This window comes from Hippopotamus amphibius, chromosome 3 (assembly GCF_030028045.1).
Source record: "Hippopotamus amphibius kiboko isolate mHipAmp2 chromosome 3, mHipAmp2.hap2, whole genome shotgun sequence".
NCBI lineage: Eukaryota > Metazoa > Chordata > Mammalia > Artiodactyla > Hippopotamidae > Hippopotamus > Hippopotamus amphibius.
Genome location: NC_080188.1, coordinates 138,662,185 through 138,806,363, shown reverse-complemented (window position 1 = coordinate 138,806,363; position 144,179 = coordinate 138,662,185). Strand labels below are relative to the sequence as shown.

At 45.7% G+C, this 144,179-nt stretch overlaps 2 protein-coding genes and 2 non-coding genes across 5 annotated transcripts in view; 1 reads left to right on the top strand and 3 right to left on the bottom strand.

Annotated features, from left to right (window-relative positions):
• MPZL1 (myelin protein zero like 1) overlaps nt 1–39,227 on the bottom strand; it is a 62,173-nt gene extending 22,946 nt beyond the window's left edge. The window contains exon 1 of the mRNA XM_057726813.1: nt 38,946–39,227. Coding sequence (XP_057582796.1) covers nt 38,946–39,036 — 91 coding nt within the window. The 5' untranslated portion in view covers nt 39,037–39,227. The remainder of the gene's footprint in view (nt 1–38,945) is intronic.
• Nucleotides 39,228–44,142: 4,915 nt separating this feature from the next.
• On the top strand, nt 44,143–44,214 carry TRNAP-AGG (transfer RNA proline (anticodon AGG)). Its single transcript has one exon. It is a non-coding gene; the product is annotated as a tRNA-Pro (tRNA).
• A 668-nt stretch (nt 44,215–44,882) lies between these two features.
• TRNAP-CGG (transfer RNA proline (anticodon CGG)) lies at nt 44,883–44,954 on the bottom strand. The gene has a single exon. It is a non-coding gene; the product is annotated as a tRNA-Pro (tRNA).
• Nucleotides 44,955–50,835: 5,881 nt separating this feature from the next.
• Nucleotides 50,836–118,685, bottom strand: RCSD1 (RCSD domain containing 1). Of its 2 annotated transcripts, XM_057728021.1 has the most exons (8): nt 118,339–118,685; nt 117,693–117,876; nt 71,958–72,059; nt 70,847–70,936; nt 66,543–66,614; nt 62,831–63,034; nt 59,800–60,468; nt 50,836–54,242 (listed from the first exon to the last, which is right to left on the bottom strand). In XM_057728021.1, the coding sequence occupies exons 1-8, from the start codon at nt 118,416–118,418 to the stop codon at nt 54,210–54,212; spliced, it is 1,434 nt and encodes a 477-aa protein (XP_057584004.1). In that variant the 5' UTR covers nt 118,419–118,685; the 3' UTR covers nt 50,836–54,209. The 2 variants fall into 2 exon arrangements, with proteins under 2 accessions (XP_057584004.1, XP_057584005.1); XM_057728022.1 differs by lacking the exons at nt 70,847–70,936; nt 71,958–72,059.
• Between the last annotated feature and the right edge of the window lie 25,494 nt (nt 118,686–144,179).

The window sequence follows — 144,179 nt, the reverse complement described above, 5'->3', positions numbered from 1 at the left end:
CTTTTCCGATTGGCTTCTCTCACTTAGCAATATTCATTTAAGCTTCCTCGTCATTTCATGGCATTGACAGTCCGTTTCACTTTATTACTGAATAATATCCTTTGTACAGATGTACCACAGTTTATCCATCCATCTACTGAAGGACATCATCATCCTTCTCTGATGGTCTATTTTTCATGTTGTGGAGGCCATATTTTTACTTCTTTAAATAGTTCTCATATTTACCTGCTACATTTCAATTTATATCAAGTTGATCTTTTCCCATCTTCCATATTTAAAGCAATTAAAACTGCTCTAGGTAAGATATCTATTTTAAAGCCATGTTTATTATTTAACTAAATAACCTTTTTCCTATAAGGTATTTAAGGTTTAAAAAAAAAAAGCATAACATTAGTGAAATCTTACCTACCACTGGATTTCAGTGTGAGATACATGTGTACTCAAGAACAGCTGATCATACTGGGTCACATTTTCATTTACCCATCGAGTTTTTTCAGTTAGCCTAAGCCCAGGAAGTAGTAATTAAAACGTCTATCACTTGGCATATAAAAATAGCTCTTTTTTCGAGCTCTGTAATCAGAGGCAACTGTAGGAATTATTAAGGACTGCTGCTAAAATAAAATACTCTTCACTCAAAAAGAGACCCTTTCATGGACTAAATGAAGGTTAGAAAGAAACTTATTTGTCCTAAACATGGAAACAATTAGAACTAATACAGAAAAGATTAAAAACACCCATTTTCAAAATAAGATTTTTTTTTTAAAGAAATAGTTGGGAGAGAATCCCTATCTACAGTGTTCCAATTACTCTTAATGTAACAGACCAGCAGAATAAGGAAGGGTATTGTCACCCGGGGCTGACGGTCATAGTCAGAATTTTTTCTTCCTGAGGTCTCAACTATGACTCCAGGCCACGGAGAACAAGAGTACTCCCCCATTCCTCCCAACCATCTTCCAAATGTTTATTCTCAGGACACAATGGGCACTTTTGGCCATTCTTCTAAATAAACTGATAGCCACACTGCATCAAGCAGATTTTTTTCTGCTAAAGAGGGTGGATTATTATTATAGGGAACAATGAATTATTATTCGTGGTCCAAACCTCAAAACAAGCCCTCCTTTTAAACAAGAAGCAAACAAAAGAGGTTCCTTGCTATTGTGGGTAGGCAGAAAAGCAGCCCCAGGGCACTTGAGTTCAAAATGAAGGACAAAGCACAAGACTGGACAATTTGACCAGTTTATTCCAGGAAGCAGCACTGGTTTGTAACCTTTATTTACTGTGTGTGATTCTGAATAGTTTTCTCCACTGAGATGAGCACTGCAAAGAAAGCCACAGTCTTTAAAGTCAATAAATAAAGTTTCTCAAGGATTTTCTCAAACCAGATACCACACAAGACCTGGCTGCAAGAACTGTTACCCTGAGATGTTATTTAAAGATGGAGCTAGGCCAAGTGCCCAAGTTTACAGTCATGGAATTTTGACCAAAAAGACCAATCAAATCTCTACATGGGCTTTTAGACAACATATTTAAGACAGACAATTTAATTCTGCTAAAGCTGGTCAATAAACAAGTGGTTTTTAAAAACAACAACAACATACCATCACTCTTTGGCTAATTTGGACATGCAGCTCTTAGAGCCAGGAAAATGAATTCCAACTCCAACCAATCATCTAGTTGCAGAAAAATAAAATAACTCCACACATAGCTAACTTCCTCTTATCCCTGGCTCTCTTTCTCCTGTTCTTGTCATAATTCTTGGAGATTCCGTCAGTCATAGGAAGAACCTTCCAAAACCCTGGTCTCTTTGTTTATCTTCTCTTCTCCAATAACCTTATCCTCAGGCCTGTCCCAGCTACTAATTTCCATAATCATACCCTAGCCCCCGGCTTCTCAACGGTGGCACTATTGACAATCCAACGGTGGCACTACTGACAATCAGGCCAGATTATTCTTTGCTGTGGGGGCTCTCCTGCGCATTATAGGATGTTTAGCAGCATCCCTGACCTCTACTAAATGTCTGTAGCATCTTCTCCTGTTCCAGTTCTGACAATCAAAGATGTCTTTAGACAACTGCAAATGTCCCCTCCTCAGGGGCAAATTGCTCTGGTTGAGAATCATTGCCCTAGATCCTATCATTAAAACCTGCGCCTCCTCCACAATCTTAATTTCTGGCTCTCTACTCTCTGATTGGCCACCTCTGATCCTTCCAGATCTTTTCCTCCAATACCCTGATTTTATCAATCCTTCAGCCACCATGGAACCCAGAATCCATCAGTCCTCCCCAATCCTTTTACTGTCCCATCCCCAGCATGTCTCCATCTGTCCCACTCAGGGGAGATCCACGATGCAGCACGGGACTCATTCCCTGGCTGCACCGTCAGTTCCCTTGCCTCGCTCTCCCATCAGCGCATTCACCGGACCAGACCTCAACTCTGGTTAAGTCCACTTCTCTATCCATTCTGCATCTCTACCAGGGCAGCTAACCATAGCTGGAGAAAAGCACACAATCCCACTGACTAGTTTCACCTTAAATTCACGACCACTAACTTCAAAGAGGACTCTTCACAGTGCCCAGCAATCCTCCCACATTTCCCTACTCCATCTAGGCTCCACTCTCCTAAATGACTATTTTATAGCTTCCTCTCCCACCTCAACTGCAGACCTCCCCCTGCTTCTCTCCCTCAGCTGATGACTGCGCTTCCTGTTTCCCTAAGAAAACAGAAGCAATCAGAAGAGAACTTCTCTGCATCCCCAACCACATCCTACCCGTCTGCATCTGTGGCCTGTCTTCCTATGTGGGAACCGTCTGCAATCCTCTCCACTGTGCACTGGGTCTCATCTTCTCTCACCCACCGAGGGACACGGACCCAGCAACTCTCTCTTTCTCTCCTGAATTTTTCATTCTCTTCTGAGTTACTGCCATCAGCCATGGAATTATTTACATTTATATCCCAACTTTAGGGGGAAAAAATCTTGACCCTGCCTCACCCCTCGGCTAAGATCCCTTTGCCCTCCTCTAATTTATATATCTTGTAAGGACTGTCTATAGTAACTGTGCGGTCTCCCTCCTCCCACTGTCTCCTGAATAAACCCGATTCAGACTTTCTTCCCGAGTACTTCACTAAAACTGTTTTTGTGAAGGAATCCAATGACCTCCATGCAGCTAAATTGACAGTTAATTCTCAAATCTCATCTTACTGATCAACCTACATTAGATACAACTGATCACTCCCTCTTTGGAACAATTTTTTTTTTTTCCAATTTGGCTTCTGAAACATCACTCCCTTTTCATTCTCTCATCTCAGAAGTCCCCCTGACCTCCATATGTGGGAAAGTCCCAGATCATCCCTCTGACCTCTTATCCAGTCATTCTCTTGGTGACCTCATCTAGTTTCAGTGCTTTAAATACCTCCTAAATGCCGATGACCCCTGTACACACACACACACACACACACACACACGTGCAAATGTATACAAATGTTTACCCAACGACATCACTTGGATCTAACTGGCATACTAAATTTAGCCATGTCAAGACTGAACCTCTGAGTCCCACCTCCAAACCTGCCCTTCCATGGGCTTGTCCATTCCAATAAATGACGACTCCAGCCTTCCAGTGGCTGAGGCCAAAATTCTGGACCCCTCTCATTCTCACAATTTACCTCGAAGCCCTCACAAAACGTGTCTCTGCTAAAAACATGTCTAGAAATTGATCTCTCCATGCTCTTTCAAAGCCACCATCTTGGTCCACGCCACCATCATCTTTCACTCAGGTTATTTCCGTGACTTCCCAATCAGCTGGTTCTCTCTTCCACCCTCACTCACTTACAGCCAATCCACGGAGAGGCCAGAGAGATCTTGGTGAAATGCACGTTGTATGTTTCCACTCCTCTGCTCAAAACCCTCCAAGGGTTCCCCACATTAGCCAGGATCAGGTCTAAGTCTTCACAGTGGCCCACAGAGCCCAATGTAAGCTAGCCCCCAGCCACTTCTCAGACTTCATCTCCTACGCGTCCCCTCATACATGCTGAGCAGTCACCCTGTCACCTTGCTGCTCCTCTGCCTGTGATGAGAGCTCCCAGAACAGAGAATGCTACAGACAAGGAGACAGGAAGGCATGAGGCCATGAAGAGCATTCAACTGAGAGACCTGCTGGGCGTCAGGTACTCTGTACAGCTGATCTCAGGGAGAAGTTTCAGCAAAGACCAGGTACTTAAAACGGCATGTGGGGACGTCTCCGGTGGTGGTCCCATGGTAAAGAATCCACCTTCCAATGCAGGGGACACAGCTTCCATCCCTGGTTGGGGAACTAGGTTCCCACATGCCATGGGGCAGCTAAGCCCGTGCACCTCAGAGAAAGAGCCCGTGTACCACAAACTACAGCGCCCTGGAGCCTGTGTGCCACAACTAGAGAAGAGAAAACCTGCACGCCACAACTAGAGAGAAGCTCACACATCACCGTGAAAGACCCCGCGTGCCACAACTAAGATCCGACACAGTCAAAAAAATAATAATAAATAAATAAAATTAAAAAAAAAAACTGCATGTGGTTACCACACACATCGTGGAAGCCCGAAGTGCTTACAGCAGTTTCTGATCAACTGAGATGAGCGCGGATGACAGCTAGTCAGAAAGCTGCTCCTGTGTGGGGAGAAGGGAAAGGAAAGCACAGATCTCCCTCTCAGACTACATTCCACGCAGCCCAAGCCAGGGGTAAATTCACTGGTTTCTTAAACAACTGGAAGTGGTTTGCTTTGTCAGCCTTTTCTTTTGTCTTCTTTTCTTTTTAGTGATTCGGAGTATTAAGGAAGTATACAGTAAAATTATTGTGGCATTCAGATGGCTTGCCTTCAGAGTCATAAAACAGAGTTTTAATGGGCTAGTTAAAATGGCTAAAGAATGCAAATATAAAGAACACTGAGACATGGAGAAACTATTGTTCTAATCCACGTCATCCCATGTCACTGGAGACTGGCCTGAATCAGATACAGTCTGAATAAGACATTACATAGATTTCTTTTAGGCTTCAGATTTGTAATTATGGTATAGTGGCAAAAATCACTGTAACAAGTATTAAAACTTTAGTTTAAAAATTCATTGATAGAGGGTAGAAGTCTCCTGTTGAACCCTGAAAAAACCAATTGTCTCCGTTATAAAAACATAGAAATGAAATGAAATAAGTAAAAAGATTAAGTGATATACACGTTTTCACAACTGGCCAACTCTGGATTCTGAGTTACATTTTAACTTACAGATAAACTTCAGAATGGTTCACGGGAGCTGAGGTTACTTTCTTCCTGGGGAAGAAATCTTGCTAAGTTATGCTAGAGTTCAAACAGCAAGAAAACATATAAACAAAAACAACTCTTTTTCTGAGGTGCTCTGGGAAATAAATTTCTAAAATGCACCATGTTGCCCAAAAGTATCACTTAGAGAAGTGATAATGACCCTCAAAGCAGGAGATCAACTGAAATGAAAAAAGCCGGCAGAATCATTTGACAAGTAATCAAAGTCTGTGAAATCAACTCATTAAGGGCCATTTCTTCCGTAGTGAAATATGATACCCAAAACTTGATATTCATCCATTTTAGAATGGAAACCTGAACAGTTTAGGAGAAAAAGCGCAGGAGGGTGGGGATGGAGGGAAGCATGCAAATACAGAATACAAGCAACATCCATCAAAACCACGAAGAAAAAAAGCAAATTCAAGAATGGTTTGGGACTTCCCTGGTGGCACAGTGGTTAAGAATCTGCCTGCCAATGCAGGGGACATGGGTTTGAGCCCTGGGCAGGGAAGATTCCCACATGCCGCAGAGCAACTAAGCCCATGAACCACAACTACTGAGCCTGCACTCCAGAGTCTGAGAGCCACAACTACTGAGCCCATGTGATACAACTTCTGAAGTCTGTGCGCCTAAAGCCCGTGCTCCACAACAAGAGAAGCCACTACAATAAGAAGCCCACGCACCGCAACAAAGAGTAGCCCCTGCTCGCCACAACTAAAGCCCACACACAACAAAGACCCAACAAAGCCTAAAAAAAAAAAAAAAGTTTGCCCAGAGGGCTATTTCCTGACATCATCTATTTCAATATTTTAAATTATTGAAGTAATACAATGTCAATCATGTCTCCCAACTAACATGTCAGGATGACCTTCATGCCAGTAAATTCAAACTCTGATACCACAAAATCATTTAAAATACACTGGAGTAGCATTATTATGAACGAACAAACACTTTCATGGCCTGGTTTAAAATAACAGAGGTCTCGTTATTGTTGAAGCAATTTCCTATCATGTTTACTGCTGGGTCCATGTGCAGTACCCTAGTTTGTAAAAACCTTACCCTTTTAACAAACGCTGTTAAGGTTTTCCTTGAATTAAAAGGCTTTTGTTTTGACTTTTTTAAAAAAAACCACTTCGATGTTACCAGTATATTCCCCTCTTTAAAAGAGTACAATCAATTTATTCATACAGCTTTCCAACCAATTTCTTATTTGCTGTTGGTACACAGCGATAGGCTGATGTTGTAATATCTCCTAGCACAAGGGTAAATATGACCTTTTAAAACATAGTAGGGACTTCCCTGGTGGTGCAGTGGTTAAGAATCTGCCTGCCAATGTAGGGGACACAGGTTTGATCCCTGGTCTGAGAAGACCCCACATGCCGAGGAGCAACTAAGCCCATGTACCAAAAGTACTGAGCCCGAATGCTACAATTACTGAAGCCCGCATGCTTAAGAGCCCGTGCTCCGCAACAAGAGAAGCTACCTCAACGAGAAGCCCACACACTGCAATGAGGAGTAGCTTCCCCTTGCCACAACTAGAGAAAGCCCAAGCGCTGCAACAAAGATCCAATGTAGCCAAACATAAATAAGTAAATAAAATAAAATCTACAAATTGATGTTTACAAAAAACATCGTAAAAGAGAGGTACAACAGAGAACACCAAACATAGCATTCAGACCCGTGGTTCTGATTGCAACAACGTGGACAGGGCAGGATGTGTGCAGCACACACTGCTGGCCATGTTGAACTTCCTAGGCCAGGTAGTTGAGGGCATGGGAACTTGTATTTTAATGTGTACTCTGCGAAGTGTATCCACGTGTCTGCGCACACACACATACACTCTTTCTTTTGTGTATATTTTGTCATAATAAAAACTGTTTTTTTTTTAAAGAGAGAAAGGAAGACATCAGTAGGTGTTAAGAGATTTACTTCTTTAATTCCCCAATGCGCCAGTGACAGCACCCAGCACGTGATTCCCTCCCAGCGCAGCTGTGACTCCTATAATCGGGCTGGATAAATGGAAGCCAACAGATGACGCATGTCGCATGTCGCTGGAATCGACACCGGTGTCGAGTCAGAGGCCTCACGCCTCGCTCCGCACCGGGCCACTGTGCAGCTGACAGGGGCTGCTTTCTGCCATGCATCAGGGCTACTCTGGACCTGCCTCAGCTGGATGGCACAAAGATAGGGGAGGCTACAAAAATATACTCTATTCAACAAGCCATAAACATTAATAAATCTAGCTTTTCATTTGCCAGGAACGCGCTCTTCCGTACTCTTTGTCTGAAGTTATGCTTCAGGCCACAATCTAAAAGTGACTTCCTCCCCGTGTCTGCCCCACATCCCTCACCCTGTGCCCCTTTACATCCTGCCTTTCCCGTCAAGGCACCCTTCATGCTCTACGGGAGGGACCCAGCTGCCTGCAAGCAGAGGAGGGCCGGGGGCTGTGTCCACCTTTTTCACCAAGCCACCCTCTTTTTACCTTGCAAAACCCTGCCCCTGTCAGTGTGCTCGACAAACACTTGTCTGGATGTTGGAAAATAATGAATGAAAGAAGGACAGATGAATAAAGGAGACCAACCTCAACTCTTTTAAAATCAGCCATAAAAAATTACCCTTGCTTCACAATCAATGGCTCCAGCATAATGCCCAACGCAAAAGGAATTTCAAAGATTACTCAGGGTCAAGTCTGAATGCTGATATCACCTTCGAGGAAGTTGAGACAGGTTTCCTCCAACAGTCACCTTCCTATTCTGATGAGAAAATCCTAAAGGTGACTCATCTTTTGAAATGTTCCATTAAAAACAAAAAAAGTTATGTACTTTTACTAACACACAGGATTACCAAATTCCTCTCAGAGTTGATTCCTTCCACTCATGACCGATGGCCAGCTGGCCCCATCTCTATCCTTAACCTTTTTTGCACCAACAAAGATCTTTCTGTTTCTCAAATGAGAGATATTCAAAAGGTCCTGAATCAGGCCAGTCATTGAACTGATCACTTGACTCCTTAAAGCCCTGGCATTTTTTGTTTGCCCTCCTCTATGTAAGTACTGTTCATCTTTCTTTCCTGCTACGGCTTTCCTTCTTTCAATCAACCATTATTCTTTTAAACCATGTTGGGACTCGGCTCCTGCCCTTAATGGACTGACAGTCTCGTGGAGACAAATGAACAAACATCTGCAGTGGCAGAGGCACCGTGCCTGGCCCCTGGGATGCACCCAGGGCTGTGCAGAGACAGGGCACAGATTCCACTAAAGACCAGTCTCCAAACAGTCAAGCAGGCAACACAAACACCACAGGTGCAGTCAACCTGAACTGTATCATTTGTGGCCAAATATTTGTCCAAACATTTCTCAGTTCTTAGCAAGCAGATGAAAAATAAGACACTTTTGCTAAGAAATCAGGTCATTTTACTTCCGACAGATTACAGCGGACTGAAATGCTCAGCATAAAGAACATGTTGAAAGCTCTGGGGGCGTATCCGTGGATGAAAGAATAGCACTCTCACGCGCTTTATACTTCGCAGGTGCTGAAAAGGCATATCAAAAGTTCCGCTCAAGCCAAAGACCACTGTACTGTAAATCTGTATTTGAGTTCTCAAATTTATTTTACCAGAAGGCCTACAGTATGTTGGAAGATATTTGAACCAAAATGTAATCCAAACCAGAAAAGGCTAACACAAAATATTACAGGAACAGTAAACCAAAAGATGGTAAAGTACACGCCTATGGCCGATGGCAAGAAGGGTATTCCTTGTCTCCAAAACAAGACAAAAAGAAAAGGAGCAATGGACAAACCACAGCTTATTAAGTGCTCACTATGGGTTAAACATTATTAAACTATTGTACATTTATTATTTTTCAACATCACTGTTGGGTATTACCTATTGGATGGAAGCTCAGAGAGGCTAAGGAACTTGCCCAAGTGCAAATGTGGAGCCAGACGTTGAATCTAGGACCCTCTGCCTCCAAAGCCTAGCTCTTTTCACTATGCTGATTATCAATCTTTAACACATTCCTTTATCCAAACAAAATCTTATGGGAAACCCAATATATAATGGAGACAGAGGTAGTTTTCATATACAAGTCAGACAAGAAGTACTGAAATACTTCTACTCAAAACTTAAATGTCTCAGAAGTAGAATAGAGCACAATGGTTCTCAACCTTGGTTATATTTTGGAATCACCTAGAGAGCTTTGAAAAATAGTGATGGCTACTGAAACTACTCTGTATGATATCGTACCAACGGATATATGTCATCATACATTTGTCCAAACCCACAGAACGTACAATACCAAGAGTGTACAACACCAAGAATGTAAATGATGGACTCTGGGGGATTGTGATGTCAATGTGGATCCACCCATTGTAATAAATGTACCACTCTAATGGGAGATGTTGATAAGGAGGGAGGCTACACATGTGTGGGGGGCAGAAGGAATATGGGTATATGGCTATATGACCTCTCAATTTTTCTATGAAAAAATAAAGTCTATTTAAAAAAAATACTGGGACTTCCCTGGCGGCACAGTGGCTAAGAATCCACCTGCCATTGCAGGGGACACAGGTTCGATCCCCGGTCCAGGAAGATCCCACATGTCATGGAGCAACTAAGGCCGTGCACCACAACTACTGAGCCTGCACTCTATAGCCACAACTACTGAGCCCACATGCCTTAACTACTGAACCCCGAGTGCCTAGAGCCTGTGCTCTGCCACAAGAGAAGCCACCGCAAGGAGAAGCCCCTGCTTGCCACAACTAGAGAAAGCCGGCACACAGCAACAAAGACCCAATGCAGCCTAATTAATTAATTAATTAAAAAACACTGATGCCTAGGTCCTGCCCCTGCTCCCAGGGATTCTGATTTAATTAGTATGGGGTGTGGCCTAGGCCTCAAGATTTCTAAAAGGCCCTCAGGTGATTCAACACTTGTAACCATTATCCAGCACACCAATGAGATGCTGCACACTAGTTATGATACTCTGATAAAAAGACCATGCCTGAAGCAGACGAGCCAAGCCTTGCCTGGCATTTGACTGAATGTAGCTATAGGCACGTTGACTTTTGAAATATAAAGTAGTGCACATGCATGGACCTGAATTTTTCAAAAGACTGGGGCAATGGTCTACTACCCTCTTAATCAAACGCACAGTTACAAGTTTAAACGTATACACAGAAATCACAAAAACGTGCTTTATTCTGGAGAATGCATTGGCTGCCAGAGTTAACATCACGGTGATCTGCAAAGTCTCCAAATTATGTATATAACTTCATGCTTGGCATGTTGTTCCTTATTATTATTTTAATGGTTAAAAATATACTTTAGAAACAAACAAAATGTACACCAAACATTTGGAAATTCTGAAGCACTGTTCCTGAAATCCCCTAGAAGCCTACTGAAGAGAGCTTGAAGAGCACTTCTCTGCTCGGTTTATGAGAAGTTCAGATTTACTGTAAGTGTGTAAACCAGGATCTGCTGCCATAGCAACCTGAAGCTGGGCAAACAGACCAACCACATTTTAACCACACAGGGGAAGTGAATTAAACGAGGGAGGAAATACTTCCACCTTTTTAGGGCCATAGGTACAGCCAGAGCTGATCTTCTACCTGGCAATTCTTTGGGCATGTTCTTAATTAAATGCAAATCTGTCCATGCTAATTTCTTATTTAAAACCCAGTTTAAGAGCTCCCTTATTGGGACTTCCCTCGTGGTCTAACAGTTAAGAATACAACTTACAATGCAGGGGATACGGGTTAGATCCCTACACTAGAGAGCCTCTGTGCCACAAATAGAGAGCCCGCATGCTGCAACTACTGACCTGCACGCTCTAGAGCCCGCACACCACAATGCAAGATTCTGCATGCTTGCAACTAAGATCTGATGCGGCCAAATAAATATATACTTAAAAAGTTCCCTTACTGCTTCCAAGCTTTCCAAGTAACATTCCCCTCCCCACCCCCACCCCCACTTCCTGCTTTACATTTGGCGAGGGCTATTGCTGGTGAGCTGGTATCAGCTTGCTCTTGCTTCCTTCAACATGCCACGCAGTTGGCATACCTTTGGGCACTGTTTGGAATGAGGCCACCTCTGAAACCCTACAGAATCTTGAACCCACCTAAACAGGACTTCAGGAAAACCCTCCCTGATCTGACCACCTCTTGTGCCCTACTACTCAATATTTCTCGCGTGCCTCTCTACGGCTGCAGGCTACTGAAGCTACACCTTCCAGTGAGAGGCCAAAACGTTTTGATATTTAGTCCTGCAATTGTCTTGACCTCTGTTATGACTCGAGACTCCAAGGGATGGAACCTCACCTTACTTGGCTTGTGTGTGCCCAACACATGAGACAATTCCTGGTGATCGGAAAGTTCTCAAGGAACATTTAAAGAGTAAGCAAGACGGATATCAGCAGTATTTTTAGGATTCCTATAATGTGAAGCTTTGGTTAATGAAAAGTATAAGCACCTTCAAAAAAAATAATAAACTGAGGAAACCAAGTTGCCCTTAAATGGAAACCTAATCCCACTCAGTCAAACTCGCTCTGGCTCTTAGAAAACTGACAAAAGAGTCCAGATTAATCAGCACCAACTTACCAACACCTGAAATAGTTCAAAGTGTAAATGCTCACCCTTGGACAGAAGAAAAATACGAGACAAGAATGGAAATGGGTCCCCCCCTTTCCTGTTGAGATGAAGCCTTCCTTAAAATAAAACAAACAAAAAAAGACAATAATATCAATTAAATAACTTTTTTTTTTCTTTTGGCCACACCACGCAGCATGTGGGATCTTAGTTCCCCAACCAGGGATCGAACCCACGCCCCCTGCATTGGAAGCATGGAGTCTTAACCACTGGACCACCACGGAAGTTCAAATAACTCATTTATTGAATAGCAAATAAGTGCTACGTTCCATGGGGGATGCAGGCTCCTTAGATATTATGCATGAACATATACACACACAAGAAGGTATACAGCAAACACTGAGCACCTACTGTGTACAGGGTCTGGACACAAGGGAGGACACGGGAGAACAGCCCCCAAAAGAGGTTTTACAGGCTACCCTGCCTGTATTTTATTTTTTCTTTATACCACTTTATCGTCCCTAAAAAAGTTTCTACTAAAAAGTTCCTACTAAAGTATTGAAAAATGAAGAGGTCAGGGAGTGTTTTAGGAGAAATACACTTGAATTTTATCTGGACTGTTGAGAAGAATCAAGATAGGAAGAACATTTTGCAGAGACAGAAAAACAGGAGATGCTGTTTCCAAATGGACTGTGTAGATTAATTTGGCTGCAGCAGAAGAAAACTTTTAAAGTTGAAAAGGTAGGCTGAGAAGTTGGAACTTGATCCTGTGGGGAAATGGGCACCACTGGATATTTTTAAGCTGGGTGATAAGGTAAAAGTGGGCTTCTTGGCAGAGATGTGAAGAAACAGAAAAAGGAGGGAAAGGAGAGGCATTTAGAACTTTTTTTTCTCAATTTTTGCTTGGTTCACTTTGCTCGTAACACTGGACAAAGCAGAAAAATTTCTGAGAACGACTCACCCCTAAATCTTTCAAAAGCAATAATACTACTAAGAAACCAAATTATTTTCACATTTATAAACCTACAAACTGACTTTAGATTTGTGAGGGATATTTTTAAAAACTAAGTACTACATATATCTAACTTTGAAATAATAAGGAATTCTACTTGACCATATTTGTCACACGGTTGCCAAAAATTCCTTGAAGTTATTTTAACACCACAACCATTTTGATGAAACTCTTGCTAAAATGTATTATTTTTCTTCTGTCCTCATAAAAACATAATACAGTGAGTGAAGATTTGCAGAGAAACAATATTTATGTAGTTTTGAAGCATTCTGCCACAAGATAATTAATCACAAAGGGAAAAAACAGTTCCTTTACAGTAGAGAAATACGGCAGACACTGTCTGAACTTGGGATCAAAGTTAATGTCACTAATAATGTAACCCATTTGTAACCAACATCTCCTTATGTGATGCACTGAGAAGAACAGAACATTACTTCTGTGGTAGCCCTGCCAAATGTGCATAACTGAGTCATCAGACAAATCTGACGGAGGGACATTCTACTATATAACTGGTTTGTACTCTTCAAGAGTTAAAGTAAGGGATAAAAAGACTCAGGATGTGCTGCAGACTAAAGGTGACTAAAAAGGCACAACTGGACGAAACACACCATTCTGGATTTTCTTCTGCTAAAGCAGACTTTACTGGTGCAACTGGCAACACCCAAATAAAGTCTGATAATTACACTGTGGTTATATAAGGTGATGGCCTTTGTCTTTATTTATTTTGGCCACGCGGCACAGCTTACAGGATGTTAAGTTCCCCAACCAGGAACTGAACCCTGGCCCATGGCAGTGAAAGTTGCCGAGTCCTAACCACTGGACCACGAGGGAGTTCCCTTGTCCTTAGTATTTAAGAAATACACATGAAAGTATTTGAGAATAAAGGCATGCGTGCACACGCGCACGTGCACGCACACACACACACACACACACACACACACACACACAGTATTTAAGGATAAAGGATCAGCATTTCTGCTGCTCTCACATAGTTGAGAGACACACACATTAGGATTAAGAAAATGTAATAAAATGTTAACATTTGAAAAATCTGGTTGGAAGGTAGATGGTATTCTTTGCTTTCTTTTGCCACTTTTCTGTAAGTCTAAAATTGTATCGAAATAAAAATGGAACATAATACACTATTCTGTTGAATTTTTGGCTAATTCTTTGGTAACTCAGGACTTGTGTGGACATCAAGAATATAACATAATTTAGCGATATGCTCTGAGGCCACTCAGATATGTAGGGCTATTTGACTCCACCTAGCTGTCTCCAGCCATGACTATTTTTGAACTTTTGCAAATGCTTCTAATTTTCTTACAATTACCATTCCAATCAGGTAATTAGCTGTCAGCACTGCTCACTGCAGTTTGCCTTCAGCATTCCCTATTCCATCTCCTAATTAATTGCTCTAATCTCTTATGGGCTTGGAAACTCATCTAGTTCATGTTTATTTTACAGATGAAAAGACTCTAGTTCAGAAAGGGTAAGTAACTTACTGAAGGTATCCACTACCATCAAGAACAGAAAAAGGATTTGAACGATTCCAAAGCTCTTTTTGTGACATCATGCTAATTTGGTCAGTGTATAAAATAAGAGGAAATAGTCTCTTAATAAAGAACTGTGTTATACTGAGATCAGACTTGTGGTTGCCAAAGGGGAGGGGGGAGGGAGAGGGATGGACTGGGAATTTGGGGTTGGTAGATGCAAACCATTACATTTAGAATGGATAAACAATACAGTCCTACTATATAGCACAGGCAACTATATCCAATCTCCTGGAATAACCATAATGGAAAAGAGTATTAAAAAAGAATGCATGTATGTGCAAAACTGAGTCACTTTGCTGTACAGCAGAGATTGGCACAACACTGTAAATCAACTATACTTTAGTAAAAAAAAATTTTTTTAATTAAAAAAAAGAACCGTGTTACAAAGTAAGACTCAATAACTAGAAGGAATAGACTTGGTCATATTAATCTTAGCTGTCCTTTGGCCTTTTCTTTGCTTACCTTCAAGTGGCCAGAAAAGCCTGTGCAGCTTATCAGTGCTGGTATATTTCAAGATTTTCCCCTAAGCTTCTTCTTTATTTAAAAAAGCAACCCACATGTTTCAAAATTTTTGGATACTCTATCGCTTACTGAGTGGCTGGCTGAATCACCGAAAGTTTAGATTTTTACCCACTTATATTTATACAGGAGAGACAACAATATCACAAAACAGTAAGAGAAGGACACATGCTACCAAGTCACCTGTAACCAAATATAGTCTGAAACGTACAACAAAATTTTAGAGTACCTTGTTCCTCCAAAAGTATTTTTACAGATATTTTCAGATAACTGAAAGAATCTTCTGCCTCCTGACTTAACTGTAAACATCGAATGGAGTGAAAGCTCTGGAACTAATTCCTTGGGGTCATTCTCACCAGAGGACTGGCATCTATTCAAAGGCTTCTGGGTGGCAAGAACTGCTTAGAACAAGTCTGTCAAATGGTTGAAACTGCCATTTTGAGGAGGCTGGTATGAAATAACGTTCAAGCCATGTGACATTTTGAAATAATTTCCAAACCCAACTATGTATGTAAGTTACCAACAATGGGGGGAGTATTTAAGTAAATTTCATATATCTCTACAATGGAAGACCCTGGAATAAGAAAAGAATGAGGAAGTTCTTTAGTGCTGATATGAAATGATCTCCAAGACATATTATTAAATGAAAAAAGCAAAAGGTAGACACACCTTATACATATACAAAAATTAACTCAAAATGTATCATTGACTTAAATGTAAGAGGTAAAACTATAACACTCTTAGAAGACAACATAGTTTTCAGGTGTGACATCAAAAGCATGAGCAAAAGAAACAGTAGGTAAACTGGACTTAAAATTAAAAACCTTTGTGCCTCAAAGGCACAAAGAAAGGCATCAAGAAAGTCAACCCAAAGAATGGGAGAAAATACTTGCAAATCACCTATCTATTAAGGGACTTGTGTCCAAAATATTATTAATTCAATAATAAAAATTCAACATTTCTTAATTAGTTTATCCCACATGCTGCAGAGCGAGTAAGCCCGCGTGCCAAAACTACTGAAGCCCGTGCGCCTAGAGCCCGTGCCATGCAAGAGAAGCCACCGCACTGAGAAGCCCAATCACTGCAACGAAGAGGAGTCCCCACTCACCACATCTAGAGAAAGCCCACGCGCAGCAACAAAGACCCAACGCAGCCATAAATAAACAAACAGACAAACAAACAAACACAGTATAACAAGCATCAGGGAGGATGTGGAAAAATTACAACTCTCTACACTGCTGGTGGGAATGTAAAGCAGTGCAGCCCTTTGGAAAACAAACTGGCAGTTCCTCAGATGGGTAAACACAGGATTACCATATGACTTCACAGTTCTACTCCTAAGCAAGTATCCAAGAAAACTGAAAACATGCCCATCAACTGAAGAATGGATAAACACAGTGTGGCACCTCCATACAATGGAATCTTTTTTAGACATTAAAAAGAAATAAAATATTGGTACATGCTGTATCATGGAGGAACCTTGAAAACATAAGTGAAAGTTGGATGTGAAAGGCCCCACACTACGTGATTCCATCTACACAAAACTTCCAGAATGGGCCAACAGGGAACAGACTGTGGAGGCTGGGGGCAGAGGGGAACGGGGAGTGACCCCACTAGAGTACAGGGTTTCGTTATAGGGTAATGAGTATTCTAAAAGTGGGTAGCAGTGGTAGCTGTACTATTCTGTGAATTACTAAAGAAACATTGAATTCTATGCTCTAAAAGAATGAATTTCATAGTATGCAAATTGTATCTCAGTAAAGCCACTGTTTAAAAAAAACAAAGCAAGCTGTTAACAACAGTGTATGGGATGCTATGGTTTATAGATTTGCTCACATTTCCATAATGTATCTCTGGAAAGATACAATGTTAGAAAACTAACCTTGGCCGGCCTCAGCAAGGGGACTGGAGACGGAGGAAGATTTCTCATGATGTACTCTTTTTTTTTAACTTTTGAACTATGTCAATATAGTACTCTTCAAAATTTTTAATTAGAAATCAAGTGGAATTAGAAAATGTTTTTAATAGACTAGTTCCTTCCACTGGTTTGACAATGCAAAGCTCTGTGCAAAACAATACTCAGGGGCTGCAGATGGTAATGAGTTACTAAAAGTGGCATGAAATAGAAAAATTAGTAGTTTCCTTTTCTATACTATTTAATTCTAGCTTCATTAACTTTTCCCTTTTGGTCTTCTAACTCTTTATATCTCAGTGGCTCCCTGATGAAGTAATTTTCTGTACCTCTTTTATCTGGAAACTCAAACTGAACAAATTTCTTCTATATTGGATCAAATTCCCAAACTTGTTTAAAAAAAAAAACAAAAACCTATTTTAAAAAAAACTATGATAAAACCTCCCTCTACCAGACATTACACTTTAGAGGAAATTAAGACTAATAAGTCACCCTTAATTTAGGAATAAATTTAAGAATAAATGACCCTTAGGAAAAAGTCAAAAACAGTTTAGAAACACTACTTCCTAGATGCTCCACTCCTAAATTTCCATCCAAGTGGATTAAAACTGCCCTCTGAAAGCCATTGTCTATTTTTCACCAACCCTGTCACACTGCTAGTCCAGAAACAGGCTTCCAAAACCCCAGCTCTGCTCACAACTGGGGCAGAAGGAAATAGCCCTGTGTGATGAAGAAGTTCTCCCTTCCACTTACTTCCACACTGTCCAGCTGGAATCAGAGCATAGTTCTATACTTTGGAGAGTTCTATACTGTCGGTCTTATCTGATGTACTGGTTTATCCACACCCTTCTGTTGTTATGTCAATGTCACATACCCCCTTGATGACGTGGAGAGGTGAGAACTGCTTTACCAGGCTGCATGGCTGTGTCCATACAGCTCGACTCCCTAGCAGGGCACACAAAGCCCTTCAAAGCGTGGCTCCGGGTTGCCATTCTGGCCAGTTTATCACTCTCCCCTTCTCATCCCAGATCCTACATTTCTGCCACACCAAACTTCTAGCCCTTTTCCCAGCACAGTACACTGTTTAACAACAATATGCTTTATACATGCTATTCTTTTTGTCCATCTCCACCAACTCACTCACTCAAACTGGGTCAATGCCTGTGCTTCCTTTAAGGCAACACCGAGATAATCACCTCTGTAAAGTCTCCCCTAACTTGGGGTCTAATCGTAGGTATTTTTTCTGAAGTTTCAATGAATTTATATTAAAAAGACTTATAAAGTAATAAAAAAAATTAGGATAGTTCATAAACTTGAAGACACCACTGATGAAAAAAGACGTTATTTTATGTGTCACCAGGAATTAAAAATGCTGGCTCTGACTCAGCGGTGATTGTAAGGTACATCCCAATGTCAGAGATATTAAAATGTGCCAAACTGTCTTAAGATTGTAAAAATGTAGTAAACCACAAAGCTGAAAGGCACAGATGTTGTCTTCCATCTATCTGTTTACCTATAACACGTCTTGATTGTTATAGGTAAATTGTTTCCCAGTTTCTCCCAGATCTTCGGCATCTAAGATTTTGGATTTTACTCACATTTGTTTCTTCCCAATAATTAGCTCAAAACCTAAAACCTGAGATATGCAGTGTAAAATAAGAGTCCAACGTATCTGAATTTAAAAATAAGAGTTCCTGACATTTTTCCAAACAAGAAATGCAGGTGGCCACCAAGCACATGAAAAGACGCTTAACATCGCTAACTATTAGAGAAATGCAAATCAAAACCACAATGACATATCACCTCACACCTGTCAGAATGGCTATTATCAAAAAGTCTACAAATAACAAGTGTTGGCAAGGATGTGGAGAAAAAGGAACCCTCCTACACTGCTGGTGGGAATGTAAGTTTTTGCAGCCACTGTGGAGAACAGTATGCAGGTTTCTCAAAAACCTAAAAAGAGAACTACCATATGACCCAGCAATTCCACTCCTGGGTATATATCTGAAAAAAAACAAAAACATGAATTCAAAAAGGTGCATGCATTATTTACAACTGCCAAGACATGGAAACAACCGAAGTGTCCATCAACAGGTGAATGGATAAAAAAGATGTGAGACACACACACACACACACACACACACAGGAATACTACTTAGCCAAAAAAAGAACAAAATTTTGCCATTTGCACCAACATGGATGGACCCGGAGAGCACTATGCTATGTGAAATGTCAGACACAGAAAGGTCAATACTGTATGACAACACTTATATGTGGAACCTAAAAAACACAGCAAACTAGTGAAGATAACAAAAAAGAAGCAGACTCAGATATAGTGGTTACCAGTGGGGAGGCGAGGGGGTGGGGGCACATAAGGGTGGAGGAGTGGGAATTACAAACTACTGCGTATAAGATAAACTAAAGGATGTACTGTACGGCCTGGGGAATATCGCCAAAATTTTAAAATAACTGTAAATGGAAAGTAACCTTTAAAAATTGTATAAAGATAAAACTTTTTTAAAAAATCTGTTTAAAAGAAGAGAGTTCCTATTTATTAAGCATCTAATAAAGTGCAAAAAAGAATGTGATAAAACTTAGAAATCATTAATGCCATAAAAATAAAGCTTAAAAAAAAGCTTCTTTGCCCACAGTGACCCAGGCAATACCCAATATTTCAGCATCAGTGTTAACTCATATACACCGGAGATGTTAAATTTTTCAGCGTTTTTAAAAGATACACAGGATATGCCCTTGTATCCAGGGTTCTAAAAACATTCTTGACAGAATTTGCTGAATCTTCCATTTGCAACATTAGATTAATGTGACGTGGTGTTTCCTTAGTACAGAGACAACATTTTTGCCCCATGATATAAACAACGATAAGCACTTAAAAATATATTTGTAACAGAGACTCTGATGTCTGCTGACAACTTTCAAGCTGTTCCAATCCCCTTTCCTGAAGGCAAGCTGATGAGAAAACCCAGGTGATCCCTCCCTTGGAGCAGATGGCAAGCTAAAACCAAGCCCTGGCCCACAGCACAGACAGGAGCTCTGACGCCGGCCCTACAACCTAACCACAACAAAAGCAAAGCCAGTCTTATTTCCCTGTTCTTTCAAGCCACTTTTGGACCAGCTTGAGAAGCCTGCCCCACTCTTCCCAGAAAGCCTCATTATGCGACAAATCTTTTTCATACCTTCTTGGCACATATGTGTGGGGTGTCCATCTCCCCTCTGTGGTGTGATCACAGCAATATTTATTCTTCAACTGATGGCAGTAGATATTACTCTTACGATTTCACTCCCAATTTAAACACATTTCATGATGTAACTGCATAAAAATGTTTACTCACTATTGTAAACGGTCCATGACAAGGACTTTTATTAAGGCCTATATGTAAACTTATTTCAGACGGAGGAAGCAGGAAAACCATCTGTAGATGCTGAAGTTCCTACAGAACTCTTGGGGGGAATTTCCTGGCAGTCTAGCGGTTAGGACGTGGCGCTTTCAGTGCTGTGGGACTGGGCTCCATCCCCGGCTGCGGAACTAAGATCCCGCAAGCCATGTGCCCCTCCTCCCCCGCCAAAAAAAAAGAACTCTTGGCTTCATTTAGACATATTTTCTAATGGCTCTTATTTGTTTTACACTTCAAAAATTCTCCCCCTAGTAAGGTAAGCTTTTTACACGATATCTACAATTTATCTTGGGAAACCACCAGTGTGGCTATGCGGTCTGCAACTATAGCAGCCAGAGGGCTACCTGAAATAATAAGGAATAACGCACAACCTTGGGCAAAAACCTCTGGTGACTCAGCTTCTTCTCCTGTAAATACACTCTAATAATAGTATCTACCTCATAGGGTTATTACAAAAATGAAATGAGTTAATATTTATACAGGGCTTAGAAAAGTACATGGCCTATGATAAGCTCCATACATCCATCTGATACATAAGCAGCTGCAAGAACATTAAGGTATATTTGTGCAATGTGATGCTTCTGGACTATAAAAAGTATCTATCAAAATAAACAACAGCCTCTCTTTTCTCTGAAACACTACTGCATTAGTAAGGAGTCTAAAAATGTCAGTCCCATTTACTTCACGTGTATTAGTTATCTCTCCAAATGGACTCTAAGCACCCTGAGGGCCGAGGTCATTCCCACAGTCCTCTACTGTACCTGTCAAGCATTTTCACACTGTCAGGATCCCCAGGTGTACACGGAAATGCTAGTGGACTGGCCAGCTTTGAGAATGGTATAAAACAGTGCTGAAAGTAGAGGACGGAAAGGCTGCCCAGCCCGCCTCCATGAGATCTACTTTTTTTTGAAATGGAAGGTGTTCTAAAGTAATTTCTAAGTAAAGAATGTTTTAGCAGTTGTTGATGCAGAGTCCAGAGACAGAGGCCAAGTGAACCGGGATCAAGCAATGGGAAGTAAAACACTATGACTTGACCATTGGCAAGAAGAGGCATCATTACTTTCATCTATTTATACTCTGCCTAGTTATATGAAGGAGCCGACGTGGCTTCCTACACATACACACAAACATAAACATTAAATAAAACACGGAACCAGGAAAATATCCATTAAAAGACCAATATTGGGGGTAGTGTAACAGAACACATATATGCAGGAAATGCAGTCTACATACTGGCTAAAAGAAAGCTTTTCCTGGCCACCGTCTCCAGGAGAGACTTCTCATACACCTTCCATAGGGCACCCTGAGTCACGCATGGGGCATGCCTTCAGGAACGACTTGGGGCAGTGCAACAGTGAGTCAGACTCTCCCGACACCTTAAAAAAATGCTGATGACATTATCCCACAAGAGGAGTCAAAGCAAGCCATTGTGTAAGCAGCCAAAGCATGACTGTCCAAGTACAAAGCTAACCCAAGGACAGGACGTGGAACAGCTACAGAAATAAAGGGACTGCATATCGCTTGAATAACCCTTTACAAATATCACTTCCCTTAACTGGGCTCCTGATAAAGGTTGTCTGGTGAAACATTTCCGGTTATGTTCTTTGCCAATGTGGTCTGTGTTGATCATCAAAGGTAGATTCACATTCTTGACAGATCAAAGAACAAAGCAGGTTGACTGTAAAAGCTGAGGTGCCAAATCAAAGCTCTCACCTAGATGTGTGGCCATCTCGCCCACGGGTGGGAGGTGAGCCACAGGAATGCCCCTTGCAAGCAAGCAAGCAACAGCAGCACTTCTCTTAGTGAATGGCTTTGGGATTGCTCCAGTACAAAGTACAAATGACTGGTCACACTGCCAACTCCAGACCACAATGCACGGGCAATGTGATTTTAGTCCAGAAACTTCCCACAGTACTTGCTAACAGTCACCCAGCACAGTCAGCAGCTACACAGTTCGCAGGGCCCAAGGCAGGGGTGGGAGAGGGCTTGGTACGTGGATCAGGAGGGTAAGAGGACCCTGCTGAATTGCCCACCAAACCCCTTAGGGTGCTGCCAGCGTAGAGGGCAAGGTTTAATGGTTACCATGCTGCTCTACCCAAAGGCTCCCCAGCGCACCTGGGGCTGGAGAGCAGTGGGCCAAACACCCATCCCCAGGAGGCAAGGAGGCGAGCTTCCCAATGAGCTGAGGCTCTGAGCCCCCACACACCCCACTGTCTCATCAGACTTCACGTGTAAAACACATTCAAAGACTAAAATCATTAAGACTTTCAAGACGGTGACCTCAGAGCGTTAACCCCCAAGTTGGTTCTAAGGTCCTTCTGCACGTGAGGCCCGGTGTGACCACGCTGACTGCCGGCCTAGGAAGCTGGCTCCAACAGCCATAAAAAGGTCTGCAAAATGTTGTCGCAAAGCGTGTGACTTTGAATGATAAACCCTATCAACAAACCTATCGACTGAATGAGTTAAAAATGACATTCCATTCACATTTACAACTCTATCATATCAAACACAGTGCATGCTGGTTTAAAGTCACCACAACCACCACCTTAAAAATGACATTATCTAGAGTTTCTGCACTAATTACAAAATGAAACCATTATTCCTATCCTGACTATGGTAGGCGGATAACAGACTAGGGACTCCTTACTAGAATTCCTTCAGAAAATCCATGTGTATTTATTTTAAAAGTTGGAAAGTATCTTTTTCATTTGAAAGTTACTGTTACTATATCTGCCCATAAAACCACAATTAAGCAATATAGTCTTATGCTTCTATTCCAGGCTTTTGACATAATGGAAAACAAGAATAAAATGATCAGACTAATAGGTTTTGAAACCTTTCAGGAAAATGACATGCAACTTAAAATAGTTCCTGGGAATCCCTGGCAGTCCAGTAGCTAGGACTCGAGCTTCCACTGCCAAGGGCCCGGGTTCAATCCCTAGTCAGGGAAGTAAGATCCTGCAGTGAGGCGCACAGTTACGGCCAAAAAATAATAATAAGAAAATAAAATAGTTCTTGCCTCTGCAGAAAATAGAATGGAGTGGGCAGAAACAGGGAAATTGGTTAAGAAGTTACTGCAATAGTTCTGGCATAGAGCAGGGGTGACTTGGACCGGAGGAGAGAAGATAGAAAGAGAAATGGACAATCAACAGGGCTCCTTGCTGATAACTGACTATGGGAATGAAGAAAAAGAATACACCAAGAATAAAGGCTGAGTTTCTGGCTTGAGCAACTAGATAAACAAAGGTGCTTACAGAGCTAGAGATTTAACTGGGGCAAAGGAACAGAAATCAACCTACATTTTTGGAAATGTTGTGTCTGAGACGTCTATGAGACCTCCAAATGGAATCAAGTAGGGAATTGGATATGCAGGTCTGAAGCTCAGAGGCCTGGGCTGTGTATAAATTTCTGAAGTTACTAGCATACAGGTGATACAGTATTTAAAACCACAAAAGAAAATGCCATCACCTCAGAAAATACCGTAGTGAACGATGAGGGTCGGGCCTAAGCCTGGAGGAACACCACCCCACAAGACCAGGTGCGGAGAGAGGGAAGACCCTGCTGCAACAAGGTGGATGAAAGGCAGCAGACTGTGAGAGGGGAAGAAAACTAGAGAATGGGGTGGCAGGAAAGCGAAGCGAAGAGGAATGGCAGGGGTCTTGAACAATGACTACAGAAAAGGATCCAGAGAGCTTGGCAACTTGGGGTGCACAGGCAATCCTGACGTGAGACGTTTCAGTGGCGTGGAGGAGGCAGCCATGGAAGGGTGGGCAGGGCAGAGGTGTGTACAAAGACCGCAGGACAGACGATTTTTCAGAAATTTTGCTGAGAGTTGGTGCCTGGAAATGTAGCTAAGGAGATGTGGGACCAAGAAAGGATTTTTTAACAAAATTTTATTTACTTATTTGTTTGTTTATTTGGCTGAGTTGGGTCTTCACTGCTGCATGTGGGCTTTCTCTAGCTGCGGCGAGCGGGGGATACTCTTCGTTGTGGTGCGCGGGCTTCTCATTGCAGTGGCTTCTCTTGTTGTGGAGCACGGGCTCTAGGCGCACGGGCTTCAGTAGTTGTGGCATGTGGTCTCAACAGTCGTGGTTCGCAGGCTCTAGAGCGCAGGCTGAGTAGTTGTGGTGCACAGGCCTGGCTGCTCCACAGCATGTGGGATCCTCAATGAGCAGGGATCGAACCTGTGTCACCTGCACTGGCAGGCAGAGTCTTAACCACTACACCACCAGGGAAGTCCCAAGAAAGGATTTTTAAAGATTAGAAATTCTAGGGCTTCTTTATATTGTACTAAGAATGTCCTATGTTGTATTAAGAATGATGCAAAGAGAGGCAATGACTGAAGCAACACATGCTTGAGAAGATGAAGAGGTTGGCCAGCTGATTACAATGAAGGGACAGAAGGGCAAGGGAGGTAGGAGTACTTGCAAGGGAGTGATTAAAACAATGGACCATGGACTCCAAGCTGGAGACGAGAGAGGAGCAGCCAGGAAGTGACTAATGTAAATAAGAGAGTGGGAAAGCATCAGAAGTCTTAATGAGTTCCAGAAAGTGTTGCAGTGAGACTGTAAGGAGGTTGTGCTTGAAGAGTGGGATGAGATTTTGGAGTTGGTGCATTTTCTGGTGATGATGAGGCTCAGAGAAGACAAAAGGCAAGAGAGACGGCCAAGGCAGGAGATGTTCAGAGTGGTAAGAAACAACTGTTCAAGAGATGGCACGCACCCAGGCACCTCCTGCAGGGGACCGTGGGGATATGAAGAATGAAAGGGTAACGCCAGATTAACGGACAAACAAGTTGTCTGGCTGCACTCTCCAGGGATACAGAGGCTTAATGGGCTCCCTGAGGCTTCTTAGGGTGTCATGGCGATGCTTCTGGGAAGGCAGCACCTACTGAAAATTCCAGAGCTCAACCTGGACATTCGTATAAGGTAAATTATACCTTAGAGTTTTAGAAAGTTTTAATTTTTATTTTAAAAATTCAAAAAGCTCCTTTACTTCAAAACTTTCGGCTAACAAACTTTTTTTTGGCATTTATTTATTTATTTTATTATTTTTTTAGTAACCACATTTTTTTTCAGATCTTTATTGGAGTATAATTGCTTTACACTGTTGTGCCAGTTTCTGCTGTACAACAAAGTGAATCAGCTGTATTTATACATATATCCTCACATCCCCTCCCTCTTGAGCTTCCCTCCCACCCTCCCTATCCCACCCCTCTGGGTCATCACCCATCATCAAGTTGATCTCCTTGTGTTATGCAGCAGCTAACAAACTTTGGCAAAGGACAGCAACACTCTGCCCACCCCCAACAAATCATTCAACAAACACTTACTGGGTTCCCAATATGTCCCAGGCACTTTCTGGGTTTAGTAGAGATTTATGCTCTAGTGGGAGAACTGAGAAAGAATAAACATATAGGGAAGAAATAATATATTTTCAGCTATAAACAGCAGGGAGAATACAAACAAGAGCAATGGGAGACCCCCAAATAATGGGGTTAGGGTTGTATGCTCATTTTATTTTAAGTTGACAAGAGTGTTCACTGTGTTTGTGTTCATTTTTGTGTACTCTGGCTCTCAAGTCCAACATTCTTTCCATTCAACGTTAGTATATTAAATACCTTGAAATCTGGTATATAACTGATCATTTAAAGACAAAAAAAGGAAGGTCTAAGAATTCTGAAAGAAGAAGTATCGACACTCAGTGGATGCTGTTGGTCATGTGCAGAGAGAATCCACTCTATATGATAGGCCCTCTTTCTAGGAAAACTCTCAAGATGCAGGGAACTATTAAGGTTTCCAATCAAGGTTTCAAGGCTGTCTCCTCATGTCTCAAGTGTCACTGTCAGTATGTGACAGCACTCTTCAGTGAAGAGGGTGACTTATCCAACCCAATATGTCTGTCAGCTATATGCCTACCACGGAGAGAGGGGTGTTTCAGACTATCATGGCTTGACGACCATAGCCATTATGGTCATTCAATAAACATCCACTGAGTTGATCCCATAATCCCTGGACAATCTTGTGAGGATACTCTGTCTTTGGACAGGGGAGAAAAATACATTAACAGCTGAATCCAATTAAACGTTCTAGCACCGCAGCATTTATAATGCTCACTGAAACTCAATAAGCTGACATGATGTTTTTACTAGATACAATGCCCTTGAGAGCTTGGTTAGACAGTTTCCCCCCTGAGCCACATCACTGTCAAATTCAATGTCTGAACAACAAAGCCTACGTCCGCCTGCTCCCTGGTTCTCGAGATCCCAAGTTCTGGGAGATCCTATTCCCTATTTTCACTCACTCTCTGCTCTAACGTTTATAGTTCCTACACAGGGTTCAGTTCAACAGTTCACCTAATAACTACTAAACACTATGTTCCAGATATTGTTCTAAGTATTGGAGACCTAAAGATGAATAAGGCACAGTTCTGCATTTAGAGAAACAATCACATAAAAAGATAATTTCAGATAAAGTGATACAACATAAAACTTAGAGGCAGGGCACCTTAGGCCTTGCCTCAGAGTATCTGCCAGATGAGCTTGCACTTGAGATAGGAAGGCCATAGGGGTAGCCAGGTAAACAGATAGGGAGAAGGCTCATCAGGAGAGAGAGGGAACATACCATACAGAAAGTCAAGGAGACAACCTATCTTGTAGAAATATTGCAAACAATCAACAAAGTGCAAGGAAGGGAATGGCAGCTGATAACGGCATAACACATGAATCAAGCTGAGGACCTGAGCTTATCCTAGAGACAGTGGGGGAGGGATGGAGGGTCTTGGCGGAAATGTGGCACGAGTAAGGCTGCTGTGAGAGATCCCTCTGGCAACAGTTGGGAGGGTGGACCTGAGGGGAACACGACTAGCATTAGGGAGACCAGTTAGGATGTTCTCGAAGTCATCTGGACTTGAAAAGATTGGCACCTGTCCAAGTGCAATGGAGAAAAAGAGGTAGATTCAGAAACAGAAAGTAAATATGGGCAGGGCTCTGATTAAACCCATGGAGATGGGGTGATGGAAAGGAAGGATTCCAAGATGATGTTCAAGTTTTTGTCTGAGAGAAAGGCAAATGGGACAGTGGGAAACAACGAGAACGGTGGCCAGTGGCGTGAAGCAGAGGCAGAGTTTGGAAAGGAGAGATACATGACTTGAGTTTCGAAAACACAAAGTTTGAGGTGCCTCTGGACGTTCAAATGAATACGGACAGTGGGTAAGAGTCTACAGGCCACAGCACTGGAGATATACTTGGGAGTCACCATTTATTTAACAAATCTTTATCGAATGCCTTATCTGCCAGATATGAATTGTAGTAAAAAAAGAACAAAATTGGATGAGATCACCAAAGACGAGCACATGAGGAGACTAGCAAGTGGCTGACAGCAGAGCTTAAGAAAAATCAACGTTGGGGCACAGGCAGAGGGAGGATGCCTGGAGCAGACAGGGAAGAGAGATGAGAATCCCAAGTAATGTCACAAAGACAAAGGAAGTAAGAACGGAGTGGTCAACAATGTCAAGGAAGCAAGAAGGTCCAGAAAGAAAAGTGCTGAAATACTGATAGGTCAGTTGATTTGGCAACCTTAGGTGGCCTTTATCAAAGTGTCACATGGGTGAGGAAGCAGAAGTCAGATCACACTGACTTGAGATGTGAACAGGAATCAGGGGAAATCAACAACTTGAGATGTCCACTTATGGCTTATCTTTTACACTTCATTACCGGTTTCGTGGTGAATTTTATGTGTCAACTTGGCTGGACCACCAGCTGGACCAATCACCTCTGTTGAAAGACTACTGTGGACGTTTCTATGAAGGTGTGCTTTTGGATGAGATTACCAATGAAACCGGCAGACTCTGAGTAAAGCAGATTATCCTCCCTGATGTTAGGGGAGCCTCATCCAATCAGCTGAAGGTCTTAAAAAAAAAGACTGATCTCTTCGAGAAAGAATTCTACCAGCAGACTGCCTTTGGACTCCAACTACACTACCTTGAATTTCCAGCCCGCGAGTCTACCCTGCTGATTTCTGACTTACCAAACCTCTACTATCGTGTGAGTCATTTCCTTAAAATATCCATCCATCCATCCATCCAACCATCCGTTTATCCTGCTGGTTTTGTTTCTCTGGAGACTTCTGACTAATACAGATTTTGGTACCAACAGTGGTTCTAGAAGAACAGAATCTTCAGGATGAGTTTTCTGAATTGGTTCTGGGGTTTCTGGAATTGGCTCTCCACAATGATTGGATTTAAAGACACTAATGACTATTTCCTGTAGTAGAGAGAGCACTGATAGTCCATGGCACAATGTGGCCACAGAGAGATGCAAAAATCACCACCGAATACTCCTAATCAAACACTCACAAAAGGCAAGGTTCTGGATGACCATGTATATGACACCTTTGGACATTTTTATCAAATGAGTGAGGATAATGATGTTGGTCAATTGCTCCTAAAGTCACTAGACAAAGTGGGAAAAGAAAAGGATGAGCTCAGGGATTCAAATTCCCAGCTCAAGTGCTGGTAAATGACCAGAAAACTTCTACATGTACCCTGACAGAGACTTTCATCTCCTACAGCCATAGAGCTGAGACTGCTAAAAATCAAACCCAGAATCTCATCCTGAGGTTGGCTGAATTACAAAGCAATTTGAATCTCCAACTTCACAGGGTGTCTACTATTAAAGGGAGGACACTGACTGAGAAGGAATGGGGACCCTATGGGAAGACCCTGATAAAGCTGGGGATATTGAACCCCTAAATATGGATGAGTCTCCTCTGCAGTAGAAGCAGAGCCCAGCCTGAGACTCACCATTTGCCGGAGGAAACCTTAACGGCCTCCCCTGAGGCAACTGCCTCAAAAGACACTGCTCATTGTCCTCAGAACATACCCCAACCACTCCTCTTTGTTTCCAGACTTATCACTAGACTCAAGTCACAGAAGGTCGCTACAGGTACAAACTGCGACCCATGAGGAGATGCACTAGACTCCAAAAGAACTTGATTTTTCTAATTTGCACAGGTAGAAATCCAGGGAATATGTGTGGAATGGATACTAAGCATGTGAGATAATGGTGGAAGGAACATAAAGTTGAATCAGGCCAAATCGATCAAGAACCCATTAAAGAAAATATTCTGCATTTAATGTTGCAACTCAGGGCGTTAGAGCTCTAACAGTTTGTTTTGGTTGCTTGGCTAAACCATGGACCCAAAGTGGCCCAAATGAATTAGAGATGCCAGACCTGCCTCAGCTTAATGTAGAAGAAGGGATTTAATGAAGGCACAGGGAGACTGGAAAGTTGCAGTGGGTTTGTCATTTAAGACACATCATCTACCCTGGGAAGGTTCAGAAGACATGCCTTTCAGCATAACTATGAGAAATAAATTTGTGAGAGGGGCCCCAGCATCCTTCTAGAGTCCTGGGACCACTCTTCTCTGTAGGCCAGAACTCACAAAGGGAATTGCCAACACTGATGTGACGCTTCCTAATGCAATGGAAAGAACTGGATCCTGCAGTGGCAGGGGAAGTGGCAGCACTCAGCTGCCAAAGGCATGGTTACCTTAACAGACAGCAGAGGGAACGCAGGAACCAGAGCAGTCTGACTCACAGAGACCTGCAGCGCTGGCTAGTTGATCACAATCTTCCTGGAAATGATACAGATGCGCAGCCCACTAAACTCTTACTTGATCTGCATGAGCCGAAAAGGTCTAGGTCACGTGAACAGTCTAACTTGAATCACAAAAACAGAAAGTCACGTCTCCTCCATCAACTCCAGACTTGAGCCAGTTTACAGACCCAGAACCCCTTGAATAAAGCGGAGGCTGGCTCCAAATGAGCATAAATTAAGAAAGCAGTTTGAACGAAAGCATTTAAGTGGCAAGCCATTAGCTTTATGTATTAGATGTGTTTCAGAGGTAGAATCTTCCAGATTTCAGAAAATTAATACAATTCACATACTATATAACAGCCCCAGCCAGGTCTAGGGTGGCATCCCATGATCAAACTCATAAGTACTTCCGGGGTGAAACATATGATTAGTCTCACCAAGTGGATCATGACTGAAAATAGTCTCTCAGTAGCTCAGGACAAATTCTGCACCCAAAGAATTTGTATCAAACTTAGGAAAAAAACTTGCAGTTTTCAGAGCTTTAGGGATTTCAGAATCGCTGATAAGAGACTGTGCACCTGTAATTTGAAATGAGAATGAGAAATTGCCCCTCAGCATTTTCTGTTCTGAAATCCATATACAAATCAGCTTCATCTCTGCTTATTATTAAAATAGTCTCTAATTTCTCTGGTGTATAAAGTTCATCAAGCCTTTCTGGGGTTTTTCTACACTTGCAGTCACCGGGAAAAAAAAAATTAAATTCCAAACAGCTGAAAGCAATCAAGACTGAAAATCCCTACTAGTTAAGAGACCAGGGCTGGAACTCCTGCTCAAGGCAGGCAGCAAGGCAGAACTACGGAACCTCTGCCAATGGGGTGGAGGAGCCAAGGAAAGGCGCCGGTGAGGAGCCCCTGGTCTGAACACCCTGAGCCTGCTTGGACATCCTGTAGGGCACGCCTGCCAGGAGTCTAACTGCAGAAGGATCCGCACAGCCTCCAGGGAGGAACTCAGCCCAAGCGAAGAGGGAAGGCCCAGGGGCCTGGTCCACATGCAGTGCCTCCTGACGAGGGGGAAGGAAGCTTTCTGAGCCTTGTGTGGTGTCAGACACTGGATAAATGGATTCACGCTGCGTTCCAGCCAGAGGGAGCAGTGTCAGCGTGAGAAACGACAAGAGCCACACCAGCAACAATCCCTGAGGATGGCTCCAACACGGCAGCTTCGTTCTTCCAGGGTGGCGTCCGCAGCAGCAAGACACGGGCTTCTGGGCACAAACACGACCACGGAGACGAGGACATCGGTGGGTGACCTGGGACAGTTCAAGGACTCTCTGCAAACATTTAACATGTCCTGGAAACCTCCGAAAAAGTGGTTAGAGACTTTGAAGGGGAAATTCTATAATAAGGCAGAGTGGCTGCAAATACATGCTTTGGAGGTTTGAGTCCCAACTCCACCATATATCCGCTATGTGATGTTGCACAAGTTACACAACCTGTCTGATTCTTAGTTCCTTCATCTGTAAAATTTAAGGAAATACTAATTATCACACAGAGTTGTAAGCGGCAGATGAGATAATGCATATGAATTACTTAGCGAAGGCCTGGCACATGGTACACAATCAATGAGGGCAGAACAAACGAAACAACACGCACCTAGTTTTACATCCAAACTTCTCAGTTATACCTGGTTGAAAAGAGAAAGACATATATAAAGATAAATATGTATATAAAATCTGTATCTATATCTAGACAGATTGATAGATGTGAATTAATTCAAAATTTCTCCCTAACTACTCACTCATTTTCTCTCTGCCCTTCTTAGCCATTTAGGAGATATCAAATATTTGCATCTTAACACATTTTTCTTTTAGGAAGCTGAGTCTTTTCCTTATATTTCCTAGCAACACCCTTCAGAGGAAGGTATATAGCAATTATGACCTGGACGTGAGTAACTGTAGGAAACTGGCTGGCACAGGGTCATACAAGTTCCCACTGAAACTTAGTCCACAACAGAGCACCTTCATCTTTTCAAGTGTTATCTGGAAAAAGCATAGGATTATGTTAAATTTACGTAACTGCACACTGTGTGCTTTAATGTTTGGAGAGAAAAGAATATTTTTCTTAATTTTGGTAAACAGCATTTTAAAGATGGTCTTAAATTGCATATAATAAACTCCCCAGATTCTAAAGTGGAATATCAGAGTCTTAGTATAGAAAATGTTCGTTGCAAATTCATCAACATTTGTTCAGCTGGTTGTAGCACAGCACTAACAAGCTCAAGTCATGGATTTCATTCTACTGGGCAATCTTATCCACAATAATAAATAACTCAGGCTCAGCAAAGACATATTGCATCTCTAACCCCAATTAGTTAAACCTAAGAACTGGGTACAACGTATCACAATAGTTAGAAAACTATTCAAGCCACAGGCCCTGACAGTAGATCAGAGGTATTACAGAGGATCACAATTTCTAAAGAGACTCTGAGTTTGGAAAGGGGAGAAAAAAGAGAACAAATCACTGAAGGAAAATTTATCAATGAAATCATCCTTCTCTTCTTGGATAAAGGCCTAACGAGACCAAGGGAAAGCATATAAGTGAATAAAAAATCACAGTAAGGGGCTTCCTAGGTGGCACAGTGGTTAAGAATCGCCTGCCAATGCAGAAGACAAGGGTTCGATACCTGCTCCAGGAAGATCCCACATGCCGCAGAGCAACTAAGCCCGTGTGCCACAACTATTGAGCCTGAGCTTTAGAGTCCGTGAGCCACAACTATTCAGCCCATGTGCCACAACTACTGAAGCCCACGTGCCTAGAGCCCGTGCTCTGCAACAAGAGAAGCCATGGCAATGAAGAGCCCGTGCACTGCAACAAAGACTAGCCCCTCCCTCCCCTACCTCACTGCAAGGAGCAAGAGAGAAATGCAACGCAGAGGAAGCCTGTGTGTAGCAACAAAGACCCAACACAGACAATAAATAAATAAATTGGAAAAAAAAAAATCACAGAAGCCCATATGCATTCAAAAAGATAATAAATAAATAAAGAGGTTTAAGGGCAAAAATACAAAGGTCCCAGGAGACAATTACAATTTCAAAATTCAGGCACTACAAATGGTTACAAAGCCAACTGACTCTTAGCAGCCAAAATTCCAGCGACTTTGGCCTGGACTCTAGGGTATTGCTAATGTCAAGCACTTGGCAACATAAGAGTGGAAAAGGAAGAAAGGACTATCACTCAAGACATACAAAGGCTTCATATCTCACCAGCCTCAGGGATCAAGACCCAGAGCCATCTGATATTGAGACCTCAGGTAATGCTTCTAGTTCTAATTAAACTTCCTCTGATGAAGGCTAAAGACAAAACTAATCTATAATGACTTCCATGTCAAAGCAAACCATTTATTCTCTCATTTTAAAATGACACCAATGGAGAACAAGATTAAAATCTTTGCAAGGTTTAGGTACAAGCGAGACGCATGTCCTACACAGAGAATCCAAATTCTCAGATAAAAGATACAACTTAAGTAAAAACAAAACTGGGCTCCAGTTAGAAGATTCTGACCATCCAGGAGAAATGTGATTGTGGCTGCACTAAATCAGCCTCAGTGGTGATAGAAAGGAATGTGAGAAATATTTAGCAGGTAGACCAGCATTCACTAGGTGGTGGGGAGGCAGCAATATTTCTGAAAAACTGTGTATATCACGTTATTCCCAATTAAATCACACTGTAAACTCAGCAGGAAAGAGCAACCATTAATGAAATCCCACAATGGATCCTTTGTAAGTTTATGAAACATCTTTTTTGTAATGCCAACAGTATTCTCTTTTTTTTTTTTACACCGCAAACTTTCACAGCAGGTGAATATCTTAAATGTGGTGACTGTCAGAAATTTAAACTGTCCTTTGGTATTCACAGTTTATTTGAATGGTCTGTCACCTTCCACCAGAATCTAGGCTCTCTGTTGCATCCAAGGTACCTGAAACAGTGCCTGGCACCCAGCAGGTGTTCATTTGGTTGAATAAGTGAATAAAGATTTTGTGAAAACACAAATTTGCATTTTATATACTTTTCACATATCTCTCTCTTTCACTTAATATTGTCTTTATTTCATTTTTAGCAGCTTATGGTAGAATATTAAAAAAAAAAAGACTAAGTTTTTGTTTTATTATCCCAACTAGTAAACAAGGAGTAAAAGGCCTTTCAACTACAGGGGTAGTGTCTCAATTCTACATTTGGCCAAAAAGCTTCAAAAAATAGAAAAGTTTTATTGATAAAACACTTCGAAACTAAAACAAACATGATAAAACAATTTCAGTATAAGTAGTAATTCCAAAACTATAGTGCTTAAAGTGGTTGAAGAATGTTAATTCATTTCATACATCTCTGAAGAAATATGAAATGGTGCTTAAAGAGTGAAAATTATCGGATCATGCATAAAAATCACACTTGGAAAAAACATTCCTTCTTTCAACAAACATTTCTTGGATACCTACTACGTGCCAGGCTAAATCCTAACTCCATGTGGCAAACTACTAATAAACTGTTATTAAGATGTGCCTATGCCTACTGGCCATTTAATAAATATGTATTAGTATCTATCATCTCCACTACGCTAAGCACTTAGGGATACCTCTCTACGCAAGACCAACACTATCTCTGTCCTGCATTCTAGTGGAGGAGAACAGAGAAGAATCACCAAATAGTAAGAAATAACAATATGGACATAAACTAAGGGCCAAGAAATGAAAACAGGGGACCCCAATGGATAGGGTGGCTGGGGAAGGTCTCTCTGCGGAAGTGACATTTCAGCTAAGGCCTCACTGATGAAAAGGAGACAGCTCTGGGCAGTTCTGGGGAAAGAGCACACCAGGCAGCAGGAAAAGCAAGTGCAAAGGACCAGAGGTGGGAATGAGTTTCAAAGAGTTGAAGATGGCAGCATGGCTTGAATACAGTGGGCAAGGGAGCACAGGGCACTAGCTGAAGTCAGCGAGGTGGGCAGAAACCAGACCGCACAGAGAACTGTAGGCCACGGGGAGAAGTTGGAATGTCATTCACAGTGCAAGGGAAGCCATTAAGAATTTTAAACAAGAAAGTGACATGATCTGATTTGCATTTTTACAAAGTCATTCTTGCAGTTGTGTGAACAGACTAAAAGGAAGAAAGAGGGGAAAATGCGGAGACCGGCTGTGAGGCTATCACAGTACCACAGGCAAGAAATGACAGTGATTTCGACTAAAATGCTAGGAGTGGACCACTGATAGAAAAAAAGGGCTGAGAGGGAAAAAAAAAAAAGGGAAGAAGAGGAAAGAAAAAGTGAGTGAGTCCTAGATGTATCTTGGAGATGGGGCAACTGACTAGATGTGGGGACTGAAGGACAGGGAGCTATCAAGGGCGGGTGCTAGGTTTCTGGTTTGAGCAGTCAGAGGACAGCAGTGCCATTTTACTGAAACGGGTGATGCAACTGACTGAGAGGTGCTCTTCATATACCGTGTGTTCAGCCCCGCCTAAGGGTTACCAAAGACATTCTAATTGCCAAATCCAGTGAATCCTTGAAGTATTCACGCTCTCTTCACCTGACACAGTTAAAACTTCTTCCTTAGAACTTCACTCTTGGGAAGTAAGAAAAACAAATACCATGTATTAACGCATATATGCGGAATATAGAAAAATACTACAGATCAACTGGTTTGCAAGGCAGAAACAGAGACACAGATGTAGAGAACAAGCATATGGACATTAAGTGGGGAAAGCGGGGCGGGGGAGGGGATGAACTGGGAGATTGGGATTGCCATATATACATTACTAATAAGAAACAATATCAAATTGTACACTTTAAACATATGCAGTTTATTGTATGTCAATTATGTCTCAATAAAAGTTCTTTTAAAAGAACAGAAAAAACTTCACTCTCAGGCTTCCCTGGTAGCAACAGTTGTTAAGAATCCGCCTGCCAATGCAGGGGACAGGAGTTTGAGCCCTGGTCTGGGAAGATCCCACATGCCACGGGGCAACTAAGCCCATGCGCCACAACTACTGAGCCTGTGCTCTAGAGCCCACGCACCACAACTAATGAGCCCATGCTCCGCAACTACTGAAGCCCATGTGCCTACAGCCCGTGCTCTGCAATGAGAAGCCACCGCAATGAGAAGCCCAAGCACCGCAATAAAGAGTAGTCCAGCTTTCTGCAACTACAGAAAGCTCACGCACAGCAATGAAGACCCAACGCAGCCAATAAGTAAATAAATAAATAAATTTATAAAAACAAACAACAAAAACCACTTCACTCTCTCTCAGTTTCCAAGACACCACACTCTTCTGGTTCTTCATTTACTCAATGAGCCTCCTTCTCAGGTTCCCTATATCCCAGGACTCTGTCCTTCACCTGCTATTTCCTTCAACACACTCTCCCTTGCTGACCTCATCCACGCAATCCATAGCTTTAACTGCTACCCACGTAAAGCCTTCCAGATCTATATTTCCTACCAGAACTTTCTCCTTGCCTCTAAAACTATCTCTGCAACTGTCCCATTTCTGGTGAGATATCTCAGCAACATCTTAAACTCAACATATCCAAAAGTAACTTCATCATCCTCTTCTAACACTCCTTTCCCTCATCCCATATTCTTCATCTGTGAAAAACTCCACTTTTCAAAACTATGCTCAGCTTTCCAAGCCCAAAACCTTAGGGTCATCTTACACTCCTCTCTTTCAGGTCCACAACGAATTGATTTCCAAGCCCCATCAAATTTACTTTCTTAAAAATTCACGGATATGTCCTCTCTTCATATCCCACTGCTTTAATTCACGGCTTCCATCCTCCTCCTCTGCATTGTTACAATAACCCTTTGGTTTCTTGAGCCTCACACCATTCTAACCTACCCTTCACATCTCAATAGACAGAGAAATCCTTCACAAGCTCCCACAGCCCTTACAATGAAATTCAGCCTTATGAACAGCAAACAAGGTCCTTTGGGAATTAGTGCCTCTGGCTGGCTCCCCTGCCTCAACTCCCACCATCTCTCCTATACATACACTCCAACTTCTCACACTGATGTACCAACAGGTTCATTCACGACTCTGCATATACTGTTTTCTCCCAACATCTACTTAGCTTAAGCATCCCTTTCTCTAGCAGTCTTCACATCAGTCTGAGATGATGACTCTCCTTCGTGATCTCACAGCAAACCGTTAATGAAAGACTTCGCATACTGCTTACCACACTTTGTTTCTCCCACTGAACTATAAATTACGTGAGGCTAGGGACTGTCCTTCCTAGAATACTTTTGGTGCTTAGTACTTAAAAAATGCTTAGTAAATGTCTGTTGAGTAACTGTCTAGATCGAACTCAAGAAGGCTTTCTGTTGAACATGAACTGCTATGTGCAGTATTCATGACAAGAAAAGGTAGCTTGAAAGAAGAAACATTCAACAGTTTTCTAAAATTAACCAATAACATCAGCTGCCGACTTTCACATATCAGCATTCATCTTTCATTATTGAAGAGCTAGGTATGTCCAAGGTGTGTATAGAAGTAACTGATTATCTTTTTGTATTAATAGCCATGAATAGCTTTTCAGTTCTGCTACTTTTTAATACCTTGAGTTTAATAACGATTACTCTGACTGTTTCTGTGCTCAATAAAGATGGACGTCTGCCTCTCACGCAGAATAATTCTGTCTGAACACACAAAATTTCTGATACACCTTAGTTTTAAGCTATTTCCTACCTGTTCACTTAAAACATAAATATTACCACCTTTACCAATACATATTAAAAAAAAAAAAAACCCATGCTTTTTACCTTTTCTCCCCCTCAAAAGAGACATTTATACAAAATGGACTGTCTTATATACACAAGGTATATCTTCATCTATCAACCTCCAGAAGGTGGGGGGACCTTTTACATTTATACTTTATAGTTCCTGGAATCATTATTAAATGATATTTTTCCTGGCTCCAAATTTTACATTAAGGACTTGTCCATGAAACTAATTACTGAGAATACTCATGTGCGGCTACTGTGACGCAACTCACATTTTGCAAAACAAAAGAAATGAACAAGTCATCACGGTTTCTTAGGATTTGGCTCTATAACCATTACTTAACCACATTCTGAGACAGCAACAAGTACTCTGCTTTGAACAACAACACACAAAAAGAAGTCTTATGAGAGACACCAATGCAGATGTCCATAAACCAACTCATCCAATTCAACAAATCTAGCCTGAAGTTTACCTTATGTTTCACCATGAAATCTGGCAAAGCGATTTTTTTTAAAAGAAAAACGTGCCTTTTAATGTCCTATGGTGACTATGTCTGGAATTACGAGGGTGAGTCAAATATTATCCGCACTATGGCTGTAGAATCTACATAAGTTTTCATATAACCGGAGTGCGGCTTTTTTGACTCACCCTCGTCTTATACATTTGAATAAACCCTTTTAAATCCAGGTCACTCCAGTGGTATTTCCAGCTCTCTGCATCCTAACCCAGAAGTAAGGTAAATTTCTTCTTGGTGCTGTGCACACTACAGAGATGAAACAAATGAGACTCCGGGACCCTTCCATCTCGGAAGCTTAAAAAATGGGTTGGAGAGCACTGGAAATGGAACGAACAAAGTAAAACACAACAGTCGCTTAACCGGGAAACACACCAACAAAGGCCGTACGAGTGAAAACCCTGCAACCTTCCGTCACCTCCCAAAGGTGGAGAACGCCCGGGTTCCTGAACCGGAATCCCAAGCGGGCCTGGGCGACCCAGACTCACCAGGCGGAGACGGTGGGCGACCCCGCGAGGGCCCAATGCAGCCTCCCGCCGGGCCCGCTCCCCAGACAGCCCCCCACGAATGAGCAAGGTAGGGCGTTCTCCCCGCCTCCTCTACACGCAGGCACCCAGGAAGAAAGAGCAGGCTCCGCGCCTCTCCAGTCCGTCGCGGGGCCCGAGCGCCCCGCCCGCCGGCCCCGTTCCCCGCGCCCCAAGACGCTCAGGCCGCGCCCCTTCCCCACCTCTGCGCCCCGCGAGCACAGGGCCCGCCACCTGGCCCCGCCGCCCTCGCCCCGGCCCCAACATCACTCACAGAGCCCGAGCGCCGCCGCCAGCACCGACCACAGCCAGAGCCTGCGGTCTGGGGATGCAATCAGTGCCCCAGCCCCGGCGGGCGCGGCCATCGTCTTCCCGCCGCAGCCGCCGCGGCGCTGGGCCCCCGTCGCCACCGCGGTTAGCTCGGCTCCCGGCTGGGGGGCTCCGGACTCGCCGCCGCCCGCGTCTGCAAGCACCTCCACGCCGCGCTCCCCGCTCGCGGCCCCCGCCGCTGCCTGCCAGCCCTCCGCCGCGACCTCGGCCCCAGCTTTCTGCTCATTGGCCTGCCCCTCACACTCTGAAGGACGCGATTGGAAGGCACCGACTGTCCATCACTCCCTTCTCCAGGCAGGGCCCCGCCTCCTCGGTCCCACCCAGGCTCCTTATCCCGGCGCTGGAGGTCCCCGGCTGTCCCGGGCGACCGCCGCCAAGCCTTCTGCCTGCCTGCGTGGCTGTCCGCCGGTCTGTCCCGGCCCGCCCGGCTGCCAGGGTCTCCTCTGCCTAAGGGTCCAGTCCCCCAGAACTCTTCATCGTCTGTCTTCGCCTCTGTTTCTCGGTTTTCCTGAGCCTCACCTAAAGAAAAAGCAGCAGTTCGTTTACAAAATAAAAAAAAAAAAAAAAAAAAAAAATAGAGGGGTACGATGGGGAGAGACTTCTGATTCTGTCGTTCAGCTAGAATACATCTCCCCCCTTGCCCTGTCTCCAAGGCCTGTCCTTTGCTTGGACCGGATAATTTATGTGCTGCAAAGTGAGACATCTACCAGCTTAAACAGAAGTCTCCATCTTGTCTGAATCTCCTCTTAGACGCTCCCCGTTTTGGCTTAAGAAAGGTTGAGAACTGGGAACTCTTGCCTACTACCTGGAGCACAAATGAATGGGGTTTTGTTTGGTTTGCTTTTGTACACAAAATGTCCCTCGATTTATCAATAAAAACTGGCAAGTTCCCCACCCCGACTCTTTAGTGCCCTTCCTGAGCCGGCTCCACTTGGTTACCTTGGCCCAGGGCTGTGTCTGCCACTTACTGGTTGCCCAATAAATTCTGGAAAGTGTTTGCAATAGTCCTTGTGAGAACAGCTCACAAAAGGAAGAAACGGAAGGACAGGAGCGTAAGAAAAATGAGGGTGAAGGAAGAAAAGGAAAAATCCAGGTGGCAGGCCAATAGTGTGAGGGAAGGAAACAAGTATTAGCCAATTAGGATGAAAGTGGGAGAAGAGCATGGTGAGAACACCCACATGCAGCGCCTCGTTTCAGTGTTCTGTCTCAAGCCAATCATATGAACGCCCTTCCTGATATTTTTGGTATTTTAGTCTGCTAGCCTTGTAGTAAGGCAAACTCTTTTATAATAATTACTTTGGCACTAATGAGGGAAAACTTAAAATAAAAAAGAAATATTTCACCTTATTTCTCTCTCAGCAAGATGCTTATGAAGTTTTTCTGGAATGTCATAGGTTGGAAAGACTACAAATGCATTAAGTGAGCAACTACTATGTGTTGTAGATATAGAATATGTAGACTTAACTCTCAAGAAGCACAGGGTCTACTAGTCAGTATAGCAAGCAAGTGCTGAACTAAATTTTTTTCAATGCTTGAAGAGAAGGTCGTGTAAAGGAGAAAGGTAAGACTAACAGGGACAGAGTTTCTCAAAGACATGTTTTGTTAAAAGCTTCTCCACTGACTCTGACGTACCTCAACACAGATACCTCCCTCTTCTGAGAACCACTGGCCCATGAGATGTCCATAAAAGATGCACAGAGGATGTAGCATTTGAGGTGCATTTTAAAGGCTGAATAAATTTTCACCAGAGAGAAACAGGAAAAGCAATACCAGGTACAAGGAATAGTGGCTTAATTCTGTGCAGTTTGGAACTTCAGGGGAGTGAGGGAACGAGGGAAGAGAGAGAACACTGGAAAACAGTCTGTGGTAACATTTTGAAGAGCCTGGGGTTGTCTTTATTGTGTAGGCAGGGGGGAGTGATGAAAGGGAAGTGGCAAGTTCAGATCTGTGTTTTAAAAGGGTGACTTCTGCAACAGACAAGGCAAGAGTGAAGAGAGCATGAGATAAGGTGTTGGTAGTGATGGAGGAAAGGAAGGCGAGGATTGGAGAAACATTTCAGAAAAAGAATGACAGGGCTGGGCATAAATTAGATGTGAAGCCTAATGAAAGACAGATGTGACCTCCAGTTTCTAGCCAGAGTGGTGAATGATGCTACCAGTTAACTAAGACTAAAAACCCAGGCAGAGAACCTGGTCTGTGAGGAAAGCTGATGAGCTGGGCCTTGAACACAGCAGAAAGTGCTGAGAACGCCCAGGCGGGCAATCAGAAGGCAGTTAGATATCTAGGTGTGGAGCCCAGGGAAGCAACAGAGGGGCTACCATGAAACCAGAGCCTGCTTGGGCGCCAACATGTTTCCACAACGAACAATATCAGGCCATCAGTAGATACGTAATAAATATTTGTGTAATGAATAGATGAATGTTTATTGAATTAATCTAGAGAAGTTACCAAGAAAAACAAAATCACGTGAGGCGCTTTAGCCATGGTCCTTGCGTTGTAGTTTCTGATCCTTCTGTAGAAACAGTAAATAGAAAACAAACAAACAATCCTTTGGATTGCAGTCACTATTGTGAGCCTTAGAGTCTCACTCAACAAATCTCCTCTTCAGATACTTCCTCTTTCCTCCTGACATTCAGTCAGAATCAACGGAAGACTTTCCATCAGGTGAGAAAAGTCCTTTTTAACGGGCTGCCTTGCCTCTGAAAAGAACGAGCTCCTTGGGGAGAATTTTCCCCACAGAGTCAATAAGAAGCAAAATCCCGTGCAGAGTCTTGTCTGATAATAGTGATCTATGTACAGATCCATTGGCCTCAGAGGCTTCCTGCTCCATGCAGTGCACAACAAATGCACTAAGTAGGGGTTTGCCTTGGGAACATCTCAGGGCTTTAAGTCTTCTCTTAATGGAGATCAGATAAGGGGCACCCAGGAGCAGCTAGTCCTGGCAAATATATATGGGCAGAATTTTCTAGAGCTGGAATTAATGGGAGAAGTAGGAAGAGGGTGGCAGGCACCAAAATTTCCAACATCTTTGTGAGTGTAGTTGAATTCTCTTCCACCTCCTGTACTCTCACTGGCATTCTCTCTCTCCTTGTCTTTTAAGATCTGTTGCCAGAAGAAAACTGGAATGCTCTGATCTGTGGGTGGTGACAGCAAGCTATTCCAGGACCACCAAGATGTGATGAATATCAGCTAGAGTCAAAGATGAATCCCAGGCCACACTGAGAAAGATTTACCTGGAGCTCAACCAGTCTCATGAACATCTCTACAGAGAGAATGTCCCAATCCAGGAAAGGGGTTGCATTCTTCTAGGAACTTTATGAAAATCTGAAAACTCGAGTTCTAGTGTATCTGGTGTCCCTGGGCGCAGAGGCACCACACTGGGGGAATATGGGTAATGGAGTCTGTAGGGTTCATTGCATAGGAGAAGGATATGTCACCAGGCTTCTTCATTTACTGTGGCTGGAATAAAATGTTCCTCAGGGTCCTCTGTCTCCCTGTGCCCCGCTACGACCTATGTACTACTGCTTCACCGGTGAGGGAAGGATGCGTGCTGGAAAGAGATCACAGACATTCCTCCTACCAAGATAGAGCCATTTCTCACTGTGAGTTGGGCAATTGATATCCTGAGTTTCGTTACTGTCAATCTTCCTGTATCATTGTTGGGAGGGCAAATGTGATGCTCTAGTGGCACCTGTAGAGTAAAAGACAAACCCTTTCAATCACCAGAGAGAAGTAGGAGTAAGAAAAGGAAAAAAAGCCCTAAAATGATAATAACTGTAGTAAATTCAAGTGGGAGAGGTAAGCATAGAGACAGACCTCTTGGTAACTGTAAAGAATGGAGATTTCCAGAAAGCTAAAGTGGTTAAATTATTTTCCCTAATGAATTGTATTTTGTAGTTTCCTCATTTTCGAGAGAAATAGAAACTTCTTCAGTGTCAAGGGCATATATTTTTCCAGTTAGGTTCTGATGAATAAACTCTGCTGGCATTTAGAACTAATGAACATTTTTAAAGGGTATTCTTATTCTCCTTGCCTCGGGCCCTGAGAAGGACTGAAGGCTCAAGTTAGTACAGTGTCAAATAAATCAAAGGGTGGGGACTGAACTTTGGAGCTCCAGAACTGTTATTTACTCCTGTCAAACCAGAAGAAGAAAGTTGACAACTCAGAGTCTGGCACGTAGTGCTCCTAAATGTCCATTGAATGAATGAGCAATCAAATGAATGAACTGAAGAATGAATGGGATATAAAATAAATATAGGCAAATAGGCCTATTTAGGATAGTCACCCTGTCTACTTGTAGTTTCCTATCTGGTTAATTATTTGCTAGAGTTACTCACAATTACTGATTGTCCACGTACCAAAATTTTTATTTTTAAGGGATTTGGAACAAATTGCGGTCATTCAGCAATTATTCATTGAGCACCAGCTTTGCCAGCATAAGCCTCAATACTGGCATTTAAGAATTTAAGATATAGAAAAGAAGCCATGCCTTAAAGATATTAGGATAATTGGGCACCAATTATAACAATTGGTTGCCAACTATACAGCAGAATTCAGTGTTGCTGTTAGTGTTGGCCCCTTATCCTCTAATAAATAATGATTAGAGGAGACAAGACTGCAACCCAATTATATACCACATACAATTGGTTTTAATATGTCAAAGGATCTTTTTCTGAGGTCAGAGTTTGGGACTTATGGAAAAGAGAGATTTTCCAGCTGAAGAGAGTAGTTTGAGTAAAAACACAGAGATGGTAATTTTCTAGGCTTGAAAGTGCTTTCAACACTAGGATGAAAGGTGTAGGCAGGAAACCAACAATTTTACTAATATAGGAATGCACAACATGCAAAACTCAGCAAGGGTGAGAATCTGGAATAAGCCTGCTGCAGGGATATTGCCACACACTCACTGCAATTTATCAGCCATAAACATAAATATAATTATAAATATTCCACTGGTAATGACACCGTTGTTTTCTTCTGTGTCACTGATCTTCAAAGATCAAAAGAAAAAAGAATATCGAAAACACTAGAACGCAAAACGGCTGAAATACATAAGCAAAATTACATAGATAACCACTTGGGGGCGCGGGACTAAGAAGTTTCTCCTTCCTTTATAATGACGGAGAGAAAGAACTCACGACGGCTCGTTGGTCTAGGGGTATGATTCTCGCTTAGGGTGCGAGAGGTCCCGGGTTCAAATCCCGGACGAGCCCTGTTTTTCTTTCCCTTCGTGAATAAACCATTTCTAAACAAATTAATTCTAGGATAGATCCATAAATGTAATAAATGCATGCTGGCGCAAATTACAACATTGAAACTTTTTGAACGAAGAGCACACTTTACGTTCCAATACCCTTAAAAGACGTAACATGAAAGCGTAGAAAGTTTGCTAAAAAATGTAATCCTTTGAAAACGCTCGCCGCCCTTCCTGCCAGGTCCGGAGTCGAGCGCGCGTGTTAGGGGCCGAGTTCCGACCTCGGCTGCCCACAGGCGAGCTTTACACTTGCCGGGGCCCGCGCTGGCCCGCCCGCACCGCGACCGCGGCAGGAGGACAGCGCGCCCCATCCCCCGGGGCCCGCTAACCCGCGGCCCCTGGCTCGCCTTTGGGGTGTTCGAGGGGTGCGCAGGAGTCCGCACCAGGCGTGTCTCTTCCAAGGACATGTGTTTTAAGCGGTGCGAGCATTTTCATACTTTGCCCTCAGACGTACAAAGACCACATCCTGTATGAATTGATCTCATCCGATCCTTTACTTCGTAAAACTAAGACGATCAGGATCGAGGTCAAGGGACCAGAATAGTTCCATCTCAGCCTCTACCTTGGCCGTGTGAGAAAAAGAAACTTTTTTAAATTTTAGGCTTTCGCAGAAAAAAGGAAAAGCCTGGGCTCGTCCGGGATTTGAACCCGGGACCTCTCGCACCCGAAGCGAGAATCATACCCCTAGACCAACGAGCCGCTCTCGGCAAACGCGCTTCCAGAGCCTCCCTTCAGCCTTATCCGCCTCTGGCCGCACGGCCTGACCGACCCCAGCCGGCTCCCCTTCTTTTATTCCCCAGGCCTTGGGTCGAAGCCCTCTCGCCACCCGCAGTGGCACCAGGAAAGGACGTGAGTTTTGCCCAGCGGGGCCGATCCTATCAGCCGGCACCCGGGCTCTGCGCCTCGGCCTGCGGCCATCCGCACACGGTCCAATAAGCCGCCTTCCCCAGTCAGGATGGCCCCTGCAGCGCTGTGGCGGCCGGGCGCTGGGAGGGCGCGGGCAGGGCCCCTCGGACGCGCCGGACGCCGCCGGGTGCCCACTGCCTGCTGTCTCCACGCCGCCAGTGTCGCTCCTTGCGGGGAGCTCCCGCCGCCGCTCAGACCAGCCTCAGAGCACTCGGCTGTGGGCCGCAAGCCCCATCCGTATCCCCGACCGTATCCCCATCCCCATCCCCTGCGCGGCTCCGGGACCACGCTCGCGGGTGAGTGGGGCGGGGGATATCGCGGAGGAGCGGGCGGGAGATGGAAAGGACGCACCTGGGAGGGAGTGATGGGGCGAAAAATTCTCAAAGGAGAGAGTATTAACAGCTAACTTTTTTCAAACGTTCATTTTGCGATCGTGTACTCTTTTTAAGCTCTTTGCATGTACTGAACTCAATACACACTTGTAACAATCCGTCCCTTACATACTGCTGTTATCCTTATTTCGCAGTGAAGTAATTCAGGCCACCCGGCGGCGAGGAAGTAGTAGCGCTGGCACAGGAGCTACCGAGGCCTTGGAAGGTGGGGATAATAGTGACGGCCATGAAAGAGGCTAGGGACGGCGGGGGCAGTTGGATGCCTTGGTAGCTTGGAGGAGTGGAGAAGGCAGTGGCAGTGGGCAGGACCTTTACTCTGGCACCACCCCACCTCCATCCCCAGTTGTAATAAGGAAGAACAAATGACTCCATATTGCATCTGTTTTTTTTTTTTTTTAACCTTTGTATTCTATTGCTTTTGTTACAAGTAAATTACTAATGGGTTGTTGTCTGTAGCTTAAAGTACACATAATGGCCCATCTCTGGGAACCCTGCCCCCCATGCCTGAACATTAAGCTGAAACACCTTTGTTTAAGCTCACAGGAAACACCCTGACCAGGCCACCTGTGAATGGCTGCAGGAAAGAAGAAATTAACACATCCGTTCAGGAATCTGGCCAAACCAGGAAATGTTTGCAACAATTTATCTCTCTCTCTTTTTTTTTAACTTTACCTCCTTACTTCCCCTCTCTTTGTTCTATAAAAGAAATAATCTTCCAAACCTGGGCAAGATGGTTCTTCTCAGGCGGCCGGGTTTCCAAATAAAGTTTCTATTCCTTGCCCGGGTAGCTATTCTCTACACTTGTTGGCCTGGGGAGGAGCGAGCAGCACCAGTTTGGACTCCTTGACACGACCTGCGCCCTTGCCGTGCAGTTTGAACCTCTCCTAAGGCCCTTAACCCCAGCGGACAGGAGTGCAGGGTCTCCAACTAGCCTTGCCTGCTTTTGGCCTGCACTCCCCTCTCCCTTCCCACCCCCTACCTCCTTGTCTTGGTGTTTGGGTTGCAGAGGCTTCTCATTTCTGAAGCCCTCTTCCATCCTTAAACTACCTTTAATTTGGGGTGATTGGAATACATTACTCTGTAGCCTGGTCAGACTGTTCTCCGAGGGTCCGGGTGGTGTTTTTGACTGAAAGATCTCCATTTGCATCAGCTTCTCTGCTGGTCCCCGGTCCCTTCCTTTCTCCGGATGCCAGTGGGCTCTGCTGCTGCCACTGAATGACAGAAATTCATGACCAGAACTCACACCCTTGGGGAGTGTGAAAGGGGAAATACAAGTGATAACACTTCAAAGCAAAGAGTTAAACCTGGAAAACCTTTCTATAACCCATTCTGGGTTACGGATCTGTAGAGAGACCCCAGAGCCCCGCTGCTCCCAGGATTAAGAGGAGGTGCCTAGGGTGGGCAGCTCTGTCTAAACTTTCCATTTGCTTTGATAGTATGTAAACATTTTATTGACACCCTCTTCCTGTCTGAGATCACTTTTCTTCCTCCTACTGAGCTAAGGTTTGAGAGCCCGATGTTGCTTTCAACCCACTCTTTTGTAGTTTGAGAATGGGTTCAGGAGGGTGAAGAAGGAGTTCTCCACGGAGTCTTGAGTAATCAAAGTTCTGCGCTCCCCTTTGAGGGCTCCCTCTGCCCCTGCCTGAGCTGTCTGTATTCACCAAGGTGCCATGAAAGATGGCAAGACTGGACACCTTTCCTACCTTTGCCAGTGTCCATTCTCAAGGTTTTTGTTATTATTGTTTTTCAGTTTCCCACACCTGCTTTCCCATCCCTTTAAGTTGTTTGTAATAATTTTATACTAGTGCATCAAGACAATATAACATAATTTTCTCCTTTCTTTCTTTTTTTTTTGATATACGGGGTCCTAACCACTGGACCCTCAGGGAAGTCCCATAGCATAATTTTCTTAATGATTTTTTACTGTGTAATAAATAAGTGGTGTCCAACATTTCATTGATGTAAATATTGTTTGGCCCGTTTGTGTATGTACTTTCCCTGTGTATTACATGATTGCCTTAGGATGTACTCCCACAGCGGGGATAACACTTTTGTGGCTCTCAGTGCAATTTCATGCCAATTGGCTTAGCTGGTTAGCAAGTAAGATGAAAACTGATGTGGAAGAAGAGGACCAGTGGCTGTCAGAGAACTTTAAAAGCCCTGATTCAATCTTTTAATTTGATTTAAGGGATTTGGTGGCATTAAAGCCTTTGAGAATCGTGGTATGTTAAAAGTACTATTGAGCATAACAGTTTGACTTGGGATCAGATGCATAAGAGAGTGAAGATGAAATGAAGAAAAAGAAAAGGTCCATTAGGAGATGATTAAGATAACTCCAGGATGATGTCATGGTTGATGCCTTGAGATTGTGAATGGCTTTTAAAATCACTTATGGTGAGGGATTGGTTACTGTTTGACAACTAACATTTGCTTGCCTCTGAATTCTGACCCAGTTTGGGCTTAAGTGGTGCAGACTTGGCTCTGACTTGGAATGGTCAGCCCCTTGGAAGTGACACTACAATTTAATCGAGTGGGTCTGCCATTCAAAGGAAACTTCTTGCTAACTTGGCCCACAGGACTGGCCTCACGATTGTGTGCTGAGTCTTATTTGCTGCCTGTGGGGTTAAGCACTAACTGAGTCGCAACCCACCACAGTTGTCATGCTGGTAGGTTTGCTTCGTCTACTGCAGGCTGTGTCCTGACCCACACAGACACCGGGATCAGACTGAACATATGTGCCTTTTCCAGACTCCAGCCCAATACCCTATAATAGCTTCAGCTGGCTTTTGCTAAAAACACTTCTTCGTGGTCTCCCTCAGTGACCCTTTTTCAGAGGCTTATATCTCAAGCCTCCCTCTGAATTTTGCAATCCCAGAATAATTAGGAATGATTTTTCAGAGTTGCCTCAGCCCTTCCATTTTTCATCAAATGTTTTCACTTGTTTTAAGTTTTGAGAGTGCATGAGTTCATAAAGATAATAGGAATCTAAGATCTAGATTCGTGTGAAAAGAACTGCTTTCCATAATGTCTTTGTTTCCACCAGGGGATATTATTACCCCTCTTTTATTTTATTTATTTATTTTTAAGTATTCATTTATTATTATTTTGGCTGCGTTGGGGCTTTGTTGCTGCACAGGGCTTTCTCTAGTTGTGGCAAGCAGGAGCTACTCTGTTGTGATGCACAGGCTTCTCAGTGTGGTGGCTTCCTCTTATTGCAGATTGCAGGCTCTAGGCACAGGGGCTTCAGTAGCTGTGGTGCATGGGCTCAGGAGTTGTGGCTCATGGGCTTAGTTCCTCCAAGGCATGTGGGATCTTCCCGGACCAGGGCTCAAGCCCATGTCCCCTGCATTGGCAGATTCTTAACTACTATGTCACCAGGGAAGTCCCTATTATCCCTTTTTTATACAGATTTGGTCTTACTCTGGATGATATTGGTTGAATAGAAGACAGATGTGTTGAGTTTTCATGATCAAAATTGTGATTGTTTCTGAAAACATGCTGATGATGGTATGTTACAGAAGAGAAAGATACACAGTTCATAGAGTAAGATCCCAATTTTGTAACAACGAATTAAAAACAGAACATGGGGGCTTCCTAGGTGGTGCAGTGGTTAAGACTCCACCTGTTAATGCAGGGGACAGGGATTCGATCCCTGCTCCAGGAAGATCCCACATGTCGTGGGGCAACGAAGCCCATGTGCCACAACTCTTGAGCCCACGTGCCACAACTACTGAAGCCCACGTCCCTAGAGCCTGTGCTCCACAACAAGAGAAGCCACGGCAATGAGGAGCCCACCCACCACAATGAAGAGTAGCCCCCACTCACCACAACTAGAGATAGCTCCTGTGTAGCAACGCAGACCCAACACAGCCAATAAATAAGTAAATTTATAACAACAAAAAAAAAAACCAACAAAACGTAATACATGCATTAAAAAACTAGAGGAAAATCCATAAAATATTACTACTAGTTATCTCGTGGTCAGATTATGAATAATTTGTATTTACTTAAAATATTTTTTCTCCACAAATGTTTAAAAATAAAGGTGTACTGCTTCTATAATGAGAAAAAATAATTAATATTTTTAAATCACAGAGAAAACAGAATTCCTAAAGCAATGCGTTTCCCTGTGCTTGGTAGAATGAAGAGAGACATAGAATGAGGGGCAACGCAAAGCAGGCCCTTTTGCCCTTCCCCATCCCAGCTGCTCTCGGAGGTTGGTCAAGAAGGCGGCTACCATTGCTCCTGAGGGGCCAGGTGCGGCTGTGAGGGGGAGTGGCTGGCACCACCCAGCACCCGTGGGTTCCTTAGATTGTCCAGCAGTAGTGACCAGTGTTTGAGGTCCTATTATTTTCTTGGAGTGGAAGGAGTATCTGCCTCTTGGTAATACCATCCTTTGAATACCAACCATATAATCATTCTAGAATCTTGCTTTTGCATGTTGGTTAAAGTGCAGTTCAGTCCACTAATGATTTAAAACAGAAGCAGTTGATAAATGTAAGAACTGGCATTACAAGTTTGCCTAAGTACAAGTAATTTTTTCAAATTTTCGTTTAAAACTACACCATCAAGGGCTAGAGTCATTGCTGATGGGAGTGCCCAGTGGGGAATCCTAGCCTGTTTCGACCTCTTCCTTCTACACCCTGTTTCCCTCATAGCATCTCCCCGGCTGTGCCAGCGTGTTGCAAGTCCCGTGGAGAGCCCAGAACTTTCCAGGAGGAGGAGGGTAAGAAATCTCTTGGTTCCTGTTTTAGAAGTGGGTGGCTCCCTTTTTGCTCTGAGGCATTTAGCACATGCATCATCTCCTCTTCCTCGGAGGAGGCCAGAAGAACCAGTTTCCTGCCCCACTTGACCACCATGGGGCCTCTCCAGAATTCCCACAGCTGTCCTCAAATTTGAGGACAGAACTGGAGGAATGGTTTTCTCAGCCTCCATAGCCACTCTGGTCAGGACATCACTGGGCTAAATGGGAGCTGGACTTAACCCAAGTAAGACTGGGAAGTCAGGAAAGTGGGTCAGCTGCCCCTAGGCTTTCGTGTACTTTGCTTTTTTTTTCAACCCCTTCTGGAAAGGCTTTCTAGAACCAACTCAGCTCAAGGTGTGATGACGAAGGAGGCTTAAAATATTACCTCTCAGGATATGCATTTTGACTGGGAAGGAGGACTAGGCCAGTGGAATCAGTTGCTAACGTTCTGGGCATCTGGTATCAGTGAGGGAGTTGTTGGGCAGCCATAATGTTGAAAATAATCCCATTCCAGCTCTGAAGTCACTTCAAGCGTTCATTATTTAACAGATGTTTATTGAGCACTTATAATACATGAGGCACTGGCACAATGAACAACAGACACTAACTTGACCCCTCATGGAGCTCCAGGCTGGCTCTGGACACAGCAATACATCATTACATAAAAAAAATGAGACCGATTTTCTTTGGTGGCTTATAAAAATAAATTCTGTTTTATTTGAGTAATGCTTGTATTTTGCTCACAAGTCTATTGTTGTTGTTTTCCCTATCCAGCATCATTTCAGCAACAGCACCCTGATTTTACCTTGAGGCACCCCACTGCTCCATTCACAGTCCTTGCAGATGAAACAGAATTCACTCGCCTAGTCCCTAACTGCAGGAGAGGGCACGCGACCGAGTCTCGGCCAATCTGATCTCTGCATCTCCTTGGTCAATAATGCTTGGTTCAGGTAGGATATATGATCCCCACCAAGCCTATAGAACACCATTGTAGGATTTTTTCCGACAGTTCTGGGGAAAAATAAGCTCTTTCCATTGGGTTTGCAGGCTGGAAAGAGTCTGCCTGAGAATATGGCCAACACAGAGGAAAGCGGAGACCAATAACAGAGAGAGATTTTCTGACACTGCTTAAGTGATTGTATTCAGGTCCGTCCATAGATTGTCAATACATATTATTCAGTGTATAGTAGCGGGGGGAGAGAGGGAGGGGTTCATAGATATAGCTATTTTGCATCAGGCAGTTTGAGTTGTGTTCCTTTCATTAGCAGCTGAAGGTCCTCATTCATTCAACTGTGTTAAAGTTTTACACTCCCAAGAGTACCTAATCAAAAGATGATGAACTGGTTGTCTGTCCACTCCTTTATTCCCTTATCTGACGTATATTTATGGAGTGACTAGTCAACTGGTCACAGGCCAGAACTGGTCTGGCAAACTGGGTCCTGTTCAGGGTGACCTCAGTGAGGAGAGTGGAGTTCTGAGGCCTGGGCTCCTCGTGGCCATATGTGGTCACCCAGTTCCACGTGCACCTGAAACAGCATCCCAGCCCCCTCTTCAATACTGGCATATTCCTTCAAAGCATTCAAGTTTTTTTCTTGCTCCCTCTCTGGAGAAAAGAAGGACACAGTTTAAAATTCAAGCTAGACTGCAAAGGTAGTGGAAGAATAATTCTGACTCTTCTCTTCAGCCTTGTGAAGAATCAGTGTTTTCCTTCAAGCCTATTCAGGAATCCTGATGAAAGTCTTCCTGGCCTGGTGATGACTCTGTGCCACCTAAGACCCAGGTGGGTTTCTTTAATCCCCAATGTGAAATCCCGGTCTCAACCACGGCGATGCAATACTCAATCAGCATTAAACAGCCAGGCAGCAGCACCAACAGGGACCGGGTCCTGCCTTTGCTTCATAAATTCCCCAGGAGCGCCATCACTAATGACAATGCCTGGGGTGGGGCCCCTGTGTTCTCACAAAATAGATCAAATAATGTGACTAACAGGGACCTGGGGAGATTTTTAGACACCACCACGCATGCTCCTTAATGTCACATTCTTATTTTTCATCGCTCCTTCTTCATCTGCTACTGTAAGGTATGGACCCTCCAGAAGAAAAAGTTTTATTTTTACATCTACATCCCATCTGCTCCATTCCTTTTTCTAGAAAGGGAAAGTGGCAGATTTCCCCCTTTCATCATGCACGTCCACAGCCATGCTCACATTCTCAAAACTCCTGCCCAATATGTGCATGAGTATATAAACAAACCAGACATATAAATACATCCATGTATTGTTTAGGGGGTATACATCTCTGCCAATAGATAGATGATAGATTAGATAGACAGACAGGTAGATAGATGATCGATATTGTACAGACATCAAAATAACTGACACACACATCTCCCAAACTCTGCTAAAATACAAAGCTTATTATAGTATCAGTCTTCACTAGATTACAAAGTTTAGAAGCTACATTGAATTTAAAAATAGTTTTTGAAAAAATATATATCCCAAATATTAACACTATCCTGGAGTTAGAAAAACTGTAAATGGGATGATAAACTGAGGTACCAGCGGTGAGATAAGGCCTTTTAGTCTGGGAAACTACTTTCTGAAGTCAGAGTAGAGTGTGGTCTAAGAGACCTCCAGAAAAATGACTGCTCCAACTACCAAACCAGCATGTTGAGATACTGAAATACTCAAATCTGAATAAGGACCAACCCTAAAGATTAAACATTTATTTGGATGACCATCTTTCAGCAGGAGTTTGCAAAGAGGGGAGAGGATACGTCAAGGGAGGGGTAGTCAAGGCCCCTGTCCCCGGCGAAGCCTCCTGCACTCTCCAAACAGCACATTAAAGCAAGATCCACCCCACCCCTACTGAGCTGGGGAGGAGAGCCTGGGTTTCCATTCAAGTCAGTTAGTCCAGGAAGGATGTTCTTATCATGTAGCTCTCACATTACGGTGCTCAAAGCACTTCCCAGGAGCTATCTAACCTGTGCTGGGGCATCCCCTTCTGGAAGCACAAACTTCATCCTCCCAGGATAAACTGGGGGGCAGGCATGGAGGGCAGGAATGGTTCATGGATCGCTGCTCTGCTTTCAGGACGAGGAAATGCAGCGCAGAACCTCTTGACATTCTGCCTCTCCAAAGGAGTTGCTCCCAGCCTCCACCTCCTCTTCCCCTGGCAGAAGCGGGTGACCTGAGCTGGTCTCCTCCCAGTGTATCATCAGCTAGAGAATTACCAGATGGGAAAGCTCCTGTTGCTGGAGCAGACACGTATTTTTTAATGTTTCAAAAATGATCTCTTCCAGTCCAGTGTTTTCAAAATTGGTTGGCCAGTCAAATTTGGACCAAGCTGAAAGGTTGTCTCAGGGTCTCCATACAATTTAAGGTCTTCTGTAACTTACAGGATTCACATTTCCAGTGATACTACTTTGTTTCTAGCTACCCGAAATAAGCTTTTACTTACATTTGAGAATGTGAAAACTTAAGAACAATAAAAAGGCTATCATTTTACACAAACACAATCTGATCAGCTAAATCCCAGTCCAGAGCTGAGGCCAGCTATAGGGTTAGGTGGGTGTAGATAGTATCAGGGCCCCACAGGTTGACCGGTATCCCTGGGGAGTTGTCACCACAGTACATTGTTTTAATTTTTTTTTTTTTAAACCAAGTCCATCAAGTGACACACACTCAAGCTGATAAAAGTCTGCCGTCCTCAGATCCAATCTCTATCTGAGACAGTGTGGAGGCTGGGAAACAGCACCTGGTGTCCTCAGGCTGCCTCCAGACCCTCAGCCTGCCTCCAGACCCTCAGCCCATTCTGCTCCTGCGATGGCTTCCTCTGCTGCCGCTGTGATCACCGCTGCTACTTCAAGGACACGGCTCCAGCAGCTTCAGCACCAGGTACAATGAGATCGCCTTCACAGTATAGTGTCCTCGACAGGGGTGCTATCCTGTGAGCAGAGGAGGAAGGAATAAATTAGGAGGAAAGTAGGAAATCCAGACACTCAGCCTGCCTCCTTGGGGATGCTAGGTGGGGTAATAATAGTAATGAATAATGCTTTGTGCCTGACATAGTTTTCACATGCATCAACTCATTTATTCCTCACAAAAGCAATGTGAATTTGGTACTTCTATTAGCTCTGTTGTTTGGTGGGGTAATTAAGGCACAGAGAGGTCAAGTCACTTCCTCTAGATCACACAGCTAGTAAGCTAGTAACTGGTGGAGTCAGGATTTAAACCCAGGGCCCAGAGCTTGAGCCCTCAATGAGGACACTGCCTATTCCTCGATGCTTGGCTTCCCATGTCCTCCTTGCCCTAGCTTCTTACGTCCTCACTCGTTCCCATTAATTTCATCATCCTGAAACACTTTGCTCAAGAATCAAAGTGAAAGAAGAAAAGTACCTGATGAGCAGAAATGCATAAGGCTAACGAAGGAATTTCAAGTTTTGGTTGAATGTAAGTGAAGAAACAAAGCGAGCAACAGTTTGGTTTTGGAAACGTGGAGCGTGAGGGGCTGGTGGGCCTCCACGTGCAGATGCCTGTCGGTGTGCGGTCAGGGCCATGGTGAGAGCCCGGCTGGTAATGGTGAGGACCACGTGTAGGAGTCATTGACAAAAGGAGATGAAGCCTGGAAGTGGGGGCCAGGGTCAGGATGTGGTGACATTGCCCTAGGAGGCAGAGAGGGACCCAGGGCAGCCCAGCCAGACAGAGGTTAAAGGAGAAAGGTGGCTTCTAGGGCAGGCTGCCAGCATCAGCTGTTTCGGAGAGGTGAGGATGACAAGAACGGAGACATGACTGGTCTTTGGTGGCGGGGAGGGCATGTGTGAGCTTCAAAGTTATTGATAAGAGTGACATCTCAAGAGGAGAAAGAGAGGACTGGGAGGTAGAGAGCAGAGTTGAGAAAGTTTTCTTTAGGATTAGAGAGATCTGAGCACGTCAGTAGGCAGAAAGGGGTGAGCTAGTAAGAAGCTAGAAATACAGAAGAGGAACCGAATGGGAAATCTTAGTCTAACCCTTCACTTAAAATGCACACACATGCTCCACAAATATTTTGAAGAAAAGTCCAGAAAATGGTACACACAGCAGACAAGGGGGTTTCTCTTATCAAGGAGAAGGGGCCTCGCCTCAGATTCACAAGAAGAGACTCTGAGGGGATGAGGAAGCTGGCAAACAGGCTGGTCTTTCTTTTAGGTAAACAGGAAGGAGGTGAGGTCATTTGCAGAGCAGGAGAGGAAGAGGTAGGGAGTGAGTTGGAGGAACAGGGATGAAAACAGGATGAGAGAGAGAGGCAGTGAGAGGGTCTCCAGGCAGCAGTGAGGGCGGATATGGTTCAGTCGGGTTGGTAAGCGTTTAGGATAGATCCAGGCAGCACGGTTTTGTGAATTTCACCAATGACACTCACAAGTCTTGGCAGGGAAGGTGGGTGTGCCAGTGTCTGGGCTTCGGGGATTAATACAGGAAGACAGAGCAGGTCAATGGTGAGAGGGAGGTTAAGGTGCAGAAGAACAACAACAAAAAGATGCTGAAGGACAGGCTGTGAGTGACTGGCCACGGAGGGAGCCTGCGGGGCAGGGACACAGGATCTCAGTGGAGGGCAGTTCAGAGGCTAAGGGAGGGATGGAGGCAGCCATGCAGGCGGAGAGGGGCGGCAAAACTCCGACAACCCTAGCCCAACCCCCCGGTTTTACAGAGGAAGAAACTGAAGCTTCAAGCAGGGACAGGAGTTGTCCAAGGTCACAGAGCTCCATGTGGACATCGAGGACACCAGCTCTACTCATCAGAATGAACTGTTTCACAGAGCATCTCTGTACATCCGCACAATTTATTTAATCTGGGAGGGGCACTGCTTCCAATCCTCTTTTGGTCTTTTCCAGCCTGGTCAAGGTTAGAACCAAAATGCTTCAGGCAGTGGTGCCAAAGGATTCCCCAGTGAGGACAATGGTGAAGTAGGCCCCTTGGGTCACAGGCTTCCCCAGCACCCCATGCCTGTCCCAGGTCTTTCCTGGATCCTACAGAGGCAGCACACACCACTAAAGAGATGGCTCTCCAGCCCCCCCCCATCTCATCCCCACCTTGTCCTTTGATTGGTAGAAACAGATTGATCAGATAAACTACAGCAAGAGGAATATGCTCACTGTCAGAGACTGTCAAGAGGAAGGGATAAGTATATCTAGCAATTAAAAAAATTCATCTTTGTCAAAAATAACCACAACTCAGCCCATCACACCCCCAAAAAGGACTGAAAATATGAACGCTGAGTTGTTTATGGTGATTATGCCTATTAAGGAGAGAGGTGCCAAGAGGGAGATGAGGGTAGAGATTGAATCTAAAATATGGCACAAATGAACCTATCTAGGAAACAGAAACAGACTCACAGACACAGAGAACAGACTCGTGGGTGCCAAGAGGGAGGGGGTGTGGGGGAGAGAAGGGCTGGGAGTTTGGGAGTAGCAGATGCAAACTATTATATATAGAATAGATAAACAACAAGGTCCTGCTGTACAGCACAGGGAACTATATTCAATATCCTGTGATAAACCATAATGGAAAGGAATATGAAAAAGAATATATATATGTATAACTGAACCACTTTGCTGTATAGAACTTAACACAACATTGTAAATCAACTATACTTCAATAAATTTAAAAAAATTCATTCTCATAGATAAACAACAAAGATTTACTGTATAGCACAGGGAACTATATTCAATATCTTATAATAACCTATAATGAAAAGGAATGAAAAAAATATAGATACATATCAATACATGTATATACATATAACCGAATCACTTTGCTGTACATTTGAAACTAGCACAATATTGTAAATCAACTATACTTCAATTAAAAAAAAATTTGTTCTCATACTTCTATATTGCTAGAATCTTTAAAAGATTATATTCAATGTACTATGGAATAAAAATTTTTCTAGTTAATTTAACCAGTAATTTTAGATATAGGTCAGTTGGAAAATGACTCTAACACATTACTACTTATGTCATTAATTTATTAATTGATACTAACTAGGCAAAATAGGAGAAAGTCTATGCTACCTCTGCCTTCTATTTTAAAGCCACAATAGGGATCTAGAGACCATACCTTTTGCTCACCTTATCAAACTTTGCCCATTCCCCATGAAAAGTAAATAAACTGAAAAGCCCCAGTGAGTAGCAAATTATTACTGGTATGATGCAAGGGAAAAAGAGAAAGTTTAGAGGTACAGTTTCTGGAAAAGGCATTTTCAACCAAGACTTTTTGCTGTTTATTTGGCATCTCAAGCACATACCCATCTTTATCCTTGTATATTAAAGAATTTAATATACTGAAATCCTCAAGAATTTTTTCAAGAATTTTATAATATTCTTTAATTAAAATCTCCTTGGGAGTGGATGTGTGTTCACGTTTGCTGGAAAAACACACACACACACACACACGCACTACAGCTAGTATTGTGTTCTGCACATAGTGAGGATCTGACGTACAATTAAATGAGAAATTAGATGCTGTTAAGCTCTTGTAGAGGTAGCACTTTGCACTTAAGTAATAAAACAAAAAATGAAAATAGTGTCTTGAAAATTTTAAAGTCCAATTTTTTTTTTTTTAGCGTTACTATATGAAAAAAGTTTAATGAACATTCAAAAGCAACATTTAGGACCTGAACACTATCAATTTGGATTATAAAACTACAACCACAAAGAAGAAAGGCTGGAAGGATGTACACATGCCAGCCCTATGTAATTTGGGCAAAGTCTTAAACAACAGCTCTCAGATGGCAGTTTGAAAAGCTACAGGCTCTGAGTCTGTTCACTTTAGTGCTTATAAATTACTTCGCCAAGTTGCTTCAAGGATCTAGATATTAACCACTGTAAAAAATAAAACTAAAAAACATCGGCATGGTTGGGGCACAGTGAAAGGGAGAATCAGGGAGAGCTGGGCAGGGGCCCCCCATGCAGGGCCATACAGAGGGTTTGGAATCTGTGCTTTGAGTGCTCTGGGACAGAGGTGTCATGGGCTGTGTCCTCCTTCAAAGATATGTCCAATCCTAACCCCCAGTACTTGTGAATGGGACCTTTGGAAAGAGCATCTTTGTAGATGTAATTAAGGATCTTGAGATCATTCTGGATTTGGGGGAGGTCCACATCCAATGACCGGTGTCCTTATAAGAGAAAGGAGAGGGAGTTTTGAGACACACAGACACAGAGAAAGACCATGTGAAGACAGAGGCAGAGGTTGGAGTTGTGAGTCTATGAGCCACGGAACACCAAGGACTGCCAACAACCACCAGCAGCTGGAAGAGACAGAGAGGATTCCCTGGGGAGCTACCAGCCACCAGAAGTTAGGGGACAAGCGGGAAAAGACGCTTCCTCAGAGCCTCCAGAGGGAACCCACCCTGCCAACACCTTGATTTTGGAGTTCTGGCTTCCAGAACTGTGAGACAATACATTTCTATTGTTTTAAGCTGCCAATTTGTGGTAATTTGTTATGGGAGCCCTAAAAAACTAACACAGGAGGTGACTAATTTTAGCAATGAGTACACACACACACACACACACACACACACACATACATCCCCCCAGATCCTATTCAGAGAATGGACTGTGTAGGCAGAAAAAGTGGAAGCAGGAAGCCAGGTGAGAGGCTAATGTAGCTGGAAGCTGATGGTGGCTTGAGTGAATGAAAGAGTGAACTAACATAAAGGCGAGGGGAAACCCTGGAGGGTGACCTTGTTGATGAGATTGTCAGGGGTGGCGGTAGCGGGCGGGACACTGAGCTTTTCCGGTGGAAACTAGCAAGACTGTTCGCGCTTCTGAGGGCACAGGTAGGTGAGCTCAAGGTGGGCTTCCTGGGAGTGGTGGGAGAAGCCAGGTGACTAAGTGTGGGCCCAGTGGGAGGGCAGGGACTGAGGCACCCTGCCCCTCCTCACGCGCCCTAGGCGTCCAACACCTGTGCATGGAGATGGAACATAAACCCTCCTTTAAAGGCCCAAAGCAAAAGCCACCTTCGCCCTGAATCTCCTCCAGCATCCTCCCCGCTCTCCACATACAGACTGGTTCCCTCACTTGTGCTCCAGCCTTCCCTTTCCTAGGAGGGGCCCTGCCCACTGCCATGCTCTGCCTTCTTTACTGTGTCCTAAGGAGCTGCTGGTCTTATGTGTTAGACTATGAGTTCTGTATGGAAAGGAGCACCCCCTTTCCTCTCAGAACCACCCCCCACCAACAGCAGCGAGCCCAGCTCTGCACGCTGCGTCAGGAGGCCTCGACGTGTAGGCCTCAGTCACGCCCAGCAGGGCACCAGAACCCCAAGGCAGTGAGAAGCAGAGAAAGCATGAGATACGCGTCCTTTTCTGGTCCTTTCGTCCCTTCCCCATCAGTGACAGCCTGTCTCGGTCCAGTGCCTGTGTTACTGCACACCCAGCTGATTGGTGATGGATGTAAGGAGCAGGGCATGGGACAAAGGATGCGCTGGCCCTGCCCTGTCCAGGTGAGGGGGACAAGCTGGACCACCTACCTCTGTCTTGGGGACCTCACTGCTGGTGTCCGGCTGGGCATGGCCGGTGCCGGGGTCACAGCCTGGCTCGAGGACGGCCTCCTTATCTTGCTTTTCCTTGCCGGTCCCCTGCTCAGGACTGTGGTCACCCTCTCCTCCTCCAGGGGGGTTTTGGGGTGTCTCCTCCCCCACAGCTCCCTCCTCCGGCCCCTTCGTGTCTTGGCCCTGTTGTCTGGGCTCCTCCTCTTCACTGGCCGCCCTCTCCTTCTCCTCTGTAGGCTCTTCCCTCTGCTCTCCAGCCGGTTTCTCCTCCGTAGGGCTCCCACACCCACCCTCTGCCTGTGGGCTGGAGGCTCTGGCTGGATGCTGGCCGGCCCCCTCCTCGGAGCTCCCCGCGGCCTGCTCTGGCTGCTGGGCTTCCCCCGCGGCCTTCTCATGCTGCTGGGCCTCCCCCGCGGCCCTGCCCTCATCCTCCTCCTGCTTCTCTGTCCTGCTGGGCGTCCTCCTCAGAGGAGGGGATCCTGGGGCCTTGCTCTTGGCTGGGAACACCTCGTCCCCATCCTCTTCCTTGGCACCGTTTTCCTGGGAGGACTCCACGGCCCTGGGTCTCCCCAGGTCCCCACAGTCCGACTGGGACCTTCGGAATCGCCTGGAGGGAGGGCGCCTTTTTATGGAGCCCCTCGTCCGCACCTGGAAGAAAGCATTAAGGAAAATGATCTACGCCTGTGAAAAAGGCCAAGGGGAGGACGCAAGTTCTTTCAATGCCAGTCTCACACGCACAGCTTCACAAGCGCACCTGAGGATCATCTGATTTTCTAGGAGGACGTACCGTTGTTTGCTATTTATTACAGGTTAGAGCCCTATGGGGTGGTGGTATTACAGGGTAACCTGCAGATTTGTGTGTGTGTGTGTGTGTGTGTGTGTGTGTGTGTGAAGAGGAAAATGCTGTTTATCCAGTAAAAAAGATAACATAAGATTTTACTGGCCTGTAAAATGTCAATCAGTTTAGTGCCTAACTTAGCAGTTTTATTCTAACATTTGTTCTTTTTAATTGTCTATAAATAATCAGTTCTTTGAATGTTCTTTGAATAAGCTTTACCATCTTACAGGTTTCCTCCTAAACTAACAAAGTCTCTATTTTGTATTAGTCAGGTTTTAAAATTTTGAAGATTCTACTTTGACAAAGGTGAACCCAACAGAAAAGAGTGGTTAGGGGCCTGCGGGTAGCCTAGCCCTGCCTGGTACAGGGACCTCATGGCTGTGGAGCTGGACAGCTGGTAACCAGCTTCCTCCCTTTCCCCGCCCCTACAAAGCTGGCTAACCCTGGGAGGGCTGAGCAGCCAGAGTCCTTCGCTTTCTCGAGCCAGGTCCGCCTCTAGCAGAAGCCACACCTTAGAAACACCTAGCAGAGCTGCCTGAAAATCATTTTCTCTCTGGGAAGTGTGTGAATCTCAGAACCAGGCCTCACCTGGGTCCACTGGACTTTGTCAGAAGTTCAATGGGCACATTTATATTGGGTGTCCTATTCTACTCAAGTTATGTGTCTTTAAAATTTTATGTGCAAATCAAATCTTATTTTCTCACTGATTTTTGTATTTGTCAATCCTAGTTCTGTCTCAGAAGTTTGGAATGAATACTTGGGTTTTTGTAGTTTTTTTAAAATATTTTATTTATTTATTTATTTCACTGTGCCGGGTCTTAGTTGTGGCATATGGGATCTTTAGCTGCAGCACATGGGATCTAGTTCCCTGACCTGGGATCAAACTTGGGCCCCCTGCACTAGGGGTGCAGATTCTTAGCCACTGGACCACAAGGGAAGTCCCTGAATAGCTGGTTTTAAAAGGGCTTCCCAGGAACTTTCCTGAAACCAGGTGAGGGTAGCCCCGCAGGCTATCAAGGCCCCAGCCCGCGTGGCTGGCAGGGTTGAGAAATAATGCTGCCTGTTCCCTTACTGCTGTCACAAGACTAAAGCCCCCAGTATTACGACCAGGTGGCAGTGCCTCCCTCCCTGCCCCTACTCCCTGCCGACATCCTGCGAGAAGGCAGGGCTCTCCCCGCTGGGTTCCTCTCTGCCGTCAGGGGTCTCTCTGCTGCCCGGGGCTGAAGGATCTCCACGCTGTCCCCAGCCAGCAGGCTCAAGCCCATCCCAGCACCTCCTTGCCACCACTTTGTTTTCTTGGGCCCTGTTTCTACACATTTGACCTCTTTCCTAGATGGATTCTCTGGAAGGGCCCAGAAGATCCTGCTCTCTCCATCGTTAATTCTAAAGTCACATCCATGTAACAGTTCCTGGCATCACAGCCCTTTAACTCAGGGACTTCCCTGGTGGTCAAGTGAGATCCCCCATGCTGCATGACGCAACCAAAAAAAAAAAAAAAGAGCCCTTTAACTCTTAGCCCCTGCCTGGCTCTGGCCCAGATTTGCTGGGTAACTCCTTGGAGTGTATTGGACTGTATGTACCTCTGATTCTCTGATTCTTACCTCCTTCTAGTAGGGCAGGGATCTGATGAAATCACACACAAAATATCACGGCAGCATCTAAAGAAACAAGTCCTGCCATACATCTTTTGCAAAGGGAACAGTTTGGATGTTCTTTAACTGGGGCAAGAATGATTTGAGCCCATTCTGGGACACTTCGGAGTATTCACCATCAAGTCAGGACAGGACAACCTAGTGACCCTGCCCTCCCTTCTGCTGAATCACTGATCACATCTTCAGCTTTTGTTTTCAGCCTTTGACATAACTCTCTGTGCAGCTGGGATCAGTCCTGAATTCCCACCCTCTCTCCACAAAGGATGGAGCACTGCTTCCCCCGCACCTGCCTTTCAGGTGAGGGACGCAGTTACAGGGAGAGGAGAGGAGAGAGGCAGCCTAGGTAGAGGGTGATCTTAGCTCAGGGATCCCTTGCCAGGAAGAGGAGAAATTTCCTCTGCTAAAAAGCAGCTGTGACCACAGCTCAGATGTGTCCTCCTTTCTCCAGAACAACAACTCAGGACTGCCCAGTGCCCGCATTTCCACAGACACACCACAGTGCTAAGGACCTAGACATTACCTTATTGTAAGAAGGCAGATGGCTGCCTTCAGGAGGCTGGTCGAAGCTGACGGGCACCTCCTCTGACTCACTGGCCCGAGACCGCACACCAGGGCTGCTGGGAGTGGAAGGAGGGCTGTGAAATGGTGACACCACGGCCTTGAGTCCCGGACTCTTGGGCAAGGCCCCAGGCAGCAGGGCCGCTGGATCAAAGGCTAAATTGGCCTGTAGAGAAAAGATGAGGAATTTCAAATAGGGGTGGGGAGAAGATGAGAGTTTGGTTACCTGGCCTTAGAACTTGTTGAGACTAGGTAACATGAGATTTTTCATGTTACCTCTTAACCAGTTATCCACTGTCGCATCACATCCTGCTCCCGGAAGCAATGCCTACTCGGTCTACCTCCTGCTTCCCCAGGCTGCATTCCAGAATGCCCAGGAAGTACTGATTTGATCCAGCGAAAATGCATTGGAACAGCCCCAATTTATAGACAAAAAGAGGCCAGAATAGCAAATGCCAGCGCCTGCAGGCGCGGGGATCTCACGCTGTCCGCACCCTTTACCATCCTTCTCATCGGAGCCAACAGCAGTTACCGCCTACGGGATGCCTGCTCTTTGCTGGGCACTGCAGCTTCCCGTCTACAACCACCCTACACGTTCAGTTCTGCTCTCATGGCACAAATGAGCAAAGTGTTTAAGGAATCTGCCCTGGGATTCAAGCCACGTCTGTCTGTCTGTCCCTCAGCCTCCAAGTACAGGGTCTCCCTCGGTAGGCGACTGGAGTGCTGGACACAGCAGGCCGCCGAGCCCTTCCCGGGGGAGCCGCAGAGCTGATGCCGGTGAGTGCCCCCACTCGTGGCATCGCAGGGCAGGTGAAACCAGCCTAGAATGAACCCTGAGGGCAGGCAAAGGGGAGGGGTTACCCACAAAGCCTGAGGGGGTTTTGAGTTTGGTGGGGCGAGGAGCCGATGGTCCCAGATCTATCCAACCGCCTCAGAGAAGGCTGTGGTCCACGTGTCCGCGGAGGGATGGACCGTGAACGCGCCGGGTCCTCTAGCGCCACCTAGGGGTACTTCCTCCTCCTGCTCCGCCCTCTGCGTTTCCAAATGATTGCGCAGTTGCGTGATCCAGAGCGGGAGAGCCACTGCAAGGCCTCCCAGGGAAGGGACCAGCCTTGAGGGGCAGGTGATGCGCTCGACGCAGACACACCTGACTCCAGATATGAGCTCTTTCCCCTGACAGCTGTGTGACTTACAGCGACTCCAGTAGCCTTTCTGTGTCTTCACTTGTCCAATCGACTGAGGCTGACCGTCAGAGTCTTTTATGACCTGGTCCCATTACTCTCTCCTGCCACTGCCTGACTCACACCCTCTTCCTCCAGGCTCCCCTCGGTGTCACCCTCCTGCCAGCCAAGGCTCTGTCATCCTGGAGAACTCCTGCATGTACTTTAGGACTTGCAGAGTATAGAACATTACACATGTCTAGGACGATGTTTGTATTTCTGCTGTGATTTTAAGAAAGAACTTACTTTATAGACAAGATTACGTTATGGTAAAATTAAAAATATAAAAGTCAAATAGCAATGCTGTGAGCCCACGCCATGTCTAAAAGCAGCATATTGCAGGCACAAAGGGACAGGTTTGGACCACAGAGGCTGTGGGAGTTGATGTGCTGGGATGGCTCAGAGGGACGTTAACTGGGTATTAAAGGAGGTCTTCCTCCCCCATCAATGTCAAGCTGGGACATTCCCTCTGTAAGAGTGCCTGCAAATAAAATGGGTCTTGCTGGCCAGCAGAAAACTTGAACTTTGACTTATGGACTACTCTAGTGAAGAAAAATCATAGTTCCTAACACATTCAATAGAATATTTGGAAGAAAAATCAAGCTGATGATGCCTTTCTTAGTCCTTTCCCCCACGTATTTCCAACAAAGTAAGGTTCCTATGGGATTTGGCCAAATTATATACCATCACTGACACGCTTCATGAGATTAAACCATTAGAGATCAAAATCTCATTCTCAGGCTGCATTGTTTCCCAAAGAGGCTAATGCATGACTGGAAAGGGGACTAAGACCAAGACTGCAGAAAACACAGCTTTGGTAACTACTTCTGGCACTTACATGAGGGCTCTGGTAGGCTGCAGGGAGGCAGAGGTAGGTGTCCTGGGCTAAACCTCTTGGATGGGTGCTAGGAGGGAATGGCTGAGTTCTGGGGTCCCTTCTGAGAGATCCCTGTTATGTATATGGGAGCCCTGCAGCCTCCTACAGTGAGGGGCAGCCGACTCTCTCCCTTCAGCTAGGGTGGAATCACTTCAGGGGGAAATCTCCCCCCAGCCCTCCATGGGGTAGGGTCATAATCCAAAACCAGACATGCTTCCCTTAGCCTCACATCAGGCTGGGGGCCAAACCCCTGGGCTCTCCCGTCACTGGGAACTGCAGAGGTTGTGGCTAATTGTCTTGACACACACAATTGGTGGGACATAATCTTCACCCCTAATAATGGCTCCAGAACAAAGTAGATGAGCCAGTTTTCTACGCTGGACCCAGACGGGAGGATCCAGTGCAGGAGAGCCTTGCTGTTCTCCTGGGTGGCTGCACAGAGACTGTGGTGAAAGCTGGAGCATCTTCTACAGGCCCCACTCAGCCATACCATGCCTGCCTCTCCTCTGTGCTTCAGCTCATGCTGTTTCCACACCAGGAGCATCCTCCTCCCTCTTTTCTAGCCACCATTCTTAAGGACTACTCGGGGAATAGGTGTTTTAGGAAATATGTGACACTGCGCTTGATTATTAAGTTCAGTGTCATATGTTTATTAATAAGCATTCATTAATTACGCCTGCCCACTCGACTCTCTTCTTGCTCTAAAATTTTAGAGCAGTGAGTCTCACCTAGAGTAGGGGGCAGGGGGAGGATTTTGTCCCCAGGAGACATTTGGCAGTGTCTAGCGACATTTTTCTTTGTCACAATTTATTGAGGAGTACTGCTGGCATCTAGTGGCTAGGGACCAGGGATGCTGCTAAACATCTTGCAATGTACAAGGCAGCCGCCTGCAACAAAATCATCCAGCCCAAATAATGCTGAGGTCAAAAAGTCCTGGTCCAGAGCAGCAGGAGTTCAGTAATTACTCACAATTTAGATCTCTGGTATTTACTCTTCTATATGTCTTTTATTGTATCATGTGTGAAAATCTTGTCTCCCCAACAAGATTGTGAGGTCACGTGCAGTGTCAAATGCTTCATTTACACTCCCGGGAAAGCCGGCCCCACTGTGGGCTGGCTCTGGATGTATAAGGTGATTGGTGGCAAGGCAGGGCAGAGTGCTTCCCAAACAATGAACTTGGCTATAGTAGTGTAATGTCTAGCAGCTGAATTTCATCCCGGGATAAGGCTGAAATGGTTTGTGGCTGCATTCAGGCCTTGGAAAGGACTCGGCTATTCCTGGAGCGTTTCTGGTATATAACATCCTTTCCCCATAAGACGCCTGAACCACCTGATTACCCTCAACCTCTAGTAGGTGTTCATGACCTGAGCTCATGTTGGATAGGGTCCTTATTTAAGCTTTTGGCCCCCAGGTAGAGCTCTTCATCCTGCAGGGCAATTTGATCCCTAGCTGGTCATCAGAGGTCAACTGTCCAGGTGACATTTGGGACTACCCCTAGGAGCCCCAAAGACATGCAAATGTTGGATAAGAGAGGAGGCTGCATAAAAGGGAGCAATGGGTAACCGTTCTAAACTCACCTGGAGCTTCTCAATCAGAGGCGAGCTCTTCACCTTGACTTTAGGAGGGTGGTTTGCATTGGGCGGTGACTTCTATAAAAGCAAATGGACCAAAACAAGCAAATGAGTGAGGCGAAGGGAGGTGGGGTTCTGGCTGGAGCCCAGAAGCCACAGTTGGAATAAGAGGAAAAGAAAAAGTTGGTCTCTCCACTCCACCGCTTAGCTTCAGGAGCTCACTTACCTCCCCAGGTCCTGGGCGCAGCAAGCTCCGCCCCCCACCCTACCACTAACAAGACCACCTGAATCTATGAGTCAGAGCAGGCAGGACGTCTGAAACACAGGAGGCCTCCTGTCCCATGAAGAATGACCTTCACGGGCATTAGGAGGGAACAGACTACGTCTGAGGGGGACGAGATCTTCATCTCATGACCTTCGACAAAGTAAGTCAACAGTTGGAGGGGATTTCAAAGAGGAAGGGCACAGTGGCCATCCATTCTATCACAAGCACAGCAAGAAACCACAGAGCTGGAGTGAAACCTGACAGAGGTATTCTTGAAAGTCTTCCCTTGAACTAGTGATATTTTGGAAAACCCCACCAATACTGTTGCTGATAAATTATCATCTTCCAAAACATTGACTATTCATTGTGACTAAACAGACATTTACTGAGTATCTCCTACATTCCAGGCATTGTGTTGGTTATATAAAGATGAATCGGATATAGTGCCTGCCCTCTATAAGTGGTCAATGTCTTAAATATATATATATATATCAATAGATCTATATCTACATATCCACACACATATATACACTTTGTTAGTCGGAGGTATTTTTGCAATGAATGTATGTCAGGAATTTTGTCTGTCTTTGGATTTTATATTATCTAAAAAGACTGATTTCTTCTTGTTTTGTGTAAAATCCCTACAACTTGATTATAATTCCACAGGCATACTGATCTTCAACAAGTAGGAATGATGACAAAGAAGAAGAAGGAAAGAATGGCTTCCATGCTGCTGGATAGAGACCAGAGCAGAAAAAGGATTTCCTATAGTCTGGGGACCCTGCTCCTTGCACCCATGTTCTAATTTACTTGAATGATAAGAAGAATAACATCAATTTCTTAAAAATATCTGAGATATTTATTGAGGGAGATGATTGTATTTCAGTGAGGGAAGGAGACAGACTCACTCAACTGAACTCCCTGTGACCTTTTTAAGGCCCAGCATTGAGGGGGAGGTGCTGGAGTGTGGGGCAGTCACCGGCTGGGATTCAGGAGCCCCCCTCCCCAGCCCCTTCTAACTCTGGCATTGACAGGAGCTAGGTGGACGTCCTGGCCTCAGCCTCCCCAACCAAGACACGGGCAGGCTGGAATAAATGATTCTAAGGCCTCCTCCAGCTCTCAGGTGCCTCTGGCTCCATGAGTTTGCAACATCAGACATACTTCCAGAGCGGTCAGTCTTTGAGGTAGCCTTGTGTCCACCGTGAGAACAAAGAGCTTCCAGCCCAGACTCAGTTGTCCTTAATTTCTGGGCTTTACAGTGAAAGTTCATATGAGGCCGTGTTTCTGAAGACACTGTTTTAGGAACTGAAGCAACAATCGTGCTGACGTAGCTCACTTTATGTGATACTTTAAACTCTTCTCTTCCGCAACGGACTATGATCTTCTGAAGAGAGTGAAAATTCAATAAACATAGCTCCTTGAGTCCTGGGAACCCAGCTCATGCGCCACTAAATCCTTGCTGATTTGAACTGAACTGTAAAGCAGGAAGAATCCAACACAGCCACCAATGCAGTTCCTGGGAATGGCAGCAGGTGGCAGTATTTCCTTTACTGTTTAACAAGAAGCTCCAGGCAAGTGGCTGCCTTTCATACAGTCAGTGGAGAAAAGTCAGCCTGACATCTCTCTGTATGTATGTATGTCCATATATGACATTCCTATAATGTCCAGAATAATGACCATATTTTTCAGATGGAAGTGTTTTTCAGCTCTCCTTTGGGCAGGCAAGGCAGGGTCGGTGGCCATATTAAACATCCTTTTGGATTGGCCTTCCAGAGAGGGGTAACTCCAGGATACCCTGTTGGCAGGGGCTGGCCCCACCGTCTCAGGCCTGTGCAGGCACAGGGAGGGGGCAGGGATGAAGAAGGGATGGGGGGACTTCCCTGGTGGAGCGGTGGTTGAGAATCCGCCTGCCAATGCAGGGTACACCAGTTAGATCCCTGCCCCAGAAAGATCCCACATGCCTCGGAGCAACTGAGCCTGTGTGCCGCAACTACTGAATCCCACGTGCCTAGAGCCTGTGCTCTGCAATAAGAGAGGCCACCACAATGAGGAGCCCGCACACAACAATGAAGAGTAGCCCCCATTCGCCACAACTAGAGAAAGCCCGTGTGCAGCAACACAGACCCAACACAGCCAAATAAGTAAATAAATAAATTTATAAAAAAAGAAGTGATGGGAAGACCCTTTCCGGCACTGTGCATTGGGAACCGAGGTGTAGCCTGATTGGGGCCTTCCCCGCAGGCCCCCAAGGCTCCTGGCATTAGGGCTCCTGCAGGCAGTACCAAGGGAGTACAGAAGCAGAATTGTGGGCCGTAGCCTCCACCTAACCTAGCCAGACAGAGCTGGCTGCTCGTTTTATTTTTATGTGAATTTCAAGGTGATGAAAAGTCATTGATCTCTGGGCAATGTCCTTCCCATGTGCAAGCAGCCTGTCACTGCAGGACTCTCCCTCTAAAATCCACCCTCCCATTCATCCAGCCCTTGGCTATTACATGCCATTTAACTGTGGGTGGTGCCCCTTGGGATGAAACATGTGAATGCACTTCTCCTAGAGCCAGTGGACTAACCTGTCTCACTCCACTTTTATCCAGGAAAGAAAAGTCCCCATCCGACCCCCATCATGTCTGGTTAGTGCTCTTGTCCCACTTTACAGAAAAGGAAGCAGGCTCAGTGCAGTGCGGTGACTTCCCTGGGGCTGAGTCCAGGTCACCGGGGGCAGCCTCACAGCAGGCTCCTTAGTGGCCACAGCCTTGACCTGCTGCCTAACACGGACCCCGAGCCCAGGGGGTGAAAGTCACAGGACAAGCTGACCCTTGGTAGAGAGAAGCTGTTGGTACGTGTTTGGTCAGAGCGTTGGCCGATGACCGCCCGAAGCCACAGAATCACGACGTCAGCGCTTGAGGAGACCCCAACAAAAACTTCATTTTGTAAAAGCTGTGCTTCTAGGGGGTTCTCATCCCAGAAAAGCCCTGTTCCGTGTGTGGGGGAGGTATTCTCGGAGCACATGGGGCTTTAGACGCACCAACTTCCCATCCCACTTGAGCGGGAGCCGGCTCTCAGTTTCTGCTTTATTTCATGGGCTTCTGCTTATACGCCTTGGGTTGACAAAAAGGTCTGAAAACCACGGATCTACTTCAAATGTTTCACTTTACAGGTGAGGAAACGTAGGCACCAAGAGGCTCACCCAGGTCCACATGGCGATCCAGTGTCTGTTGTCAGGATGCTGGCCCCCAACAAGGAAGGGTGGGGGGAAGAGGTAGTCACCGTGGGGTGTGGGAACTGGACTGTCTTTGGTTTGCATGCTCTATTTTTGGGGGTTGGCCTCCCCCGCTGGGTGAGAGAACATGCAACTCCATTTCTGGTGGGGACCACGACCACAGTGAAGGTTCATGGGCTCCTGGGAGGGTGTGGACAAGTTACTGTTACAGCTACAAGCAGATAAGTAACGGTAGGTGAACACGCAGGCTGGGAATCCATTGCTGGCTACGATCTATGATACCAGAGCCTTTATTATGTTGGTAACATTGGCTATTTATATCTGAGGGCAATGAGGCCTCCTGTGTGCTCTGGTTTTCTTCCAATGATCCAGAACAATAGCCAGCCTTTACAAGATGCCACAGCAACCCTCGATTCTCTCACAGTGCCGTTCTGCTTTACGTGAGTGCAGCCCCTCTTCCAAATGCCTTGCACACATGGAAAATCATATAAGTCAGACTTGGGAGTCAAACATGACTTTCCTGACTCCTGAATCTGGGGATGTGACACTCTGTGGTCTGTTCTCTGGGCTGAAATGCTCAGGCTTGAAAAATAGTGCTCCTGTCCTTGAAAACCACAAAGGAGGCTCAGTAAGAGGGAACAGGAAGGGGCCTCATTTTCAAAGCAAAGGATTCAGGAGGCATTAAGGAGATTCATCCCTGAATCGGAAATGGAGAAATTCCCTGCACAGGTTTCAAAGTCTGAAAGTGTGAACTGTGTGCCTCTTTCGATAAGAAGGAGAAAGAAAACCCCCAACCAGCATCCTCGGAGCCCAGGCGGCAGCACTTACCTCCTCACCATTCTGGCCCAGCTCTACCTTGTGGGGGAACAGAGAGAGGGAGCAGGGCGGTTTTCTTCTTGTTGGTTTACTGGCTGGTGTCTGGAGGGAGGGCAACAGACAGACACACAGAAAGAGAAAGAGAGAGAGCTAATCAGGCAACAGGGAGGAAGAGGAAGGAATGGAAGCTGGTTTTAGGAATGTTTAGGGATGTCTGGTGAAGAAAAGAAGGGAGGGAGGGATTGCATGTCTCTGCGAATGCCCATTAACTTTATAAATTCCTTCTACTGAACTGTCTACCCAGTTTGACTTTCAGCCTCTCTAGTCCTTTTCAGACTCTCCCAGTCCTTTCCTGTTGGAGCATCCTGTTTTACTTATCCATACTATCTCCTTCACCCTTTAGGACTTTCCTGTCATGTCTTGAAATTCTGGAAAATAAAAATGCAAAACCACGCACCTAAAAAAGCATGACAATTACACTCTCGTTTGCCCCAAGGGACCATGATAAACCTCCCCCACACTGGGGTGCCATTCCCTCATTTCACTTCTAATGAGCTCACATCTCTCCAACGCTGCGACGCCCCTTTTGACACTGTCCTCTCCAGCAGGATTCTGAAATCCATTGGTCACCGGATCCCTTTCCTTCCTGATCCCTGGCTTCCCCTCTGAACGTGCCTCCCTTTCAGTCCTCTCTTTCTTCCCAGTTCTCCACTTGGAATCCACCCTTGCTCTGGATTCCTGGGGTCCAGGGAGGAGCCTGGTGTGGGGACTTCTTTATTCTGAAGCAGTCCATGCCTGGCACAGCTCTGCAAGACTTAAGTCTGTGATGGAGGTGGACAAGCCACGGCTTCCAGTCCCCCATCTCTGACAGCAGCCCTTTCGGCCCTCAGCCCCACGTCTGCTCCCTCCTGGCCAAAGTGTAAGCCTACTCCGGTGGGGACAGGTCCCGCCTGCGTCCAGCAGCATGGCGACATTCCTCACATTCAGAGAGACCCCTATCTGGCTTCTCTTCCTAATTTGGTAATTACCAAGCGTCCTCCCTCCCTCTCCTCCGGGCTCGACCCAGACTTCCCCTTCCTCCAGCCCCCTCCCAGGAGAGGGGCTCTGAAGCCGCCTGACTCACCTCCTTTGCCGCGGCTGCCTGCTCCCTGAACCGCCCGGCCAGCTGGGCCACTGAGGGGGGCGCCGAGTCGTCCACACTGGCGTTGGTCTCCGCCGGCCTTTCCTGGCAAACCAAGGGGAAGCCAAAGTCAACCAGCAAACATGCACTTGGCACGGCTGCACGTCAGCCCCGGGTGCCACGCAAGGTGCTTGCTGTGTGGCCATGAGCAGGGATGCGGTGACCGTGAGGTCTTTTCACAGCATTTTGCAGTTGGCTTCTGCCTTCAAAGATTTAAAAAACCCCTTCGGCCAAATGAATTTAGTGAGTATCTGCAGTGTCCTTGGCCCTGGGTGTGGCTCTGGGGATCTGGAAAGGAATAAAACTGGGTGCTGCCCTGGGGGGGTGGGGGTGGGGGGCGCCCGGGGAACTGGGAGGCAGGACAAGCCTGGGTCCCTCATTCCACAAACACTCGGCCTGCAGAGGGCTCTATCCGCGATAGCGTCTTCCCTTGGTCAGATGAGGCTTCGAAAACTGGAGGCTGGCAAAAGGCACTGGAGAGAGAGGCCTGCGATTGTATCTAATGGGATGGGCAAATGCCCTTGACTGAGCTTTTGACACGTGTTTTTGTGTCTTGTCTCCTGTACTGAATGGAGTGCCTTGGGCATAGAAGTGTTCAGAAAATATCTGTTGAATTAATAAATAAATAACCTGAGAGGCAAGCAGCATGGCAGGTGAGACCCAGACTGCCTGGATTCGACCCCTGAGTTGCTCTCTCTCTTCCTAGCTCAGTGACCTCAAGCAAATGACTTCATCTTTTTGTGCTGTGACAGGGATAACAGTAGCACTTCACTCACAAGGCTGTTCTGCAGAGTCAATGATTTACTGTATATCTAAAGTGCGGGGACAAGGCCTAGGACATAAGAAGAGCTTTAGAAGGGTTGTTATTACTTATGGGGAATGGGGTCCTTCCAAAAACCCTTGTGATGGTTTCAGTTACAGGTATTTGCATATTGCATTACTGTTCTCTACAGTGTCCTCACTGAGAGAGACTCACTCCTTTTACTGTTCTGTTCTTTTTTTGCTGTGCGTTTTCTCCAAACTGGTTACCAGCTGGATACCATGCCCCTGCTCTACCACCAATGCTGCCACCGGCTTCCTGTGGCCGCCCCTCCCTCAAGGTGCCTCCAGGCTCCCTGAAGAGGCCAAGATGCACCCTGGCCACTGTTCACTCCCAGGTGCCATTTGTCACCAAGACTCATACGGTGAGTCAGCCAGCACTGGAAACGGCCACCTCACTTCTGCCTTGTTACGTGCGACCTACGGAATCACCTGGTTTTAATAATGTTTTTTAAATGTCCAGTCTCAGAGATGTGCGGCTTTGGTTTTTGGTGACCATGATGATGGCATTTCGTACACAGACTGCAAACTTCCTCTCTACTCCCCCTTTCATGTCTAGCCTGAAACTGGGAATATCTGGGCAGCAGTTTGCCCGAGAAAGGCCATCTCTGTCTTTCCACAGAGCTCATGGCTTACAAAGACCCAGCATGTTCGCTCCCGCTGTAAGCTTGCATCCCTGTATACCAAACCACACACACACACACACACTCTCTCTCTCTCTCACATGCACACACACACTCATACATTTCCTAGGCCCTCCTTTTTGTCCTAAAAGTATCTCCAAGCTTTCTTATCTGGGTGCTCCCTCCAAAGGACACATCACTGGTCATACCGTGATGCTCCCTTGGAGCAGGGGAGGGGCAGATGTCCATCCCCTACTGACCTCTGGTGAAGTTAAGAGAGGGCAAAGCTTTGTGAAGAGGGCTTTGCTGAGAGATAGGAAAGAACTGCTGGGGCCATGGACCTTCCAATCTGTGAACAGACTTTCTGGAGGAAAAGATAGGTCCCTCTTCAGTATTTCCTGCTGTAAGTCAAGTTTATCCCCATTCCAGCCTAAACATCAAGTGCCGATTTCACGTAACGATGTAAAAGGATTCGCCTCTCTTCCAGATGCCAGGGTTCCCCACGACGCTGGGGGGAGTGGGGAGCCCAGTGCCCGCCCTCATCAGTGGCCCACACGTGCCACGCTGGTCGTGGTCAGAGGCGAACACCTCGTCCTCATTTGAGCTGCTCTTGGCAAAGATGCTGGGCCCATGGGTTTGTCCATCTGTCTGACTTCCTGCCCCCAGCACAGCTCAGCCGTGGCTATTTATTGCTCAGGTCCTGCTGACAGCGCCCTTTACCTCGGCCCCGAAGGCGCCAATCACTGGTGGTGCAGGAAGATACATTCCAGATAAAAATAGAGCCGTACAGGAATCAGAAACTCCCCCCGAACTTCCCTGTCTCGAAACCACGCTTGGCCAGGGGTGAAAGAATGACAAGGCTTCTAGAAGCATTTAGGACTTAAAAGCTGCGTGGAAGGAAAGATTATAATGCGTCTGAATTTGTTTTCCTGGAGCCCAGTGAACGGATTTTCTTTAGAATCTCTTTGGACTCCAGAGCTTGCTGAAGCCTGGCAAATCCACTCACCACCAGCACCTCTCCAGATGCTTCTCATTCTATGTTGTGGAAGAATGACTGATTGTTGCCTTCTCTCAGTTGGGCACATCGAAGCCCAGAGAGGGCAAGTAACTTAGCCAGAGTCACACAGGAGAAGCCAGACAGAATAATCTGTGAAACACTTGACTCCAACGCCTGATAATTCAGCAATGGACATCAGTTACGTAGCCTAATTTGTGAAGGTGCTTTGAAAACTGTAAAGTGATATGTAAGTAGTGAAACTATTATCAGCCACTGAGTTACACAGGTATAGTGGAAGAAGTATGGCTTTGGGGATGGACAGGCACTGTGGCTTAGCCTGTTTGAGGCTTTGCTTGGATTTCTGCCTTGCAATTCTAGCAGGTACCACTACTGACCTCCTCTAGCGGTTCAACATCACACCACCTCGGCCCAAGGCAGGTGAGAGACTCCTTCCGTAGCTCAAGCGCTTGCATCTCTCTCTCTCTCTCTCTCTGCCCTGGGGCTGGTTTCGTTGGGTCATGCCCCCACCTCGACTGTTCTTAGATGTGAGAATGACTTCTGTGTCCCTGCCTAGTTCCCAACTTTCCCAGGATCCCCACCCCCCACCCCCGCCTCCCTGGGACTAAGCGTTCTTTCTCTGTTCCAAGGATGTCCATTAAGTATTGAACACAGAGCCGGGAACATAAGAAGTCCTCCTCGAAGGGTGCTTTCTCCACCCCCACCCCCCCCCAATCCAACCCAGCTGTGGTGTCACGGCCTGGGCACCTGCTCCCAGAGTCACTGACACCCTCATTTCGCCCCTCCCGCACCTGTATCCACATTCCAGGTCTTGGTCACTGTTTTGACCTCAGCTGGTCCTTTCTTCTTGGGGCCAGTTTCCACATCTTAAGTCTGTTTTCTGAACTCATCCCCCTTCGTGTCCTGCTTTAGTTGATACTCGTCTTTACAGATTTCAGCTCCTCCCCCCCCACCCGCCCTGCCGCCAGCCGTCCCATCTTCCTGGGCCCAGAGCTTGCTTACCAAGCCCTCCGAGCCAGCGTTCCTGCCTGGCCCTGCCAGCAAGCTTGGAATCCACTCCTGCGGTTCCTGTGACTTTGCCGAGGCCAGAAGAAAATCACCTCTGGTGTTTACTCTCTGTTTCTATGGGACTTTCTTCTGAGAACTGAGAAGCCCCTGTGTCTGGACAGCATGGAACGTCCCCCTCGCTGTTGCCATGTTGAGTAAATACAATTTGGACGCTGCTGACCATCCGCACAGTAGAACCTTTGTGTGCAGACCCGCATCGGCTCTACCTACCTCCCTGGCTCTGCCCCTGTTTCTCCATCCTCCTCCTTGGTCCAAGGTCTACGTGTCTACCAGTCTCTGGGCCATGGTTTAGCGAAACAAGGCACCTGGGGAGGTCTCCTCATCTACAGCTGGGAGAAACCGTGAGAGGGCTCTGCCTGGGGGCCAAGGAACCCTTGCTGTTAGCTAAAAGGAAGATTGCCTTCCTCACCAGAAACAGGCCAGACAGGCCAGAGCCTCGAAGTAGAATGTATGCTTGTTTCTTTGCTCTTCTAGAACTGCAGTGGATCTTAGGACCGCTTACCCCCTTCCAATATCCAATACTTAAACCATCATTTTAAAAGGATCAAGTTTCTTAGGGATGCTGCAGTGATTCCAGTGTCTTCCTTTATACTCACCTTACCCTTAACTCTTCAATTCACCCCAATGTTTAACCATTACCGCCCTGGGACAATGGAAAGGACAGTGGACTGGGAACCAGGTTGGCCTGTTTGACTTATCTACCTACTTAGAGCAGCTGCTAAGGGGGAGGCACTGGCCTTATAGCACTTGATACATTTTCTATCATTCTCATAACACCTCTTCTAGAACAGAAAATGGCCCAGAGTTGCTAACTCACTCTTCAAGTTAATAAGTACAGCATCAGTGTCATCTGGATTCCAAAGATCCAACCCTTTCTACACGGACATGCTATATTAACTCCAGGCTTGCACTGCAAGAGTTATCTTATTCCACCTCTCATCAGTAAACATCACTGTCCCAGGCCCTGCAGTAAAGCAGTGAACAAGACACAGTTCTTGCCCTTAAGGAGTTGCTATTCCAGCAAGATTAGCAAACAGTAAACACACAGGCAGATAAATGCCATGAAAAAGAGAAAATAGGGCACTTTATCTGTGGGGGTGTGGGCAGACATCTCTGAGGAGAGGGGTCACCTGAGTTGAATTCCATCTGGGAAAAAGATGGAAAGAAAACTGTTCTGAGCAGCAAGTATAGAGAAGGACTTCACTGGTGGCACAGTAATTAAGAATCTGCCTGCCAATGCAGAGGACACGGGTTCGAGCTCTGGGCCAGGAGCAACTAAGCCTATGCACCACAACTTCAGAACCTGCGCTCTACAGCCCACAAGCCACAACTACTGAGCCCATGTGCCACAACTACTGAAGCCCACGTGCCTAGAGCCTGTGCTCCACAACAAGAGAAGCTGCCAGACTGAGAACACCACGCACCACAACGAAGAGTAGCTTCCTCTCACCGCAACTGGAGAAAGCCCGTGTGCAGCAATGAAGACCCAACACAGCAAACAAACAAATAAATAAATAAATAAATAAATCTATCTTAAAAGCAAGCAAGCAAGCACGGAGAAGAACAAAGGCTAAGGGACAGAGAAAAGAAAGGTGTCAGGGACCTGTTGCACCCAAGACGGCTGAGGAGACATGAAGGCTGAGTAGCAGTCTAGGGCCCACTGCATGAGGTCCTGAGGACCACGGCAAGCTGTCTGTATTTTATTCTGAGTGAATGGGATGCCTTTTGGAGGGTTTTGAGAAGGGATATGACCTGAGTTACACATCAAAAGACTGTTTGGACTTCCCTGGTGGTGCAGTGGTTAAGAATCTGCCTGGCATTGCGAGATTGGGATCGCCATATATGCATTGCTAATAAGAAAAAAAATACCATATTGTACACTCTAAATATATGCAGTTTATTGTATGTCAACTGTATCTCAATAAAAGTTCTTAAAAAAAATCTGCCTGGCAATGCAGGGGACACAGGTTTGATCCCTGGTCTGGGAAGATCCCACATGCCTTGGAGCAATGAAGCCCTTGAGCCACTACTGAGCCCATGAGCTGCAACTACTGAAGCCTGCGGGCCTAGAACCCATGTTCCACAACAAAAGCAGCCACCACAAGGAGAAGCCCATGCACTGCAATGAAGAGTAGGCCTGCTAGCTGCAACCTGAGAAAAGCCCACACACAGCAACGAAGGCCCAACACAGCCAAAAATAAAAATAAAATAATTTTAAAAAAGGCCGTCTGTGGAGGATGGATGAGTGTGGAAGCAGAGGGACCAGGAGGAAGGTTCTGGCAGTGGCCCAGCTGAGCGGCGATGGTGGAGTGGACCAGGCTTGTAGCGGCAGATGGTGAGAGGGGGTGGATCTGGAGGTAGGACAGCTGGGAATTACTGATGCATTGTGTGTGGGGAGTAAGGGAAACAGGGCCGTCAAGGGTGACTCTTGGATGCTTGACTCGGAGAACAGGATAAATGGGGTACTTTTTCCTGGGTTGGGGAAGGCTTGCTGGAGAGAGAGATGTGGGTGAGGGTAGATGGGGAGTGAATAGTTCTTTCTTTCTTGGTCATGAAAGTTTGAAATGGCTATTAGACATCCACATGGAGATGCAGTGGAGGGAGTTGAATACACACCCCAAGTCTTGAGTTCAGAGGAGGTGTGCAGGTCGGAAACAAAACTTTGAGAGTCACTAGATAGTTAGAGATAGTATTTGAAGTCACAGGACTGGATAACACCAGGAAATGTACAACAGGGAAGAGAAGAGGTCCAAAGACTGAACTCCTTATTAGCTATGTCTCCTTAATAGCACTGAGATGCTTTTCATTCACAAAGGTGAGGGACTGCTCCTGTTATCCCGGTGGGAGCCTTGCAGACATTTTGGTACAGACTGCAGACAGGATGGGTCAAGGCCAGTAGTGTTCTTTGGCTTAGATGATAGAGGATAAAACCCTGGAATGCCACTGGAAGGAAAAAACCTCGTGTCCTCCATCCATTCTGTTGGGTCATGTATTCATCATTTCTTGAGCATCTGCAGACACTGCAGAACGCACTGGGATAACAGTGGTGGAGTGGGGGGTGGGGGTGTAGAGAGGAGGTGTAAAAGGAGAATAACAACAACTAGACAAGGCAGAAGAGAAACGGGTACACGTGAACGCTGATCAGCTATTTCACATGAGACCAAAAAGTCCCAAATATCCCCTACCTACCCACTTGTCGGCTTTAAGAATCTGAAAATGGCAGGTCCTTGGCCTCTGTGAGTCTCTCCCAGGGAAAACCCCAGGTAGGATGCTCTCTGCTCACACAAAGGATCCACGGGCCACGCCCTGGGGAGGGGGTCGCTGCGTGGGACCGCCAGCGCGTCCCACGTCCCAGTGGCCTGCACAGGGTGCAGCAGCCTTCAGTCGGTGGACACCGGCCTGATCGCTTCCGTGGTTTTAGAAGCAAGGGGAGCCCACAGCCTCAGGTGCCTGGCTGGCCACCCAGGTGGGTCAGCGAGTTCGGTGGTGATGGCCCAGGCAGGGATAGCGTCCAGGTACATTCCCAGGTAACAGCAGGGACGACAGAGAAACGGGAGGGAGACATTTATCCTGAATGTCATGATGGTGCAGGACCTTATCAACGCAATCTCAGAGATAACATGTGAAATTTCTTTGTGAAACCTGTCAATGGTTGTATTGGGTTGGCCAAAAAGTTCGTTCGGGGGTTTTCCATAAAATGTTACGGAAAACCCCGAAGGACCTTTTTAGCCAACCCAATATAAAGCATAAGGATAAAAATTTATTTTGCGTCTGGTGGGGTTGGGGATGCACAGGGACAATATGACAGGAGTGGAAAGAACAGGTAATTCAGTGTCAAATCTGGGTTTCAGTCTTGGCTCTGACAGGCACTGGGGTGGGCCTTTCTGAGCCGCAGGATTCTTGCTGGTAAATGAGATTACTAACACCCATCAGCCTCTGCTCCAACCCAAACTGCAACATGTCCCCTGGAGGCCACACCACCCTTCTCCCACGGACAGCAGGAAGTGGCCAATATCCCCAGAGTCCCCACAGGGTTCAGAATCAGCCCTGCCTGTGCCAGGCAGAGCGCACAGATGATGGAGTAACAGTGCTGTGTGTGGAGCAGTAGAGCACAGCGCTCAGGTTTCAGGCCAGACTGCCTGGGTTCAAAGCCAGGCTCTGCATACACTTGTTCCGAGGCCTTGGGCAAGTTACCTACCTTGTTTGTGCCTCGGTCTCTCTCTGTAAAATGAGAACATGCCAAGGGACGCCCAGGGTCTCATCCAGTCTACCCTGGCCCTTCCATTCTCTCTTGGGCACAGGTCTCCCAGAGGGAGCCCCAGCTGGCTAAGATGTGCTCCCTGCTGCTTCCTGCCACTCTGAGTTCAGGAGCGAGCCGTCGTGAGTTAGCCATTGGTGGGCTACACTCAACAGACTCCAATCCTGAGAAACTCATGTGCGTACTAACTAGCAATTAAAAAACATAAAGCTGGGGCTTCGTAGGTGGCGCAGTGGTTGAGAATCCGCCTGCCAATGCAGGGGACACGGGTTCTATCCCTGCTCCAGGAAGATCCCACATGCTGTGGAGCAACTAAGCCCGTGCACCACAACTATTGAGCCTGTGCTTTAGAGCCCGTGAGCCACAACTGTTGAGCTCACGTGCTGCAACTACTGAAGCCCACGTACCTAGAGCCCATGCTCCGCAACAAGAGAAACCACGGCAATGAGGAGCCCGCGCACCACACAAAGAGTAGCCCCCACTCACTGCAACTAAAGAAAGCCCGTGCACAGCAAAAAAGAACCAACACAGCCGATAAAATAAATAAATAAATAAATTTATTAAAAAAACAAAAACAAAAAAACATAAAGCTAAGTTTAATGTAATGGCTTTTAGGTCATGTCCCCTCCTCCCCCTCTAGTCTTTCATCTCTTTTCCTCCTCTCCTGCTTCTTCTTCTGATTATGATTCTTGGTGTTATTTTATATGCTCTCCTTCCACCTAATGCAGGGAGCTCTCCGAGCCTTGCCGGTAAGGACACTGGCTAAGTCCTGAGCATGGTCTTGGAGCTGCCTTTTCTCATGCCACCTTGGTCAAGTCACAAGAGCTAGTGAAGCCTCAGCTTCCTCATCTGTACGATGGGAACAGCACCTGCTTTGCCTGCTTCCTGGGACAGTCGTGAGGCTCTAAGGACACAATGAATGATAGCACACTGGAGGAGAGGTACACAGAGATGAGTAGGATGGATCCTGTCTGCACCCCCTGAGTTTATGGCCTACTGGGGAAGAGGGGCAATTGAGCAAGTATTTAAAGTATGATGGGTCAGGGACTTCCCTGGTGGTCCAGTGGTTAAGAATCCGCTTTCCAATGCAGGGGACACAGGTTCGATCCCTGGTTAGAGAAGGAAGATCCCACGTGCCGTAGGGCAACTAAACCCGCGTGCCGCAACTAGAGAGCAGCCCACACGCCCCAACGAAAAGCCCACATGCCACAGGACCTGACGCAGCCAAAAAAAAAAAAAAGTGAACGAAGCATTAAAAAAAAAAAAGTATGATGGGTCAGCCAGTGTGGGAAGCAGGATAATAGCCACCAACGATGTCTACATCCTAATCCTGAAACCTGTGGATGTGTTTGGTTACATGGCAAAGGGGAAGAAAAGGTACAGGTGGAATTAAGGTTGCTAATCAACTGACCTTAGAATAGGGAGATTATCCTGGATTATCGAAGTGGGCCCAGTGCAATCCAAAGGGTTCTTAAAAGTGGGAGAGGATGGCAAAGGAGTTGGAGTCAGAGTGATGGGACGTGAGAAAAACTTGACCTACTATCGCTGGCTTTGAAGATGGAGGAAGAGGTCACAAGCCAGAATCCAGGCAGCCTCTAGAAGCTGGAAAAGCCAAGGAAGCATGCGCCCCTTGAGCCTCCAGAAGAAAGGCAGTCCTGGCAACACCTTGAGTTCAGTCCCAGTGAGACCTGTTTTGAACCTCTGCCCTCCAGAACCATAAGATAATTTAAATTTATGTGGTTTCAGCTGCAAAGTTTGTGGTCATTTGTTGCACTGGCTGTAGGAAACTAAAACCATCAGCAAGTTCTGCTGAGCGCCCACGACGGGCTCGGAGCTCTGGGGACGTCGTGCTGAAGGAGAGAGAGTCCCTGCTCTCCCTGGAGCTCACATTCTAGGGGAGACAGGCTGTGAACAAAGAAGCAGCTGCATGTCTAGTATGTGATGGCTGCTAGGTGCCATGCCACAGGGGGCCTCCCCGAGGAGGAGCAGAGGGAGGCAACATTGAGTTCAGGATGCTGTGATTGGAGAAGGACTGGGTGAAAAGCACAGCAGGGGCACCCAGCCTGGCCAGAGGCATCCAGGAGGACTTTCACGAGGAAGTACCAACCCGGCCAAGCTTGAAGGATGGGCAGCGTTTGTCACTCTCTCACTGACAGAGCCGCACGTGAAGGTGCAAGGACAGAGGCGTCTCAGGAAACTACTAGAAGTCCCTAAGCCTGGTGCAGGGCATGTGGCATGAGAGGCAGGATCAGGCTGCAGAGGAAACAGAGGCCAGAGTGAGCAGGGCCCTCCAAGCTGGGACCCTGTTCTCAAGGCCATGCAAAGTCATTGGAGGGTTTTTAGCAAAAGAGTAAAACCACTGGATTTATTTTGATGGTCCCTTTGGCTGCAGTGTGGGAAACAGATGGGCTGGGGGTGGGAAGACCAGTTCAGAGGCCATTGCTATTGTCATAAAAGGTAAAAAAAAAAAAAGGGCAAATTGACAACTCACTGCCTCCTATGGAGTCTTAACCACTGGACTGCCAGGGACATCCCTTCTACTGCTTCCTACAGAGTCTTAACCACTGGACCGCCAGGGACGTCCCTTCTACTGCCTCCTACAGAGTCTTAACCACTGGACCGCCAGGGACGTCCCTTCTACTGCCTCCTACAGAGTCTTAACCACTGGACCGCCAGGGACATCCCTTCTACTGCCTCCTATGGAGGATGTATCCTGGCCCCAAGAGGTCCTTTCACTGAGCTGAGCCTCCTGTTGGGTCTGGACTTGCCAAGGGAGGCAGGAAAGAGAGTGTAGAGGACAACAGGAAGGGGTGGGGAGCTGAGACCCTGGGGAGTAGACAGAGCCAGCCGCTTGCGGGGGAAATGGCCCGTATGAAAGAAACCTCTGGTGATGGGGTGGCCAAAAGGGTTTTGATGAACAGGAATCTCTGGTCACTGATTTACAATCGTTAGCTGTAATGTATCATTAGGATCACTTCCTGCAATCTGCAAACCTTCAGTAGAAGTTCTACTGAAAACAGCAGCTTTTTATTTGTGGGTGCTTTTTAAAGGGGTAGTTTGAGAATCAAAAGTGCGTATGGCCCACAATTGGTAAAGGAATGCCTTCACGAGGAAGAGGTTATTGATTCAACCACTCAGTAGACATGAATGAGCCCTACACAAGCCAGGGAGGCACAGGGTGTTTAGGTCTGCTAGGCTTGTAGGAGAATGAAGAACAAGTTTTCAGTAGAGGCAGAAAATGGGACCAAGGGTGACCATGAGCAGATAAGTCCATCTGGGAATTAGTAACCATCTTAAGGATGGCTTAGACATAGGGTTGGAGCCAACACTCTGTACATCTCAGGAGTCTGTGAGACTAGACAGAATGGCAGCCTGAACCGGGTAGGGTCCATGGGGATGGAGGACATTAATAGGACTCAAAAGCAACTTGGCAGAAGGACTGATGGGAACTCGTGACTGATCCAGTAGGTGCAGGGAGGAGTCAAGATGCTGCCCAGGTTTCTGGCTCTCTCTGCTGGGTGGAAGGGGTGCCATCCACAGAGATGGCGAGCCCTGGGGAGAGCAGGGCTGGGAGGAAAGAGTCAAGAGGTAGCTAGAGAAGGGAAAGGTACCCAGAAGGGGCGAGTGAACAGAGCAGAGGGTCCAGGACAGATCCTTGAAAGACCTGCTTGGGATTTTTGGAGTCAGATGAACCTGGGTTTGAAACTTGGCTCCCGTTACAAGGTGATGGCCGAGCCTGAAGACAGGCAGGGTAAGTGGAGGCTGGAAAGGAGATGGAGAGGGTGCTGGGATGAGGAAGCAGAAGCAGGCTGGATGCACACACTGTCATCTTCCCCTTCTACCTCCTCCCACCAGTGGGCATGCAGAGGGGGAGGATCAGACTCAACCCTGTCAGTCTGGCAGCCTCAGAGCACCTGGCTGCTTCTTCTTCTTCTTCTTCTTCTTTTTTTTCATTTTAGGGGAAAGGAGATGAGCATGGAAGAAATGCCTCTGCATAACTAGCACAGGTGACTCAGAGGGATTCGCTAACCTAGGCCAACAAGTAAATCTACGACCCATTGGCTCTTCAAAGAGAGTTCAGAGACCCCTGCCACGTGCTCTCTGGTGCTGGTTAGTCCCATAAAAAACCTGATTTCACTGAGAGCCTCTCTCATTTCTAGGGTTTGCTGCAGCCACTTAGCGGCCCCCCAAGAATATCCTTCCCTGGGGGCCATTTCTACTTCCCAAGTGGGAGTGGCAGTGAGTGTGTCCTGAGGTCTGGGACATTTGTCCTTCATGCCGCAGCAGAAAGCCCAGGCATACCTTCTAAGATTAGAACAAGTCGCCCAAGGACCAGGGCTTGCCTCCCAGTCAGCTGCAGCCTCTCCTGTTACAGCAGCTCCTCTGCACTCCCCGCACCTCCTCCCTTGCAGTCTGGAGCTGGACTCCTAGCAGGAAGCCCCTTGGGATGCTCTGTGGGTTGGGTCACCCCGGGCAGGGTGCAGTGCTGGCTCCTCGGCTCCTTTTTGTTTTACCACATCTTGGATTCATTCATTCATTCTTCCTGTACTCCAGGCCCTGCGTGAGGATGCAGCCATGAACAAGATGATACAGGCTCTTTTCATGATGGAAGTTACAGTCTAGTGAGGGTGGTTGCTCAACAATCATCATTATTTTTACCCCAGTTTATTGTTTCTTAGGGTGATAAATATTGCAGAGGGAAAGGACTAGAAAGCTAGTGACAAGGGGACCCAACCCAAAGATGTGCTGTTTAAACTGAGACATGAAAGATTAAGTACAAGTGATCCAAGCAAAGCGCATGTGGTGGTGGCGGGGGGGTGGGGAGGGGGCTGTGAGTAGCCAAGGGCATTGCAAGTAGAGTTTACCCAAAGGCCTGGAAGTGAGACCAGCAGGAGGGGTTTGAGGAAATAAAAGAAGGCCAAGGGGGCTGGAACCCAGAGAACTTATCCCACCCACGGTGCTGCAAGCATGTTTCTTTCTGCTGCAAGCACAGGAGCCACGCACTATTCATGTCCCCACCCCGAGCCCATTACCAAATCAAGTGCTCAAGAAATGCCGGTAAATGAATGAATGAATAAGTGAATGATGCCTGAGTAAACCAACACCAAAGGGCTGACATTGTGAGGGCTTGATAAATATAGATCAGGGCCTTGGAGTGAACATGGAAACAAAGTGTCCGCCAGGGTTGGCTCTGGGCATACCAGGCTTAAATAGTTTCATTAAGGTTCATTGAACTAGTCCAAGGTCACTGGAATAGTGTAACTAGAGGGCAAAGAATAGGACCTTCTCCCATGAACCAAATACTTCACAATCTGAGCCTCCAGTCTACTTGGAGCTAAGAAATGCATTATAATTTCATATTCCCATCCCTGGGTATATCTGTCTTCTTCAGTTTAAATAACCCAATCGATCCTAAAATATGAGCTATCTAAAAAAAAATACTTAAAATGTGTCTATTTCTTTACCTGGAGTGGTTGAAACTTTCTGTTGGCTGTTGACTTTCAGACACATTTCAAGGAGCCACTGAGGCACAGGGAGGCATGGGTTCCCTATCAGTGTAGAATGGTGTGGAATGGTGTCTGCCCAGGATCTGAAATCCACATCTCTGGTTTGTTTCTGCAGCTGTCCTCAGACACCAAGGCTGTCCTTCCCCACCCTGCTTCCCAGGGATAGTCTAGGTAGGAGTCCATAATCTCCAGTATACCTAAGAGGCCCCATACAAGGCACAGCACAGGCTCTACCTGCCCTAGACGCTGACTCACCGGGATGGGGCCAAAAGGGTCCTGAAGTGATGATTCTAATGATCTTTCCCATCTGCTCTTGCCGCACCCTCCAAAGAAGAGAGGAGAAAAGAAAACCACCAAGCTAAGTTGCTTTACTTGAAAGGTCTGTGGGGGTTTAGAGAGCAAAACAGCTGACTGGGAAGGCTGAGGGGGTTGAAGGTCAGCCTGCAGAGGCTTGTAGATGGCCTGATCTCTCACTTCCACCTGCCCTTCCCTCTGGCTGCTCCCTGTGGGCCTGGGGCTGATTCACAGTGGGAGTGTCCCTTCCAGGCACTGACTGAGAGCACTCCAGGGTCAAGAGTCCACAGGAGTCCAGACCTGCTGGGCTGCTCAAGCCCCCTATGCCCAGCATCATCCCCCTACTGAGTGCTTCTATCTGCACCTACTACCATTGCACAAATGGCTCTCTTTAGAAACTGGTTTTGAATTAGTAATAGTAGCCTTTTGTCATGTATTTTCTCAACAATAATAAAGCAGCTAATTTGCTGAAAGTTTATTGTGCCGGGTACTGTGTTAAGATCATCTCTTCCAATCCTCACAACATCTCTATGACATGGGTTTCATAATCACCTCCACTTTACTGATGAGAAAACTGATACAGAGCTCAAGTAACTGGTCCAGGATTGCTCAGCTACTAATTTGGGAGTTCACATTTTGGGTTTAAAAAGTGCTCATCAAATTCCATAATAATAAGTCAACCCAATAAGAAAAGGGCAATGGATCAGAACAGACACTTCACCAAAGAAGATACATGAATGGCGAATAAGCACATTCATCAACAAACACAAATTAAGACTGCAAAGAGACATCACTACACACCCACAAGAATGGCTAAAATAAAACAAACTGACAATACCAAATGTTGGCAAGACTGCAGAGCAACTGGGATGCTCACACATTTAGAGGAAATGCTAAATGGTGCAGCCACTTGGGAAAAAATTTTGGTAGCTTCTCATTAAGTTAAACGTAAACACCAACCAAATGATGACCAGACAATCCCACTCATAAAGACTTTGTATGCAAATTTTAGAGCAGCTTTATGATTGATAACCCAGATTTAGAAAGCCACATGTCCATCAACTGGTGAGTGGATAAACAAACATACTGTGTTACACGCAAATCATAGAATACCACTCAGCAATGAAAAGGAACAAACTAGTGATATGCACACAGCACAGAGCACTCTCAAAAGCATTATGCCAACTGAAAGAAGTCAGATGTGAAAGACTACCAGTAGGATTCCATATACATAATATTCTTAAGAAGGCAAAGCTATAACGATGGAAAGCAACTCACTGATTGCCTGGGACCAAGTGTAGGGGTAGGAGATTGAGTACAGAGGGTAGAAGGGAACTCCTGTGGTGAAAGACATATTCTATATCTTGATTGTGATCTATATCTTGTGATGGTGGTGGTTACATAACTACATACAGCTGTCAATACTCATCAAATTGTACTTTTAAAATAGGTGGATTTTACTGTGTGTAAATTTTATCTCATAAATGTGATAAACACTTTTTTTAATTAAAAAAATGTGCTCAGCATAGTTAAAAAAAAGAAAAAAAGGTTGAGGCACACGCCCTCTGGATGAGGTGTTCTTTCATTAGCCCTGGGGGTAGGGGAGTCGGCTTAGTCCCAGGATGCCAGCCCCATGGGCCCCATGGTGCCGGCTGTTGGCAAGAAGGTGCTGTGGCTGCAGGAGGCCGGCAGCCTCTGGCAGCTGCTAGGAACAGGCCACACCCAGCCATTGCTGCCCACCCCAGGGCAGCCACCAGCACTTGGGAAGCAAGAATGGTGATGAGAGCACAGAATCTGGCGCTCGACAAGCTCGAGTTTGAATCTCATTCTCTAATTTATGGGTTGTGGGGTCCCAAGCAATTGGCTTAACTACTCCGAGTCTCATCTGTATGACGTGGCTAATAACACCCCCCACGGGGTTGTGGGGATGCTGAGAGATACCGTTTCATAGGACAGTTCAGGTCCAAATCCAAATCCTGCCTCTTAGATATGTATGATCTTAGGCAAGACTTCACTGGGCCTCAGTTTCCCCACTTGTAAAATAAGGCTTATAATAGCAGTTGTCTCATATGATTGTTCTAAAGCCCAAATGAGACAGTTAATGCACACAGAGCCCCAGCACAGAGCCTGGTACATAAGAAGCTTTCCCTCCCATTTTAGCTATTGTTGTTGCCTGAGACACCGATCACCACTCGGTAGGTACTAGTTGGAATGTGGGCTCCCTTGCACTCCTCATAGGGATAGCAGGCTGCTGCCCGTCGGCCCCGAAGAACTGCAGGGGGGCAGTAGGGATCTGCCACGGCCAAGTCATTTCCATTCCCATCCTGTAGAACAAGTCTACAGACCAGGTGGGTTGGCCCTGCATCTTAATGTCAGAGGAATTTACAAATGGGAATTTTCTGAATCACACAAAAGGGCAGACTGGCTAACTGGACTCAGATTCTGGACTCCAGCCATGAGTAGCCTAACTCATAGCAGGGCCGTTCGTGTGCCGGGTTTCAGTGGGATGTTTTGGGGATGTGGGGTGGGGTAAGGGGGGCAAGACCAGCCATCAAAAAGAAGTCTGTCTCTGGCTTCTGCAGAGGGGAGAGTCCTGCCGTTCACCCAGGGCCCTGCACCATGCAGGGGCCATGAAAGGAAAGCCCCATGGCCAGAGTTTCAGAGCTGCGTCTGCCCCTGTAGCTCCAAGCCTAATCAGGCTAGTTTCTCAAGTGGGAGCTCTCAGGGGCTACGGTGGGTGAATGGCTGAAGCAGCTCTCCAGGGAACATGCTTGGGTCCAAACAATGCAGGGAGTGGGGATAAGAGGTATGTCACTGGGCAGACAAGCTTTGTCCTGCAGAGTCAGAAGGGGGGATCCAGATGAGTTATTTCAAGAACCGAGCACCCTGGGGGCAGGGGAGGCCACGGACCCAGCAGTCAGGAGAGCTGAGTGAACTCTCTGCCCCTCTCTGCCCTTCCGTCTCCTCACCCGTACAATGAAGAGCTTGCCAAGGATGCTTTCCAAGGCCCTTTTCCGGTTGGCTAACTATTCTTTTACTTTAACATCACCATAAGGAACATTGGGAACGTTTAGTTTATTCTTCCTCACGTAGATGAACAGGTGGATGCCAGACTAACTTTAGGCAGAATCAGGGCAAACTGCAAAGAAGCTCAGGAATTCCCAAAGAAATGCAGTGATGTTACCCCTACCCCCATCCCCTACCCCCTCCACCACCACCATCTTGACATACAGCTCAACGAGGTAAAGAACCCCATCCCTCTTTCATCTGCCTCTTCCAAAGAGGATTCTAAGAATGGGAGGCTCTCCTACTCTCAAACCAGGAATCAACTGGCAATGTGATATAATCCCTTCATTCCAAATTAGCAAAGTGGGCTTAGTAATTCTTTTTTTTTTTTGGCGCATGGGCTTAGTTGCTCTATGGCATGTGGGATCTTCCTTGAGCAGGGATCGAATCCGTGTCCTCTGCATTGGCAGGTGGATTCTTAACCACTGCGCCACCTAGGAAGCCCAGTAATTCTCTTAAGAATTAGAGTTTCAGGAGTGGGAGATGACATGGCTCAAATAGCCTAGGAGGTGTTTAACAGCTGTTGAAGAGGAAAGTGGGGGTGAAATTAGTAAAAAAGAATAAAGACCAAGACTGAAGGGGTACAAAGGCCAAAAGAGACAACCTGCAAGGGGAAAAGTAAATGAGTAGAGAATTCAGGCTTTTTCCCAGGCGTGTTGCGGCCCAGCTGAGGAAAAAATAATCCTCATTTGGGTTTCCTCCAGAAGTCATACAAAGAAGGAATGACTACAGGTTTTGTTTTCTTTCATTCACACCCTTTGGCCTGTTACTTTTTTGCTATCTACTACACCAAGGGCTCCATGCCTTGGCCGGCTTGCGAGCCTCACGGTTCTGAGGCAGGAACCAGGGGCTCTAAGAATAGAACAGGCCTGCAGGAAAGCATTTGGAGCAGATACAGACAGAGCTTTTCAGGATCCCCCTAGGGTGAGTGACTTTGGGGCCCCAAGGGATGAGGGAGGGATTGTCCTTCTCACAGGGGACTCCCAGGCTCTGAGCAGAAATTCTTCACAGGAAACCCATGAAACATCCCCCGGGGAAGAGAGCAGAGAAATATACAGGCCCCCAGCTCAAGAAACATGAGTACAAGGTCTAAGACACAAGTAAACCAACCTCCTTTTGCTCCCCCCTTATCAGCAATTGTACCGCCCTCCACCACATGCACAAGAAATCTCTCTTTGGACAATGGCCAAGGTGCTCCTCATGTAGATATCTGAGCGGATGACTCACAAGACAGTTTGGTTTTCCTATGGACAGTCCAGCAGTACTTTCACCCATCACTCCAGCACACCCACACTCGCACCTTCAAGCTGCCTCCAGGGAGCCTAGGATGGCAGCTACTATGGCTCTTCCAGGAGAGGTGGCTCCATTCTTAGTGGCTTCCAGGCTACTTCACACAGATCTCCGATTGCAGAAGGACCTCCTCAACCCCCACAGAAAGCAGAGAGCAGAAATGGTGCTCATTTCCACCCCAGGATCAGCATGGTGCTGGAGATGAGATCAGATTGGCCCCCACTGTCCTCTCTGCCATCATCCTGCCATCCAAGCAGGGGCTGTTGTGATGCAGTTTGAAAGGAGGACTCATAGTCCCAGACCTATCTCCTCTGGACTTCATTTCCTCTTCCATAAAATGGGAATGAGGTCTATTACACAGGATCATTATCATGCTGAAGTGAAATGTGCATGGGAAGTGTCTTTTTTTAAAATAAATTTATTTATTTATTGGCTGTGTTGGGTCTTTGTTGCAGTGCGTGGTCTTCTCATTGCAGTGGCTTCCCTTGTTGCAGAGCACAGTTCTAGGTGCGTGTGATGCATGGGCTCTAGAGTGCAGGCTCAGTAGTTGTGGTGCATGGGCTTAGTTGTTCTGCGCCATGTGGGAACCTCCCAGACCAGGGACTGAACCCGTGTCCCCTGCATTGGCAGGCAAATTCTTAACCACTGCGCCACCAGGGAGGTCCCCGCATGAGAAGAGTCTTATAAGCCAATATTGATTGATTGATCATGCCTACTTTCCACTGATTTCACTTAATAAGGCCAAGAACTGGCTCATGCTGGGGTTAGAACCTGTTTGGGTCATCAAGACCTTAAGTTAAGCAGAGATTTTAGTGGGTCCATAGTTGGAGGTATTTTAAAGCCAAGTGAGACTTAAGATGATTCAATGTTCCTACAGAGTCTTGGTTAAATATTTTAGTGAAGACTGGAGGAAGTTCCTGAAAAATAAAAAGCAATCAACCAACAAATTTGGGGGAGGGGACAATTACAGAGAAATTAAATCATGGTTCCTGTTCTGTTGAAGCTGACAGGCCAGTTGGAGAAATCTGAAGCAAAGGTCGATTTAATACAAGAGCAAGCTAAGCAGACAATGAACGGTACAAGAAGTTGTATCCGTGTAGCCAGAATTAATGGTGCAAGGAGCATCACAGGCTGTACACGTGGCTGCGTCTGGAGACCCAGGAAGGAGTGGTGATGGGGTAAGGATGGGGGTAAGACTGGATCAGAAGGTGGTTACAGACAGTGCTCCCAAGACAGAATGTTCAACTCACATCCCCATTCTGCTCTTTCTGTGACCGTGGGCAGGTAACTACCCCCTGTAAATTTCAGGAGCCTCGTCTGTAAAGTGAGGATAGCAACGTTTGCATCATGGGCTTGTGTAAGAATTAAGTGAGATGTACAGTACTCAGCAGAGTCTGCCACAGAATAAGTGCTCACTAAATGCAGACTATTATTAGACATGAAGCCAAGGTATTTGGAATTTATCCTGAAAGGGTAAGTCCAGCAAGGAGTTTAAAGGAAAACATTTGTCCTGAATTCTTACCACACAAACCAGAGCCGCAAAGGGGCAGGCGGGCAGCCCCCACAGTGATGTAGACATCCTTTCAGAGACAGGGTTGGACATTCAGGGAAGGGTGACCCCGCTCAGAGGACAGGAAAGGACCCTGTGACCCTAGGAGGTCCTGGGGCAGGGACATGAGGAGTTCAGGGACCTTCCACATCTATCCCACCAGAAAGAAGGACAGAATATAGAAGAGAGCTGGGAAAATGGAATGAAAACTTCTATTTAAGGAGCAAATGGGGGAGGGGACGGGCAGGGGAGGGAGGAGAAGACAGAGGCTAAGAACTGGGGATAGAAAAATTCCAGACTGGTATCAGCTATAGGCTCTGGCCAGAGAATGGACACGTGGTCTAAGGGGGGCCCGTGAGATGACAGTTCCCAGCATGCTTTGCTAATTTCCCACGCCTGCCTCTGAGGTTCATGTCATTTTGAAGGCAAACTGAGATTAGTTAGCTAAAACATAGGATGCAACAGCAGAATATAGCATAAAAGAGTATTAAAACGAAATATTTCCCTTTAACTAAGAAAGAAATCCCAGAGGGGACTCCCCTGGTGACACAATGGTTAAGACGCCGCACTCCCAATGCTGGGGGCCTGGGTTCGATTCCTGGTCAGGGAACTAGATCCCACATCCAAGTCGAAAATAAGAGTTCACATGCCACAACTAAGGAGCCTGCCTGTTGCAACTAAGATCCAGTGCAACCAAAAAAAAAAGGAAGAAATCCCAGAGGCCAATGTGTGTGTGTGTGTGTGTGTGTGTGTGTGTGTGTGTGTGTATTTTTTAAGCCCCTCTATTATAAAAAAAAAAGAAGTGAAACTTTTTAATGGCAAAAATACTATAAATGAAGTAAACAGAACACAACAGATCTGAGAAATTATTTGTAACACAGATAAAAAGCAGATAATATTTGTTATACAAAGTGCTCTCACCAAATGACACGAACAACATATATGAAAGAATATAAATGAGCAACTCACAGAAAAATTCAAAAAGCCAATTAACATTAAAAGATGTTCAGACTTACTCGTTGTCAGCCAAATGCAAATTAGATTAACACTAAGATTTCTCTGATGCTTATCAGGCAGGCAAGGAGAGGGGAGAGAGGAAAAAAACAGCCATTGCTGTTTGCGAATCGGGGAAGAGGAACCATCACAGACTGCTGCAGGAAATGTGAGTTGTACAGCCTTTTAGGAAAGTTACCTGGCAACATTTATTATATGACACAAACCTTTCAACTCAACCCCACACTCCTGAGACTCTGCTCAGCAGACACACAAGCCCCCGTATATAAGGACATGGAGGGTGACTGCAGCACTGTTCCTAGGAGCAAAACTCGAGACAAATTGAATACTCATAAAAGGGAAATGTTTTATGGCCCATGCACGTAACAAGCTACTATGAAACCGTTGAAAAGGATGAATTAGTAGAGCGCTCCAAGCTGCCACGAGAAACTACAAAGTGAGGACAGTAAGATGCAGAGAAATGTGCATAATATGATCCCCGTTTTATAAAGCAACAGCTGAACAATCCACCCCCCTGTGTGTCTAGGTGTCTGCATACCTACCTGTCATGTCTGTGTGTATAATGTATATATAATAATTTACATAGTTAAAGAATATGAAACATCCTACAGAAGCATATATATGAGGTTTCTGGAAGCTGAGGTGACAACACTGCCTGTAAAAACTCAGCATGCTTGCTGCAATCTCGGTCATGTAAAATTGTGTATGAGGATTTGAATGAATAAATTGGAACTAATTCACAGGGCTGTCCATGATATGTTTTCAAGGAAAAGAAAGCAAGTTGCCAAGACATAATATGAAAAACATCAAATTAAAAAAAATTTTTTTAACTACTGAAATGAGGGTTTCAAGCTCTACTCCCCAGATATTTTGGGAAAGCCTGGTGTGTGCAAATATCTGAAAACAATTTTGTAGTGAGTTGTCGGTCTTCTCAAAATATCAAAACAAGGGCTTGAGCGTCTGGGGACAGGATACATATGCCCAGAGGAGAGGAGAGGAGAGGAGGAGGTGAAGTTCATGATTCCAGAAAGATACGGTGCCGCTAAGTTTAAATATGTACACCTTAAAGCTGTCTTCAGGTTCACTAAAATCTAGGCCAATTCACCCCATTTGTAGTAGCCCCCAGCTGCTCTCTGCTCAAGGAAATGATCACTGCAAAGCCAAAATGTCCCCTTCCACCTCAGCAGATACTCTTAGAAAAAACAAACTACAAGACCAGAGAAAAGAGAAAGAAACAGGTGGTTTCCTTTAGACGCCACACCCTGATTTCTTTTAGACCCCACATCCTGATTTTCTACAAGTCTTGGACAGCTCAGCATGGACTCGTTTACATCCCTGGTGATAAACAATGCCCTCAGGGGGGTTATGTATCCATCACCTCGGGAAAGGAAAAAGAGGTCAGGAATCAGAGTGCTCCCTGTGTGCACGGCACACCCTAGATGTAGCTCACTGAATCGTCTCAACAGCCCTGAGAAGTAGATATTATTAGATTAGTAATCCTATTTTACAAGGAAGCATAGAGATAAAGTCACTCTCCCAGAGTCCCATGCTGATAGAGTAGAGCTGGGTTCAAACCTCTGCCAGTCTGACTCTTAACAGGATACAGCCGTCCTCCTGCCTGTGGAATCTACTTCTACTCTAGGGGTCAACAACGTAAACTCTGAGCAGGAGCTGCCATTCCGGGAGCGCCGCCTGACAGCTGGGAGCAATGACCTCTTTCAGAGCGGACGGGAAATGAAGGCTTTCCCAACGTGTAAGACCCACTCAGATCCTGGGTGTACTTTGCAGCCCGTTTCCACGCGCCTCTCCCACATCATTTGGGGTGGGCCTTGCAGACTCGGGTGCCTTCAAGTCCTGTTCCTGCCACGAGGGCTACTAGACCCCTTAGCCATTCTGAGCCTTAGTCGCCGAATCAATAAAACGCATCAGTAGTACCCAATTCACAGAACAGCTGTGAGGGTTTAAAAGACAAGCGGTATAATAAAGGTATTCAATAAATATTTGCTCCATTCCTTCTAAAAGACAGGTGTGAGCCTCCATCAATACTGTGAAACAGATCCGTTGAGAGGGATTATGCTGCTTTACTAATGATTTCTTCACTTGATAAAAGGACTTCCCATCGTGGGCTTCTGTCATGCGTGAAAACCATGATGATTTCCCTCAAATTTTAGTTTATGCATAACTTTGGGGGGGAGGGGCTAAAAATAAACAAGCATTCTGCCTTTCAATAGCAAAGGCATCCTCACCTGTTCTACAAGGCTGTCATAACTGGCTGGAGATGGGAGGATTGTCCTATGAGAAGTAAAGAGTAATTCTACTGGAGTTACCTGGCACCTCTGTCATTAGGGCCACAGTTGCTAAGGACTCAAGAACCAGAGTAACACTGGAACCAAAGGCTTCCTCTCGTGCCCTCTCCCCGATAGAACTGTTAATCAGTTGGTCTTCGGACGGAGCCCTGCCTTGCTCCACAGGTGAATGATGGAGAACACAGAGCCGGTTATGCAGGGGGTCTGTGTTCACCTCACCTTGCCCACAGGGGACCTGAGGTGGCACACACAGAACAGAGAGGGGAGGCTTTTTGGAAATCTCGGGAACAAAGCTGACTATGTCACGGGCTCTGTCCTTTCTGACAGCAACACCATAGGAAACACCTGTAGACAGCAGGAAATTAGAGGAATTAAAAATATCTGCCTGGTCCCTAAAAAATAAATAAAAGAGGAAAGTAAAATGGTCTCTTTTCTTCATAGGGAAAACAAACTAGGTAATATCTGGTTTGAGCCATTTCCGCTCTCCAAAGCACATCCCTCCTGTGAGCCACCCTCCCCAGGCAGACATCGGCCTGGACCACACGCTTTCACAGCCCAAGACATCCGGATGCCTGTGATGGTTGTCAGTAAGGGTCCTGAGAGCAGGGTCCACGTCCCTGAGCTTGAGACTTCCTTTGCAGGAGGGAGGGTTTGAGGAAGCTGAGCTCATTTCCTTGGGGAGAGGGGTAGCCTCCATCTAGTTTTGGACATAAAAGGCCCTTGTGCTCTTCCTCCAATCCCAGGAAGTAAGTTCCTCGGAGCGCTGAAGATCAGAGATGGCAGGCCCATTTGCAAAAGATAGGATTGCTGAGCCTGCAGGATCTGGCTGAGCACAGGAGCAGATTTAAAGGCGGTAAAATTAGGAAACCTCAGATCTTATTCTCTCTCCTGCCTTCTCACATCCGACAGGTCACCAAGCCTAGTAATCTGTCTTCTAGTTCTATTTCCAGCCTAGCCTCTTCATCTTCGCTGTGGTCACTGCCCTTCAGGGCCCCTAACATGTCTCTCCTGATTGTGGGGAGAGATTGTGGTCACCTAACTGGTCTCTTTGCCTCTGCTCTTCTTCCCCCTGTCCATTCTCCCCACTGCTCCCCAAACAATCTGTCTAAAATCTGTGCTTGGCTTACTTACTTTATATATAGTACCTAGTATATAATCAAAACGTCTTAGTGTATAGAATGTAAGGCTCCTGTCCATCTTTCCTCCCTAAAAGATCATTTTTCTCAATAAGAACAGCCAACACTTACTGAACTTTACCATGTGCCAAATACTATGCTCAGTGCTTAATAAAGATGCTGATTCGATCTACCACCAAACAGGCAGGTATTAGGATTGTCACATTGTGGATGGAGAAATCAGAGCATAGAGAAGCTAAATGAGTTCCCCGAGCTGACAAAGCTGTGGTGGACCTGGGATTCCAACCCCCGCAGCCCAACTCCACATCCCACTCGTCCCGTCATGAACCTCTCTGCAGCCCTCTAAAAACACTGTGCATTTCCACGCCTCTGTGTCTTTGCACATGCCGTTGCTCTACCTCAAGTGCCTTCATCCTTATTCCCACCGCCTGGATAGCTCTTCTTCTTCATCCAAGACCCAGCTTCTTGCTACTGCCTCCCAAAAGCCTTCATGGACCTCTCCCCTGGGTTGTGTCATCACAGCCAGCCATGCAAACCTCTCTCATAGCACTTTTCTTGCCACACTGAGCTGTCTGTCTCCCTCACCAGAGTATGAGCCCCTTGAAGGCACGTACTATAGCCTTTATCTCAACCTTTCCCTTTTCCTAGCAGAGTGGCTGGCAATAGGCATACAATAAATATTTATTGGTTTAAAGACATCAGCCATTGGAAATGACTGAGACTCTGGCTTCTGGATCAAGTCTCTGGGCCTTGGGGTCTCCGTCTGTTAGATGAGACAAGCAGTCTGCTCATCCTCTCCTTTATTTCCAAAGGGACGCCAGGTTCTGCATTTTATTTTTAAAAATTATTTTTATTATTTATTTATTTGGCTGCACCAGGTCTTGGCTGTGGCATGCGGGATCTTTGTTGTGGTGTGTGGAATCTTCATTACAATATGTGGGATCTTTAGTTGTGGCATGCGGAATCCTTAGTTGCGGCATGCACATGGGATCTAGAGCCCCTGACCAGGGATCGAATCTGGGCCCCCTGGTTTGGGAGTGTGGAGTTTTAGCCACTGGACCAACAGGGAAGTCCCCAGGTTCTGTATTTTAGAAACTCTCTCCATGTGACTCTAACATGCACCCAGGGTTGAGAACCACAGTTTTACTTTAAAGAAGACTTAGTGGAGACAAAGGCTGCCAGGGAGAGGCTTGATGAGAGGAATCACACAACATATTTATATATGTGAAATCTGTGTAAAATAAACACCAGAAAGCATCAAAGAAGATAAACTTCCAAAGGATGGGGAGAAAATACTGACCCAAAGTTATCACTGGGGAAGACACAGGACATTGACAGTCAATACTAAAATGCAAATTAGCTTTAAGGTAACAGTGCACAGCTACTAATTAGACTGGCAAAATGTTATAATAATAAAAAGCCAGAGCTGCCAGGACTATGGGGGAAGTTGTTCCCTTAAAAACTGCTGTTAACATTACACGTTGATTAACTCTACCCTCTCTTGAGACAATAATCTGGAACTGTGTAACAAGAGCTCAAAAATGCTTTGTTCTATTTTTAGAATATATGCTAAGGAAATAAAGAAAAATGCAGCTTATACAAAATCATTGATAGCATTGCTTTTCACATGAGGTGAAAACTTAAAAACCATCTGAATATTAAATTTCAGAGAACAGTTGAAGCAAATTATAGACCATAAAGGCAATAAAACACTATATTCCCATTAAAAATGACAAACATTCAACCTTTCTAACACATGGAGATGTGTATGGAACAAAAAGAAAAACAGGGCTGAGAAATTCACAGCGTTTTGTACATAGTGATGAGAGTCACACAAAAATACACAAATATCCTTCAACAAAAACTGGAAGTGAATTTGTAAAGATGGGGAAAAAAATACGTAATGATGTAATGTCCATCGGCTTTGAAGTTGTCTGCAATTTTTGTCATTAGAAAATGTGTGCCCCCCCCCCCAAAAAAAAAAGAAAAGAAAAGAAAATGTGTGCCCCCAGATGGGGCAGCAACCGGTTGGTCTCTCTCGACGGAGGGGCAGGCCTGGTTCCAGTCTGACAACTGCTTGTATCTTTACCTAGGCCTCTTGGCTGAAAATACACTCTAGTATCTGGCCACGGTGAGGTTTCAACTTTAAAGGGGCCCCGTTCCTTTTAAACTCATATCCTGTCCGGTCCAGATGATAAGGGGGGCGTCACTGGCTCCACGAGGAATGGAGAGTGAGGAAAGACAGGAGCCAGGGGTGGGGACATCTCCTCCCAGGGCCTGGTCACAGGGCACCACCCTCCTATGGGAAAAGGCGCTGGTGACGAGGGGAGAGGAAACATCTGAAGCCCACCCCTCAGATAAGGGTGGAGGTGGGGGCACAGTGCAGCCCCCCTCAGGACAACTGGGAGAACACTGGTCAGAGGCGCCCCTCCTCTTGCCGGCCCAGTGACCTCAGAACAGAGGGCAGACGGAGCCGGTGAGTCCAGGCCGACCTCAGGCCCTGCCACGCCTGCCCCGTGCCTTGCCTCGCCCCTTCGTCTTGGCCGGGCAGCCCTGGCCCCCCAAATGGACTAGTAACGGGGGAGTAAAAGCCCCAGAGGAACAAAACTACTCACGGGAGGATGGGGAAGAGCAGGGACGTTCGGGGCAGAGGGACCAGTAGGAACAAAGCCCTACAAGACAGAGAATACGGAAAGCGGCTCAGAATGGCTGGAAAACACATGCTCGGAGTTCATCGCGTTGCACTATGTGTTGGCAGGAAAGGTGACATGAGTTTATCTACCCAGAAGGAGGTGACGGAAGCTGTGCCTGGTGTCAGGGGAGAGTGGGAGAGGAGGAGAGCCATGCAGCCTATATCAAAACTGCCCAGGGACTTCCCTGGCTGCCCAGTGGTTAAGACTCCTCCCTTCCCAATGCAGGGGGCACGGGTTTGTCCCCTGGTCGGGGAACTAGGATCCTGCATGCCTCAAGGTGTGGCCGGGGGAAAAAAACCTACCCAACTTCGCTCAAGCAGAGCCACTGGCTGGGCTGGAATTCTGGCCCTCTCCCCTCCCTGCTCTGTTAATTGGTGCTTTTGCTTCTAAAACTCAAAAACACTTCACTGGACAGAGAGGGAGTCCCTATGGCTGCTGAACTTTGCCCGTGACTGGCTGGAACAGAACTCTTGGATGGAGGGACGGGGCAGTGGTCCCCCTTAGTGTGGACGGCAGGTCTTTCCTCAGGACCCAGGGCCTCCTGGTGGGCCCCTGGGTGTTGTCAGGCCAGGGACGGACCCACATGCTAGAGTCAGGAAGTCCTGCCCACCGCCACTGGTTTCCTCTTTGTAGCTTCAAACACGGCCTCTGCCTCTGAGCAGTGATCTGGGCAGGGCCCACCCTGGCCTCTCATCTCTAACAGCTGCTCTGAGCTTCAAAGAAAAGCCACAAGAAGAGGAGGAAGCAGGCCCCAGAGGAGGTGCACACCCCAGAGACCCGGCCCCACACGCTCGAGCGCCTGCTTCTCTTTGGGGCACCGAGCTATTTTCAGATTATTTCCCTATGTCTTCCAAAACACGGAGCTGACAACACCTTGCATCTGTCCAGTCCTTTATACCTCTTCCAAGTCCTTGACGATGAACACATGAACTCATTTAACCCTCCCAGTAAGCCAGGCAGGGACAGAATTATCATTCTGGTGAGGGTCCCAAATCTTGCTCCCTTGATCAAGACCCCACAGCAATTTCCACAGCAAGGGAATTTGGTCCAGAGCCCTGAGCTCCTGCACCAGCAAGCCTGGCTTCTTTCAGCTAGACTGTAACACTCACCTGGTTCTCCGCCAGCACACACATACACAGTGTACCTCCACAGGTGCCCAGGAGGCACAGGCAAGCTGCTCTTCATTACAGACACAAGCAATTCAGTTCCACTTCTGATGCCCTTTAACTGCGATGGCCATGCCTGGGCATTCCTATCAGAGCACAGGCCCCTGGGAACCATGCTGCCTCTTCCTTTAGTCCTCAGCTAGGGCTTAGGTAGAAAGTTCTTGACCTGTGAGGAAGGGCCCCCCCTCAATTCCCTCTCTCTCCCTCTGCCTCCACAGTCCATCCCGAAGCCCACCTTGCCTGGTCGTTAGTCTAGACGACTGAACAGCCACCTAAAGGTCTCCATGTCATGCTCTCTCCAATCCATCTTCTGGGAACCATAGCCACAGTGAACTTTCTAAAATGTAAATCTGATCACTTAACTCCCTGTCCCCCATTGCTTGGGGACTAAAACCAGTGGCAACACAAAGAGGTGGCTTTTGAGAGCTTGAACGTTTCCCGAAATCTCAGCAGCCATGCCAAATACACATCCAGTTTAAGTTAAGGGGCTTCCCTGGTGGTGCAGTGCTTAAGAATCTGCCTGCCAATGCAGGGGACACGGGTTCGAGCCCTGGTCCAGGAAGATCCCACATGCCACGGAGCAACTAAGCCCGTGCGCCACAACTACTAAGCCTGTGCTCTACAGCCCGTGAGCCACAACTACTGAGCCCACATGCCACAACTACTGAAGCCCACGCGCCTAGAGCCTGTGCTCCGCAACAAGAGAAGCCACCACAATGAGAAGCCTGTGCACCGGAACGAAGAGTAGCCCCTGCTCACCGCAACTAGAGAGAGTCCACACGCAGCAACAAAGACCCAACGCAGCCAAAAGTAAATAAATAAATAAATAAATAAATAAATAAATAAATAAATAAATAAATAAATAACAACAAGTGTGCCTGCCCTACAGGTGCAGCTTCAAGACTAGCCCCTTCAACTCTCCCTTTGCAATGGGTCTATGCCTCCAGAGGCCTCTGTGTGGAAATCCTGGTGCTTCCTAGATCAAATCCTAGGGAGTCAAGCAGGGCCCACCAACTAAATCCAACTGTACTGCAAATACTCTCCTCTCTCCCGCCACTCCCTCCCCACAAGGTTATACCCAAATCTGTGTCCTGAGCACAGATTTAGCAACATACTTGACCAAACTACTGTAATCACCTATTATCCTTCTGATTCCCTTACTAGACTGCAAGCCCTCTGAGGGCAGGATCCCAGCTGTATTCCCTTTTGTGTCCAGAATTCCCAGCACAGAACCTGACACCGTGGGCACTCCTGACATCTTTATTAAGTGAGGGACTGAGTGGGTGATTGCTTCTCCTCCCTCATCCAGACCACCCTTGCCCATGACTGTATGGGATTTCCTAGGAGAAAGTCCGCCCGTTGCTTTCGACCCAAACAGGCTGTTCCACCTCCATCCTTGACTGGTGGGTGAGGTTCTGGGTGTCCCCAGGCTCTCTCTGCCCTGCACCCCTCTCGCTGGTACATAATTTCCCTCTATCTGCAGCTGCTCCAGCAGGAAGTCCAGATGGTGGCTTCATTTCCCAGGGTGTCCACACCCCTTTCCTGCCCTCCCCGCCCCCTCCCTGCTGGCAGCGGGGAACCCACAGGAGTACAGTGGGAAGATGGGGCTCTGGGCTGAACCAGGCTGCACGGGGCGCTCTCACCTCATGTTCCCTTCCTGGCATATCTTGCTGAGCCTGCAATTTGTGCACGAGGTACAGTGAGCCTTTGCAGAATGAAGGCAGCCTGGGGCTAATTTGGCAACATTTATCTACAACCATAAAAACATTCATATCCTTTGGTCTAATAATTCCATTCCTGGGAATCGCTTCCAAAGAAATAATTTAGGAGAAGAAAAAAAGATGCATGTACTGTTTATAGCTATGTTATTTACAATAAGAAGAAAAGGGAAGCAAATGCCATGTCCCAAAATAGAAAAATGATTAAATGATGCTATATTTGTGTAACAGAATATCATGAAGACATTTTAAGTGAAAATATGACTCTGTAGAACAAGGATATGGTCTTGGAAATAGCATTAGGTGAAAAGATAGAGTACACAGTTGCATAGACACTGATTATAATTTTGTAAGAATCACATACATAGGACTTTCCTGGTGGCACAGTGGTTAAGAATCTGCCTGCCAAAAAAAAAAAGAATCCTGCCAGTGCAGGGACACAGGTTCAAGCCCTGGTCCGAGAAGATCCCACATGCCTTGGAGCAACTAAGTCCGTGCACCACAACTACTGAACCTGCGCTCTAGAGCCCTTGAGCCACAACTACTGAGCCAGTGTGCCGCAACTACTGAAGCCCTCACACCTAGACCCTGGGCTCCACAACAAGAGAAGCTACCACAATGAGAAGCCCGTGCACGGCAACAAAGAGTAGCCCCCGATCGCTGCAACTAGAGAAAAGTCCGCGCACAGCAATGAAGACCCAATGCATCCAAAAATAAATAAATAATTGAAAAAAAAAAAAAAGAATCACATACATGGCTAAAAATAATAAAGACATAAAATTGGAAGTAGTTATATTAAGTGAAATTGTCTTTTTCTCCCAGTTCTTTTTTTAATGATAAAGGGGGTAAAATTGAGGATCAGAAGGGAGCAAGAGAAAAAAATAAGTTGTGTTAGGATGATAATTCTAATAATTTTACCTTAAAATGTTTAATATTAGCTTAATAATAAAGTAATATTTTAAAACTAAAGAGAACCCTAAACACCAAGTCCTAGGATTTTCTAAAAAGAATTTTTTGTTGGTTGTGGATTTATCGTTTCTAAAACAATAACAAGAACATGCCTCATTCGGACCTTCCCAGTGCGTGGCTGTGGGTCTATATCTGATGTAGGACCCATAATCTGACTGCCACTAAAGACACTTAAAAGACCTTTGCCTAATGGACAAATAATTCTGTCTCCTCTCCCTTCCTTCTCCGCACCTCGGCGACCACATCCCAGCCTCCAGGTGACAGTCTAGAAGTACTGAGGCCCAATCCCTTGAAGCCTCCATTCCTGGAGCTGAGAGAGGGTTAGGGGAAAGGAGATGTGATTGCACAGACAGTCTCAGGGAGGTCACCTAGGCAAAAAACTTTAAGGCCTACATTTCTGGGATATAGAGACAAAGCCTGAGATTGAGCCTTTTTTTTTTTTTTTTTTTAAAGAAAAGGGTTAGGTTACAGGAAGCTTGTGGTCCCCTAAAACGCCCAACCCTCTGCACATAAACTGCTCCTTCACTATCTTTCGTCATCCCAGGGTTCCTCAAACGTGAGGGATGCCCACAGCACTGTCCTTGACCTGCCCCTTGCTTTACAGTGGCCTCTCACTGCTCGGGCTGCAGAGACCACTTCTGTGCAGATGACCGCTCAGCCCCATGCCCCTCCATGCTCCAGTTCCGAATTTCCAATCATGAATGTCCTGCCAAGACCTCAACCGAAATGCAGCCTCTCCGCCTCCCAAACCAGTCCAATTCTTCTCCCTGCTGCCGGACTGAAAATGCAACCCCATGGCAGCCTCCCACCAGGTGCCAAATGATCCTTGCCTCAGCTTATTCCACACTTTCTTTGCCTTTCCAGTCTCAAGGTCCTCTCTCACTGGTGCTTTAGCCTCTCAACTGGTATTCTGACCTCTAGAGCCTCCCACCCATTCATCCTACACACTGTGATGGCCAGATGAATGGGCCTCTAGCGCTCCTTTGATCCCAGGAGCCCCCCCTTTCAAAGACCTTCAGTACCGACTGAAGAAAGCCCACGTTATCAACACTGTCTTTCTGGTCTGCGCACAGTGTAGTTTCATCCTCTCTGTCCAGCAGCTCTTCCCTACCTCTCCCCATCCCCACGTGCACGTACCCACGCACGCACGTGTGCACGCGTGCCCACTCCATCACTGAGGACGTTCATAGCTCCCCACTCCCCCGATCTGTCACATTAGCTGACCACTACTGCTACTTCTTTGCCCTTCACTACAGCTACCTGATAAAAAAAAAAAAAAACCTTCCTGGTTTTCAGGGCCCCCTATGAACTCACCCTCTCTCACGAAGCTTTGTCCAGTTGCACCAGCTGAGCGTGCTCTGTCTCCGAGAAAGCCCCCCCAACCCTGTGGTCTTGTCATTCACATGACACTTCATACCCTGCACCCTGCATTTATCTGGAGATGCGTCGTATCCCTCCCCCCACCGCTACTAAACCTGCAGCTTATTGAGATACCCTCTTTATACCTAACTCCCTCCGAGGATCCAGAGAGCATCTCTCACACAGTGGTCCTGATAAATATATGTGGAATTGACCGAACAAATGAGTGTGTATTTCCAAGCCAGGTCTGTCCTACACGGGTGCCTGATGTTCCAAAGCTAAGCAGAGGACTTCCCGTTCATCCCTGTTTAATTTCATTATGTTGGTTTTGGCCCCGGCATCCCATCCTATATAAATCATTTTGAACTTCAATATGTCATGTATCATATTAACTATCCCATCTGTGGGTCATCTGGTTTCTCTCTATTTTTCATCCAAGTCATTAACAAAAATGTTTAACAAGCCAGGGCCAGTGACAGAGCCCGGTGGCCTGCCCCTGGAGCCTTCCCTCGGGAGAGACCTGAGATGCAAAGTGCAGTGAAGCTACGCTGGGAGTTAAGGTAGCTCAACCTCCTCGGCGTCCATCTTACCAAAAACCCCTTTGTAATACAAGTAATTATTTGACAGGATGAATTCAGGGCAGGTTGAGCTACCCTGACTATTCGAGAAACCAGAAAACCCCTGTTGGCATATGAAGGCACTCAATTCCTTCAGCCCAGCAGGAAGCTCAGGGCTGATGTCAAGCCGGGAAGGGCTCTGGATGGTTAGCTTCTCAGGGTCCAATCCCTGCCGCTCTCTTTGCAATCACAGAATCCCACCCTGTTCAGCTGCACCCCAGCAGGGGCCCCCCATGCAGGTGTGAAAGGCGAGGACAGGTCAGGGAAGAGGCGACCAATGTAAGCAAGAAGGAGGAAGAGGAAGGTACGCCACACTTCAGTCGGCCTGCCTTCTTCCCTTTCCTACCTCCTCGTTTCACCCGCTCTACCCGGGTGAACCACAGAACATACTTGAGGTCTCCCTTTCTCTGAAATGCACTTATTGAGCCAATGAAACTCCCCTCTTCTCGCAGGCCTTGGATGCCCTGTGAGCCTGCAGCTTGGATTTGCTATTCCATGCCTAAGGCTCCCCCAGGGCTGTTTCCTTGGTCCTAGTCTGGACTTATGTGGGTACTATTCCAGCACTGCCTCCAAGGACCAATTGCCTACAGAAGTCCAGAGGGCTCTCCCAGTGGAGGTCAGCGCGTGGCATGCACTAACGGCCCCTCTATCCCCTCACGCTGAGGCTGAGGAGTACTTCAGGTGTCCTCTTGTCCATCCTGGTCCCAGGCAAAGCTGCACCAAAAGCAAAACAGGCCATTCTCTTTCAAATGACCATAAAAACTTCATTTATTCAATAATCATATCACATCATATATGTGCCAGGAACTGTCTAAACGCTTTACACAAATACTGTTGGCCCCTTCATATCCACAGGTTCTGTATCCTTAGATTCAACCAACTACGGGTCAAAAATATTCAGGAAAAAAAATTCAGAAAGTTCCAAAAAAACAAAACTTGAATTTGCCACATGTCAACAACTATTTACATAGCATTTACATTGTATTAAGTATTATAAGTAATCTAGAGATGATTTAAAGTATACGGGAGAAGGTGTAGGTTATATGTAAATATTATGCCATTTTGTATAAGGACTTGAGCATCCACAGAATCTGGGGGGGGGGGGTCCTGGAACCAAACCCCTGTGGATACTGAGGTACAATGGTATTAATTCATTTAAGCCTCATAACAACCTAATCATGTAGGTTCTATTATTATTTCCATTTTACAGATGGGAAAACCAAGGCACAGAGAGGTCACAAGCTAGTAACTGGCAAAGTCGGGATTCAAACCCAGCTGTCTGGCTCCTGGATCTGTGTTCTTAACCCCTACATCATGCTGCCTCTCCATGAAGCAATATGAAGCATCCCTGTGTTCATTCAAAAGGGTGTGTTGATACATCCAGTTGACCCTTGAACAATGAGGGGGTTAGAAACCCCCTCCTTCCTCCAAAGTCGAAAATCTGTGAAAATCCATGCATAAACTTCATAGTCGACCCTCTGTATCCAAAGTTCTAAACCCATGGGATTCAACCAACCGTGGATCATGTAGGACTGTACTATGATGTACTTAGTGAAAGAAATCCAAGTATAAGTGGACCCATACAGTTCAAACCCATGTTGTTCAAGGTTCAACTGCACCATGTTCATTGCAGGATACTAGAGCCAACGATGGGAATTTTTAGAGCTTTAATTTAAGAGACATGGGAAAGGGCTTTGACAAGAAAGTGTGGCAGAATTGTATTTTCCTATCACCACCGCACAGATCAGAGCCTCTTTTGTGTGTCCTTTTTGGTCCATAATTGAAGCCTTAGCTCTGCTTATACTCTCCAACATCACCTCTTTGCACTCACTCTGCCATCTTCCATTAGGCAAAGACAACGCCAGAGCTTTCTTACAGAAGACACACTCAGGTTGTTACAATTTTGCAAAATATTCATTTAATAATTTAATAAATATTAATAGTCATACCACCATGACTTTATGGGATATTTTACCTTTCCAAGGTACTTTCATAAAGTACTTTATAAAAGTACCTGATTTATGATGCATGAGTCTTACTTCCTTTTTTAAATAGCCCTGTAAGGTGGGGAAAGCAGGTACCAGTTTACAGATGGAGGGATCAACCAGAACCCTAACGCTAGTTACTGACTCTGGACCTGAAACTCAGGTCTCATGGTTTATCTCTCTACACAGCATCCTCCTTGGCTTATCCCAGGTGCAGTCATCCAACAAAGGAAACCTAAAAAGAACAGAGGGCAGGGGCTTCCTAGGTGGCGCAGTGGTTAAGAATCCGCCTGCCAATGCAGGGGACACGGGTTTGATCGCTGCTCCAGGAAGATCCCACATGCTGTGGGGCAACTGAGCCCGTGTGCCACAACTATTGAGCCCATGTGCTGCAACTACTGAAGCCCACGCACCTAGAGCCCATGCTCCGCAACAAGAGAAGCCACGGCAATGAGGAGCCCGCACACCACAACGAAGAGTAGCCCCCACTCACCGCAACAAAAGAAAGCCCACTCACAGCAAGAAAGAGCCAACACAGCCAAAAAAAAAAAAAAAAAAAGAACAGAGGGCAGAGGATAGCCTGCAGTCCATTTCCTTCAAATTCCACTGCCTAATGCCAATGTTATTTGCAGGCTGACTTTCACTAACCCCTTCCTTAAGCACCAAGGGCAGGGCTTATTTACAGGCTTACGGAGGGGAAAAAAAAAGTCAATTCCAACTGTTATGTAACCATATGTAGAAAAAGGGATAGATTCCCTATTCACTACAGGGGAGCACTTCCAAATCAAAAAAGATGCCTATAAGCTGTCTCTCTTGATGGCATGGTCTATGGGACTGGCTCTTCTGGGGCTAAGATATTTGAGAAACATTTTAAACAGCTTCACCTAATGGTTTATGTCTGTTTCACTGATATGTTTACCTATAGAAATGGGGCGTATATTCACCCCGACTTCCCTTTTAAACCTACCTGCCCCCCCCCTTATCACACCTCAAAGCATGAAGAGCAACTGAAATCACTCAAAACATTTTTTTTGTGCTTGCAAAGCAGCTTTCGTTTTAATCAGGAAGAACACCTCCTACCATGAGAGTCGTGTAAGTATCGAGTGAGCCCTGAGTGGCACAGATAAATGGTCAGCCTTCACACCTCTGTCAGCCTGAAAGACACAAGTCTTACTTCCAGACCAGCTCAAAGATCATCTGCTCTGTGAAGTCTCCTAGGATTCCACCAGGACCCCAAGGATGTTCACAAAACATATCTAGCTCCCATCACGTGGGGCATGTGGGAGGACGGCACTTCCTCCTCCCTGTGGTTGAGTTGATGTGGCTAGTTCCAACCCTTCCAGGCCAGAGCCACGGCCGGGGCAAGTCCTTCAGCACCTTCCCTCCCTCTGCTGTGATAACTGACAATGTTCCCTAGGGTAGCTGCTCCGTCAACTTGGGTCCCAGAGGGAGGACAACAGTGACACGGAGCAGAGCCCCCAGCCAACCCTCCAGAGTGAGAAAGAAGCCTTCGTTGTTTTCGGCCACTAAGACTGTGGAATTGTGTTACACTATAGCCTTCCGGGACTGCTGCAGTCACCTGTCCTCACTCGTCCAATGTGACTGCTTACACACTGTCTTTACAGAGCCAATCACGTTGCTCTGTAATCACTGCTTCCGTTTCTGCCCTGCTCTCCTTCTCCAGACTGTATGGATCTTGAGAGCGGGTACTGTGTCTTATAAATCCTCATTTGGTAGCTGCTGAGTGCACGTCCTTAAATGAGTGAGTGGAAGAACACATGAATAAGGTATTTGATGACAGAATATCAAATGCGATTGTATAAAGTGTAATTGTACAATCTTGCCAGGCACAATCCTCTCTGAAGGTGGAGACGATCCTGGATAATCTTTTTTTTTTTTTTTTTTAATGTAAATTTTTTTTTTTTTTTTTTGCACATGGGCTTAGTTGCTCCGCGGCATGTGGGATCTTCCTGGAGCAGGGATCAAACCCATGTCCTCTGCACTGGCAGGTGGATTCTCAACCACTACGCCACCTAGGAAGCCCGATCCTGGATAATCTTAAGCAGCTCTTCCCAGCCTGCTGGTGCCACAGGTATCCCACGGGAAAGGGACCAGAACAGGGGGAGGTGACCCTCACAGCCACGTGGGAAGGCTCCACAGCACCGGCAGGCCTCCTCTCCCAACTGTGGCTCTGAACAGAAAGGGCTGTGGCCGTGACCCATGCCAACAGGGGTGTATGCGGGCTACCCCAGAGACAGCAAATCAGTCACACAACAGTAATCAATGAATATTCATTGGTTATTCACCCCCAGGGCAGTAGGGGCAGGAGTGTCACAATATAGCCCAGCAATAACCAAGCAATGAACCTACCAAGCCCAAGTCCCCTGCCCTGATAATGGAGAGCAGGTTGTCTGCTGTCATGAACTAAATGGTGGCCTTCCAAAAAGATATGATCACTTCCCAGTCTCTGGAACCTGTAAATGTTACCTTCTTTAATAAAAGGATCTTTGCAGATGTAGTTAAGGATTTTGAGATGAGGAAATCAACCTGGATTATCGGTGTAGGTCCTAAATCCAATAACACACGTCCCTCTGAGAGACTCACAGAGCAGAAGGTGACATGAACAGGATGCAAAGATTAGAGTGGCCACAAGCCGAGGAAGCCGGCAACCACCAGGAGCCATAGGAGGTGTGGAATGGATTCTTCCCTAGGATCCCCTGCGATATCTTAACTTCAGATATCTGGTCTCCAGAACTGTGAGAGCATAGATTTCTGTGACCTCATCTGTGGTCATGTGTCACGGCAGTTCTAGCAAACTCATGCATCTGCCAGCTCCACTGGCTTTAGATGCGCATCTGGGCAGCACATAGGCATTCATTCTATAGTAACCCTGAGCACTGGCATCCCTCTGAGTCTCCCATTCATTTCCAAAAGGTCTTGGAATCATCCTTGTTCTTCTCCTCCTCCCAAGTACTTCAATTCAGGCTTTTGTGAGGGGATTCAGGCATGACTAGACAGCAGGGGCCAAGGACTCCTCCAGAAAGACCCCTTGAGGGCATCAGAGAAAGGAAGGCTAGTAGGACAGGGTGTAGTACTGCACCTGGCAGGGTGGGACCCTCTCAGACTCATCTCCGGATCTCTTGGCACTTGTTGCTTCAAGCAATGATAAAATAGCTGTTCCTCTCCCCGCCCATCTCCACCCCACCCCATCCCCCATAATGGTGCTTGCTAGGTAAAACCGAGAAAACCCAGAACCACTGTTATGGACTTGGGAAGCTTCAAGAAGACTACACACAGAAATGCAGAGACAATAAAGTAATTACGAGCTGATCTGGACAGATGGATCACAAATGCCCTGTAGAAGGGAGGTTCCTGTGCTGGGAGCTAGAAGACCTTCATCTTAGTTCTGACCTTCCTGCTAATTGACTTTTAAGTGTGACCATCAGTATATCACTTACGTCAGTTTGCTCACCTTTTCTTCTTTTCTCTTTTTTTTTGGTTGTGCCATGAAGCTTATGGGATCTTAGTTCTGCGACCAGAACCAGGCATTGAACCCAGATGCTCAGCAGTGAAAGCACAGGGTCCTAATCACTGGACCACCAGGGAGTCCCTCATCTTTAAAATGAAGGAAATGAAAGAAATTGCTAATATTCCTTCTTGCTCTCAAAACTCTAAGCTGTAAAAATGAATGTTTATTTACACTTCACTCTTGCCACAGATGTTGGTACTAGTTTCACTCAAGAGACACAAGTGGAGCCTTTCAGAAGCCTTCCGGATGTGTAGATGAGGACCCAGAGTGAAATCTGTGCCAGAACTTGGAAGCCCCAAGCCTTGAGCTACCAGGCCTGCCTCATGGCCCTGAGCTGGAGGAGGACTGGCCAGGTTGAGGGGCCTGTGGTCTCCCTGTTGGCCCATGCTGTGGGCACTGTGGGGGCACCCAGAGCCTCTCCAGTGCAGGAGAAAGTACAGGGGCCAGCATCCCACCCAATAGGGTGGGTTCAAATGTTGGCTCTTCTGGTGATCACCTTCCAGACCTTGGGCACATAATTTAATCATATTAAATCCTCAGCATCCTCATCTAGAAAACAGACGGAAGAGGACTTCATGAGGATTAAAAAGATAAACTTATGCAAAACATCTGTATAGAGCAGGCGTTCAACAGGTGGCAGGGATCACCATGACAGCAAGCTTTAGGTTTCTCCCAGTGACATCCGTATGCGTGCTCAGAAACGGATTCCCCGCTACCCATAAAAACACATCTCAAAAGCAAGATAAGCCAGGAATCTGAAGCCTGGGAACGTATTTCAGCCATGGAGGTGGGGGTGGGGGTCCTCCATCAAGGTGGGAGAACCGTCCCTCTGGCTCATGTGCTTGGAATGAACTACTGCGGGTAAGGGTCTCGGGGGGAGGCCCCAAGGAGGCCAGAGGCCCTCCATGGCATGTTGTGAGAGATAAATTCTCTGTGACCTCTGGTGTGGGTGCTTGGGTTGTGTAATGGCAGCCACAAGGCTCAGCTTCTCGTTTCTGCTGCACTGTTTGCTGCTCCCAGCCTGGGCTAAACACATGGTTGGCTGCTATTCCTGGGCCCACCTCAGCTTGCTGCTGTGCTGCCTTTGGACAAAGAGGAGAAATGCTGGCTTTTCAGAGCACGCAGAGAATGTGTGACCACAGTGAGAGGAATGAGTGGGGCTGCAGGCAGAGGTGTGAATTGAAAGAGATTTTTTCGTGTGAATGTGGTTTACTCCCAGAGGCCTCCTCCTGTGAGAGAAGGCAAGAGGGCCTTGGGGGTGACCAAACACATTGCCTTGGGTCCTAATTCAAACTGGATATCCTCAGGGAAAGATCTTAGGTGCAGGCCCCAGGCAGAGGGTGTGCATCATTGGGTTGAAATCCCCTGTTAGCTATGCAGCCCGGAGGGGCAGCCAGGGGGTCTGGGAAGAGCCTCCCTTGCAGGGGGAATCCCCAGCAGAGGAAGCAAGTTTTCTCCAGCTTCCATTAGAGAAGCTGATTTTGAACTCCCACACACCTGAGAGCTTATCAAGATACAATCTAGTATTTTCTTACATTGTGTCATATGTGTGTATCTTGTTTCCCCAAATAGAAGACAGCTCCTTTTATGGCAGAAACTATAACAATATTTCTCGGAATCCCCCAACTTCAAATACCTTTACCTTGGTTTTAACTCAAGATTAGTTAAAGCTGCTGGTACCTCATACCATGTTGTTTCTAGCATCAGTGCTTTGCTTGTCGTCCCTTCTGACTGGAAGGCTCTTCCCAATTTTCTGCACTTGGTCAACTCCTATTCATCCCTCCAGACTCCACTTAGAAACCATTTGTCACAGGAAGCCCCCCTGAACCCCAGCCTGGGTACGACACCTCTCTTCTGTCTGCGTGAACTTGGACTCCTATTCTGCACTCACCTGTAGGTGCTTGCCCCCCGTCTTAGACCTGAGCTCTTCAGAGACCAGCACGGGGAAACACTCATCTTTACATCTCCACTGCCTGGCAGACAGTACGGCCTCAATGCTTGGCTGCTGGACCTAATTAAAGAGCTAGTGTGTGGTGTCCTATGACTTGTTATCAATCGATTATGGAAGATCCAGCTTGGGAGAGAGCTGGGGTTGCTACCCCAAGGCCAAGAAGGCGGCCCTGATACAGTGCAAACAGGCTCAAAACGAAGGGCTGGAGAGAATGTCCAGTTCCAAGGTCTGGAACTTCTCAGTGCTCCTAGCCTAGGGTTCCCAACACTATCCATTAAGGATGGGCTCTGATGCATCTCAGGGGGTTCTCTTACAGACGTAGAGGCCCTGCATGCCCATCTCACTTTCTTTAGGGAGGCGCTGGGGCTTGCAATTACAGAGGCTGGAACCTCTTCCCTGAAGATAAGATTTGACCCATGCAAGTGAGACTTTACAGGAGAGCCTCAGAGGCTCAGCATTCATTTCCCACAATGCCCAGGAGACAGATATTCAGGAAACCGAAAAGGAAAAAGATGGGGAGCTCACTCCCCAAAAGACCATGGTATGAGGGCAGTGTCCCCCCTGATGTGATTCAGGTAGGTCCGCTGGCGAGATGAGCCCCTGTAGGGCCCTAGAGCAATAATACTGATGCTGCTGACCAAGCCTTGGTGCTGTATTAGCAGTTTCATGGTATCTTCTGCACAGAGAGATTAGAAACATCTACCTAACTCTCTGAAGGCCAAACATGAGGTGGATATTGATTTTGTGATGAAACTGACCATTCTACTTCTTAAAGTTTAGGCTGAACTACTCCCCAGGCCAGAGAAAAATTACCAGCTCCTGGCACCTGGGGATTTAGGCACTTTTAATGGTGCCTAAACCCCCAGGCAGCCTCAGTCTCTACCGCTTGCTTTCTCCTTTACATAATGGCAGTTAGAGATGGTTCCACCCAGAGCTTTGAGATGTTCAGATTCTAATAAGCTGAGTAGAGGTGGTCAAGCTGACTCTGCAAACTTAAAACTATTACTTTAGGAAGGCAGATCTGCCTTCAGATTCCTCTGGAACCAAAACGTCCTCTTGAGGCCCTGATAAGATTACCGGGCTGCTGAGCCGCCAGTGTTCAGATTTCCCACGGAACCGCGCTCGCAGCCTGGCTGCGAGGAGCTGTGCTGTGGATCGGGCTCTGAAACCTGACTCCGCTCCAGGAATGCACGCTCACCCCCGCCTGCGACAGCGCCCGGGCCCTTCCAGGCTGCCTACCCCAACTCCCCCGTCACTGCGGTCCAGTGAATGGAAGTGTCTGCTAAGTGGAAGCCGGTGAGGGTCCCACAGAGGGGAGCCAGACAGGAATGTGGGGGCCAGGGGGGTGCCTGTGCAGGCCTGCAAGTCCACCGAGCCAAACTCCAGCTCCCAGAAGCCAAGCAATCCCTAATTATGACCCGCAGGCTCCAGCCAACAGCCAACATATGGCTCAGTGACAGGCTGGGTCCAAAACCAGCAAAGGCTGTTGGTGAAACTGTGGTAGAAGAAATTTAATGAAGTACGGCAATTCCCTGGCGGTCCAGTGGTTAGGACTCTGGCGCTTCCCCTGCAGGGGGCATGGGTTCGGGTTCAATCTCTGGTCAGGAAGCTAAGATCCCACATGCCAGGTGGCCAAAAAAAAAAAAAAAAAAAAGAAAGTTAACGAAGTAAAAAGATATCATTGAAGAAGTAGGTTACAAAATGAACACACTATATGTATATGTACCGGTATGTACACATACACACATACCTGTCATCAGTAATACTGATAGTCTGTGAGGCTGAAAAGACATGATAGCCTGAAAATATTTAACTAACATTTACAACACAAGGTCTGCTACATAATACATGCTCAATAAACACGGAATAAATGGAGGAATGACAAGTAACATCTGGAAAGGACTTGCAGTTACCTGAGAAAAGGGCTCATTTACCGTCTCCATCTAAATTAGAAATTCATTACTTGTTCAGTGGCAAAAATTAAACTTTTTCAAGCACTCTCAGGCTATTTGGTAGTACCTACAATTTATATTGAAGCAACTAAGAATATTAGTTTAATTTTGATGTCCGGAGTCTCCAGTTGTTTCTTTACTATACACTTCTCCCTTTTGGGTTGCTATCCAGAGTAACTTCACCTATTATCTCTTCTAGAGAAGAATCATATTTTCATCATAGGAGGCCTATAATTCTCATGGAGTGCTGGACATGCCTGCTTAGAACAGTCAAAACTAACATATCTAAACCTTGTTGTTGTTGTTGTTGTTTTAAATCTGATCTTTCTCCCATCTTCAACCATTTATTTACTCATTCAACAAGCATTTGAGTGCCATCGGGCCCTAGAGATATAAGATATGGTCCTCGTCCTCAAGGAATTTTCCAGGGAGAGAGCCAGGTAAGCAGACAGTTTCAGTTCTGCCTGGTACTCTAATTCGGTTTCAACAAAGTGCTCTGAGAGTGCTGTAGAGTCTGAGGGCATCTGTGAAGGCTTCCTGAGGTGGAGATATCTGAGTTGCAGGCTGAGAGGGAGAAGCCTTCTCTGTTTCTGTTAATTCATTTATCAAGCAAACTCTTCTCAAGAAATTATATGACTATCTAGGCACCGTGCAAATCTCTGGAGACCTAAAGACCAATAAGACAGTCCCTGCCTACACAAGGCTTATAAAGGTGTAAAAGCAGTACTACCATTCTCCTTGGCAACTTAGAGAATTCTATTCATCTGGGCACCCTGGCAAGCTCAAACACAGAAGTCATTTCTGGTTTCTCCTATAACATGTGGCCTTTACTCTTCCATCTTTTCCATTCTTGCTCTCCCTCAAAGTCAGAATATGCCTGGACTCTTAGAGAAGCTCCTGGGTCTGGTTTCCTTGCTCACTCTACGCACTGGCATTTCTGCCATACCATCCCTGCTACATGGTGGCCGCCATCTTACTTAACACCACTCAGAGCTTCCTGCTGTCCATGGGGCAGAAGCCAGGACCTTTCACTATTTGGCCTTTGAGGCTGTAGCTCGCCTCTGCCTAAATTAGAAAAAGGCCTCCCTTTGGGGCATAGCTAGGCAAGGAGACTTTTTATGCAGAAAAAGTAACCCTTTCTTCCAGATGGCTTGAATTCCAGCTCCCACTCACCCACTTGGCCGGCATCCACTATACTCGGAGGCCCTGTGGTTTTTATCTTATTAGTTTCGTTTTTTTCTCTCTCTGCTTCCCCACCTTCCTCTCCAGCCAACTGGCCTACTTTCCTGCACAAAGCTGGCATGTTCTCTGGGCACCCATTCCTTACGCCTTCTCCTCCTTACCACCCACCTTTCTTTTAAGATTTCTTTTGAATCTTACATAGAAATACTAAAATACTGTAGAACTTATGGTCTGCAACTGCCATACCTTTGGCACTTATGCATTTGGAAATTATATACATGACAAGATACAATGGTAAGTCTCACTTTCCCTATTGGATTGTGAGCTTTTAAAAGGCATCTTTATGTTGTTTATTCCAGAGAACTTAAAGAGGGCTGAAGTAATGATTAATATTGTTGATAACAGTAAAGTAACTTAAAAAAAGATTTCCCAAAGACTTCCAATAGGTAGGTGGGCTCTAGAGAATGAATGTTGAGAGTCTTGTTGGCCTGGTTTAAATTCCTAGTACTGCGAAGTAATATAACTCAGTTTATCACCAAATATAGTGGTCCCTGCATGTCTCAAAAGTGGGTTTCACCTCTCAAAAGAGGGTTTTACTCTGAGATTTTTCAGGAATTCCCAAATCCCACTCCTGCATATCACATCCCATCATGAAAAGTTTACTTCCTGGCTTAGAAACCTCACTCCTCCAGCCTTTTGATTTCCTCTTTACTTCCTTTACCAGTGCTAGCAGTTGCAGTTCTTTTTCAGGGATTTTGACAAAAAAATTTAAAAAGCAGTCACTGCCAACCAGCAAATCCATGCCCTGTACAGACTCTGTGCAAGCTGACAGGCTTCCTGGCTTGCCAAGCAATGCCCCCATCTTGGTAGAATCCCCCATCAATGACTACACATCTTGGTCTGTAGACCCGAGGACCTTCTATTTTCACCACTCCCCAAACACAGGAAGTTGCTTAGGCTACAGTTTCAGGGCCTCTGCCACACACTGTTCCTTCCTCAACTGAGGGAGAAGAACGTACCATTGGAAGGAGCCCCTTGTGTCTTCCGAGAACAAAGTTCAAACTTGCATTTGGCCCTCAAGCAGCAAGCAATCTGCTTTTAAGCCTAAGACTTGCTTTGCTCTTATCTTCCACCCATTTCTGCAAGAGATTAGACAGGTCCTAAAACATACTGCGCCTCTAGCTGGGGGGCCTGAGGCACCCCATACTCTCAGAGGAGGAAACCCACTCCTAAAGCAACGTCTTCAGGAACCTTCACTTAGCCTGTGGCCCTCTCCCTCCTCTGCCCTGAAGCTGTAGCCAGACAGAGATCTTATTGCTCTGGGCTACCTTTGAGTAGACTGTGAACACCCACTGCTGGGTTTCCTTCCCACCCTTTCCCAGCCCTAATCTGCCCAGAGTTTCCCCAGTTTACAGATGTTTCCAGAGGGTCCGTCTCAGCCTCTGGTGGATCCCAGAGGCGGTCCCCTGTATTTCGTAAAGCCCCCCTAAAGGTGATCCCTGAAGACAACTGGTAGAGCTGAACGCTTGAATGCAGCGGCCCAAGACAGACCTGCTGCCCGCACAGAGAAGGCACGGCGCTTTGAAGGCCAAGCAGTGAGGTCCGCTTAAAAGAGCCAACCTAGGCTCTGGTGTAGAGCCAGGAACAGGCAAGAGCTAGCAGAACTGACTGAATCTTGAAAGTGCTGACCACAGCCTTGGGAGCAGCAGTTCAGCTTTAGAAAAGGGTGAAAATCACCTTGGAAGCTAGACATTTACACCTCTTTTCTTCTTTTCAAAAGCAAGCCCAAGTCGGGCTAAGACTGGAGTAGGGCTGAATGTCAGGTCTTGGTTTCAAGGGGAAACCTGTGGAAGCCTCAAGATGTGGAGAAGGCAGGGACGAGGGGAACACGCCCAGCCACTCCCTCCCCGGAGGGTGGTACTGGATCCCACTGGGTTGGATAGGTCCCAGGAAAACCCCAGGCAGAGCAGAGGTGGGCCTCACCCTGGAGCCCCCCACAGACATGCGACCAGCCCATCCTCATGCACACGGGGACAGACAGGGGAGGCTCAAGTTTGATCAGAAACAGTGCCGTTTGCCCACGAGGGGAGCTTTGCAGAAAGTTCTTAAACATGTGACACACAGAAGCAGGACTTGAGAAGAAAGAGAGCGACGGACTCTAAAAAGTCCAATTTTCACCGAAAAGGGAAGCCCACACACTGGCAGGAAAGTGCCCCACGCGAGCAATTCTCTTTCTCTTTCAATACCCATCTCTTCAGATCCAGAGGCTTCTGCTTTCTTGAGAGCTTTTGCTCGCACCTTTGTCCCTTTACGAAGTTTACAGCACCGAACTTTTTTTTTTTTTTTTTTTTTTTTCTGAAGCATTTAGGTCCCCAAGCAAAACACCTGGATTTCCAGAAAGGCCCCTCCTGTCTCCCTGAGGTCTTCCCCCACCGACCCCCTGCCTGCCCGGAGGGGTACCCTAGGCGGGGCCAGGGGCGAGCCTCCGCAGTTGGCCAGGAGGCGTGGGAGCGGCGGGCGGTCGCCGTGCTCCCGGGCGGCAGCAGTGAGCCCGGTGCTCCCCGCTCCCGCTCGGATCCCGGCCGCGCTCGCCGCCCCGCCCGCTGCTTTACCTCCATGTCTCCAGGTGCCGACTCGGCGGCGGCCGCGCGCGCTCGCTCGCTCGGGCCGGGGCTCGCGGTCCCCGCTCTCCGCTGGGCTCCCGCCCGGGCCGGGGGCGGCTGCGGCGGGCACAGCGCAAGTGGGCGGCTGCGCGCCCGGCTCTCTGGCTGCGGGACTGCCCCGGCCGCCCGGGCCCTGCGCTAGAGAACGAGGAAGGAGGAGGAGGAGGAGGAGGAAGAGGAGGAGGAGGAGGAGGAGGGCGAGGGAGGGCGAGGGGAGGGGTGGGGAGCGGGGGAAGGAGGCCGGAGATCAGGGTTTAAATTTAGACACAAATCTAAACAGATACTGTCCCCTCCCCGGGCAGGACTCAAGCGAGAGAGCCACGACTCCATTAATCTTTCCAAACATGGGGATGGGACACAGCCGCCTGGCCCCTCTTTCTCGCGAAGTTTCTCCAAGACCCTGGTCTTTGCCTCGGTCGGTGTCAGTCCTTCTCAACCTCTCCCTCCTTTAACATGCCTCCTTTCATTTTGCCCTAAAAGGTACAGTCGTGCTTTCATTCTTTTTATCTCCCCTCTTTTCTATTTACTTTTTATGTACATCCCTACCCCTTTCTTTCCTCATTAAAAAAAAAAAAAAATTGCAGTCACAGCATACCTGATTTTCCTGGGGTTCCTGGGCGGAGAGTAAGAACCTTCCCTGATGGATACGTTGCTCTCCCACTGCCCCACCCCCATCCCCCAAGAGCGGCTGTTCAGACAGTGCCTTCAATGCTCAGTGTTGGACGGACTCGATCACCTTCCCCTCTGTCATCTCTTTTCCTCTCCACCTCTCAGTCTCCCATTTTCAGGAAGCCACTCTCAATCTATCCATCTCTCATCTGTGTATCAGGAAGAGGAGGAGGAGGAGGCGAAACACAAGGAATCCAAGCAAAGTTTTCCAAGCTCCCTGTAGCGGTCTATCTTTCCCTCTCCCTCGATTTGATTGATGCATTCAATTTTGTGGAATTTCAGCTCCCACAAGCTGCTTGTGGCTAAAGGGCCCTTTTGCTGGTCCTAAGTGTGCTCTAAGAAATAGAGCAAAGGGCAAGATCATGCACATCCGATTCCCATAGGCCCAACATAGCACTCCTCCCCCCAGCGCCACCCCAGCTCACTGAGCGGCAAAGAGGCTGAAGAAAACAAGGCTGCATGGGAGGCACAGGGGAACTGGAATCTGGAGCCTCTCTCTCTCTGCTACCAGTTTATATACTGGCCATCACCCTAGGTGCCCCTTCTAGATCTCCCCACAGCTCCCAGAGAGGAAGAGGGGGAACGAATGCATACAGAGACCTGTGAGTGTGAAGGGGATTGGCTGGCAGGGATGCCTCTGTCTTTCTGCAGTGTTCTTGCACCCCCACCCCTCCCCCAAACCCTGACCTAACTCACCCTGGGAAAGGGACAGTAGGCCAGGTGGTTACAAGTACTGTGAAGAGAGATTGATGGAGAAATTGATCAAACCAGCTGAGAGTTTGCTCACACTACAAAGATCTGCCCGGATTCTGCGCCTTATTCCAACATCACCTGCAGACTTTCAGGCACTTTGATTGCTTCTTTGGGTGAGAGCTTAGAAATATGTCCTCTTCCCTGTAGAATCTTCTAAGGCCTGCCTTTCTAAGACACTAACAGCCCCAATGCAGAAGTGTTTTCTAGTTCATGTCACTCAGCTGAGCATAAAGGTAAGAGCCTTGATTTCAGAAATAGATTGAAGGCTGAATTCCAGCTCTGCTACTTTCTAGCTGTGTTTTCTGAGACAAGTCACTTACCCACTGGTTCTCATTTGCCAAACCTATATAGTTTGGTAGGCACCCTGAAAAGGGTAGCTACTTTTATAATGCTTAACCTCATGTACAAGCTCAAATGAATAGGGACCCAATATTTCTTTCCTTTTTTTTAACATATATTTTTAAAATTTATTTATTTATTTTATTTTTTATTTATTGGCTGCGTTGGGTCTTCGTTGCTGTGCGTGGGCCTTCTGTAGTTGCAAAGAGCAGGGGCCACTCCACTGCGGCGTGGGGCTTCTTATTGCGGTGGCTTCTCTTCTTCCAAAGCACGGGCTCTAGTAGTTGCGGTGCATGGGCTCAATAGCTGTGGCTCGTGCATGGGCTCAATAGCTGTGGCTCGTGCATGGGCTCAATAGCCGTGGCTCGTGGCCTCTAGAGCGCAGGCTCAGTAGTTGTGGAGCATGGGCTTAGTTGCTCCAAGGCATGTGGGATCTTCCCGGACCAGGGCTCGAACCCATGTCCCCTGCATTGGCAGGCGGATTCTTAACCACTGCACCACCAGGGAAGCCCCCAATATTTATTTTATTGCCAGGCATTCTAAGGCCCAGTGAATGGGGCCTCCACTCCCAGGATTTAATGGTGAGTCCCTTCCCATTCCAGCCACACAGCTACAGAGGTGAGGGCACTAGGGCAGCATTGGCAGCAAGAAAGGAAGTTTCTTGGTACCTTGCAATGCATGCTCATGCTTGTGATTTTTTTTTCCCTTAAAGGTGCAAGACTGAGTTGGTGATGCGAGCATAGTCTCTTCCCATATGTTCTGACTCTGACTCATGGGGCCTTTTCCTTTCTGCCTCCATCTAGTCTTCCTTTCTGCTCAGAACAGGGCTCTCCCAGCACAGGTTTCTGGTTGACAAACAGGAGGGCGGAAGTGCCTACCCGAAGGAAACCGTTAGGCTTAGATAGCATCACAGTCACTCAAGGTGACTTGCAGCCGCAGCCCACGCCCTGCTCAGGCCTTCCCTCAGCCGTGTGAGAACCCGTGACCCACAATGCAAATAAGCTCGGCCTCCGCCATGCTGCCAGGTCTCAGAACATGCAGGGTGGCATGCTGCTTCTAGGTCTTTGGGCCCTAGGCAGAGACCTTCATGGGAGGAAGGAGTGGAAAATGAGAAGAGGGGCAGAGGCCCAGAGCTCCGTTTCAGCAGCCCTGGGTAGGTACGGGGACGATGCTCCCCTTATCTTCCCCTCCTGCCCCTCCTGAAGATCCCCAGAAGCCAGAATGGAAAGAACCCAGCTGGTAAACACCCTGTTTTTGCTGGGCTATCTAGGATTCTGACTTGCTGGTCTGTGTGCTGGGAAGAGCTGCCAACCCAAGGGGAAGGGAAAGTGGCTTCCCCTCCCTCTCTAGAGGACTGTTTGACTCACATGGGCCCACTTCCTTTGCTCTCCCCACTCACACACCCTGGTCGTCTGAGTCAGCCAAGCAGTAAATAGAGGCCAGTGCAGAATGAAGAACAAGAAACAACAGAGCAGCTTGAGCAGGGGAGCCCATATTACCATCAAGTAAATAGCACCAAATAAATATTTGGTGAATGACTGAGTGGATGAATGAATGAATGAAGCAAATAAGTAGGATCTTTGCCCTTAAATCAAAGGCAGAGCCTTTTTCCATAGATGGGTCTTCAATGGGAAAAAAGACCTGGTGGGAGAAAAGATCATGGAAGGGTACAAGTTAAGCAGTAACTTAGTTTTTATACAGAATTACAAAGAGCTCTGAGCAGTCAGTTCTTTTCTTTTTTTTTTTTTTTTTAATTAATTAATTAATTTTTTTTTTATTTTTTTGGGGGTACACCAGGTTCAATCACCTGTTTTTATACGCATATCCCCGTATTCCCTCCCTTCCTTGACTCCCCCACCTCGAGTCCCCCCCACCCTCCCTGCCCCAGTCCTCTAAGGCATCTTCCATCCTCGAGTTGGGCTCCCTTTGTTATACAACAACTTCCCACTGACTATTTTACAGTTGGTAGTATATATATGTCTGTGCTACTCTCTCGCTTCGTCTCAGTTTCCCCTTCACCCCCCACCCCCTCCCATACCTCGAGTTCTCCAGTCCATTCTCTGTATCTGCATCCTTGTTCTTGTCACTGAGTTCATCAGTACCATTTTTAGATTCCGTATATGTGAGTTAGCATACAATATTTGTCCTTCTCTTTCTGACTTACTTCACTCTGTATGACAGATTGTAGTTCTATCCACCTCATTACATATAGCTCCATCTCATCCCTTTTTATAGCTGAGTAATAGTCCATTGTATATATATGCCACATCTTCTTTATCCATTCATTTGTTGATGGGCATTTAGGTTGCTTCCATGTCCTGGCTATTGTAAATAGTGCTGCAATAAACATTATGGTACAAGTTTCTTTTGGGATTATGGTTTTCTTTGGGTATATGCCCAGGAGTGGGATGACTGGATCATATGGTAGTTCTATTTGTAGTTTTTTAAGGAACCTCCAAAGTGTTTTCCATAGTGGCTGTACCAACTTACAGTCCCACCAACAGTGCAGGAGAGTTCCCTTTTCTCCACACCCTCTCCAACATTTGTGGTTTCCGGACTTTGTGATGATGGCCATTCTGGTTGGTGTGAGGTGATACCTCATTGTGGCTTTGACTTGCATTTCTCTGATGATTAGTGATGTTGAGCATCTTTTCATGTGTTTGTTGGCCATCTGTATGTCTTCTTTGGAGAAATGTCTATTTAGGTCTTCTGCCCATTTGTGGATTGGGTTATTTGCTTTTTTGGTATGAAGCTGCATTCAATGGGGAAAAACTGGAAGAATTCCCTCTAAGAACAGGAACAAGACAAGGGTGTCCACTCTCACCACTATTATTCAACATAGTTTTGGAAGTTTTAGCCACAGCAATCAGAGAAGAAAAAGAAATCAAAGGAATCCAAATTGGAAAAGAAGAAGTAAAATTGTCACTCTTTGCAGATGACATGGTATTATATATAGAAAACCCTAAAGACTCTACCAGAAAACTGCTAGCACTCATTGATGAGTTTAGTAAAGTAGCAGGATACAAAATTAATGCACAGAAATCTCTTGCATTCCTATACACTAACAACGGAAGAGCAGAAAGAGAAATTAAGGAAACTCTCCCATTCACCATTGCAACAAAAAGAATAAAATACCTAGGAATAAACCTACCTAAGGAGGCAAAAGATCTGTATGCAGAAAACTTTAAGACATTGATGAAAGAAATCAAAGACGACACAAACAGATGGAGAGACATACCATGTTCCTGGATTGGAAGAATCAACATCGTGAAAATGTCTGTACTACCCAAAGCAATTTACAGATTCAGTGCAATCCCGATCAAATTACCAATGGCATTTTTCACAGAACTAGAGCAAGAAATCTTATGATTTGTATGGAAACGCAAAAGACCCCGAATAGCCAAAGCAATCTTGAGAAGGAAAAATGGAGTTGGTGGAATCAGGCTTCCTGACTTCAAACTATACTACAAGGCCATAGTGATCAAGACAGTATGGTACTGGCACAAAAATAGAAAGGACGATCAATGGAATAGAATAGAGAACTCAGAAGTAAGCCCAAACACATATGGGCACCTTATCTTTGACAAAGGAGGCACGAGTATACAATGGAAAAAAGACAGCCTCTTCAATAAGTGGTGCTGGGAAAACTGGACAGCAACATGTAAAAGAATGAAATTAGAACACTTCCTAACACCATACACAAAAATAAACTCCAAATGGATTAAAGACCTACATGTAAGGCCAGACACTATCAAACTCCTAGAGGAAAACATAGGCAGAACACTCTATGACATCCATCAAAGCAAGATCCTTTTTGACCCACCTCCTAGAATCATGGAAATAAAATCAAGAATAAACAAATGGGACCTCATGAAACTTAAAAGCTTTTGCACAGCAAAATAAATCATAAACAAGACTGAAAGGCAACCCTCAGAATGGGAAAAAATAATTGCCTATGAAACAACGGACAAAGGATTAACCTCCAAAATATACAAGCAGTCAGTTCTTAGTAAGTGGCCACACTGTGCTGCTGATTGTCCATTTTAAAAACTAACAGCAAGAAGTGAATGTTCTTTTATGGCTATAAATACTAACTTTAAAACATACACAGTTCAGCTCTAAGTCCTGGGAATGTGGCAAAAATAAAACAACTCATTCCACTGCAAGTGACTGTTGGTGAGGAACAGAGTTGAATATACTGAAATGCAAGCACCAAGGCTTGAATGCTTTTATGTGTTCAAGGAATGACAATGGAGGGTTTCCCAGAGGAAGATTGTAGCATGCAAAAGGTCAACTGAGGAGGAAGGTAGCAGCATAACAGTTGGGCCACAGGGAGGATGCTGAAGTGTGGAGCGGGGAGTGAGCAGGGGTTGTTGACCTCCTGAGGAAGTCTTTTGACTGGCCCTCTGGGGATTGGGAGATTGATTACATAGGGAAGTTGAGCAAGGAAATTGACGTGTAGAAGCCAATGGGAGACAAGAGTCTCACTGATGGGGAAGGGAGATATAAACATGCAAGGGGAGTGGGGACTGGAATGAACCCTGGGGTGCTGGGTTGGAATGGGAGGTAGTGGTGTGAACTCATGGTTTCCAGTCTGTACATACATGGGTGTAGATATAAATGTGTATACATACATATATTTCTTAGTTTGAGTCACTGAGGGGGCCTGGGAGAAAGGACACCCCAGTAGCAATCAGTGCACACAGAGCCCAGATCTTGGTTTCTAAATACCATTCTCCACTAAAGGAGCCAAGGGTCCTTGGAGAAAATGGCTGATTACAGGGCTGGGGCAGGTAAAGAACAAGATAAGCCTGGAACATCTTGCTGTGCCAGAAAATATGGAAGTGCTCCATAAATGACAGGCAGATGTTAATGAAAAAACAAAGAAAACAGATTGCAGGGACTCCAAGGACAATATTGGGATAGTAAAAAGATCAAAATAAATAATAATAGCAATGCATTATACACTTTAAATAAATTAGGATTTCATGAGTCCACACTGATATTAACAAATAAGTGAATAAATAAGTGGAAGAAGAGAAAGCTCTTTCTTAAAGCACAATGCTGACTAATGGATGTAAAAGAAAAATTGTTTTGTGGAACTTCCCAGGTAACTCAGTGGTTAAGAATCTGCCTGCCAATGCAGGGGACATAGGTTCAATCCCCGGGCCAGGAAGATCCCACATACTTCGGAGCAACTAAGTCTGTGCACCACAGCTACTGAGCCTGCGCTCTACAGCCCGTGAGCCCCAGATACTGAGCCCATGTGCCACAACTACCAAAGCCCATGCACCTAGAGCCTGTGCTCTGCAACAAGAGAAGCCACCGCAATGAGAAGCCTGCACACCACAACAAAGAGTAGCCCCCAATCTCTGCAACTAGAGAAAGCCCACGTGCAGCAATGAAGACCCAACACAGCCAATAAATAAATTCAAAAAATAAATAAAATAAAGTGAAATCCATGCCCCTCCTTAAAAAAATTTGTCACGTGACAGTTACAGTTATAATAATTTTAGGTAAGAAACATCATTGGGTGCTAAATCTAGTGGGTAAAAATGGGATGAGCAACAGGATTTTACATAATTTCAAATTATCTCCCTATAAATTACTCATTAATTACATAGGGGAAAAAGTAACTTTACAGAGAATAAGCCTAACAGACACCATATTAAGAAAGTGATCAAAATAAACACCAACAGTGATGGGACAAATTGACATCACATGCTACCTGATGGGATGCAATAAGAACACATCATCACTTCTGTGATATTCTGACCCAAGGTACCTGACCTGAATCTAATCATGAAGAAACATTTGACATGTCAAATAGGAAGACATTCCTCTGAGTGACTGGTCTGTAATCTCCAAAAGTGCCGATGTCAAGAAGGTCAAGGGAAGGCTGGGGAAGGGTTCTAAGGTTAAAGGCAACTGGAGCCACATGACAGTTGGGTTGACCATGTGCTTCTAGATTGGCTCCTTTGACTACAAAGTATATTAAAGGAATTATTCTATGTACACATATCAAATCATCACAAGGTATACTTTAGGTATCTTACCGTTTTGTCAATTATATCTCAATAAAGCTGAAAAAAAAAGAGAAATTATTAGAACTAGCAGAACTGTAAGGAATCCTGGGTGAAGGATGTATGCGAGTTTTTTGTACTAATCTTACAATTTTTTCAAAGTTTAAAATTATTTCAAACTAATAAGTTAAGAAAAAAGGTGGTGGGGGTAAGAATTGAGCCCTCCTGTTTCTTGTTTTCCAGACTGACTCCCTACCCAGTCCCTTTATCATCTATTCCTCCCCACCCCGCCCCCAGAAATCCACAGGATGGGCTGGGGGCCTGTTGACAGTGGTGATAGAGAGAATGTGGCCAGAGAGAGCCTAGTCTTCCGAAACGATAGAGGATGGAGACAGGAAGGGGAAGATTATTCAAATCTTTCTTTGTACAAATATTTTTGTGATGTTTCAGTGGTTGCAGTAAACACATAGATTTTTTTTTTTAATAAATTTATTTATTTATTTATTTTATTGGCTGTGTTGGGTCCTTTTTGCTGTGTGCGGGCTTTTTTTTTTTAGTTGCGGTGAGTGGGGGCTACTCTTTGCTGTGGTATGCAGACTCCTCATTGCCATGACTTCTCTTGTTGTGGAGCACAGGCTCTAGGCACATGGGCTTCAGTAGTCGCAGCACAAGGGTTCAATAGTTGTGGCTCACGGGCTCTAGAGCGCAGGCTCAATAGTTGTGGCGCACAGGCTTAGTTGCTCTGCGGCATGTGGGATCTTCCTGGAGCAGGGATCGAACCTGAGTCCCCTGAATGGGCAGGCGGATTCTCAACCACTGCGCCACCTAGGAAGCCCCAACACATGGATTTTTAAAGCTTTGGAGGAGAGGTGTTTTTTTTTTTTTTTTGGCCACACCACATGGCTTTTGGGATCTCAGTTCCCCGACCAGGGATTGAACCTGGACCACGGCAGTGAAAGCCTGGAATCTTAACCACAAGGCCACCAGGGAACTCCCTGGAGGAGAGATTTAGCTTCCAAAAAAAAAAAGGGCGGGGGAGGAAAAGAAGGAAAGAAAACACAAAAACTGAACCAAACTGGACTTAAGGAAGGCTGGACATACTGACGGAAACTCAGCTCTAGTACACAGCTCAGGTACACTGAGAAAAGGGTTGGGAGTCTACAGCTGAGAAGGGCCAACTAGGGATTTCCTAGAGTGAGGCTGGGGGGAAGCCCAGCTAGGATGCTTGTCTAATCACCAAAGAACAGTATTGACAAAAAAACCAAAGGTGATGGTCTAGAGGCCTCAACAGATTGCAACCTTCTTCTGAGGCATAGCCCAAGTTCAGGAATGAAATCATACAGATCTGCAAGGAAAACCAAACCTTCTCAGCCCTAAAGTGTGTCATGCAGAGCATCTGAGCACCAGTTTCAACTCTGGATGTAAATTAGAATGACTCAGGGAGCTGTGAAAAAAATTTCTATGCCTGACCGACCCCCCCCACCCCGCCCCCGTCTCCTGTAGGTGAACAGGGAGTGGGGCCCGATGAATCAGTTTTTTGTTTTGTTTTGTTTTTTAAAGCTTCAGTAAAGAGGTAAATCTTAAATAGTCTAAGCCAAATGTGGAAATAATATTCCTCTTGACGGAAATTGGTTTAGAGAGAAATATGTGAGGAAATTTTGGCCAATGAGATAAAAGGGGAAATCTTTATCCTTTCTGATAAAGAAACACATAGGAAGAGATGCCGTATAAATATAAGGTGTTGTCCTACCTGATGTAATGCCTGGAACTACAGCAACTGTTGTGCTACCGTGAGGCAAAGCTGGGAAGATTCAGAACATAAAGTCCATGAGGACAGAGATTTTTGTTTCTTTTTCTGTCAGTGTATATCCCATGTACCTAAATCAAGGCCAGACACAAACAGTCATTCAATAAATATTCATTGAACAAGGAACCAATGGCTTTGTGGACCAAATGATTTTGTCAAGGCACTGAACTGACCAACTCTGGAGGGATTATCCCCTGGAATTCTTATGTGAAGCAATACATTTCTTTATTTCAAAGTTAAGCCATTTGAGAATGATCTTTTATTATAAATGAAAGAATCCAGCTGACTCAGATATATACAAACTGACAAGAAGACAAAATTAAACACATAGACCAGTACAGAGAAAGAAGAAGTCCCTCATAAAAATGTCCAACATGTGGACAAGTGGAGAAAGACTGGCATGGAAGTACACACACACACACACACACACACACACACACACACACACACACACACACAGATGGAAGAATGTGAAACAGAAAAAGAGTGGGAAATCTAACTAATATCCAGAAAAAGAGTGGGAAATCTAACTAATATCTATTGGGGAAGAAAAAGATTTGATTGAAAAAAGAAGAGTAATCACTGTCAGAATTTTAAATATCTTAATTCCTATCTAAATTTCAGACAGCAGGTGGTCTAGATAATCCTTTGTCTTGTCTTTTTTTCTTTTTTAAAAATTTATTTTATTGAAATATAGTTGATTTACAGTGTTAATTTCTACCTTACAGCAAAGTGATTCAGTTATACATATATATACACATTCTTTTTCATATTCTTTTCCATTATGGTTTATCACAGGATATTAAATATAGTTCCCTGTGCTATACAGTCCTTTACCTTTTCTTGTATTAAAAAGAGAAAGAACTGAGAATTCTCTGGCTGTCTAGTGGTTAAGACTCTGTGCTTCCACCGCAAGGGGCACGGGTTTGATCCCTGGTCGGGGAAAATCCTACGTGCCAAGTGAAACGGCTAAAAAGAAAAAAAAAAGAAAGAAAGAAAAGGAAAAAGAACTGATTTCTTCTAGAAAGAGAGTGGGGTGATATTTACAGAAATAAAGGTACATTTTCATGAAGTAATTTTATATCACAGTTTCTTTTAGGATATTGTTAGTAACATTAAGTGATGTTGCAGTTTTGCCACTAAAGGCATTTGCTAATATGAATCAGTAGCTTGAACTGAGGAGGAGCTTATCCAAAGATGGAGTTATCCACATGGCCTTACAATGAATCTCTCTAGTGCTTCCACACTAATAAAGTGAAACAGGTTGTAAGAAAGAATAGTACCCAATTCCTACCTGCCACTCATCCTCTTTATTTTTTCAATAGACAGCAGGCAAAGAATTATGTGGAAAGTTTTCTGCACAAAGTACATATTTGCAAAATTCTGCAACCTGTGTCCCTACATGTTAGTTTATCTTTCCCTCCTGTGGTGGTCTCACTATCCATCCATTTGTTTATGCCAGAAACCGGGAGTCATTCTTGATATTCCCTTCATCTTTACCAGCCAGGTGCTACAATTCTAGCTCTGAAATATCCTGACTTTACTCCCCTCAACCTCCCACCATTCACAGTCATTGCCATCTTTCATCTGGATAAGAAAACAGTATTGTAAAATTGTAACCTGATAAAATAAATAAATAAATAAGTAAATAAGATTGGATAGCTAAAAAAAAGAAAAGAAAGAAAGAAAACAATATTGTAGCTCATCTCCCTATATCCTAATTGTTGTCCTTGCCTCCAACCTTGACTCACCATCTCCCTGCACCTATTTTCCACTCTATAGGCAGTTATCTTTTTAAAGATTACTTTGGAGGGTGTAACACACACTTTCCTCACATGGCCATGCTTACCTCTCCAGCCTCTTCTCAACAGAGAACACCCAGTACTGCACGCTCAAGCCATCCTGATGTGCTTTCAGGTCCCTGAATGAGCTCTTTTCTCTGCCCGGAAAACATTCCTTGCTTTGCTTTGCACAAAGTATGAAGTTAACTCTTATTCATCTCTTGGTTCTCAGATGAGGCTTCCTCCAGGAAAATGGTACTGCTGGCCACCACCCCTCCACCTGGAAGAGATGTGCTCCCTATGCGCCTGCACTATTCCTGTCCTTGCAAGGATTACTTTATAATTGCCTATTTACTTTCTTTACCACAAAACTTTAATCTTAAGGAGAGCACATTCCATTGTGTCTTGGTTAAAGTCCCATGATTGGTGTTGGGTTCAAATCTGGTGAATAAATACGTGTTGGATGAGTGAATGGACACTGGCTTCATGCAAAAGAATTGTAATCCAATTCTTGAATGTCCACCTAAAAATGTAGTACAAATGTGGAAAGTTGTGACACAGAGGACAGCGCAGAGAGTTAAAGATCAGCACTGAAACTAGACTTCCTGGGTTTAACTCTGACCTTGATCAAGTGACCTAACTTTGCTTCTGTTTCTTCGTCTGTAAAATGGGGATAATAATAGAATTTGCCACACAGAGTTGTAAGGATTAAATGAGTGAATACGTGTGGAACGCTTAAAGTAATGCTAGCAAATAATGAGTGTGATACAGGCTGGGTCAATATCATCACAGAAGTAATAGGAGCAGCAGCAGCATTTTATCATGAAGAAAGGATGTAACCAGGGGCAGGTACCAAATGCAGCTGCCTCCCCAACATGATTCCATGCTCATCTCTCAATTCCAAGCTATTCACTGGTGATTTTCACCTACTTTTTTTCTTTCCTCTTTTTTGGGCTGTGCTGCGCAGCTTGTGGGATCTTAGTTCCCTCACCAGGGACTGAACCCAGGCCTTTGGCAGTGAAAGTGCTGAGTCCTAACAACTGGACCGTCAGGGAATTCCCAATTTTCATCTACTTTTAATAAATGTATCTGCTTAGCTGCAGCTTCACTTTGGAGGAAAGATTCATCTTTGTCTGATTTCCTCTCATCTGACTGTTCTAGAATATTCTAAGTTCAGATTCAATTCTGCATTTTTGGCATGTACGTGCCAAAAATAAAAAAAATGGTGGGAGGGGAGTTCCTCACATCTCAATTCTGAATAAATTTCACTATATTGAACAGTGCTTCATTTTGGAAACCAATTTTAAGTTACACTGATTCAAATAATGCATAAATTAAATGCACAGCAGCTATGGGTTTTTTCTGATGTAGTCAAGGATTTGACGTTCTTTCCTAAATCTTACCACTTATTGACTAGTTTTCTTGTTCTTTTTTTTTTAAATAAGTTTATTTTTTTATTTTAGGGTGTGTTGGGCCTTCATTGCTGCACACGGGCTTTCTCTAGTTGCAGAGATTGGGGGCTACTCTTTGTTGCGGTGTGCGGGCTTCTTATTGTGGTGGCTTCTCGTTGCGGAGCCTGGGCTCTAGGCACATGGGCTTCAGTAGTTGTGACACATGGGCTCAGTAGTTGTGGTTCGCGGGCTCTAGAGCGCAGGGTCAGTAGTTGTGACGCACAGGCTTAGTTGTTCCTCGGCATGTGGGATCTTCCTGGACCAGGGCTCGAACCCATGTCCCTTGCATTGACAGGCAGATTAATAAGCACTGCGCTACCAGGGAAGTCCCTAGTCTGCTTGTTCTTATCCCATTGTATAACCTCATAACTCCTGGTGCCAAAGCCTTTTCCATGATTTTACAGTTTTGGAATATGTCATTATTACATTTCCTACACTCACACATTTTCATTCCCCTTTTCTGCTTTCTGCCTTGTGATAGTATTTGAGACTTTTTCATATTTTTCTCATCTTGGTCTCCCCAATATCATTCAGCTTGTGAGGCCCACACAGGGTCCCTATCATATAAGCTGGTCATTTATCTGAGAAGGCAATAATGAATAGACCCTTCAACATTTGAATCATAATGCAAACTAAATACTAAATGTCCTGAAGCGGTGTAGAACTGGATGCTGCTGGGTCCTGAGGAAGGCCAAGGAGACAAGAATGGAGGGTTCAAGGAAAGCCTGGGGGCAGGAGAAGGAGGAAGCTGACCTAGGTGTGCTTGGTGAGATGGGGATGGTGGGCCTCTGGGTGCCTGGGTGGGGATGGGCCATGTGGGCAGATGGCTTCGGGAGCCTGAGGAGGGGGTGGAGAGGGATAAGAAGGTTTGCCAGAGGCCAGCTTTGACTGTTCTTCTCGGGTTTGCAGTATCTGCTCCAGCATGGCACACATTAGCCCTTTAAGTGGGCATTAAGTTCGGAACCCATCCTGGCCTCCTTATAGGCAGCCTGCTGCCCCTGGAGTCTTGTTCTGGCAATGTCTTATGCTTGGTATTTGCCTCTGTAAAAATAGGTGATATTTGCATTTCGAAGTCTACTGACCTGAGCAGAGTTGCTTCTGATTTATATTTTCTGTTTCTGTTTCCTTTATTGTACCTGGTGGGGATTTTAGGCAGCGACAAAGAAAAAAAGATGTGGTGAGAGTGAGTAGGGAAAGAGACATGACAACCACTTACCTGTAACAACTCTGTGGGCAAAGGGGCCAAGCTGAGGACTGGGGACTCCAGGACCCTACTACATATGTGCTTTCTGAAGGGCAAAGTTACTTAACCATTCTCATTTCCCAACTTGATGATAATTCTCATTAGTCACCCAGGGATGTGGCAAGGAACTTCTAATCAAAATGACCATAAATATAAAACCATAATGAAATGGGTTAAGCACTCAATCTGGCCTCGCACAGCCGAGTTGGTATGGAAGCAAAGGAGGCAGACAGCCCCTGCTGGAAGTTACACAGGGAGATGAATGCATCTCTGCTGTGGAAGGGGGAATGGTGTGGGTGGCAGTGGTCGGGGAGTGAGGTGGGGGTGGGGTGGGGAAGGAATTTGCATCTCATGGCTTAATCAGATCTGAAAGCTAACATCCTGTTTTTCTGTAGGTTGGGCACATCAGTAGCTGAAAGCCTCCTCTGACCACGACCAGGCTCAGGAAGTGAGTGTCAACAGGCTTGCAGATGGGAACCCAACTCCGAGTGACCAGGCCTGCAAAGGCATTCCACCCCCATTCTGGCCAGGCCCCCTGCACTCCCTCTACCCCAATTCTAGAACTCCAGACCTCACCCCTCCTCCCCAGAGACTTATCAACAGGAAGTTAAGTCAGCTGGAACACTCCGTTCCCTTGACATTTTTGTTTTAATTTTGCAGCTGTGTTTAAGGCTTCAGAATTCTCTCTCTGGCTCTGTGTCTCTGTCTGTCTGTCTGTCTGCCTGGTGCTTTTTCTCTCACACCCATGCACCAAGTCATGATTACCATAAGAGTGGTAGACCAGAAAGGGAAGTAGGATTGGTAAGAAGGAAATGGGGAGGGAGAAGAAGAAAGTGCTTTAGGGGCTGTAATACTAGCTGTTGATGAGCTAAGGAAGGTGACCAATTGCTCAGGGATCATTGCAAAGGGGAAGCTGTAAATGCTGAGGAGGAATTCCTAAATCATGAACCATGTGCACTGCCAGAGCCATCCCTTCTCATTGCTTCAGGGTGCTTATCTCTGCCTCATCTTAGAGTGATGTGTGGGCATGTCTTCTCAATATTCTGCAGTGCCTACTCAGCAGATGGCTTATCCACACTTATGCTCTTTTAGGAAGCAGTTGGTAAATAAACAAATGAAGCTTCTCTCCTTCCTTTTATCCCAAGTCAGCTTAACACTTAAAAAACCAAGACAGTTTCCAAATGCAACTTGGTCTACTCACGGTAATATCTCAGAATCTCTTGTAGCTGCAATCACAGTTCCTTATTTGCTGAATGTTTATTTTTTATTTATGGCGCATTGTTCCAAGACTCATCAGGGCATTATTTTGTTCTGTCCTGGTTGCTTTTTTTCCTACTGCCTTTCATTCAAGTCTAGAGGGGAAGGACCTCTAAACTTAGAGACCATGAATCTCTAAAGCCACTAAGTGGCTAGAAGGAAAGTGGTGATTATTCTCTCTCCAAGTTCTTCTTCAACAGACCCAAGAAGAATGTCCCCCATTCATTGTAGTAGCCGGTCCATTGAACTCACATGTGTAAACTGTCAGGGTTGGTTTTTAAAGGACCACATGAGGCAAATGACTTATAGTCACACAGGTTGGATATGCTTTGTCAATCTCTGTCCTTGAAAGCTAAGTCCAAGAAAACATGGCTCACAAAACAGATATGGTACCATATGTCTCCATAAAACCATATCTAAATGGAATATTACTCAGCCATGAAAAGGAATGAAACTGAGTTATTTACAGTGAGGTGGATGGACCTAGAGTCTGTCATACAGAGCAAAGTAAGCCAGAGATAGAAAAACAAATACTGTATGCTAACTCATATATATGGAATCTAAAAAAATGGAACTGATGAACCCAGTCACAGGGCAAGAATAAAGATGCAGATGTAGAGAAGAGACTTGAGGATACGGGGGTGGCGGGGGGGCGCGAAGGGGAAGCTGGGATGAAGTGAGAGAGGAACATTGACATATATACACTACCAACTGTAAAACAGATAGCTAGTGGGAAGTTGCTGCATAACATAGGGAGATTAACTCGATGATGGGTGATGACCTAGAGGGCCAGGATAGGGAAGGTGGGAGGGAGTCATGGGAGGAAGGGGATATGGGGATATATGTATAAATGCAGCTGATTCACTTTGTTGTATAGCAAAAACTGGCACAATAGTGTAAAGCAATTAAATTCCAATAAAGAGCTTAAAATAAAACAAACAAAAAAACCCCAAAACAAAACAAAACAAAAAACCCCACATCTGGAAAATCCATATACAGATTTTCTTTTGCTAGTTGGTAATCCTGAGCAATCATTTCAAGTGCCTGTGAGTGTCTGCCCAAATTTTATATTTCAGAATTAGTCCAGTAATTCTATATTTTAAAAAGTAAACTAGGGCTTCCTAGGTGGCGCAGTGGTTGAGAATCTGCCTGCCAATGCAGGGGACACAGGTTTGACCCCTGCTCCAGGAAGATCCCACATGCCACAGAACAACTAAGCCCGTGTGCCACAACTACCGAGCCTGTGCTTTAGAGCCCGTGAGCCACAACTATTGAGCCCACGTGCTGCAACTACTGAAGCCCACGCACCTAGAGCCCATGCTCCGCAACAAGAGAAGCCACGGCAATGAGGAGCCCACGCACCACAACGAAGAGTGGCCCCACTTACTGCAACTAAAAAGAAAGCCTGTGCACAGCAAAAATGACCCAACACAGCCAATACAATAAATAAATAAATAAATAAATAAATACATTTATTTTTAAAAAAGTAAACTATATGAATCCTGCAATTAACATGATATTCAACAATGAAAAATATAAAACTTTCCCTCTAATATCAGGAACTAGGCAAATTTGCCCACTCTTGCCATTTGTATTCAACACAGTACTAGAAGTTCTAGCCAGAGCAATTAGGCAAGAAAAAGAAAGAAAAGGCATCCAAGTTGGAAAGGAAAAAGTAAAATTACCTTTGTTTGCAGATGACATGACCTTATATGTAGAAAACCTTACAGATTCCCCCACCCCCTCAAAAATCTGTTAGAACCAATAAACAAATTCAGCAAAGTTTCAGGTTACAAAATCAACACACAAAAATCAGTTGCATTTCTATAACTAACAATGAACAATCTGAGAAGGAAATTAAGACAACAATTCCATTTACAATAGCGTTAAAAAGAGTGAAATACTTAAGAGTAGGCTTAACCAAAGAGGTGAAAGACCTATACACTAAAAACTACAAAAAATTGCTGAAAGGAACTAAAAAAGACACAAATTAATGGAAAGGCATTATGTGTCCATGCATTGAAAGACTTAATACTGTTAAAATGTTCATACTAAGAAAGCTATCTACAGATTCAATGCAATCCCTTTCAAAATCCTAATGGCATTTTTTTTTTCAGAAATAGGAAAAAAATTCTTAAAATTCATATGGAATTTCAAGGAATCCCAAATTGCCAAAAAATCTTGAAAAAGAATGAAGTTGGAGTCCTCACACTTCATGGATTCAAAACATATTACAAAGCTAGGGTGAGGTACAGTCATAAAGACAGACACAAAGACCGATGGAACAGAACGGAGAACCCAGTAATAAACCTTTATGCTTACGGCCGTGGTCCCCAACCTTTTTGGCACCAGGGACTGGTTTCATGGAAGACAATTTATCTGCAAACAGGGGTGGGGGATGGGGGGATGAGACAGTTCAGGTGGTAATGCGAGCAATGGGGAGGACAGATGAAGCTTCGCTCCCTGGCCTGCCGCTCACCTCCTGCTCTGAGGCCCAGTTCCTAACAGGCCTTGGACCACTACCCATCTGTGGCCTGGGGGTTGAGGACTCCTGGGTTATGGTCAGATGATCTTAAACAGAATGCCAAGACTACACAATGAGGAAAGGAGAGTCTCTTCAACAAATGGTGTTTGGATAGTCACATGCAAAAGATTGACGTTAGACCCTTACCTTATGCCATATACAAAAATTAACTCAAAATGGATTAAAGACCTACACTTAAGACTTAAAACTATAAAACTCCTAGAAGAAACCATAGTAGAAAATTTCATGGCATTGAATTTGGCAATGATTTCCTGGATACGAAACCAAAAGCATAGGCAACAAAAGCAAAAATAGACTAATGGGACTACACCAAACTTTATTATTGATTTTTTTAAAAATATTTTTTAATCTATTTATTTGGCTGTGCTGGCCTTAGTTGCAGCATGCAGGATCTTTTAGTTGCAGTGCAGGGTCTTTTGTTGTGACATGTGGGATCTTTACTTGTGGCATGTGGGATCTAGTTCCCTGACCAGGGATTGAACCTGGGCACCCTGAATTGGGAGTGTGGAGGGGACCACTGGACCACCAGGGAAGTTCCTATATCAAACTTCAAAACTTCTGCACGTTAAAGAAAACAATCAACAGAGTGAAAAGGCAGTCTTTGGAATGGGGTGGGGGTGTGAATAACAAATCAGAAACCATATATCAGATGAATTAACATACAGAAAGAACTCCAACAACTCAACAACAACAAAAACAGGTGACCCAATTTAAAAGTAGGCAAAGGACATTTCTTAAAAAAGATATACAAATGGCCAACAAGCATATGAAAAGATGCTTAACATCACTAATCATTAGAGAAATGCAAATTAAAACCACAATGAGACATCACCTCATACCTATTAGGATGGCCACTATAAAAAACCAAAACCAAAGCAGAAAAAATAGAAAATAACAAGTGCTGGCAAAGATGGAGAAATTGGAAATCTTACGCACTGCTGGTAGGAATGTAAAGTGGTGTGGCCACTATGCAAAACAGTATGGAGTTTCCTCAAAAAACTAAAAACAGAATAACTAGCAATCCCTCTTCTGAGTATATATCCAAAAGAATTTAAAGCAAGGTCTCAAAGAGATATTCACATACCCATGTTCATTGTAGCATTATTCACAATAGCCAAGAGGGAGAAGCAACCCAGATGTTCATTGACAAATGACTGGATAAAGAAAACGTGACACACACCCACACAATGGAATAATATTCAGTTTTAAAAAAGAAGGAAGTCTTGTCACGTGCTACAACATGTATAAACCTGAAGGACATTTTGCTGAGTGAAATAAGCCAGTCACAAAAGGACAAACAATACGTGATTCCAGGTTTATGAAGTATCTAGGGTAGTCAAATTCATGGAAACAGAAAGCAGAATTGTGGTTGCCAGGGGCTGGGGGAAGGGGAAAAGGGGAGTTGTTATTCAATGGGTATAGAGCTTTCGTTTTGCAAGATGAAAAAGTTCTAGAGATCTGTTATACAACGTGACTATAGCTAAAACTATTGAACTGTACACTTAAAACTGGTTGAGAAAAATAACAAAAAATACAAAAAAACCCCCAAAACCCCAAAATGGTTAAGAGGAGGAATTTTATAGTGTACATGTGTGTGTTTTACCACAATTAAAACTAAAAAAAGAGAAAAAAAGTATAAACCCTTGAATACGCCTAACCATAAATTACCTCCATTGGCGCCACTCCTCTGGATTTACTTAAAAGGCCAGACCTGTGACTGAGTAACGTTTCTTAAAAAGCATATTTATCATCAACAAAGAGACATCAGCCTCTATAGTTACTAGCCTTCCAGATGTGGTCTCTCTGAAGAAGGAGTGTGTTCTCCAGTAAGAGATGAGATCACAAGCCAATCTCGGGCAATCACTTATGGAGATGTTATAAAGCATCCAGGTTCTGATAGGTTCTAACTGCTTGACTTTCTTAGTTCCCAACTAAGAAAGTGGAGATTCTTGGATTATAAACCACAAAACGGCTGAGAAGTGGCGATAGGAGAGGCAGAAAACCCTTCAGCTTTGCACACTATCTCATTCTCTCTGATTAGGCCATGAGATTAACTGCTGCAGCCACAGATGAAGCCCTATTTGAGTGGATAAAGTGTAAGATAGCTATTTCAAGGTGTGTCTGGTGGGTTGGGGAGGGGGCAGTATTCAGGCAGGCATTGAGAGAGGAGCAAGGGGTAGATCAGGAAGCCAGCAAAGCCTTGGGAGGAGTGAGAGGGGAAGGGATGCTTAAGAGTGGACAGTACTGTCAATCTTAGCACTTTTCAAAGTGGGAAACAAGACATTATGTGCCTCCTGATATGATGCAATAAGGAGTACAGGGGGCCACCTATGATGTGATATTTGAACAAGTAAAAACCATAAATATTAAGCCAGAGTCTAATCATGACTCTAGTTCTAACTCCCTGTTTACAGGAAATATGACACATGGCCCATGTACGACCCTTGAGGATTTAACCAGCAAAGCCTGGAATGGGGAATTTACGTAGATCAAATGAACTGGTTTCTTCAATAAATAAATGATACTTTAAAAGTAAAGGCAAAGAAAGAAGGAACTGTTATAAATTTAAAGACAAGAGAAGAATCAACAAAATGCAACGTGCAGACCTTCATTGGATCCTGATTCAAACACATTAATATTTTTGAGACAAATGGGAAAATTTGAACCCAGATGATGTTAAGAAAACCATGGTATCTTTTTTAGGTTTGAGAGTGATGTTAAACACAAAAGTTCTTATGTGTTGGACATACATACTGAAGTATTCACGCTAAGATTATGTGAGATCCAGGATTTGCATGAAAATATTCTAGGAAGGGCTTCCCTGGGGGTCCCGTGGTTAAGACTCCATGCTTCCACTGCAGGGGGCACAGGTTTCATCCCTGGTCAGGGAACAAAAATCCCATATGCTGTGCAGTATGGCCAAAAAAATAAAATAAAAAATTTAAAAAATTAAAATATTCTAGGGAAACAACTCATTAGGGGAATAGATGAGGTAGACCTGGGAATGTATTGGTCATTATTGAAACTGGATGTAGGCATGTGGGAATTTGTAGCACTATTCTCTCTGGGTTTCTGTATCTTTATACATTTCCATAGTAATGGGAAAATGGTGAACAGACTCAGGTTGATTGGGTACCCAGGACAGGTTTTGATGTAGGAGAGAGAAGAGGCAGTAAAAACTTCGAGATCAATAACACATCTTTATCCACTTTACAGGTTTACTTAAGGACAGTCTCCTTCATATGGTTATTGGAGGAGTTACTTTATTCACTTTCTTAAAACTTTGAGTCAGCTCCATAACCCAGCAACCCCATACCTAAGTTATGGTCCCAAGAGAAATAAGTAGATATATCTATTAAAAGGCATTTACAAAAATGTTCACATCAGCTTTATCCATAATAGTACAAAACTGGAAACAACCCAAATATCAAAGAACAGATCAGTAATCATTCATACAATAAAATATTACTCAGCAATTAAAAGAAACAAACTACAGACATGTACGACATAGGTGAATTTCAAAAAGAGTGCAGAGCAAAAGCCAGACTCAGAAGAAAACATGTTGTAATGTTCAAGAATGGGTACAACTAATTGAGGGTGATGGACATCAAGATAATAACTATCGGACTTCCTAGGTGTCGCAGTGGTAAAGAATCTGCCTGCCAATGCAGGGGACATAGGTTCAAGCCCTGCCGTGGGAAGATTCCACATGCCACAGAGCAACTGAGCCTGAACGCCACAACTATTGAGCCTGTGCTCTAGAGCCCGTCAGCCACAACTATTGAGCCCATGTGCCGCAACTATTGAAGCCCATGCACCTAGGGCCCGTGCTCCACAACAAGAGAAGCCACTGCAATAAGGAGCCTGCGCACCACAATGAAGAGTAGCCCCCGCTCGCAGCAACTAGAAAAAGCCCATGTGCAGCAACGAAGACCCAACGCAGCCAATAAATAAATAAATAAATAAATAAAAATAATAACTATCCCAGAGGGGTGGTATTGATCAAGAAGAGCATGAGGAACACTCTTGAAGCGATGGAAATGTCTTACATCGTGATATGGGCACTGCTGTGTACGTATGTAAGGAACCACTGACCTGGACATTTAACAGTGTGCTTTGTGCAGTCTAGGCGCTAGTATATTTCATAACTTAATTTTTAAATTACTTGTTAAAAATAGGAGAAGAAAAAGAAAAAAACTCTAGAAGTGTTTTAAATTTCCAAGAGAGACCTAAGTGATGGTGAAATTCAAGGCAATGTTTTTTGGGTCTAAAAAACCATTCTGAGTTTCTGACTCAGAAAGCAAAAATCTCTTCCTAGGAAAGTGCTGCCTGGAATGTTCTATAGCCCAGGGGTCAGAGAAAGGGTTCCAGTTCTATCCCAGAGTTCCATCCTGCTTTTCTCTTTTGCAAAATGCATCAGCCCCCTGTTTAGCCAGCTGTTTTCCCCAGTAGCAATTAAAGAATCCATTCTTTTCTCCTATTTTTTTTCTGAAAATATTCATGGCAAAATCCTAATCATCGCCAATGCAATATACTAAGCCAAATGAAGCTGTCATGTACAGAAAATGAACATGCAGCTTGTGAAGAAGAGATTGTTTATTTTCCAGGAACTTGTTCTGGGATAGTCGGAGCATAGGAGGGGAAGGGATGTGGGGGAGGGGAACGCAGAGTTCCGTAAACAGCACTGGACATAGAGTAAGAAGACTTGGGTTCTAAGTCAAGCTATTGCTCTGATGAGTTATGTGTTTGGGGGCAAATCGTGCAACTTCTGTTATCACCAATCCCCCATTTGGGAACTGGGCTGATGTCCCCAGGCTGACAAGGAGATGAAATGAGATCATCTGCACACAGTGGCCAGGGAGCTCCTGTTGCTCAATAAACAGTGACTAAAATAGAAGAAGAGGAGGAAGCACCCACATGTCCAAGTTTCTTCTTGACATCCTTCTACTCCTCCCTTTTCTTCTCCCAACCTCCAAGCGTCTCGAGGGTCCCCAGACCGCCCCTGCTGTGATCAGGACCCCACACAGGCACCCTCTGTTGGGTGCTCCACTGCATACCTGGGGTGGGAAGTCACAGATGTGACCAGTGCCCTCCAGACACCCTCCGCCAGGCGCAGGGAGAGCTGCGGCACTGGGGAGGCTTGACTGAGGAGTCGACACTGGCGTTAAGGATGAAGACCCGCAGCAGTTTTTCCAGGCTGTGAGGTCAACAGAAGCAAATCAGAGCCTCCATGAAAGGGTACACAGTAGGGAGGGAAAAACAGAGTCCAGTGTGGCTGGGCTGGTGGAGAAAAAAGTGGGCTGGGTTTGGACATGCTAAGGAGTTTGGGCTTTAGGAGGAAAAGGGGCAACATGGCATAGGCCGTTTTGCAGGGGTCAGAATTGCATTTTAGGAAAATGACTCTGGCAGCAGAAGGAATCAGAGGCAATACGTTTGCAGACAGAAAAGCAAGTCAGGAGATCCTGGCCACATCAGCTGTGACACAATAAAGACCTAAACTGGAGAGGAGGAAAAGGGTTGAAAAATATTACAAGGTTGATTGGCCAGAACTGGCATGCAGGATAAGCAGGAGGAGCTGAGAATAAACTTTCAGAGTAGGCTTGCCAGATTTATCAAACAAAAATACAGGACGGATGCCCAGTTACATTTGAATTTCAGATCACCAGTGAATAATTTTTAGTGTAAGTATGTCCCATGCAATAATTAATCTAACATTCAAATTGAATTGGGTGTCCTGTATTTTATCTGGCAACTCTATTTCAGAATTATCTCCCTAAAATGCAAATCTGATCTGCTTAAACCATTGCTATCTTAATTCGACTCCCCAGGTAAATAATCCTCCTGGAAAGAGACTGCACTTGTTAGCGGGAAAGAGTATTTAGGTCAACTGAGCAATTACATTTCTCATTTTCAACTGGACAATCAACCTAGTGGAGAGCATCATTTTTATCTCAGTGTCGTGAGTCACCTGTAGCATCATTTATTCAATTTGGTTTTTAGATCTATACGAAATTTAGCATTGTCGTAAGTAATGATATCCATGAAATCACCAGTTTAGTGGGCTAGTTATTTTTTTCTATACCAGTTAAAATAAACATCCGGGGACTTCCCTGGTGGCACAGTGGTTAAGAATCTGCCTGCCAATGCAGGGGACACAGGTTCGATCCCTGGTCTGAGAAGATCCTGCAGCGCAACTAAGCCCATGCGCCACAGCTACTGAGCCTGCGCTCTAGAGTCCGTGAGCCATAACTACTGAACTACGGAGAGCCTGCATGCTGCAACTATTGAAGCCCGTGCGCGCCTAGTGCCTGTGCTCCACAACAAGAGAAGCCACTGCAATGAGGAGCCCGTGCACAGCCACTCCCTGCAACTAGAGAAAGCCTGCTCAAAGCAATGAAGACCCAAGGCAGAACCCAAAAATAAATTAATTCAAAAAATAAAATAAAAGTATGGCTGTAAAATTTTTTTTTATTCCCATACTACCTAAAATTTGCATACACACCTTGGGAAATTCCAGTAAAGTCGGGAGAGCTGTGGCTGGGCTAATCTGACACATACCCGACCAGTCTTGAGCCCTGATCCCTGTCGATGAGGAGGAGGATGGCCTGGCGTGCTTATAAACCTGCACTTGACTCTACTAGATTAGGAGGAGATGGACAGCCCCTGATACGGAATGGGCAAGCAGGGACTGGAGCTCAGCCTCCAGGAGTCCAGCAGGTCGCAGAGGGGCAGAGGCACGTGTGTGGTTGGGGCCCCACTGCCTGAGAAGAACTGCATGAGGACAAGTTAGGGCTGAGAATTTAGCTGGAGATTGGGTTGAGGAGTTACATCCCTAGGGGAACAACCTCTCTCTCCAGGGACTGTAAGCTGATACCCAAGAATGCTTGTTTTGGGATTTGGATACGGACTGTTGATCTACGTGTTCGCACAATGTCCAATTGTTCCAGATTTGCTAAGAAAGCTTCTCCTGACACTTGGTAGCAGTTCAGGTTGATGTCAGTCCCTGAGCTGTCCAACAGAGAGGTTTCCCTAGGTTTCTTGGTGGAGACTGGAGCCACCAGAATTGCGACACCCCGAACTCAAACCAACCAGCCGTTCTTGCCCAGGCACTTCCGCCCCCGAGGGTCATGCTGAGCGCCCAGTGGCTCTGATCATGATTTCAGCACTTCAGCCACATCATGGCCCCGCTGCCACGTTCCCCAGGTGCCACAAGGCCCCCCTCCCTCCAGCTTTCACTGATCCAGTCTGCTTGTGAAAGCCTCTCGGACTATGCCAGCATTACTCTGGGACTTCCTCTGTGCTCGTCAAAGTTCAGGCCCCTTGGTAAGGGCTGAGGCATCCCTGTGTGCGTTTCCACAGTGGGCTGGGGAGTCACGATACAGCAGGGGTGGGGCCACCACTCGTGTCACAAGGCTGTTCTGTGGGGGGCAAGGCAGAGGGGCTGGGCAGGAGGCAGTAGTGAATGTCTGTTATGAGCCAAGTGTTGTGCTAAACCAGTCTTTGCAGGGATCCAGGAGGCAGGTACCATCATCTTCATTTTACAGATAAGGAGACTCAGCTTAAGTAACTTGCATAAGGCAGAGAAAACAGAGCTGGAATCAGATCTCAGGCTTTCTGACCTTAAGTTAGATGCTCTGTGAATGATACCACTTGAAATCATTTTGAGAAGAAGGGGAATCACTGGCTCCATTTCAATACAGTAAGAATTTGGAGGCACCTTCTGTGTGCCTAAGGGTGAGTGACTATAATTCGCGTGATTTGCATCAGGCAAAACCTACTGGTAACAAATCCTTCAGATTGTTCTGCTTTAACTTCTATCCTTTTTTTTTAAAATCATCCCACAGACTTCTTTCCTCATGACTGGTATTATTAGATACACATACCTATATTAGTTAAGAGTTAGGCTGCGTAACAAAGAGACCTAAAATATAATACTTAAGTTTATTTCTCTCTTATATAAAATTCCAGATGAGTAATTCAGAGGTGATACACCCCAAAACGGCTGTCTCAGCTCCTACCATCACATTCTGCATCCCTGCCATCAAGAAGGAGAAGAGCACATACCTTCATTTTAAAGGCCTAGCCTGGAAGAGTGCACATATTACTTCTACTTATATTTCATTTTGGCCCATAATTACATGGATGATTACGGCTGCAAGGAAAGTTGGGAACTGTACTTTTCAGCTGAGTTGTCACCTGTGCACTCAAAACTTCTATTGCTATAGAAAAAGAGAACAGGTATTGGAGAGAATAGATGGCCACCACCACCATAATTTTGGGAAACTCTTGCATGAATTAATAGGCCATTATGGTTTCTTTAAGGAGACTGGATTTAGAGTCAGATTACTTAGCTTACAGCCACAACCCTGCACTTAGGTGTGATCCTGGTTAGTTGTATAACTTCTCTGAATCTCAGTTTTTCCCTCTGTACAATTAGATAATGATAGCTTAACTCACTAGCCTGTTGGGAGGACCAAACAAACTCACATCTTTGAGAGCCTGGGCTGCGAGGTCACATGAAAAGTGAGGTGTTACTGCATTAGGACACCCAGATGTGGTTTTCTAATT

Excerpts from the sequence above, each read along its gene's own strand:
- RCSD1 (XM_057728021.1), bottom strand. The coding sequence starts at position 118,418 with ATGGGGGTGGGGCAGTGGGAGAGCAACGTATCCATCAGGGAAGGTTCT. Across the intron at positions 63,035-66,542 it reads CTCTGATTGAGAAGCTCCAG|GCCAATTTAGCCTTTGATCC; the intron begins GTGAGTTTAGAA and ends TTTTCTCTACAG. Across the intron at positions 60,469-62,830 it reads ATCTGCCTTCTTACAATAAG|GTGCGGACGAGGGGCTCCAT; the intron begins GTAATGTCTAGG and ends GCTTTCTTCCAG.